Source organism: Gymnodraco acuticeps, unplaced genomic scaffold (genome assembly GCF_902827175.1).
Source record: "Gymnodraco acuticeps unplaced genomic scaffold, fGymAcu1.1, whole genome shotgun sequence".
In the NCBI taxonomy this organism is placed as follows: domain Eukaryota; kingdom Metazoa; phylum Chordata; class Actinopteri; order Perciformes; family Bathydraconidae; genus Gymnodraco; species Gymnodraco acuticeps.
Window position 1 is genome coordinate 590,186 of NW_022990334.1, and position 103,288 is coordinate 693,473.

At 43.5% G+C, this 103,288-nt stretch overlaps 2 protein-coding genes across 7 annotated transcripts; both read left to right on the plus strand.

Moving 5' to 3' along the window:
* The first annotated feature begins 12,230 nt into the window (after nucleotides 1-12,230).
* Nucleotides 12,231-36,526, plus strand: slc7a2 (solute carrier family 7 member 2). 3 transcript variants are annotated; one of them, XM_034223188.1, is made up of 12 exons: nucleotides 12,231-12,540; nucleotides 15,707-16,087; nucleotides 16,158-16,313; nucleotides 17,148-17,313; nucleotides 17,415-17,551; nucleotides 17,632-17,854; nucleotides 19,420-19,556; nucleotides 30,550-30,652; nucleotides 32,906-33,117; nucleotides 33,198-33,364; nucleotides 33,442-33,550; nucleotides 34,360-36,526. In XM_034223188.1, exons 2-12 carry the CDS (start codon nucleotides 15,718-15,720, stop codon nucleotides 34,533-34,535), a joined length of 1,956 nt encoding a protein of 651 aa, XP_034079079.1. In that variant the 5' UTR covers nucleotides 12,231-12,540; nucleotides 15,707-15,717; the 3' UTR covers nucleotides 34,536-36,526. The 3 variants fall into 3 exon arrangements, with proteins under 3 accessions (XP_034079079.1, XP_034079077.1, XP_034079078.1); XM_034223186.1 differs by lacking the exon at nucleotides 19,420-19,556 and adding an exon at nucleotides 19,022-19,161 and having other exon boundaries at nucleotides 12,232-12,540; XM_034223187.1 differs by lacking the exon at nucleotides 19,420-19,556 and adding an exon at nucleotides 19,022-19,161 and having other exon boundaries at nucleotides 12,232-12,540; nucleotides 15,710-16,087.
* A 12,618-nt stretch (nucleotides 36,527-49,144) lies between these two features.
* pdgfrl (platelet-derived growth factor receptor-like) lies at nucleotides 49,145-101,654 on the plus strand. Of its 4 annotated transcripts, none has more exons than XM_034223200.1 (7): nucleotides 49,145-49,161; nucleotides 59,182-59,352; nucleotides 60,336-60,603; nucleotides 60,683-60,834; nucleotides 61,673-61,966; nucleotides 76,891-77,027; nucleotides 101,325-101,654. In XM_034223200.1, the coding sequence occupies exons 2-7, from the start codon at nucleotides 59,298-59,300 to the stop codon at nucleotides 101,511-101,513; spliced, it is 1,095 nt and encodes a 364-aa protein (XP_034079091.1). In that variant the 5' UTR covers nucleotides 49,145-49,161; nucleotides 59,182-59,297; the 3' UTR covers nucleotides 101,514-101,654. The 4 variants fall into 4 exon arrangements, 3 of the variants coding, with proteins under 3 accessions (XP_034079091.1, XP_034079089.1, XP_034079090.1); XM_034223198.1 differs by lacking the exon at nucleotides 49,145-49,161 and adding an exon at nucleotides 55,791-55,856; XM_034223199.1 differs by lacking the exon at nucleotides 49,145-49,161 and adding an exon at nucleotides 55,837-55,856 and having other exon boundaries at nucleotides 59,132-59,352.
* The last annotated feature ends 1,634 nt before the right edge of the window (nucleotides 101,655-103,288 follow it).

Sequence of the window (103,288 nt, forward strand, 5' to 3'; positions counted from 1 at the left end):
GCCCACCCGCAAGGTGGGCCCCACCCTCGGGTCTCCTTCCGGTATAAATAGGAAGGAGGCCCGGCAATCTGCTCCCATACAAAATAACTTTTCTTCAGCTATTCGTAGAGCCAGTGGGGCCCAGCACTTAGAGGGCTGCGCCATTTACTCATAGAAGCTGGGGTTACAGTAACCTCAGTTCTATTTCGTATATGGCTTCGCCCTCTAAGGCTATCGCTATTGGGTTAAGGGCGAAGCATGATGTAGTCTGCGCTCCACTGGGTCCGCCCGGCACTAGAAGCACAGACACACCTGCTCAATAACACCCCCTGCCTGTTATGCCATGCGTAATGGCGCATCACCGTCCCTGGAACATAGCAAAACATGCCTATCTTCCCGACGGGGTGAAGGCTGGGAACAATACATACCGGCCGCTGTGAGAAAGTAGAGACGAACGTTCCACCTTTTGTCCTGCGATCATAGAGGGGGAACATCAGCTCTCTGCGTGTCAGACAGGTAGAAGAGCGCCCAGCTGGATCCCTGACGTCACTCACTCTGACCAGGCACTCCGTACAAAGTGTGTCAGAGGAAAAAGGAACATCCCTCCTATAATGGAACATTTCCACTGCAGCGGGGTAGCCCCGTTTAAGCGTCCCTAAGCGTCCTCGCTCAGGCCTCGGGCTGCCTCGCTGGCCGTCCGAGGCCGTGGCGCATTTCCATTACAGTTTAGGACCTGGGGTAGCAACGCAGTGTAGGCGGGGCGATCGGCTTCACATTTCGAGTTGTTCCGTCGAGCTCCTGCTGGATTTTATCATCCCCAATGAGATGTAGGAACGTCGTCACCTCCTCGGTCGACCACGGTGTGCTTTTCTTTGACGTTGCCATTTGTGTATAAAAATGCTGCAAGCTTGCTTCTAGATATATATGCGACGCTAGGGATGATCTCGCGCGCGATCTTGTGACGATTCTCTCTGACCAATCAGCAGTCGAGAGTGTTGACGTCACTAGTTCAGCCCTGGCCCTGGCCTGATAGAACCACGATTTTATGGGGCCGGAAAAGAGGGAAAAAGTACCCGCTAGCCGGTGCTACGCTATATGGAAAGGCCACCAAAAACTGGCCTGGCCGCTTGAGGACGGTTAAAGACGCTTAAACGGGGCTACCCGCTGCAGTGGAAATGCGCCATAAGAGGGAAAAAGGGCCGCTCTCCGCGTGCCGAGAGGCAGGAAAGAGGCGCACAGCTGGCTGCCTGACGTCACTCACTCCGACAGGACACCCAGTACAGGGTGTGTCAGAGAGGAATGGGAGACATCCCTCAAATAAAAATGAATAAATGAACAGGGGGAAGACCAAGATGCAGCAGTGCAAATATCTTCCACTGACATTCCTCCGTGCAAAGCCGTGGAGGACGAAATTCCTCTGGTGGAGTGCGTATTGATGTTCTCCGGGGGTTCCACCCCAGAGGAGACATATGCCTGTGACACAGCCTCACACAGCCAGTGTGACAGCCGTTGTGCAGACAGAGGTTGCCCGATCGAGCGCTCTCTATAGTGCACAAACAGGCGCTGAGAACGGCGCAAGACAGCGCGCGCACAGGACAGAGGAGATGAGACGTGGCTTCTTCCTCCGACCTGTAAGGAGGGGGGAAGAAGCCAGCCAGGGTGATCACTCTTGACCTAAAAGAGTTGTGATGACCTTAGGCATGAAGCCGGATTAGGGCGTAAAACAGCTGAACTGCCATCTCCTTGGATCCGGAGACATGACGGAGCCACAGAGAGAGCAGACAAATCACTCACCCTTTTCTCTGATAGAGCCAAAAGCAGTACTACTTTGTCTGAAAACAGTTTAAGGGGAACCTGATCAGGTTCAAATGGGGCTTTGCTTTAGTGCATGCAACACCAAAGCCAAATCCCACTGAGGCACCAGTGTGCGTGACACAGGTCTGAGTCTCCATACTCCTCGCATACAACGGCTGCTGCGCTCTGCGAGCCCCTCTGTTAATTTCGCCGGGAATATACATTGCTCTGATGGAGAGCAACGTGTGTGCGCGGCGCGCCCAGAACAGCAGCCGCCTGGCTGCGTTCAGAAGCTGCGCGGATCGTACTCCTCCCTGGCGATTGAGGTAGGCTGCTTCCATAGCCGCGCAAGACACTGTTCCTGGGATGACAGGAGTGTTTCTTGTATCCCATGGAACTGCTGGGGGGAGAGGCTTCTCTGTGATGTGCCGTAATGGTCATCATGGTGACGAGCCACGCCATCGCCGCCGCTGCCCGTGAGGCAAAAGGGCTGCGAGCAGTGGCGGCGCCAGGGTATGGCTGGGGTAGGCTACAGCCATACCAAGAAATGGCTTAGCCCTACCTTAGCCCGACCATGACAAATTATGTTAAAGTAAGTAAGCATGTTGAGAACACGGATTGCGAAAATCTACCGGTCGTGTCCACAACACACAAACTGATCCTGCTGTAACAACAAGTGCACGTTACTGACACTATATGGTTGAGACCATTCGGGCTTATGCTAGACGGGTGCAAGGAATAGTCTAAGTAGTGGGGGAGTTTTATACACTAAAGGTGTGGACATTCTCTCGCGTTATAATATCAGCGCGGCCGCGGTCAGATCAAAATGCCTCCGAATGCAATTTGAATAGACCTACAGCCAATCAGAGCAACGAAACGTTGGGTCTGCTGCGTCATGCATTACTGCTGCATCACGTTCACAGTGAAAAGTCCCCAAACTCGCGCCGAGTAAATTGCAGACAGCAGAACTTCTAGGATTAATTGTATATTTCGGATGGATAGATTTGTTCTTAAACGCCCTCGCATTGAGGTACAAGTCGAACAGGTGCCAGAGTCACACGACCCACCTGAAGAGTGAATAGTGAGTTTTGAATATATTTTTGTAATAATGGGTCATTTGAAAAAGTGTTTTGTATGACAATAGAGATACAGGCTACCGGTTGTGTGCTGTGTATGTCTCTCTCTGTTTACATGTGTCTCTGTCTCTCTCCCTCTCTCTCCCTCTCTCCTTGTCAATTCTATATGCCAACTTTTCTTGTTTCTGCCGCTTCGTAGCATGTTGTAACAACGTGGAATTAGCAGAATAGGCTATTGTATTGTTTAACTCACACCTGTTGCTCTCGATGTAATTTAGCTGATAAAAGGAGACTAATAAAAAGCTAATAAAAACCTCACGCGTGCGTTTCACTGTCAAGGGGTGCGATATAGCGTGTATGTAATTACATTACAAATACTGACTTGAGCCCCACCACTGTATGGGTTAGCCCTACCATAGATTACTCAACAAAAATACTCTGGCGCCGCCACTGGCTGCGAGGGAGTTTCCACACGCTGCATTTCACTCCGTCTCTCATCATGAGGCACGTACACGCCCAGGGGATGAGAGGTGTGTGTATGCTGTCCACACGAGGCGTTATTATAACGGTGCTCGTGGATTTATTATGACCGTGTGTAGGAGGCATATCTGGGACAGAGGAATGCCGTGAGCTCTGCAGTTTATAAACCAATAGGTTAAAAACAGCAGGCTTCTGCAGCGAATGAACCACCTCTGGAGTGTCCCCCTGTTGGAAGAGACCCAAGGGGATCATCACGTGACCAGCTGACGCCAACACCGAGCAGCTGCGTCACGGAGAGGGCTGTGTGGGTTGTGACATGCCGGAGGAGAGCTGTCAGTTTCTCCACTCGCTGCCGCGAGAGCCGCGCTCTGCTGGTTGAGTTTAATTCCACTCCAGATAAACGTTTGTCTGAGAGGGAAGAGGACAGCTCTTCTTCCAATTTATTATGAAACCCAGGCTTTGACAGATGCGATACGAGATGTATCGTCTGTAAAGCGACTTCCTCCCTGGAACGAGCCAGCAATAACAGGTCGTCCAGAGGAAACCACACTCTCATCCCTCCTCTGTAGTGGCTCCAGCCTTCTCTACACAAAAATGGGAGGAGCCAGGAAATATCCGAACGGCAGACGATTGTCTGGTCTGATATTCCCTGAAATGGAAAACGCAGGAATTTCCTGTGTTTTGGGATGATGGGTACGTGGAAGTATGCATCCTTCAGGTGTAAGTGAACCAGTCGTCCTGGTGAACACATTCCAGCACCTGTTTGATCGTCAGCATGTGGAATACTGACAGATCGAGGATGTCTCATTGCCCCAGTCTTTTTCGGGATTAGAAAAATAACGGGAGTGAAAACCCCTGATTTTCCTCCCTTTGAGGAACCCTGGAAATATCCTCTTTCAACAGGAGTTCCAGCAGCGCTGAATGGAGCGCAAGACACTGTTCCTGGGATGACAGGAGTGTTTATTGTATCCCATGGAACTGCGGGTGGAGAGGCTTCTCTGAGATATGCTGTAATGGTCGTCATGGTGACGAGCCACGCCCTCACAGCTTTTCTTCCAATTCATTATGAAACCCAGGCTTTGACTGATGCGATACGAATGTAAAGTCTGTAAAGCGACTTCCTCCCTGGAGCGAACCAGCAAATAGCAGGTCGTCCAGAGGAAAACACACTCTCATCCCTTCTCTGTAGTGGCTCCAGCCTTCTATACACAAAAAATGCGAGGAGCCAGGAAATATCCAAACGTTATTTTCTGTGTTTCGGGATGATGGGTACGTGGAAGTATGTATTCCTGCGCTGCCCGTGAGGCAACCCAAGGTGTGCTTGGACCGAAAGGGCTGCGCGGGGTCCTCCACACGCTGCGTCTCACTCCGGCTCTCATCATGAGGCGTGTACACGCTCAGGGGATGGATGGAGGTGTGTGCAGTGCTGTCCACACGAGGCATTATAACGGCGCTCATGGGTTTATTATGACCGTGTGTAGGAGGCGTATCTCGGACAGAGGAATGCCGTACATATAAATAATGTGCTGTACATATAATAAAATTAGCCTACAGTAGAGACACTTTACAGCAAATACAACAGCACAGATTGTTCAGAATATCAGTATGAGAAAAAATGACACCCTCTATCCTTAGACCCTCACATCGTACAAGGAAAAACTTCCGGAGAAAACCCACAGTTTAAGGGGAAAAAATGGGAGAAACCTCAGGGAGAGCAACAGAGGAGGGATCCCTCTCCCAGGACGGACAGACGTGCAATAGATGTCGTGTGTAAATCGAAGAGATAATACATTTTACAGCATATAGACCGAATGTTAGGAAATGCATGTGTCTGTAATAAGAAGATGAATCCACGAGGATGTCAGCTACAATCCTGTGGAAGCCATCAGGGAAGCAGCATGACGAGACCCAAGGCAGGACCTCAGAGACAGGTTCAGCCACGACCCGAATGTCCACGACTTAATCCAGAACTCAGGATAGAGGATCCAAGACACAGGACTACAGCAAGAGGATCAGCCTCGACTCCGGATCCCGGCGTAGATATAGATACAAAATAATAAAAAAGATTTGGCTGGGTTAATCGGAACAAGAGAATACACAGACACAGACAGAGAGGGAAAAGGTCATTGGATAAAAGTTATTCTTGATAACCCTCTAGAAAGATCTCATGAACTTCCCCACTCAATCTATCAAGACCCGAGCAGTTCTATTAGAAGTCCAAGGTAAAGGCACAGGCCGGCGCATACCGCCCATGGAATCCCTCACCATATGAACTCTGACCCCTCAAGTGTACAAGTGAAGAGACACCATGTGTCAGCTCCTTTTTAGAATAGTATTTCTTCTCTTCACAGAGAAACAAGGGTATGAAAAGAACAGCTTAACAGCTACTTAATCAACAGATTAGTGGCAGCCGGCTTAATTAGCGAGCTCTGCAGTTAATTAACCGATAGGTTAAAACCAGCAGGCTTCTGCAGCGAGCGCTGACGCCGTGGCGCTGCGGGCGCTGCCGCTGGGGGCACTCAGCCTGTAATGGTCGTCATGGTGACGAGCCACACCATTGCCCTCGCCGCCGCTTCCCGTGACGCGAAAGGGCTGCGAGGAAGCCTCCACATGCTGCGTTTCACTCCGGCTGTCATCATGAGGCGTGTACACGCTCAGGGGATGAGTGGAGATGTGCGCAGTGCTGTCCACATGAGGCGTTATAACGGCGTTCATGAGTTATTATGACCGTGTGTAGGAGGCGTATCTCGGACAGAGGAATTCCGTGAGCTCTGCAGGTTATTAACCGATAGGTTAAAACCAGCAGGCTTCTGCAGGGAGCCCTGGGCTGCAGTCCAATAGTCCATTTAGCTTAGGAACCTTCCTAACGGAGTGAAATTACCCGAAAGTCCTTCAGTGGCAGCCATGATAAGTGCCGTTCCAATTCTCCAAATGAAAGGGTTTCAAACTTCCTTTATAACCTCCTTTAGCTTAGGAACCACTGGACCTCCCTAACCGAAAGGAGAGGAGAAAATTCTGCCCCACAATGCATTGCAGCCGCAGCATTTGCCGTCACTCAACAGATTAGTGGCAGCTGGCTTAATTACCGGCTCTGCTTCCTCGGAGGCTCTCGTGGAGCAGACCGGGGGTCCTTCTCACTTCGGTTAAATGGATTACTTGCGTCCCTCACTTGCGTCGTTTCCCTGTGACTAGTCCCTCCCACCAGGGAAGCATGGAGAGACGCAAGGAAACCACGAGAAGCAGGGAAATTAGTTTTAAGAGCAATGAGACGTCCTTTCCTCCGGAGCGTCACGTGAAGCGACATCCGTTTGATGACGCCGCACAGCTGATCGTCTGACAGCAGGGTTGCGTTCCGATAATCCAAAAATCAGCTCCTAAATTCTAACCCTATCTCCTATTCCTTGACCTCTGAGTGAAACGTCACGGGGTTAAGGGATAGTGGATAGGAGAATTCAAAAGGACTTAGGAGAAGAGACTGCGGTACTTTAAAGAATCCGAATGCACTTTCACTATCCGACATGTTTATGATGCGCCAGCGGACGTCATGAATGTGCGTCTGCTGCTGTGGGGAAACTATGGAAACTACAGTTTTCTATATAGCGGACTACAACATGGATGTTTAATAAGAACGAGGGACTACTATAAACTCATCTAGAGACTCTGCACCGTGCTCTGATGCTGTTGCTTTATGCTTTATGAACGTGGACAACAGAGAAACATATTCTTCATGACCAAAGCTGGAATTGAAATAAAAAAGGAAAGTGAAACTTCTGCTCGTCACCCTCTCCCTCCGGTCCACATTAATACAAATGATCCCAACACGTATGATTGTATGAAAATATCTTAAAATCATAAATGTATTCTATTTATTATAAACGTTAGTCCTTACCATCTATCACTGTGTATATCACCATTCAAACATCTTTTAAAAGTTGAACAACCCCCACACAGCTCAGTAAAGACTGTGAGATGTTGACTTTATTTGATCATTTCAGTAAAAACTAACGTTCATATTTCTCTTTTTGATTATAATACTGATGAACGTTCAGAAAAAAGCACTTTGGCAACTTACCACATACGTTTTAAAATGCTTAATAAGCACCGTAACTTTCATGATATCATTTCTCGGTCATAATCGGTTGTTTCCGTGAACGGCCGACTGTTGAGTGACGGCAAATGCTGCGGCTGCAATGCATTGTGGGGTAGCATTTTCTCCTCTCCTTTCGGTTAGGGAGGTCCAGTGGTTCCTAAACTAAAGGAGGTTATAAAGGAAGTTTGAAACCTCCTTTCCTTTCATTTGGAGAATTGGAACGGCACATATCATGGCTGCCAGTGACGTACTTCCGGGTCATTTCACTCCGTTAGGAAGGTTCCTAAGCTAAATGGACTATTGTAATGCAACCCAGCTCTGTCCCCGTTATTTCCACACACCCCCCCGCCTCTGTTAGTACACATTTACTGACACAAACATATGTATCATCTGTTGTAGACCCCAATAAATAAAATCAAATAAGAACTCATTCTCAAAAAAGATAAACGCCATTCTTAAAATGTATAAACGAACATTAGTTGGATTAATATTGATTAGAGTGCACAATAGAAATAAAATAATTGAGAGAAGAAAAAGAGATATGTTATCTATCAAAACCCAGTTAGATTAACATTCATTGGATTGCACACTTTGTTTGTTTGTGTGGATATGTAGCACATTAATATTTTAAATAGCACTTAATGACTGACTGAATGGAAATGACAATAAATGAAAATGTAAAGCGAAAAAAGCGATCATGAAAATGTTTCCAAAAAATGAATAAAATGATTTTTGACCACTTTGTTATTCAGATATATCACATATGTGTAACTAAATGAAACATTAATTGAAACAAACTAATAAAAGGGGGAGTAATCGGGCAGTTCGATGTTTGTAGAGGTGTGTGTGGTTAACACGTAGCAGCATGCAGTCACTCTTAAGCTGTTCTGATGAAGGTAAACACAGCGAAGGTGGTGCGTAAAAAGGCACATCTTTACCCGCTGGTGCTTTACTTCTCAGAGGCGGAGTTACACGTCCCGCTGCCTCCTGATGCTGCAGCCATTTCATGAAGTGAAGGAGGTTTTCCTTCTAAACAGCTGCGGGCAGCAGATACCGCGAGAGTCCCGGACATTAATTCATAGATCAAGGCAGACTGGTTTACTCTCCTGTTTTGCCAATCCGGTGCTTAAACAAATAGCTCTACACCCCTGGCCGACATGTCCTTAAAATGAAGTCCGAGTTTGAAATATATCTCAAATAATGTATACACTGCCATTTCCCCACATCAACATAACAGTCTGCAATGAAACAGTTGTCTCCTGTGCGCTCCTCTTCCTACTTGGCGCACCGGTAACTTTCTCGTGCGCACGAGAGGCTGAGACCCTATAGGCTCTATAGAGGATCCGCCGAATCCCTCGGAACATCATAAAAGCCATTTTTAACAGTTTTCTAGTGAAAGTTTAACCAGGCTACTGGATGAAATAATATGACTGGTATAGGTGCAACAATTATTATGATACAATATTTTTATATATAATTCTGCAAATATTACGATAAACTCACAGCTATTTCGCGGCCCGGCAGTAACACCTCCGCGGCCCGGTACCGGTCTGCGGACCGGGGATTGGGAACCCCTGATTTAAACTACATTTATACACAATTTATCCCCACACCCACACTGAACTTTTTCAATTTATTGCAATCTTTTGACATCTTTTGTTGTTTTGGCAAGCGACCAAATTTCAAACATATTTCTATATTCATCAGTATTTCGCACTCCAGTGAGCAGAACAGCCATCTGTTGAGGGACAGTAGACAAAAAGAAAACAATAAAGGTAGTTAGTTAAACTAAGCAGAAGTGATCGACAGCCTTTCTGCATGCCCACTCTCACGGCGCTGCACTCATGAATGAGAACCAAAAAAACTTGATTGTCTCATGATTATTAAAACCAATTCAGATCTGATAATATCACACAGATCAGATGACAATCAAATAATGTGCCAATGAAGACGATCCAGCCTTGATGACTGAACTGATATCTGTTTAATCACTGGTTAGTATTTATTAAATGTTATTGCCTCATTGAAAAGGCCCAAATATTCATTCATGAGAGTGCACAGGGGCAGTTTGAAACCGAATACTTATTTAGGGTCGCAAACCTGTGAAATCCCCTTCGCTTATCAGCAAGTTTGATGAGATAATTTAGCCTTCTCTTTGTGGAATTCATTTTTGGAAGTGAGTGTATCCCAATGGGACTTGGACTAAAGTCAACTCGAGGCCACAATTAACCCGCAGGCCAAAAGACTCTTGGACATCACAGATCATATTTAAAAGGAATCTGTTACTGTGTTCAAATGAGTTAAGGCAAACAAATTGATGGCATTCACTAAACTGTAAACTATTACTGACTGAATGTCTCAAATCCAAACCTGTGACCTGTAGTTTCTTAAACTATGAAAGCTAATGATATTATATTTACATGTCTGCTAATGTAGTAGTTTTATTTAGACCGACTACACAATAACCTGCACTTTCTTTATGTACAAAGCCTGTACACTGACCTAGATAGAGACAGGAAATCACTTTTAGAAGCACAGGGAGATGGAGGCCTCAAATAAGACAAATGCATCCTTAGATCATTCTCTATCCTCCTACCTAATAAAAAGGGTATTAACTCCAACTAAGTACAAGTAATGTCCTCAGGCCTCACTCCCCAGACTGTTCTTAAAATGTAATATGAAGAGACTCTGTGCCATTACATTAGATTCATCATGTGAACCACGGCTAAAACTCCAACACATTTAAACCAATTTGTATCCTTTGCTTTTCCTTTTTTCCCATTGATCTACACTGATACCTGTGGTCCTGTCTTTCTTTGACTTTCCTACACCAACATATTTTTATCTTCTTGACACAATCATGTGTAAGTATCTTCCTGACTGACTGTTTTTAGTCTTTAGGTAACTTTGCTGTCTTGGTTCTTCTCAGATCTGTTATCAGTAATTGTTCACTCTAACATTTCCTGGTGACAACAGTGTTAACTGGAGCGAACAGTCCCGGTGTCCGAAAGGCAAACACCACTCAATCTGTTGACCATATCCACGTTTTTGAAGCTGGGTCACTCAGCCATCGGAGGGCAAATGCATTCAATTGGCTTCACAGAATTAGCGCATGTCAACAGTGAGCCAGTGACTCCTTTCCAACCTTTCCATGGTTACAGTGCCTACCTGCATGGGATAAAACTCCCATGTTTATTCCAAAAGCCTCTATATCTCTGGTCCACAACCGCAAACCCTTTGTGTAATACTGTTTTTTTCCAAATGTTTGCTACATAAATCTGTGATATATAAAAATTTGCTTCAAGATACAGTTCAATATATGGTCCAGAAATTAATATTGTTCCAGAAATGAAAACTGGTATAAGGACATATGTCCATACAGTATACCAGTGATATCACAATGATATCATATCATTGTGATATCACTGGTATATGGACATATGTCATGTCATCGTGTCAATATACAGAAAAATGTCACAACTAACTATTTTAATTATTATTTAAGTAATTTATTGTGCAAAAATAGTGCACAAGTTGGAGTTTTCAAGCTTTTTTCAGTTTAATATATTAAAGTAAATGTTTTGGGGTTTTGCTAGAACAAACAAGACATTTATAGACAACCTTGGACTTTTGAGAAATTGGGATGGACATTTTTCACTATTTTCAGTCTATTTTATGGACCAAAACAATTAAACAATCTAAAATAATTATAAAATTAATTGATAATGAAGGTATTAGGATGAACAAGTTTCACTGATAACTGCATTGTGACCCTCAGTGCACTTCCAATTCTTTAAACCGTGAATGGCAAAATAAGATTAGGTTATTAAGACAGGTTATTTAAATGTTTAGCTCTCTCTCATTGGAGACCTTGATATTTGTGTTGCATCTGATGAATGTAATCATGTTCATAACGATCTATGTGTGTGTTTAAGACAACCACTACTAACAGTAGTGTGCCCAGCCTGCCTACCAGTACGGAAAACATTCGCTTTCCCATCAGCATGCAGGTCAGATAATCGGCCCTGCAGCCAAGGTTTGGTGGGCCATGATATTAGACTGCTTGGCTGGATGGACAAACTAAGAGAGAGCTGGCTGTTGTCATGCCGTCGAGGCTCCGTCCTGTGGATTGGACGGTGTTTCCAGCAGCCAGCTGCCACCTTCCCACTGAGATCTTAAGCTGGTTTGAGCTGGTCTTGGCAGAAATTATCTCCACTGCAAACTCAACGTGAATAGTAGTTCACAGGCAGTGTTTGGTGGAACATTTGACTTTTTCTTCCTCCAAGTGTTCAAACATGTAACTGTAGTTGCCGTGGAAATGCCAAGCTTTTTGGTGGTGTACCACTGTGAACTGTATTATTGATTTTGTAATATCCATGGGTCCAATAGCTCAGGGAACATTGAGCAATACCCATCTTCCATTAGAGGGACTTAACCCCCCGGTACTGAAGCTCGTCCACCCTTCATTGACCAATCAGCACCCATGCTTTTAGCAGCACTCCTCTGGGCTGCTCTGGGTAAACACAAGTGCCTGCCTCAATGTTTGTCAATGCCCGTTGCCTAACCATTTATCAGCAGTCAGTTAGCATCTGGGCAACTGGGATCTATGTGCATTAGAACAAAAATGAATTCTACCATCAAAATCCTTCCCTTCTCTTCTCTGTCATGCTGTGTGTGAGAGCTTATGGTGCAATATTGTCTGCACAAAGTTTTACTCCCACAAAACTCAAGCATGGAGGTGAAATCCCCCCCCCCCATTCTAACTCCCTGGGGCCCCCTCCTCCCCTTTCGCCTCCCTGCTCAGGGGACGTCACTTCTCTGGCAGCGGAGGGACTGAAGGCTGGATTCTAGAGGGGCAAGGCGAGGGCAGATCCTACGAAGAAACAGTGAGGGGAGGCGTAAGAAAGTTCTGCTCTGCTCAGTGTACATGCCAGCATATGAAATAGAGTTACAGCAGAGTTTCCAGGCAGCACTTCATGGGAGCAGTGGATCTTATTCGACTTTACCTGCGCTTCACATGCAGCTGATCTGCTCTGCAAACTGGAAAAACGCACTGACACTTCTGACAGGCTTTTTTGTCCCTCTTCAGTGTCTAAACCTCAACTTGTCAAATCCACACAGGTATGCACATGTCTTTAGTGAAACTTGTGTTTTTATTTAGATTACCTAATTCTATAATTTAACAAACTTCTGCAGTAGCTGTTTTTCCTGATCATGCAGGTCTTTTTAAAGTAATAGATGTTGATGTCACTGTTAAATATAAAACATGCATTATATGTATGTAAGAAATTCCTTTGGTATCTGGAACCTTTTTGGACATATGCATGTAGGCTAAAGAGAGAGAGAAATACTGATGCATCTCATGCAATGTGTATTGTCAGTTTCAAAAACTAAAGTGTCATACTTTTTCATTCACTGTATTCTATAAAGAGACGCTGTACAGCCCTCATTGTAATGATAATGAGCTGTCACAGCCATAACTCATCTCCACCCCACACTTTTAAATGGAGGTCAATGCATATTTTGGATGGCTGTCAGTGTTAATTAACAGTACAGACAATCTTAATTTTGGTTCCAAGAAGAAGCTTCAACATCAAAAGCGAGCTATTCACTGGGCATATTTCATTCTTCATTTATCTTATTGTATTCATGTAAAATATGTGAGGCAGGATCCCCAGCAATATTAATAATGAAAAGAGAAACAATGAACACAAAGAGGACTGCAGTTCGTCTTATTATGTTTTATTATTATGTAATTAGCAAAGCGAGATACTGGAATGTCTGTATTGTGTTACAATGGTGCATTCATGGTCCCTTTTTGAATGCAGTTATTTGACAACTTAGATCTGCACCGTAACCCCAAACAATAGATTTAAATGGAACACCATTACTGTATAAACTTTACCACGATGTAGCACTTGGCAGCATTCCTAAAATGCACGTCATAGTTTGTAGACTTAACATCATAGGAGGCGCGTGAGCAGTGGCGGCGCCAGAGTATTTTTGTTGGGTAATCTATGGTAGGGCTAACCCATACAGTGGTGGGGCTCAAGTCAGTATTTGTAATGTAATTACATACACGCTATATCGCACCCCTTGACAGTGAAACGCACGCGTGAGGCTTTTATTAGTCTCCTTTTATCAGCTAAATTACATCGAGAGCAACAGGTGTGAGTTAAACAATACAATAGCCTATTCTGCTAATTCCACGTTGTTACAACATGCTACGAAGCGGCAGAAACAAGAAAAGTTGGCATATAGAATTGACAAGGAGAGAGGGAGAGTGAGGGAGAGAGACAGAGACACATGTAAACAGAGAGAGACAGACACAGCACACAACAGGTGGCCTGTGTCTCTATTGTCATACAAAACACTTTTTCAAATGACCCATTATTACAAAAATATATTCAAAACTCACTATTCACTCTTCAGGTGGGTCGTGTGACTCTGGCACCTGTTCGACTAGTACCTCAATGCGAGGGCGTTTAAGAACAAATCTATCCATCCGAAATATACAATTAATCCTAGAAATTCTGCTGTCTGCAATTTACTCGGCGCGAGTTTGGGGACTTTTCACTGTGAACGTGACGCAGCAGTAATGCATGACGCAGCAGACCCAACGTTTCGTTGCTCTGATTGGCTGTAGGTCTATTCAAATTGCATTCGGAGGCATTTTGATCTGACCGCGGCCGCGCTGATATTATAACGCGAGAGAATGTCCACACCTTTAGTGTATAAAACTCCCCCACTACTTAGACTATTCCTTGCACCCCTCTAGCATAAGCCCGAATGGTCTCAACCATATTGTGTCAGTAACGTGCACTTGTTGTTACAGCAGGATCAGTTTGTGTGTTGTGGACACGACCGGTAGATTTTCGCAATCCGTGTTCTCAACATGCTTACATACTTTAACATAATTTGTCATGGTCGGGCTAAAGTAGGGCTAAGCCATTTCTTGGTATGGCTGTAGCCTACTCCAGCCATACCCTGGCGCCGCCACTGCGCGTGAGGCTCAGGTTTGGGAAGGCTAAATAACTTGTTTTACCTGATGCTGCCTGCCTCCGGCCGCGGCGTCTATAGAAAAGAGATCAACTCAGTGAAAGCACGGGCACCGCCTGATCAGAGCTCAGTGTGCGGAGTTTACATCTATTAAGTATAAAGGAAATACAGTTTAAACTGCCGTATGAAGAGAAGACGCCGACGTGTCACACTTATCATTCATATCACATCATCAATCAGATCATCGATCATATAATATCATAATCTATCATATATGTCCTTATCTGAGTCAGCTTCTCGAGCCGTATCTGGCCGTGCAACACTTACAGTGTCACATACTGTATGCAGAAGTATTATTTTAAGCAATAGGCCTACATTAAGTTTGACGAAACACTCAAATGTAATTAAAGTCAGATCGTGTTTTAGACGGGGCAGTGATATCATACAACTGTTAATGTGCGCATTCAGACACTTTTTCTTTTACCAGCTGTATTCACCTTACAGGTGCAGCTATGGCTTGTATCCTGGATTATATGTTTAAATCATGGATGTTTAAAGTTCATATTTGTCTAATATCAGTTTACTTTTCATTAATGAAGTATGACGCTGCTAAATGTTGCTAACCACGCCCCTTTCACGCGACCGCGCTCTCAGCTCGAGAGAGAAACCCTGGCTTGATTTACCGAGTTGATAACCAGCGTCGTATGACCGTTTAGCGAGAGCGCGTTTGTTAGGGTTAGTTAAGATATCATAACTCAAACGTATCCAGGGTCTGTTGAACTGGCTTCGTAGTACAGGGCACAGTTGGCTGCATAGCAGCGCTAATGTCAAAGACACAAACATTATACATTATATTTTTCTTGCATGCAGTGACACAAATATTTGGGAAGGCTTAGCCTGCAGTACCCGCCGCCCCTGCTTAACATCTGTCTCAATAGTTCTAAAGCAATCCCAACTTTTACTCAACATGTTATACAACGAACCTTTCAGCCTTTGTTTGCAAAAGAACACTTTCTATGAGCTGCAAATGCAAAGCAGGTGGAGCTCAAGTCCTCACACCTGACCTTTGGTTTTACGGATTGTGTTCCTTCTATTGAATGTGCAAGAATTGATGCTAGGATAAAGAATATTAGTGATGATTGGGTGAGATCAAACTATTTCTTCTCAAATTCTGCACAGTTTGAATTATATTAATCTTGAAATGTTTGGCTAGAAGTATAGCGTCGTTATGCCAGACCTCTGCTTCACAGGTATTTTCAATCTTTTCTTCTCTCTTTCCATCTGTCAGCAGGTGTCAACATGCTGGAGCAGGTTCTGTCGTTCAGCCGCTCCCTGGTGCGCAGGAAAGTGGTTGACATGAACAACCTGGAGGACTCCAAGTTGTGCCGCTGCCTAGGAACCGTCGACCTCATCGCCCTGGGAGTTGGCAGCACTCTAGGCGCCGGTGTCTACATCCTGGCCGGAGAGGTGGCCAAAGGTGACTCTGGCCCCAGTATAGTGATCTCCTTCCTAATCGCTGCCTTAGCATCCGTTATGGCCGGTCTGTGTTACGCTGAGTTCGGTGCGCGCGTCCCCAAAACCGGCTCTGCTTACCTTTATAGCTACGTGACTGTTGGAGAGATCTGGGCCTTCATCACTGGGTGGAACCTCATCCTCTCCTATGTGATTGGTAAGTTCGTAGCAGTCTTTGGGTCCAATGAACTTCAAGATGGTGCTGATACTTTTTTGTCTTTTTACAGGTACCTCCTCAGTTGCCAGGGCTTGGAGTGGCACATTTGATGACATGATAGGAGGCCACATCGAGGTTTTCTGTAAGACGTACTTCAGCATGAACTCTCCTGGTCTGGCTCAGTACCCGGACTTCTTTGCCGTCTGCCTGATACTGCTGCTTTCTGGTGAGGCAGCAAATAAAGCCTTGAAATCCAAAAATTCTGATATGTTGCTACAGAGGCTACTGAGAAAAGACATAAATTAAGATTTCTACATTTTGTTCAACACAGACAACTCTCATGAACTCTCATAATCCAATTAAGGGATGGCAGGACACTTTTTGCTTAACAGGTTAAGGCAATGTGAGTCCACTAGGACACAACATTCAACCCCTTTCTGTTTTTAAAAACTCCCTGATCACCCTGCTAGGTATCAGCAACACCTCGTTTCTCTTTCCCATAGTCACACAATCACATCTGAAAAGAGCCCGGTCCAACTACAGCTTCTTTGCAACGTCAGGGTTCAGTATCGTCAGTAGTTGAGGAGAGAACTTCGTATTAATTTCCTGTAGTCAGATTCATCGCAGTCCAGGTATTTAAACATGGTTTGGATAAACCCCCCTTTCTGACCCTCAGGCTAAAAAAAATGGTCGGTGTGACCTAACAATGCGCTAGTGTTTGGTTGTTTGTCAAAGTCCACAGTTGAAGGGTTTATGCAATATTTGTTTATCTTAACCAGATTTAAAAATGGTCCTGTTTTTGTGAAAACGTAAAGAAAATAGAGGTTTGTACATCTCTCCATTTAGCTCTGGTCTGAAACACCCCACAATCATCTATTTACATCTCGTTGCACAATTCTCCTTTAAAATAGTGGCGTGACATTGGTGGGTGTTAGTGTTATCCATACCGTTATATTGTGAAACTCCAAATTATTTATAAGAATAATAATGATGACCCACTTTGTAACTACTGGACATTAAAAGATCAAATTGAGCTATTTTGCCTTTTTGTTTGTCCCAGGACTCCTGTCGTTTGGGGTGAAGGAGTCAGCCTGGGTCAACAAAGTCTTCACTTCAGTCAACGTGCTTGTACTGTTGTTCGTCATCATTTCTGGTTTTGTCAAAGGAGATTCGGCGAACTGGAAGATATCTGAAGAATCCCTCATAAATGTCACCATAGTTAAACGGTAATTTATTAACCCTTAACCATTTGTGGTATAGGTTTATATGTGAAGTATCAGATGTACTTTTAGGCTGGTTTTGTGTTGAGTTCAGTTTGATGTTTCAGGAACGTGTCGGTGACGACCAATGTGACCAGTGATTATGGAGTAGGAGGATTTATGCCTTTCGGGTTCAGTGGGACCTTAGCTGGAGCTGCCACCTGCTTTTACGCTTTTGTCGGATTTGACTGCATTGCAACCACAGGTGAGCCACTGAAAGGTTGGGTTATAGTCTGATTTCATCTAAGCTCAATGTAAAGATGTTTGTGCCTCTGCGTGAAACAGGCGAGGAGGTGAGGAACCCTCAGAAAGCCATTCCCATCGGCATCGTGGTGTCGCTGACCGTGTGTTTCCTGGCGTACTTCGGTGTGTCGGCTGCGCTCACACTGATGATGCCTTACTACCTGCTGGACGAGAAGAGCCCTCTGCCCATGGCTTTTGAGTATGTGGGCTGGGGCCCTGCCAAATATGTGGTCGCTGCAGGTTCACTGTGTGCCCTCTCCACCAGGTAAGCTCTAGATCTGCTGTTCTAAAATAGGACTACATATTTATGTTATTTAGATGCTAGATTTACTGTATCTGAGCAATCAGAATTTATAATATGACTTTAATTTCTGATTGATGTGCTTGCCATACATTGGTGACAATGGTAAAGGAGATGTGGTCAAAAGTTCTGACCACTTATCTCTGTCTATCTGTCTTATTATTGGATTGATTCATTTTGCCTAATGAGACATAATAGGCACAGTGTTTAAATGGAGAATGCACAACATTTTCTGGTGATGTCCAATCACTTTTGTTGGTAATTGTAGCCGGATGAAGCAAAGCATTTCTCAGTGTGTGCTGTATTCTACGATTAGCTGATTTCTAGCTTCCCATAAGCGATGACTAAATATCCAAGCTAAAGTAGGCTGTAGTTTTTTAATTCCTCCAACTACGTCACGTTAAATGACAGCACTGGATTCAGGAAAAACAACAGATTTAACAGCAACGAAATCCCGTTCATGGTCCGACATTCACTGAGGAAGTTATTGCTTCAATCAATTATGGACATACACATAAAATGGCAGGAATTGTCCATTTAATTCTCTCTGTTTTCAGTACCTGCATGTGTTTGTAATTTACTATGTATAATTTAAGTGTCATATATACATAAGGTTGTCTATACAAATATATTGGTGTTACTTAATTATGTCTTTCTTCCCTGAGGTTTGCTATATCAGTTTCCTTTCAGTTTTCCATCTCCAAACCTTTTCACAAACATGAATATCAGTCACTTACTTATCCCATGATCTGCATTCTTTAAATCTGATCAGAACCAATGAAGGTTTCAGATAAGTTAGTTTGAAATTGATGTTAAGGGTGTAGTCAACGGCATTTACCCTTATAAATGTAACTCCAAACCAGCTCTCACTTAATTCGATTAAAAACTTGAAAATGTGACATTAGTGATATGTATTTTAACCTTAGAAGCAGAGTTTGATCTATTCTAATGCATATATCAAAGTTTTGATAACTAATTAGTGATGACTAAATGCCAAAAGGGAAGAAAGACACTTTATTGACTTTATGCATGCTCTGAAGCTTTGATGATGTGATTGTTGGTGTACATGTGCGTGTTTTGGGGCTTTTTGACTAACGTGTTGGTCTTGCATGTCTCTGCTGTCTCATGCAGTCTGCTGGGCTCCATTTTCCCCATGCCTCGTGTAATCTATGCTATGGCACAGGATGGTGTGCTTTTCAAAGTCTTAGCCCGAATCAATCCTAAGACGAAGACCCCACTTATTGCCACTATGACATCCGGTGTAGTAGCAGGTGAGAGATGGGGAGCAACCAAAGAGATTCCTCCTGCTAATCTTTCTCCACCAATCAACTGTGAAAGACACAAGCAAAGATGCAAATAATAATTTGGTTACAGAAATTGACCCACCCTTTATCACTCCTTTTTCAAATGATCCAGTTATTCTGAGGTTTTCCCTCCATATCTACATGTTGTTCTTTCACGGTTGTGCAGGTGTCATGTTTTTTTCCCCAGAATGCCCTCAACTTAACCATGAACCCTCTTCTCCCTAGCCTGTTGGGCTCCATGTTCCCTCTGCCACGCATTCTCTTTGCCATGGCACGAGATGGTATTCTGTTCAAATTTATGTCCAAAGTGAGTAAGCGCCAGTCTCCTGTGGCTGCCACCATGGCGGCAGGTACCACTGCGGGTAAGCTCTCGAGGCAAGGACTTTGTTTTGGACGTGATTGGGATTTTGTCTTTGCATGGTGGTGGTGGTGACTGCATGTAAAACTTGGTGATGGTGTTTCTAATGTGAGAAAACAATACACACAATATTAAGGCAGCCAAGTTCATGGATATGTGTTCACCACCACAGTCCATCTTGTTTTTAATCACTAAATGTTTTGACAAGAATCTGATATCTTCCACTTCAATACCACTATTGTGTTAATGCTACATTTAAACCTTCAGTGTGGAAGTCACTGCTGCTGGCCAATAATGAATCCAGCACCTAACTTCAAACATTGCAGACAGTTAGCTTAGCTTAGAAAAAAAATACTGGGAACAAGAGTAAAGAGCTAGCTAGGCTGAGAATAGTATCAATCTTATCATCTAACTCTTGGCAAGAAAGCGAATACACTGCAAAATATTCCCCCCCCCCCACCAAGTGATAGTTAACCTGCTAGCCCTGTTAGCAGCAGTTAGCGGTTAGCATAACTTGAGCACCAAGAGAAGCTTTTTGTCCATCAGGAGACACTTTCCTCTCTAAAATATATATATTCCAGTTTTACTTAAGGCACCTATCTCGGGATTAGATATTCTGTAAACAAAAGAAAATACATCACTTTACCCCTAGGATATGGTGTGGCAACCCAGTCTCACAGCATTTCGTGTTATAGTCACGACATTTAATCTATTGATTCATGTTCACCATCACGATTTTCCCCTTTTTTTCGTGTCACACAGAACGATTTTAAAAGCAATGTATTTCTATTGGTAGTATGTGTCGTGCCTGCAACACGTCTTTTTGTCCGGTCGGGTTTTGGAAGACCGGAAGCTGTGTGGTTCATAAAAACATGTTCTTACTCAATATCAAGCCACGATTATTGTTTTTATTTTAAATCGTATAATGTCGGACTTTTTTTGCCGTCTGTGAGGAAAAGAAATGGGGCTCAGCCTCAAAATACTGAAATCTGCATTTTTTAAATCTTTTTTTTCTTCTAATTTGTTATTCTTTTCTAAATAACACACTGTTATTTACTCAACAATAACACACAATTATCCTTGTCTTTATTTATTAGTTTAATTCTATAATCTCTGGCTTTTTAGCCGTTCCTCAGGAACTGAATTTCAAAATAAAGTCACCGAAAACAGACGTAGGCCTATAAGGGACATTTCGAGCATCATTGTGATACACACCACTAACCCATTGAACTGATTACCCAAGATCCTCAGCTAGAAGCTCGGTGATTGGATTGTTTAGCCGCAATGCACGTTGGGATATGGTGTTTATGCGATATGAAATCCGAAAAACATTTTTTTTAAAAAGGAAAATAATACTTTATTCCGAGTGTGCTTGCTTTTCTCTTTGAAAGTCACCACATAACGGCATTGTAATACACGGTTCGGCTGCATTAAATATTACACATCTGCCATAGTTCTCTATTTATAGAGCCCTGATTAGAAGACTTCTGGACAAACTGGAAGAACTGCCACGGAAACTGAATATGTGACGTGGATCATAAATATATCAGCAATTAAACAACATCTTCAATTTCTCTTCAATCAATCAATGTTTATTTATATAGCCCAATATCACAAATGTTACATTTGTCTCAGTGGTCTTCACAGTGTGTACAGAATATCAGTATGACAATACGACACCCTCTGTCCTTAGACCCTCACATCGTACAAGGAAAAAACCTAGGGAGAAAACCCACAGTTTAAAGGGAAAAATGAGAGAAACCTCAGGGAGAGCAACAGAGGAGGGATCTCTCTCCCAGAACGGACAGACGTGCAATAGATGCCGTGTGTAAATTGAAAAGATAATACATTTGCAACATAGGTAGTCCAAATGTTTGGAAATGCATGTGTGTATAATAGGAAGATGAATCCACTAGGATATCCATCCAGGACCTATGATCCAGGACCACAGCCACGACTCAAGATCCAGGGCTCGCGATCCAGGACACAGGACCGCAGGATCATCCATGTCTCCGGATCCCGGCGTATATAGACACCAAAAAGAAAGACATTTAGGGAAGCTGGGTTAATCGGAACATGAGTACACAGGTATAGACAGAGAGAAGGAAGAAGTAAGATGTCCCCCGACAAACTAAGCCTATATCAGCAAAACTAGGGGCTGAATCTAATCAGCCCTAACTATAAGCTCTATCAAAAAGGAAGGTCTTAAGCGCACTCTTAAAAACGGATAGGGTGTCTGCCGCCCGAACACAAACTGGAAGCTGATTCCACAAATGTGGAGCTTGATAAGAAAAGGCTCTGGCACCCATTGTACTTTTAGAGACTAGGAACAACCCTGCATTATTGGAACGCAATGCCCTAGTAGGACAGTAGGGTATAATGAGTTATTTAAGGTAAGATGGCGCCTGCCCATTAAGGGCTTTGTAGGCGAGAAGAAGAATTTTAAATTCTATCCTGTGTTCTATAGGGAGCCAGAACAGGGTAATGTGGTCCCTTTTCTTAACTCTGGTTAGTACACGAGCTGCAGCATTTTGAATCAGCTGAAGCGACTTGACTGACTTCTTGGTACACCCTGATAATAAGGAGTTACAATAATCCAGCCTTGAAGTAACAAATGCATGGACTAGTTTCTCTGCATCGTTTTGAGGCAAGATATGCCTGATTTTTGCAATGTTACGTAGATGGAAGTAGGCGGTCCTTGAAATTGATTTTATGTGGGCGTTAAAGGATAAATCCTGATCAAATATAACACCAAGATTCCTTACAGTCTCACTGGAGGCCAAATTAATGCCATCCATAGTTAGTATATCTTTAGATAATTTGTTTCGTAGATTCTTCGGGCCAAGTACAATAACTTCAGTTTTGGTCGTGTTTAACATCAAAAAATGTAAGGTCATCCAAGTTTTTAAGTCCTTGAGGCAGTCTTGAATTTTATTTAGATGATTAATTTCATCAGGCTTGATTGATAAATATAGTTGAGTATCATCTGCATAACAATGAAAGTTTACAGAATGATTCCTTATAATATTGCCTAATGTTGACACGTACAAACTGAGAGCGTTCAGATAGATAGGACCTACTGTACTGTAAACCAGCCTAAAGCAGTTCCCTGTATGCCAACTAAGTGCTCTAGTCTTTGCAATAAGATATCATGGTCGATAGTATCAAATGCAGCACTGAGATCGAGCAAAACAAGAATAGAGACAAGTCCCTTGTCTGAGGCTATTAGAATGTCATTTGTGACTTTAACCAGAGCTGTCTCTGTGCTATGATGTGTTCTAAAGCCAGACTGAAAATCTTCAAATAAATCATTGTTTTTTAAGTAATCACACAGCTGTTTTGCGAGCGCTTTCTCAATAATTTTTGAGAGGAACGGAAGATTAGAAATAGGTCTATAGTTGGCTAAAACCTCTGGATCGAGGTTGTGCTTTTTAAGAAGCGGTTTTATCACTGCTACTTTGAATGATTGTGGAACATAGCCTGATAATAAAGACATATTCATAATATTTAATAAAGAAGTGCTAATTAATGGAAAAACTTCCTTCAACAGCTTAGTTGGAATTGGGTCTAACATGCACGTTGATGGTTTAGAAGAGAGAATCATTGAATTTAATTGTTCAAGGTTAATGGCTGAAAAGCATTCTAGTTTACTATCTAGTGATAACACTATACTGTGTGTGCTATGGGAATAGAAGGCTCAATCGAGCTATGGCTTTCTGTCAGCCTGACTACAGTGCTGAAAATAAATCTTGCATTATTCTTATTCTCATCTATTAATGAAGAGTAGTAAGCTGCTCTTGCTTTACGCAGTGCTTTCTTATATTCATTGAGAGTAATATGCCAAATTAAACGAGATTCTTCAAGTTTAGTGGAACGCCATATCCTTTCAAGTTGTCTCGACTTTTGCTTTATTTTGCGGGTTTCGGCATTAGGCCATGGAGCTAATCTATGTTGTTTTATTTTCTTCTTTTTCAAAGGAGCAACAGAGTCTAATTTTATTCGCAGCGCATCTGTAGCACTATCAACAACATGATCAATTTGGGGTGGTGTACATTTTGTATAAGTTTCCTCCCTTACATGCAGACATGCTATCGAGTTAAGTATTGGTGGAATCTCTTCCTTCAATTTGGCTATAGCACTAACAGATAGGTTTCTGCTGCAGGAGCTTTTGACTAATGCTTTGTAGTCTAGTAACAGTACTTCCAAAGTTACTAAGAAATGGTCGGATAAAGCAGGATTATGCGGTTTGACTAATAGTTGCTCAATTTCAATACCATAAGTCAGAACAAGGTCGAGAGTGTGATTATAGCAGTGGGTTGGTTTATTTACACTGACAGAAACCAACAGAATCTAATATAGAGTTAAATGCAACAGTAAAGCTATTTATATCATCGTCAACATGAATATTAAAGTCACCTACGATAATTACTTTATCTGTTTTAAGTACCAACATTGATAAAAACTCAAGAGAATTCTGATAAGAATTCTGAATAAGGACCTGGTGCACGGTACACTGTAACAAATAAGATTGGCTGCAAAGTTTTCCAGGTCGGATGCGTAAGACTAAAAACAAGACTTTCAAAGGAGGTATAATTTAATTTTGGTTTAGTATTGATAAGTAAACTTGAGTCAAAGATTGCTGCAACTCCACCTCCTCGGCCTGTGCCTCGGGCAATATGAGTATTGATATGGCTGGGTGGAGTGGCCTCATTTATGCTGACATATTCTTCATGTCTCAACCAAGTTTCAGTGAGACAGCATATATCAATATTATAATCTGATATTAAATCATTTACCAATATTGCTTTAGATGTTAGAGATCTTATGTTTAAGAGACCACATTTAATCTTCCTGTTTTGTTGCACTGTAGTAGTTGTTACATTTACTTTTATTAGGTTATTATGTATGACACCTCTATTAGGGTTTACCTTAAATTGTCCTTGGGCAGACACACACACCGCAAATATTGGGTATTTTATTGGGTTCGGGATTCCTATGGATGACTGCCTAGGAGAGAGCGCAGAGAAGCGTGTAAGACTGCGCCTCCGCCTCCTGGTCTCAACTCCAGTTTGTCATGGATTAAATCCACAAAGCCCTGAAATGTTTGCTGAAATGAGATCTGCACCATCCAAAGTAGGATGAATGCCGTCTCTCTTAATCAGACCAGGTTTTCCCCAGAAGGCTGTCCAATTATTTACGAAGCCCACATAGTTTGCTGGGCACCACCAAGACAACCAGTGCTGAAATGATGACATGCGGCTATACATGTCATCATTGATCAGATTGGGGAGGGGACCAGAGAAGATTACGGTGTCCGACATTGTTTTAGCATAACTACACACCGACTCCACATTAAGTTTGGTGCATTCTGATTGGCGTAAACGAACATCATTACCACCGACGTGAATAACAATCCTACTGTATTTACGTTTATTTTTAGCCAGCAGTTTAAGATGCGCCTCAACGTCGCCCGCTCTGGCCCCCGGAATGCATGTGACTGTGGAGGCTTCGGTCTCTAAATTCACGTGTCTCATAATAGAGAACCGCAGTGACGGGTCCTAAAACCCGAACGTAAACTCCTTCCGGTTCCTTCGTCAAAAACGCAATGCAATTTCTCCATAGGATTTTGGAAAATAGCTCGAAATAAGGTACAAGTTGAAGTGTTTGTTTGAACAGTTTGCAGGAGGCAGGTACTTGCTTTCAAGCAGAACAGGGCAAACAAACTTAGCTGGGAGTGTTTTACGTGTTCGGTATAATGACGTAAAACGGCATGGACAACTTCTGTAGTCCTATTCAGCCACTTGTCAACAACCATCGTTTTTCAGACACGTAAACTCTTCAAAAATCACCAGTGGGGTCACTGCTGATGTATTTAATGTCGTAGAACAAATCGTGATCTGTCTCTTCAATTTGTGTCAAACACAGACCTTATTTGGAGCTATTTTCCAAAATCCTATGGAGAAATTGCATTGCTTTTTATCTAAGGAACCGGACGTGGTAAAAATGCTAACTTACTTCCGGGTTTTAGGACGCGTCACTGCGGTTCTCTATAGAGCTACCAATAACCAGAGCTGGCTTCTCAGCGGGTGTCTTGCTGAGTGGGGAATATCTGTTAGATACGTGAACGGGTTAGTGGGGACCTGCGGGTTTCGCGTTATGCCCCTTCTGAACAGTCACCCAGTCTCCCTGCTGCTCGGGAGTTGCCGGGGGACGGCTAAGAGGAGCTACCTTTTGCCGGTCCGCACCGGCTAACATGGGTTTTACTGTAGCTGAGTTACTTTCTAAGATGCGGAGCCGGGCTTTTATGGCTATGATTCCCGCCTCCAACCTAACAACTATACTACATTTAACACATGTATCGGTACCAGTAAAGGAGGTAGGGAAGTAACCAAACATGAGACAGTTAGAGCAGGAAATAGCACCCGAGGGTGGGGAAAGAGCCATGGCTAGCTATCAAGCTAAAGTAGCTACCGTTAGCAAACCCGAAAAGAGTGTAGGCAACTGTGGAGTTACAGTCGCTAAGAGAAGGAGAGTTGTGAGTGCTTAAGCTGTAGAAACGTGTGATTACAATGTCAGGCAGTTGCCGTGATCAAGAGTTTTAAAACGATCGATTAAGTTAAGATAATAAGCTATCAGCAACAGAACAGGCACACGGGATACCCGGAGATGAAAACAACAACCGGAAGTTACAACATGCTTACCGCAATAGTGGTCCGTGTAGAAACACTCCTAATTCCTGCCAAATGCCTCAAGAGCGAGGAAGTATACATACATGTATATCTTCACACAATACGTCTCCTTGCAGTATCAATAATAATTCGGCTGACTTTTATATTTGATCCAATTGGTAGATAGGCTGTATTTACACCATAACGGTGCACAGCTGCTAGAAAAGGACTTGTAGTTTTTAAAGATATTACTGATTTTCTTTGAATATAAGAATGTAAATACAATAATGAGTTGAAAGAATAGTCAGGGGTTTTGGGTGATGGGACACACACCTATGGATTCAGAATTTCAATAGCTTACCATTAAATGACGGATATACCTTTCTGTCTGTGATTTTTTACAAATCAGATATTAGAAGTAAAACATGTGAAATAATATAGCAATATCCTGTACAATTATGTGAAAACATGAATAAAACTACACATCAGATGTTGTACATACACAAGTGTCCTACACTGATAATACAAAGTTATTATGGCTGTGTGTACCTTGTGTGCGCCGCCTAGTGGTTAAAGCACGTTATTGAATTATTTGTGTATATGTCAATAAACCTTAGAAAATCTTGAAATCTTGAAAGGGATGTGCAAAATAACCATTATATACAGTCTTTAATGAACTATTAGTAGAGAATAACGAGTAATGAATATACCTTATAGAGATCTGCAGATAAATGTTTAGTCTTCTCAAGCACCAACTATTAAATATCTCGCCTGATTGTTGGCACTTGACAATCACCTTCCCTGAATTTTACTCAGGGGTAACTAAAGCCTGATTTAAGGGTTGTTTATATTTCACATCATTAATCAGAATCTGCAAAGTAACTAAAATAAATGTAGTGGAGTAAAAATACCAGGTTAACCTCTGAATTGTAGTGGAGTAGAATTACAAAGTAACAATGAGCTGTCATGTGGGTATATATTAATGCTGCGCATTATACACAAGCGATTTTCACCCATGTATTAATTATATGTTTTAAATGTGTACACACCAATTTGTTTCCTATTGCCTAAACCTCCAGGGCTGTACACAGTTTAATACTGGCAACTTCTAATGTTGGGAAACGTCTTTTAAAACTACAATTCCCAGTAGAGACGTGCCATAGAACATGTTGCGAAACACAATAGCCAGCATGTGTAGTTCTGGGGGGGCGTTCGAGTCCAGTTTTGGATAGTCTGCCGTGGTTTCGTTCGATTTCAAAGAGCTGTTTGACGTTCGCTGTAACCTTGGCGCACTGCCACTCCAACATCCAATCCCAGAGCTTGAAGATTAATCACGGGGGCCGTAGTCCCAAACGATAGCTGGGGATTATGGGTAGTGTAGTGTCTTCGGCCATCCTAAATTCCGAAATGTTTTTCAGATTTCATATCGCATTAACACCATCCCAACATGCATTGCGGCTAAAACATTCAATCACCGAGCTTAAACCATAGCTAAGGATCTTGGGTAATCAGTTCAGTGGCTGTGTATCGCATTGATGCCATGCTCGAAATGTCCCATATAGGCCCACGTCTGTTTCCGCTAATTTTTATTTTGAAATTCAGTTCCTGACGGACGCCAAAAAAGCCAGAGATTATGGAATCAAACAAATAAATAAAAACAAGGATGATTGTGTGTTATTGTTAAGTAAATAACAGTGTGTCATTTAGAAAAGAATAACAAATTAGAAGGAAAAAAAGATTTTAAAAAATACAGATTTCAGTATTTTGAGGCTCTGAGCCCCATTTATTTTCCTCACAGACGACAAAAAAAGTCAGACATTATACGATATAAAATAAAAACTATAATCGTGGCTTGATATTGAGTAAGAAGATGTTTTATGAACCCCAGAACCAGCTTTATGAACCAGCTTCCGGTCTTCCAAGACCCGACCGGACAAAAAGACGTGTTGCAGGCACGAAACATACTACCAATAGAATACATTGCTTTTAAAATCGTTCTGTGTGACACGAAAAAAGGGGGAAAATTGTGATGGTGAACACGATTCAATAGATTAAATGTTGTGACTATAACACGAAATGCCGTGAGACTGGGTTGGGTGTGGTGCACATCAACTTCTAAAACTCACAATATAGTGTGGTATGTGGTTGTATCATGCTCACTGTGCTCAGGTGTTGGGGCAATTGTGTTCTTTCTTTTCTTTCTTTTCAGTCTTTATTTCGAACAGATTAAAAAATAACAAATAAAAAATAACAAATGTGAAAAACAGAATACCGTATTGTTATAATACAGTATTTATCCACATTCATGGTAATATTTGTATATTCAACTAAAAAAACTAAAAAAATGTGTCCGAAAGGGAGTAGGAGGAAGCAAATGCTTATTAATTCCCACCCCTTACTTGATCAATCATTATTATTATTATTATTATTATCATTATACAAGTTATTCCTACATACATTTACATTTATACATATATACAATCATTTCTCATCTTCAATCACCTTTCTTCATTCTCATATTTTTCCAAAAAAGTGTTTCTGTACATCCTTTTAAACTGAATTATGCTTGTGCTTTGTTTTAACTCCTGCTCCAAACCATTCCATAAAATCACCCCACAGATTGTTATACTCATACTTCTCAGAGTTGTTCTGACCTTGAGTTGTTTAAAATGTAGATTTCCTCTCAAATTATACCCACCCTCTCTGTCTACGAACAATGTTTTTAATTTCCTAGGAAGTAGATTATGTCTGGCTCTGTACATGATTTGTGCCGTTTTAAATTTAACCAGATTAATTAACTTCAATATGTGTGACTTCAAAAATAATACATTAGTGTGTTCAATATATCCAACATTATTGATAACTCTTATAGCCCTTTTTTGTAATGTGCATAACGGCTGTAGGTTGGTTTTGTACGTGTTTCCCCAAATCTCCACACAGTAAATCAGATATGGCAATATTAGTGTGTTATATAGAGTATACAATGAGTTATAGTCCAGAATGTATCTGGCTTTTCCCAATATTCGATAGTTTTAGCCAGTTTTGCTTTTACATGAGTGATATGAGGTTTCCAGCTGATTTTGTGGTCTAAAACCACACCAAGGAACTTAATTTCATATACTCTTTCTATGTGTATGTTATCTAGTATTAATTGTATCTGTGGATTTGTTTTATGTTTTCCAAATAACATAATCTTTGTTTTGCTTATATTTAATGATAATTTGTTTGTGTCAAACCAATGTTTTTACTTTAATAATTTCTGCTGTTATCACTTCCATTAGCTCTTTCAAATTGTCACCGGAACAAAAAATATTAGTGTCATCTGCAAATAAAATACATTTCAATATATTTGATACTCTGCAAATGTCGTTGATGTGTATATTATGAACAATTACAATTATGTTCAATTTTGTTTTAATATAATGTTGTGAGCAGCAGCGTACATACCCCTGCTCTTTGTTTGGACTTTGAGATCCGGTTCATACTGCAGTCTGGTGCTGAGATACAAGCGAGGGAACACCACTGTGTATCTCACATCAAACGACACTCGCTATGGGGATGATTACAGCTGTCCGCCTAGGGAAACATGATGCTCTTTTATGTTTATTTTTATTGTAAATAGGCCAACATGTCTGCATGAAGTTTAATTTACATCTGTTCATGTTCATTTGCTGGATGGTGCGCCTGAAAGCAGTTTTGCCATTTGTAATTGCTCGACTATTATAGGGTGGTGCAGTGATGAGGTATATTTGTTGGCCGACCCGGAAGATAAAAGCAATGGGATTTTTCTATTGGATTTTGGAATATTGCAGAAAATAAGAACTGTGGAAACAACTGTTATGAAAAAGGACTCCAATGGAGGAGTAAATGCACTCACCAGAAGAAAAAAGTGAATGTTCGGCTATAAACAAACTACATCACAATGTCACATGGCTTCGCATCGCTACCGCTAAGCTATAAGCGGCTAATGTTCAGCATGATAGTCTTATTTAGTCACTTTTTAGAAACTGCTGTTTTCAAGACATATAAACTTCAGACACTTAAGTGGAGTATTAACTGATGTATGATGCTTGTGTTAAGCACATACCAGATTTCAGGCATCTAACCAAAAACACATTCTAAATTTGAGACGAGGGAACCTGGGAGTACTCAAATGCTAACTTATTTCAGCTTTTAGGACTCATTCCTGCACCCTCTATTGTTGTGGGTGTAAATGTTTTATGTGCTAAGATTGACTGTTCCAGTAATCAGTACTTATCCTATTTCTTATAAATGCTCTTTCAATGGATAATGCTGTTGTGCTAATGACTTTATTTTTGCTTGCTGTAGCCATCATGGCGTTCCTGTTTGACCTGAAGGCGCTGGTTGACATGATGTCCATTGGAACTCTGCTGGCCTACTCGCTGGTCGCTGTGTGTGTACTGATCCTCAGGTGGGTACATCTATAAATAAATAAGAAATCTTATTTGGTGCAATATTGGGAAATAGTTTCCCTTTTCTAAAAACCCAGAGGTATGATTAGTGTTATTGCATCACACTGCTGATGTAAAACCTGTGAATACTCCCATTGTATGAGTGTGGAGTGGCAGCTTGAGTGAATGGAGGTGTTTACTTCCTGTAATTTCTAAACTCTGGAGCTGCTGTACACCTCTGCACCGAGGGGATTCATCACCACAGCAGCAGCAAACACAGAAACCCTGTTTGTTCCCTTGTTTAAACTGTTTGTTATGTGAAGTAAAACTAAACCACCCCACTATTACATAACGAAAGTGAGATTGGGAGTCATGTCTTCCTCAATATGTAAGCATTTTGATGTGAGTTATACAAGTAATAGTATTATTTTTCTGTTGGTCTTTTATTATTGTTATTATTATTATAAAAATATATATATATTATTTCCTTTTTTTATTGAATATTTTGTGTTTTTTAACTTAATTTTTTATTTCATTTAATAATAATAATAATAATAATAATAATAATAATAATACATGAGACTTGTATAGCGCTTTTCAGGAAACTCAAAGACGCTTTGACAGAGAATAAAAAAAAAAAATAGAGAGATAAACAAAACAGAAAATAGGGGGGGGGGTGGTCAGTGGTTGAATGTAGTGTTGAACAGGTGGGTTTTGAGTGATGTTTTGAATGCTGTGAGGGAGGAAGAATCTCTGATGGATTGGGGTAGTGAGTTCCAGAGGGTGGGTGCAGCAACGGAGAAGGCTCTGCCGCCCCAGGACTTGAGGTTGGTCCGGGTGGGGAGGGACAGGAGGTTGGCAGTAGCAGAGCGGAGGGAGCGAGTGGGAGTGTGTCTGTGGAGGAGGTCAGTCAGGTAGGATGGGGCCAGGTTATGGAGGGCTTTGTATGTCATCAGGAGGACCTTGTACTGAATTCTCTGGGGGATGGGGAGCCAGTGGAGCTTGATGAGGACGGGTGTAATGTGTTCACGGATTCGGGTGTGGGTGAGTAGACGGGCGGCAGAGTTCTAGATGTATTGAAGATTGTTGAGGATTTTTGCAGGTGAACCGTAGAGGAGGCTGCTGCAATAGTCCAGACGGGAGGTGATGAAGGCGTGGATGAGGGTTTCTGCAGCAGTGGGGGAGAGGGATGGACGTAGACGGGCGATGTTTTTGAGGTGGAAGAAGGCTGTCTTGGTGATCTGTTTGATGTATTTGTTGTAGGAGAGGGTTTGGTCAAATATGATGCCTAGGTTCCGGATGTGAGGGGAGGTTTGAACTGGGAAGCAGTCTATGTTGAGGGTGAAGTTATGGATAGGTGTGGTGAGCTTTTTTGGTCCAATGATTATTATCTCAGATTTATCGCAGTTGAGTTTCAGGAAATTGAGTTGGAGCCAGGATTTGATTTCAGTGATGCAGTTTGTCAGGATGGTGTGGGTAGCAGTGAAGATGGACTTGGTGGAGATGAGAAGCTGGATGTCGTCGGCAAAGCAGTGGAATTGAAGTCCATGACGGCGGATTAAGTGACCAAGGGGAAGCAGGTAGAGGATGAAGAGGAGGGGGCCGAGAACTGAACCTTGGGGGACACCTTGGGGGAGGGGAGCGGTGGGGGATTTGCAGTTATTGATGTAGATGAACTGGTTTTTTGTCCGAGAGGTATGATGTGAACCAAAAGAGGGCAGTGCCGGTGATGTTGAAGGTGGTTTCAAGACGGGTGAGGAGGATGGAGTGATTGATGGTGTTGAAAGCAGCGCTGAGGTCAAGGAGGATGAGGATGTTGAGGTTACCGGCGTCGGAGGAGAGGAGAAGGTCATTTGTGATTTTGAGGAGTGGGGTTTCGGTACTGTGGTTTGTCATTTAAGAGTGATCTTGTGTCATTGCTATTATGTTTGTTTGTATAGAAAAAAAGCATGACAAGTTGTTGGTATTATTATTACTAATATAATGTTTTTAAATCAAAGTTGTATGCTTATTATGATTATTGTTTTCATTTATTAATTTGAAGATGTCTTTTTTTTGTATCTTGGACATTATACTAATTTATATGGGGAAAAAAGCATGCTATGTTTTGTTGTACACAATAGCAAATATTTTAAACAATAGCTTTTTGGAGCAGAATAAAGGATACTGTATATATCCAGGTAGTGTTTCTTCCAGACACTGAAAACACTGAACATTATCCTGTATTATTTTGCCCACTTATGACATTCATTTTTAACTCCTGTGTTGTCCAGGTACCAGCCCGATGGAGCCATGGAGCGACGGGCAGGCCCTGGTGAGAGGGACTATCTCTCCTCTGAGGAGGGGGAGTCTGACCTCACAGAGTCTGAGTCTCACCTTAACATGCTGAAGGGGGGCAGCTCCACCCTGCAGGCCGTCCTGCACCCGCCTGCCTCTCCCTCTGAGCATTCCTCCAGCGTGGTCAACATGTCTGTCTGTGTGCTCGGTAAGCAAGCTAAGGTAAAACAAATTATTTTACCTATGTGATAAAAACATTTCAGAATTAAATGTGTTTTCAAACCGCAGTGCTGGTAGTGTGCGTGATGAGCTATCTCACCACGTACCACATCTACAACATCCTTGATTTGGAGGGGTGGATCCTGGCCTCGCTATTTGTATGCCTGCTTATCTTCAGCGGCTGTGTGTTCATGGTCTGCAGGCAGCCTCAGACCACCAAGAAGGTCTCCTTCATGGTAGGTGGCAACTCAATTGGTGCATTATGGGATCAGAGATCCATTACAAATACATTGATGTTTTTTTTGCTACACAGGTTCCCCTTCTGCCTTTTCTGCCAATTGTGAGCGTATTTGTCAATATTTACCTCATGGTGCAGCTGAGTGGAGATACCTGGATACGTTTCTCTGTGTGGATGGCTGTGGGTGAGTCCTGTGTAAAGCCCTATTATGCTTGTGGGTAGTCCTATAGTGTGTTATATAGGTTTTCGTGCATGTAAATGGTCTGCAAAGGCTACAATCCTAAAGTTCCCTCAAGAGGGAGTTTCTCTCCTACACGCAAATCCCCCCTGCCTGAAACGCCTCCATTGGAGTCCTTTTATCGTAACATAGTGACAATGGGCAAGCACTAACAAATTGTACATGATAGGCTAAGGAGTGGACATAGCAAACTGCTATCCTGGCCTTGTCTGAAGGTACTCTGTCTATTCAGGGAGCAGTGACCTCCTGTCATATTGTTTGACGTTAGCATATCATATATTAGCTAGCTTTATTGCCCTGATAACAATAACCTGTAAAACTAAAACACAGCATATTTAAAAGTAAATGCTTTAAAAGGCAGCATATCAAAGTCAACAATATCTACCAACAGTCATAATCCTTAAACCCTTAGTAATTCTGTTGTCGCAGGTTAGATTGTCCAAATAAAAGAAAATTGCTTTGGTCCCTGAGAAGCTACGTTAGCCTTAGCATCTACTGCGTCCAATAATATGGTCAGTAAACTATTTACCTTCAGATTAAGTCCTACTACCTAATTTGGGTGTTGTTGTCAAGCTAATTAACTGCCTACTGCCTCTTGCTTCATGTTTAGTGAAAATACATGAGTTGTATTGATCTTCAGATCTTAATCTAAGCAAGAAGGCAAGCATTTCCAAAAATGTCCAACTCAATCACAAAAAAATGTGTTTCCGTAGCCAGTTTTTTTTTAGCATCTCACATTTCTTCCATTATCCTAGGCTTCTTGATCTACTTTGGCTACGGCATGTGGCACAGTGTTGAGCGCCAGCGCAAACTCCAGAGCCCTTCAAACAGCAACAACCAGGAACACAAGAAGGCCGGCGGGGAGAAGCAGGCGGCAGGAGGAAAAGACCAGGAGGGTTTCATCTGCCCAGAAAAAACCAGCCAGTGTTAAAAGTAAAAGACTCTGTGAGGCGACAGATGCATAAAAGCAAACCGCAGCTCTGCCTTGATGCACCTGTTCATACAGCTTCACCACGTGTTCCTCAGTCTCAGCACATTCAGCCTGCAAGGGCAGTGTCAGTTCTCTGTATCAGGGGCAGCATGATGCTGAGCTGCTGCATCACTGAGATGGACACTCATCCTGTAGATCACAATGCGCTTTATGGACAGCATGGAGGCAGAAATAAAAGGACAGGTAACACACTGGAGAGTGATGTTGATTTACTTTAACAGTGAATCAGTCGATTGAAGACTGCAGTGACACTTTCTCTTTCTGTATGGACTTTTTAGTGCATGAAACACTTTTAGTCTTTTCTATCAATCTTTGTATTTGTTATCTTCAGAAGCCCAGGGAAGCAAGTGAGAAAAGAAAATTCTGGTGATTCATTTTCTAAGTCGATCTAAATGGTTTTCTCTGGTAAAGGGTGGAACAAAAGTTGTCATGTTATAAGTTCCTCTAAAAAATCAATGATAGCTGGGGGGAAAAGTATTGGGAGGTTTTGGGTGTTTTATGTTTGTTTGTTTGTTGTTGTAATATCTCCATCTGTAATATGGATTGATTATCCTAGCCAAACCTTTTCCTTAAGTCATAAACATAAATGAAAACCAATTTAGATCGGACTTGGAAAATTAACCACCAAATGTTTTATTTCTTTTGCCGTCACACTTGCATATTAGGGTTTCCGTATCGTCAGGCATGTATGTGGGTTTTTGAATGTGAAACCTTGGAAATCTGTGTTATCCTTTCATTGCTCCAGAGTATTATTATTAGATTTTGATACACCAATTATGTACTACTATTAAAAGTAACATTAGTTTTTGGTAGAAGGACTCGTTGTTCTTTGACATAAGTGTAGGATGCTGAAAAAGTAGCAGCGTTAGCTTTAATGCCCATCATCATAAGGTTAAAATATATTATAGAACTGTTTTGTGCATAATTGTTTTATATGCACACATTTGAAATGTTTATATATGTATAAAAAGATCAGCATTTAGACCAATGTACAATATGTTCAATAGTTTTTTAGGTACTTAACATGTTTTGACTCAGCTGATGGAAGTACGCCAAGTGCTTCTGTAGGTGTTATGTAACAGATCGTATCAATCTTTGCTGTAGGGTTATTGAGGTAACTGTAGCTTTTTTCAACACAGGGTTCATTTTTATATATTTGCTTTGATGTGTTTTTATCTATGGACTGTTACAGCTGAATATGAAAATTGTTGTTTGATACAGAACTCGACCCGAAAAGTATTTTTAATCGTAGTATTTTTCACTCTATCAGACTATGACACTGTATGTATGATATGTTGTGCTGTTTTGATACAGACATGCTGATATTTTAGCCTTCATAGACTTAATTAGACTTTGAAACAACATATTAAAAGTTGAAAGTATTACTGTATAATCAGGTCTGGATTGAGACACAATTTAGCAATCATTTTCCCAGGTTGTCCTTCTTCAAAGCCTGTTCTGCTTTTTAACCGGTTTGAACATTGAGACATTTTGTGCTGAACTAAATCAAGTTTCAAATCTTTCATTTCTTCCTCTGAGGCCACCTTTTTTTTTTCTTCTATTAACTGTAAGTCTTATTGAGCACCAGTGTTTCACACTAAGCCTATATACTCTTTCATGAGGTCACACACTGAGGCTGTAGGATGTTGGTGATTGGTTGAAATGTGCAGTGGTTTAAATGAATGTGGAACAAATTCAGAAGCTAGTCTCAACAGGAGTAATGTAACTGTACTGAAGCTATAGATTAACAGTGATGTTAAAGTAAATAGAAGTTATAGTGCCATGATGTAGTATCACTGCACAGACAAAATACTATAATGTATTTTCCAGTAGAATCGTGTTTAGTATTTTCTTTTTTTAAATTACAATGTGGTTGAATTTCAGTCCGAATTTTTATTGTAAATAAATGTATTAAAAAAATACCTTTCAAACTCAATGTCCCGTAGCCTCTCTGAACACCATGAAACTCTGCGTTGTGTTTGTTATTGGTGATGGGATGTTATGCAGAGGGGTGGAAAACAGGACACAGTAGATCGGATTGCGGTGGAGACGCTGAGTAGCGATGTATTCTTCACAATTCTTCTGACACACCTTTTGCGGAGTGAATACAAACATTAGCCCATTAGCTACATGCTAACCAATACAATAACCAAATGAACAGACAAAACATAAACATCTCACTCCCAAACATACACAAACGGGTAAATAAACATTTAAACTAACCCATTAATTAAATAAATTGAATGTTTGGATGTTTTTAACATAATAATGTGTACAATTGTTTTCCGCCATTAACACCGCTCACCTTTTGCGGAGTGAATACAAACATTAGCACCAAGATGGCGGCCGCACCCAGAACAACAAGAGAAATACGGTGTCCCACAATGGACAAAAAACAACAATTTGCTGCGCAACAGCAACACCTAGTGGCCTGTCAAGGCTGTTACCTTACATCTACCCCTTCTTTAATTGATGGCGTCCCAGCCATCAGGCCAAACAAAATACAACAAAGGCCATGGAGCACAAACAATTTAAACAGTTAAAGAGAAACAAATAACCTTTCTGTATGTATGATTGTCTTATAAAATGTGTGCGTGTTATACATTTTAACAGTCAGAATGTTGTGGCTTGATTGTGTCACCCCTGTCCTGCTTCTCTACTGCTTTGGCCCTTTGCCACAACTTCCATCCCCTTTCTCTCCTCCTCTGGTCCTCTTCCGAACTCAGGACTTGTGACTCACATGACTGTCTCTTCGGGGCACAACGATTTCTTGGTGGATTTCTCCTAGGAGCCTTGTCAAGTGATTTGGTGTCACTCACAGTCTTACTTTCCTCATCTCCTTCATCCATTTGTCCTTCATCCACATCCACTTCCTCCATTTGTTTGGGCTCATCGTGTACCACTGGTGTCCAAGGTCCCACATTCTCCTCAACTTCCTCTGTATGATCGATCTCACAGTCCTCTGCTGCATCCGATTCAACCTCTTCTCCTATCACTTCACTGACTCGTTCCACTGGAAGGAACATACACTGTGTGAGGAGGTTGCGGTGCACCACCCTCTCTCTCTCGCTGTCCTCCAATCGTATCACATACAGGTGTGTTGAATTGTTTCTTCACCACAATGTATGGACGTGCCTCCCATCTGTCTCCCAGTTTCTGCCGTCCCTCCACATGACATACTTTGACAAGGACTCTATCCCCCGGTATGAAGACTTGACCCTTTGCTTTTCTGTCATAGTGCTTTTTCTGTTGAGCCTTAGCATGCCGAGAGGTTTCATTAGCCTGTGCATATGCCTGTGACAGACTGTCGTACAGCATTTGGACATAATCACTTTATCCACGTGGCTCACTTGCGGTGGAAAGCCCCAAAATCAGGTCCACTGGGAGCCTAGAATGTCTCCCAAACATCAGGTAGTATGGTGTGTAACCCGTTGAATCATGCTGTGTGCAGTTATAGGCATGTGTCATTGCGTCAAGATGCTCATGCCAGCGGGGGTTTCAAGTGTTGGCTCCAAGGTCCCCAGCATGTTCATGAGGGTCCGGTTGAACCTTTCGGTGGTCCCGTTGCCTTGTGGGTGGTAAGGGGTGGTATGAGTCTTTGTGATGCCAGTGCACTTACACAGCTCCTTCACAACTGTACTTTCAAAGTTGCGCCCTTGGTCCGCATGCAGCTTCGCAGGGAACCCAAACCGGCAGAAGAAGTTTTTCCACAGTGTTTTAGCCACTGTAGAGGCCTTTTGGTCTTTTGTCGGGTAGGCCTGGGCGTAGCGGGAAAAGTGGTCTGTAACCACAAGCACATTTTCTATGCCACCTTTGGACTTCTCCAGAGTCAGAAAGTCCACACACACCAGCTCCATTGGGGCACTGCTGTGGATACTGACCAGGGGAGCCCTGGAGCCTGCAGTAGGGGTCTTCCGGATACAGCACCTTTCACACTGCTCACACCAAGCCTTGATTTCTTGAAACATTCTTGGCCAGTAGATTCTCTCCCTTATCATTTGCAACGTCCTCTCGAATCCTAAATGCCCTGAATCATCATGGAGAGCAGTCTTTACTGCTGTATGCAGTTTCTCTGGCAATACTAGTTGCTCCACTACTCCCCTTTGGCCATCCTGGATGTGGCGGTACATGATACCATCCCTAACCATTAACCTCCTCCACTCTTTTAAAAGAAGGCACACCTGCCCACCACCACTGACCCTCTCGCTGCGGCTTGGTTTCCGGTTCAAACTTTTGTAGTGCAAGACGGGGCCAATGACAGAGTCCTCCTTCTGCCCCACACGGATCTCCTGTTTTGTCATGGCAAGCAGGGATTCCGTCCCCACCTCCCTGTAGGGCTCACTTGACATGCCCGGCCCAAGGTCTTGTGAGTCAGGGTTCTCTGTGGCAGTGTTCTCATCAGGGGGCCCTCCTGGTTCTAGTGTGGGCTGTGTCTCCCCATGCACTCTCACATTGATCCCCACCCGCTGAGGACAGGTTTGTAGGACCTGTGTGACCTCCTGGTTTGACATACTGGAGAGGGCATCTGCATTTGCGTTACATTGTCCCCTCCGATACTGGATGTCAAAGTGAAATGTAGACAGCCGAGACACCCATCGCTGACCGGTAGCATCCAGCTTTGCAGAGGACATCACATATTTGAGGGGGTTGTTATCCGTCTGGACAGAGAATGGACGCCCATAGAGATGGTCGTAAAACTTGTCTGTCACTGCCCACTTCAGAGCAAGGAACTCCAGTTTGTGTGCAGGATACCTCGACTCGGCCGGGCTCAAGCCTCTGCTCGCATAGGCTATGACTCTCTCAGCTCCATCCTGGACTTGAACCAAGACAGCACCAAGCCCCTGTCCCGACGCATCGGTCTGAAGCACAAAAGGTAGGCTGTAATCCGGGTAACCCAGTACTGGAGCAGTCGTCAACTTTTGCTTCAGGGACTGAAAGGCTTCTTCACACTCTGTAGTCCACAAAAAGGGCAGCTCAGGACCCAAACTTGTCTTCCTTCCTCTTATTTTCTTCCTGGGGTCACCAGTTGTCAGGCGGTATAAAGGAGCAGCGATGCTCGAGTAGCCACCAACGTACCGCCTGTAATATCCAGCAAACCCTAAGAACTGCAACACTTCCTTCCTGTTTGTGGGCCTCACCCAGTCCCTGACTTTGCTGATCTTCTCTGGGTCTGTCCTGATCCCCTCCGCCGATACCAAGTGACCCAAGTACTGCACTTCCTTTCTCACAAGCTGGCACTTGGAAGGCTTTAACTTCAAGCCATGTTCATGAAGCCGATCAAACACCAGCTGCAACCTCTCCAGATGGTCATCAAAGGTTTTGGAGAAGATGATGAGGTCGTCAAGGTAGATCAAGAGGTGGGTGAAGTTCAGATCCCCAAAACAGCAGGTCATGAGCCTCTGGAAGGTGGACGGAGCATTCTGCAGTCCGAAGGGCATCCTGTTGGCCTCAAACATCCCCATGGGTGTGCTGAATGCTGTCTTGTGCTTGTCTTGTTCCGCTACCTCCACCTGCCAGTAACCAGATGTGAGGTCAAGTGTGGAAAAGTACTTTGCTTGCCCCAGAGCCTCCAGGGCCTCTTCTATTCTGGGCAGGGGAAATGCGTCTCTCGTGCTGTAGGAGTTTAGCTTTCTGTAGTCAATGCACAACCTTAATGACCCGTCTTTCTTAGTCACAATCACCACTGGGGACGCATATGGACTCTTACTAGGCCTGATGACTCCTGTCGCCTCCATCTCTATCAACAACTTCCGCACATCTTGCCACTGTGAAGGCGGAATCTTGCGATACGGGAGCCGGAAGGGCTTGGAATCAACCAGGGGAATGTCATGCTGCATTGTTTTTGTGTGGCCGTAGTCCATGGGATGCTTGGAGAAAACACCTATGTTCCTCTCGACAAGATCTCTAAGGAGGGAGCGCTGGTGTTCATTCTCAACTGCTGCTTCACTTAGGTCCACCCCACAACTCACCACTACCTGGTCCAGACTCTGGCAGACTTCCTGACTCCCATTATTGCGACATCCACTCAGCTTTTCGTCTGGAAATTCCACAACATTGTCCACCAGGAATACATTGGCCAGGTGAGTGTGTGGCTTAATAGTAATAGCATGTTGGGACAGGTTCATCACTCTGACCGGGGCGCAGCCTTTCTTTACATCAGCCAGGACTTTGGCAACCAAGAGGTCCTGGGGAAGCTGCAAGGAGGAGTTGCTTTCAATGAGGGCAGTATAAGTCTTTCTCCGTGGGCCCGTTTTGATCTCACACCTCAAGTCCTTCTCTTTTCCTGCGGGAATTCGAATCTTGCGCCCGGTATACACAGCAGGGCCCACCTTGTCATCTGTTGCCTCACGGTCGGTGCTGCCAATCTCCAGTAGAGCGGTGTACCACTCCGGGTGGTCTTCCTTGACTCGGTGAAGAAACTGCTGGCCGTAGGTTGCTTGGAGGTGACTCCTCGAGGCCCGAATGACATTCGTTCCCACAAGCAATGGAACAGAGGAGTGATAATCAGAATCAGGGACAACAAAAGCAGGCACAGTTTTGAACTCTTTTCCCAGCACTTTCAAGTCAATTTGCAGGACACCATAGTAGGACACACTTTGACCTGCTGCACCCTCTATGGGTACTTTAGAAGGCTGCAGCTTTTGGTTCTGCAAGGCAGGGTGGTTGCACCAATATCTGTGAGTAATACTGGTTACCTGAGAGCCAGAGTCGATGAGAGCTTTGCACTTCATTCCATTGACTTCAACCTCACCCTCGTTCCGTGGGCCTACTAAGGGGGTGCCCTCTTTTCCACCAATTGATTTTTTTACTTGCTTTGGAGGATCTTGCTGCCCGCCCATGGTTGCCCCGGTTACCATGGGCTCTAAGCATTTAAATGCTGAGCTGAGTTAGGCCTGTTCTCCTCCGCAGGGGTCATAGGCTGTCGTTGGTGTGCCCAGGCCGGATTGGGATCTGGGAGCACTGCTCTGCAGACACGGGCTGTATGTCCTTCCTTCCCACACCGGTAGCATACAAAACTTGAACTCTGGATTGCAGTTCTAGGGGGTGGCTGAACCCTTGGAGAAGGGATGCATACCGGTATCCGGTATTACCGAAATACCGGTTACTGGTGGCTATACCGTACCGAAATCAGATCCGGTTTCGATACTTCAAAAAAATAAATAATATTTTTTTTAATTTAATTTTAAAAGTGAGCCAGCCAATCAGATGGCGCGCCTTGCACCGGCTTTTGTGATAGGCTTGATTGCCTAGCAACGCTCGTCACCATCCTCCCGAACGTCTGAGCCGTTCGGTTAGCTGTCATTCTTACTAACTACTAGCTTGATGTCGGCACGGAAATCGAAAGTGTGGTTGCACATGACTGCCAGTTTGAATGGTGGGGTGTGTAACCACTGCAATACATTTATTTCAGGGAAAGGCGGCAACACATCAAACCTGTCAAAACATTTGCTGCTGTCGCATAAAATCAGAATAGGAGAATGTTCAGTCTTCAAGCCCCAAGGACAACCACTGTCTGCAGCCTCCCAGACTCCGACGCCTTCAACATCCCTACCCATGTTACCTACGGCTACGCTACAACCAGGTGAGTTTCCTTATGAGTGATCGACAATGCTAGCCAACCAAGCTAACTGACGGGGCAGAAACGCAAACAGAAGAGACAATTGAGTGGACAGCATAGGTGGAGAGATTAGCTACGGACGGAGACCTAGGTAGACAGGGAGAGAATAATAACTACACATGGACAGACTCGCACAACAACCAGAGTTTCCGTTATAATTTTTGTTTGCCGGTCAACATGTCCGTTAAAGTTTAAATCTTCCCTCATGTAAAACATAATAATGCCGCGGCAGCCGCGCTATACTTTGCCGCCACAACCCGTTGCCAAGTAACGCTTATTGTTTGTTTTGGTGTACTTTGATAAGCAGGCAGTCATATCATTAGCTAGAACTAGCTAGATCTGATGGATATAGACAAAAACACCTTCTCCATCGCTGCCCCCACCCTCTGGAACTCCCTTCCACAACACATCAGAGCCTGCACCCACCTTCACCTTCCACCTTCAAAACACTGACCAAAACACACCTCTTCAGACTGGCTTTTAATTTGTGAATTGTGTTGTGTTGCTGTTTTAATTCTATTATGATATATGTGTTGCTGTTTCAATAATTTTTTATTCTATTTTATCTCGTTTTATCACCACTGTAAAGCATCTTTGAGCACCTGAAAAAGTGCTTTGAAATTAAATGTATTTATTATTATTAAAATTAATGTTGGCTATTATCTTTCCATTTTGTTTGCAGCACCAGTAGTAACACCTATGTTGCCTGTGACGTCACCCTGGAGCATTGCCAGAAGGACCAAACTTCGACCAGAGAAGTTACACAGCATGAGGAGAAAGGTTACCAAGTATATAGTTAAAGACATGGCGCCCCTATGTACAATATCAAGCCCACACTTCAGAGAGATGCTTGACGAGTTTGACAACAGGTGGAAGGCACCCAACCGGGATACTTTGGCTAATACCTTGATTCCTTCATGGTATGATGAAGAAAAGTCAAAACTCATACGTGACATTGCCAGAAGCCAGTTTGTTGCCATAACCAGTGATGGTTGGACCAGTGTGGCCACAGATCATTTTCTGACGTTCACCGCACATTTCATTGTTGACTGGAAATTGTTGAGTCGAGTGCTTCGCACAAAAGCTGTATTTGTACCACAGACTGGAGAGAATGTGGCTGTAGAAATTGAGGACTGTTTGGCTGACTTTGGATTGAAGGATAAAGTGTCCATGATCACTGTCGACAATGCTGCCAACATGGAAGTTGCTGCTGAGAAGGCTGGTATAATGAAACTTGGGTGCTTTGCTCACACTCTAAACTTGGCGGCCTAGAAAGCAGTGGACAACCCAGAGGTGGCCAGGTGGAAAGGAAGAATACGCACTATCATTTCTTGGTTCAGGTCAATAAACATGGGGAAAGTAGTGCTCCGAGAAAAGCAAAAACTTCTAGGCCTACCAGATCACCTGCTAATCCTCGATGTTAAAACGAGATGGAACTCTACCCATGACATGATGGTGCGATTTCTTGAACAGTATCCAGCACTGCTCTCGGCATGTCAGGATGAGAAAAAGCCCAGAGAGTGAACGTTTGGCCAAGATTAGTGATGAGGACATTGGTAAGGCAGAAGAATTCTGTGCGGTCATGAAAATTCTTCTTTCCTGCACTGTTGCCATGAGTAAGGAGAAACAACCCACTGCCGGCCGGATCATTCCTATACTCAAGAAGTTGGAGAAGTGGATGACTATCAAGCCTAATGACTCAAGATTCACCAAGGAGATCAAATCATCTGTATCAAGCAGCTTGGCCAAGCGCTATCAGGTATTTTCAATTTAACAATATTGTCATCTTTTTAGTGAGATGTTCTGCTGGCTTAGTTGGTAAGGGCCCGGGGATTAGTAACATACTGCAGGCCAGCAGCTGGCGATTGGGTGTCTTTTCCCTGATGGGTTCAAATCTTAAAAAGAAAAAAAAAAAAGAATATGGATTTTCAAGCACATTGATGCAACTAGAAATATTTGTATCCGACTTCCAAAATAAAACACATTATTATTGATTATAGAATTCCCTTTGGCATGTCAAATCGTTCTAACAAATTCTGATATCAGTAGGGCATGAAAAACAATAACAAATAATCATTTATAAAAAATATCTAGATAAGTAACTTTGAATATTTAATTTGTTATCCCCTTATGTGTTTTCAGTCTGAGTCTGTCCGCCACTTTTTGGAGGAGGCTGCTGCTCTGGATCCTCGATTCAAGGGTACTGTGACTCATGATGATGCCGTCTGGGAGCGGCTGGCTGCCTTGGTCAAGAGAATTGGAACATGTGCCACTGCCATCCAGCAAGAACCGGCTGGTTGTGAAAGTGATTGTGCAGCAGGCAACAGTGAAGAACTAGAGGTACAGTATATGAAAGGGTTGACAGAAGCATTGGGGGGTCTGAGTATTCTCCATTTATATCCAAGTTCAGTGAAATTGCAATATTTGTAGAATTTGTCAGAGAAAATTATCATAATTATAAACATGATGAATTTATTAATGAAATATACAGGATTGGTAATTATTTACTTTTAAAGATAACAAATGTATTTTGTAAGGCTTTTACTATAGGCTACAAGCCAAGTCTTAGTTAAGATGTTCCTTCTTTTTATTTGTTGCAGAAACCAAGCAAAATAAGAAAATCTGGACTGGCAGAACTTTTCGAGGAAGAAGACGAGGTCTTGATTACCCACGTTGAAGCTCCATAATCGGACCATATGCGTGCCTTCAAGGAAGTGGAGAATTACCGTGCCACAAGGGGAATCACCAGTGATATGGACCCACTGATTTTTTGGCAAACCAATCAGTCTCGTTTCCCAATGCTGTGTCAACAAGAGAAATACGGTGTCCCACAATGGACAAAAAACAACAATTTGCTGCGCAACAGCAACGCCTAGTGGCCTGTCAAGGCTGTTACCTTACACAGACATGCTGATATTTTAGCCTTCAGAGAATTAATTAGACTTTGAAACAACATATTAAAAGTTGAAAGTATTACTGTATAATCAGGTCTGGATTGAGACACAATTTAGCAATCATTTCCCCAGGTTGTCCTTCTTCAAAGCCTGTTCTGTTTTTTAACCGGTTTGAACATTGAGACATTTTGTGCTGAACTAAATCAAGTTTCAAATCTTTCATTTCTTCCTCTGAGGCCACCTTTTTTTTCTTCTATTAACTGTAAGTCTTATTGAGCACCAGTGTTTCACACTAAGCCTATATACTCTTTCATGAGGTCACACACTGAGGCTGTAGGATGTTGGTGATTGGTTGAAATGTGCAGTGGTTTAAATGAATGTGGAACAAATTCAGAAGCTAGTCTCAACAGGAGTAATGTAACTGTACTGAAGCTATAGATTAACAGTGATGTGAAAGTAAATAGAAGTTATAGTGCCATGATGTAGTATCACTGCACAGACAAAATACTATAATGTATTTTCCAGTAGAATCGTGTTTAGTATTTTCTTTTTTTAAATTACAATGTGGTTGAATTTCAGTCCCAATTTTTATTGTAAATAAATGTATTAAAACAAATACCTTTCAAACTCATTTAAATTAAATCTGGTGGAAAGTATTTTGAATATAGCTGTTCTGCAAAGCTTTTCAATGTAAATTACGATGGCCGGCAGGTGCAAACACTGCACAACGGCCCAAAGCCCAAAACGCATACATAAGCAGGAAACAGCTGCAAATAATGAAATGAAAAACAAACAAACCCTAAAAACAAATACAACAGAAAAACGCTGCATTTACAGAAATTATGCAAACTAAATACAACACACAAACACCAAAAAACAAACGCAACAAAAAAACACTGCAAATACCAAAACGATATAGAGAGGCGAAGTCCCTCCCCTTCCGGGAGCCTCCATGGGACCTTATTTCGGAAAAATTATACATTGAAGTCAATGGAGAGAGAAAACTGATCTTTTGATCCTGTTTGAATTGTGCCACGAATTACACATATGATGTTTGTTGGAGCTATATATATCTCTTTATATTATTTAATAGTGTAACATTTATTTTCTTGCTGTTTATAGTGTTAATTATTATCATTTATTTATATGTATTCTGAGTTAGTGTCATAAGTTAGATAAGTAGTTTCTATGCTTTTATTTTGAAGGCATATTTTTGGCACTGTCTGGGTGATTAGAGCACCTGGTGTGGTTGTATATATTGGAGAAAGGTGGGTGGTGGGAGCCAGAGCACTAGTAGGCAAACGGTTTTTTACCAGGGTGTTTCAAGCCACACAAGGGAAAGCCATAGGAAAGGCTTAAGGAAAGAGATATAGGAAATCTGTTCATTGTATTTTGTTATAGGAATAAAATGCACAACGGAGAATCTTGTCTGGACCTGGATCATTGCCCTGCATAAGATCCGCTAACTAGTGCCTCAGCGGCTGTATTATTTTAAGTTAATTATCTGTTTTAGTTCTATATGATTTTGGCCGCTACAATGTTTGTCAATCTTAAACAATCATTTCCATGTCGTGCATTGCAGCAGTACTTCAATGACTCGCCAGCAACAGGCGGCCACTTTCACCAGTCTGCTGATGTCATGTGCGCGTTCATGTCATAGACTGTATATATAAATGGACGTAGTGTCCGTGACGTCACCCATAGGATTCTGCAGAGTTGCCGAGAAGCCCTTAGTAGGCGGAGTCGGCCACTAACGGCTCGACTGTGACGTCAGAGTCTAATCCCGCCTGCTCCAAATGGGCTAGTTGCACAAGATGGCGTCTATCAATTTCCGGCGGCTGGGTGTGCGGTTGTAAACTTTCGGTCTACAGTAGAGCGGTAGAGGGAAGAGCGATAGATAGCATATAGATAGCGAGAGAGATAGCGTATAGATATTATATAGACACTATTTTACACTCGATGTCTCCAAGACCTACCGAAGGTTAACATCAGTGATGTACATCGGCTGGTACAAGCGGCAGGCTCAGCCCCGAGGAGCAAAAGAGAAAAGGGGTTCAAGATGTAGCTACATATCCAGCTACGTCGACAATTATGAAGGTAAATGACAAACAACGCTGTAGTTACTGGCTAACTTTTGTCAATGAAAACTCATCTCTTTCGACTCCACTTCGAGCGTTAGAACTATTAACGAAGCACTTTTATACTAATAAAGGACTGGCTTACCTAAAGCCAGTTGAGTAGCACTTGAAATGTTTGGCTCTATGAAACCTGATGTACTTATATGATTCTGTTTTCTTCAAGGTTGTGTCTTCCTGGTCGAATGTACTTATTGTAAGTCGCTTTGGATAAAAGCGTCAGCTAAATGCAATGTAATGTAATGTAATGATACAGTGTAAATCGTTTTAATGATGTACTATTACGTTTTTTTGGATAACATGAATGATATCCAATTCCCCACAGTTTCAAACAAAGATCTACCTTCAGGGAGAGTGAGCATCAGGGCTAGCTGTTACAGGTCCATGAGAAAGCATGAAAAGCCTCACGATCTCAGAGTAGGGAGGAAAATAAAAAGTGTTAATCGGTTAAAAGCCTCAATCAGGTTCATGTTCTGGGGTTTTGATGTGGCAGGAGTAGGTAACCTGTGATTTAGGATTCAAATTCAGCTAGCTGACGTGTTGCAACAGATTACATAGTGACACGGGGTTAACATGTATAATATTATAATTTTAGACTTCTTGGAAGTTCTGTTAGTAGCCTACATTCAAGCGCACAGCACAACATTTTAATTGTCTGGTATTTGTAACAATATTCCCTAAAAGGCACAATCACCACGAACACGGCTAAAGGGTCAAGTACAGTAACTACAACTAACTAACGTTGTAGCCTCTATGGTTGTAGCCTAGCAGAGTGGACAAGTTGCTGTTAGCTGACAGTGAGGCATGTACATGTCCATCAAAGTGACCACGCCCTAATTTATGCAAAAGCTTTAAGGCTTAATATTAATTAAACAGATGAGTTGAGAAAAAATTCACCCCCCACACAGTAGTCATGAAGGGGGAATCTAACTATACAGAGAATATGGTTTTTTTAACCACGATGTAAACATGTTTATTTCTGCTGTAAAGTTGGGCATTTTAACATGGGGGTCTATGGAAATTGCTCCCTTCTGCAGCCTGCTCCTACTGGCCACTAGATGAACTGCAGTGTGTGGCACTTCCGTATTGGCGTCCCGGCTCTTCCCCAGAGTTTGCCGCTTGGTTCATGTGTATTGGAGGAGGTGCTCTGTAAGGAAGTCTGAAGGAAGGGGCGGATTCTTTTCGGCTGTGTACTTTCAAATTTTAGTGCACTCGAGCCGGTTTCTGAAACGTACCTACCCCACCTTTAAAGCGAAGAAGATGTCATAACTGATTTATTCCCTCCAATAAATATAAGAGATTGCTAAAAAATAAATTAACTTTTACAAGATGCCTGTGTGCTTTGTAGGTTGTAATCACAACAGTAATCATACCTCTTGCTCGTTCTATCGCTTCCCGTCTGATGAAAGTACCAGGAGTCGCTGGATCAAACATATCAGGTAATATACATGTTGTGCATGGAACAAATTCAAGTTAGCTACCTAGCTAGTAGCGAGCACGTTAGTTAGCATTACATTACTTAGCCTTGTCATTTTTATTAGCCTTAACATGAAGTAAACCAAAATGTTAAACAGTAAGAGTAGTCATGATGGTAAGTATTTCGTATTTCGTGAAACATTTGAAGAGTAGCCTACTGCCCCCCTCCACCGGGTGCTAAGGGGGCAGTAGGTGCTAGGCTAACGCTACGTGGACGTGTTTCATTGTGATGATAGTGAGGGTGAGTCAATCTGTTTGTTGGCAAGACAGTAGTTGAGTGATTACTGAGAGAAAATTATTCAAAGAGATAATTATTCAAAGTTTTTTAAAGTGTTGTTACTGACCTTTTTCTCTTTTATTTTCTTTACCTCACCTGTAACTCTGCTGAGACCTTGAGGAACATGCACACTGGACTGACCTGCTCTGGTAACCTGATTTCCACTGTACGTATTTGGTTATGGTATATTATTTATATACATCAAAGGCACAATGCACCCCCCAGAGCTGCACCCCACATAGACACACATGTATTGAGTGTGATATTTTTGCATAGGTCACGTGCAGTGGCAGCTGGTGGAAAATATTTTTGGTGGGGCTGTTGATAAAGTGAGTAAACACATTTTTCTTGGGAGAAATTACCCCTTAAATGAGGACTTCTGGTGATGTAATGGCGCGTTTCCAGTGCAGCGCGGAGCTCGCTTTAATGCTGCGTTCAGACCGGACGCGATGCGAATATTCGCTTCGCTCTAAACGCTCCTATCGCATCGCTCTAGTCCAGGGGTGCCCAACCTTTTTTGAACCGAGAGCTACTTTTAAAGTTGCTAGTCTGCCGAGATCTACCAGTCCAAATAGAGAGGCGTAGCCATTACTGACAGCCTACTACCAGGTAAATACACACTTCTACTTGTATAAAACTGACCTTTGTACGATGAATACTTCATAAAACACTGCAGATCCTTTATCTTACCTCTTTCTAATCTACACACATACAAGTATTGAACTGAAGTTACACAACAGTGTTGTTATAAGTGGGTAATGTATTCAAGAAACATTGAACAGTGCTGCCACATATGACACAGGAAAAAAAGAAAAGACTCTGAACCCTTTCTTTGCCATTATATAAAAATAGTGTTGCTACAAAAGTATAAATGAGGCTTACCAATAAGACAACTCAGATCTGAAGCTACACAGGAATCTGCTGCAACAGTGCAATACAAAAGACAACATTAATAGAATCAAACCCTTTTTTGTTGCATTTTAGTAGATTATAAAAATAAATGCCTTTAAAATAGGATGCAAGCAACACTAGTTTCTTAACCTGAATTGATAATAGACTATAATCAATTTAAGTTTGCATTCTTATACCATTTTGTACAATAATTATAATGAATAAGTTCAAACAAACTCAAACTTACAGCTGATTAATAACGGTATCTAACTTGAGTTTTTATCATATCAAAAACCTGTTGAAATGCTTCTGTTATTTTTATTACGCATCGGCAGCCTCCAGGAATGCTTCTTTCACAACTTCGCCGTCTTTGAAAGACTTCATGTGTTTCGCAAGAACGTGACTGACACGATAAGATGCTATGGTAGCAGCCTTGCTCTTGTTGTCGGGCCTGGTGAAAATGGACTGCTGTGCATTTAGCTCTCCTTTCAGGCCACTCCCCTTTTGGGAGCGTAGGGTAGAATTAGGAGGGAATTCCGTCTCGTAGCGTTTGTGCACTGTTTTGAAATGCCGCTCCTAAATTACCCTTCTTCGATAAAGCCACGCTCGTATTGCAGATGAGACAGATGCACTTTGAATTGGAATAGATACAAAAATAATTATCCTCCCACTCGGAGTGAAAATTATATATGTTTTGCTTCTGCCATAATTGCGGTCTTGTGTGTGTGCGGACTGTCACTCCTGTTGACACGGACAACGTTAGCGAACTAGTGCACTGCCCACTGCTCACCAGCCACGCCCCGACACATGGGGTCACGCCGGCCAATCACAAAGCTTTGATGCGTTCAAGTGCATTATTCTGGCACAGGAAGATTATGTTGCAGGACATTAACGATAAAACAAGCTCAACCTTGACAAGACTGAGCTGCTCTTCCTCCCGGGAAAAGATTGTCCCACTCTTGACCTAACAATCAACATCGGCACCTCAGTTGTTTCCCCGACTCAGACTGCAAGGAATCTGGGTGTGACCCTAGATAACAACCTGTCCTTCACTGCAAACATCGCTGCTACAACCCGTTGCTGCAGATACACGCTTTACAACATCAGGAAGATACGTCCCCAGCTGACTCAGAAAGCGACTCAGGTTCTGGTCCAGGCTCTCGTCATCTCACGCCTAGACTACTGCAACTCCCTCCTGGCTGGTCTACCTGCATGTGCCATCCGACCTCTGCAGCTCATCCAGAATGCAGCGGCTCGTCTGGTCTTCAACCTTCCTAAATTCTCCCACACCACTCCGCTCCTCCGCTCCCTTCACTGGCTTCCGGTAACTGCTAGAATCCACTTCAAGACACTGGTACTTGCTTACCGTGCTGCGAATGGATCTGGCCCTTCCTACATCCAGGACATGGTTAAACCGTACACCCCAGCGCGTGCACTACGCTCTGCATCAGCCAAACGACTCGTTGCGCCCTCGCTGCGAGGGGGACCCAAGTTCCCATCAGCAAAAACACGTGGGTTTGCTATCCTGGCTCCAAGATGGTGGAATGAGCTCCCCATTGACATCAGGACAGCAGATAGCTTGCACATCTTCCGGCGCAGACTGAAAACTCATCTCTTTCGACTCCACTTCGAGCGATAGAACTATTAACAAAGCACTTATATACTAATAAAGGACTGGCTTATCTAAAGCCAGTTGAGTAGCACTTGAAATGTTTGGCTCTATGAAACCTGATGTACTTATATGATTCTGTTTTCTTCAAGGTTGTGTCTTCCTGGTCGAATGTACTTATTGTAAGTCGCTTTGGATAAAAGCGTCAGCTAAATGCAATGTAATGTAATGTAATGTAATGTAATGTAATGTAATAAACTGTGTGCACAGCGCAGCAGCATGTCTGTGAGGTCCCGCCCCCACACGCAGATGAGAGAGAGATCTCTTTTTAAATATATTGAAAGTTAGAAACGGAGATGGTTCGATAAAACGTGCAAGATAACGTTTATGTAGCATTTCTTTATTGTCGAAATGATGACATTTCATAACGGGATAAAATCAAAGTGAATGGCCTGCTGCTGCTGAAGGCATGGAGCAAATATAACTGTCCTTTGGCTAATTTATAAAGTAAACCTAGCATCTCACTAGCAGTGGCAACTGCAATCAGTTACAGCTGCCCTAAGTCTGTAGCCAAGTCTAATAACACCAGTGTACACGTTGCTGTGTCAATACAGATATTTATTTGTTAATTATTTGTCTTTACTAGTCATACACCTGGTTTATCGTAGCAAGCAGTGGAAACTCCCCTCAAGAAGCGACAATTGCCAAGGGCGTTGCAACCCTCACTCGCCAATATTTCATCATAAATATAGCACGTTTGTTTATTTTAGCAAACCATGCTCCAAGTAAAATTGAATAGAAATGATAATGTATAATCTTTTTGAAAAATAGAGATCGCACATCAGTCCTGTGTACAGATCAGTTCGATAAAGTCATGCCTAAACAGCGACATTTTACACGATAAATACGGGTTTAAATAGCAGCATTTGCCACAGAAGGCGAGTGGCAGCTACCGTAAACCTTCTTCTACGTTACTCTGGCATCTTGTGGCAACTCCCATTGAGCAGCGGCAGATGCCTCGGCAAGTTGTGGCATCAGTGGCATATGCCGGAAGTACTTGCCACAGATACCACAGAGTAGTGGCATCTGTGGCATATGCCGGAAGTACTTGCCACAGATGCCACGGAGTAGTGGCCTCTGTGGCAGATGCCGGAAGTACTTGCCTACTGATTTTTTTTGCCATGTTTGGATTCTGGGGTGGCTTGTGTGGTGACCACCTTTAATACACTGGGTTACATAATCCACACATGGAACTAGAGTTGGGAGTATTGTTTCCACACGGACATGTATATGTGGTTGTCTATATGTATTGTGTGCCCTCCTGTCTAGTCTCTCTTGTCGTCCCGGGCTGCGACCCGACAACACCTGCATTTCTGCTCAGACCCGGCGTCATGGGCGGGCCCCATGGGGCCGGGCCCGCCCATCCAGGATTTGGGCCCGCTGTTTTAATCAGGGCTGAATACAACATTTTAATTGTTTTATTATTATGCTCAGTGGCAGCGCCAGGGTATACTGGGGTAGGCTACAGCCATACCAAGAAATGGCTTAGCCCCACCATGAAAAATTATTTTAAAGTAAGCAAAATAAAGTCCGCCAACTCGCGCGGAGTAAATTGCACAGACAGCAGTAAATACCGAAGACTAGAAACGTTTTGAAAACTTTTGTCACGTAGTGATCATCTTCTCAATAGAACATCTTTGATAATGTCTTCTGGCCAATCAGAATCACGATAACGACGTGGTGTTGTTGCAGGAAGTCCCGACGGAGCATACTTTTGCTGTAGGAAATCTCTATATACATCGATACAACATTACGTGTTGATAGAAATCAACACATAATTAAATGAGACCCCACGGTTGATGATTGATAGGTGTGTGGGCTGTCTTTCATTTGACACACAGAACAATGGGGGCTATCCACCCTTATCCACAATGTAAAGTAATTCACAGCCTCTTCCCTCTTCTCTCTGAGGAGCAGCAGGTTCAGCTTTCAGAACAAAGTAACACAAAACTAAAATGGCATTCATTTTTTTTTAAATATGTCGTGTAGTAATAGATGTATTTATTTTTCTTCTCAAGAGAGTACCAGAATGTGTATTTTACGTTAGTATTTCAAAAAATCTCCTGGGGGAGAATCTCCCCAGACCCCCCTGCAGGGGTTGGATTTAGGATTGTAGGAGATCCGGGGCTTAGCCCAGGAGTCGTTGGGTTGGGGGGGGGGGGGTGCAGGGGGACAGTGCTATTTTTTATAAATGGGGGGTGGACCGAACATCCTTTAGGGGGGTCGTCGCCTCCTCTCGGGGGGTCCGGGGCATGCTCCCCCGGGAAGATTTTTTTTTAAATATTGAAGTTGAAAGCATCAATCTGGTGCACTTTGAGAGCAACATTAACCCTACCTTAATAACACCTTAAAGCGGACAAAAGGCACTGGAGAACACTCATTAACACCCTTTAATGAAGCAAACTAATGCCTTAACTCACTCAAATAGCCGTTTACTTATTAAGGTGAAACGAATATGCGTAGAGTTTTAAGGATGCGGATAGTCTCACCTTGATTCTGGCGCATTGCTTATCGTTTTATAGATCTATTCTCATCCACCATCTTTGTTTGTGACGTAAAGAGTGTAACCCCCAAAACACACCAGGAGAGTCTGCGTCGTGTTACGGCCGCGCCGCGGCGGTCGTAAGGATCGTGGCCACTCTAGTCAATGGGTGCTATTACACCACACGCGCCGCGTTACGGCTCAGACGCGTCCCAGAAGCGGCTCGGCGCAGCGCTTCTCTAAAATTAGGATGAATCCTATTTTTGCCGCGGCGCAGCCGTAAGGTAAAGTCGGGCAGGCAGCCCCCCCCTCGCAGGAAGTGGAAAGGTGAGCATCCGGGCCAGGCCCATCCCCCACATATACTAATTTAGCAGACCCCACAACACCTCCACTACGAAACGCACCATGGACGACGAGGTGTTCATAATGGAAGTGGAGAAACACACAATTTTATATGATGTAACCAATGCTTTTTACAAGGACAACATCAGAAAGGACAAGGCCTGGTTTTGGAGTGGAAGGTAACAACTACATATTAATGTTTTAAAGTTAATTAATACTTGTAGGTACAGTACAGAGCCATTCAGTAGTTTAACATCCTGTGAAAGTCGTTAAAAAACTGTTCAGTAAACTTGCATTTCACAATAAAGTAAGATATTCCAAAATCAACAACAACTGCGAGGCTGCACACACGACGCTCCGCTTCCGCAACGTTTTGAAACGCGTCTGGTGTGTGTTGTCGCAGGAGGAGGTCGCAGCGTGGCGCAGCCGCAACGTAACGCGGCGCAGACGCTCCTGGTGTGTTTTGGGGGTAAGAGTCACGTTTCTGAATCGGACACTCTGAGTGGATGCAGTCAATCGGAGTCTGATTCAGAGGGTTGCCTGTCAGTTCTGTTGTTATGTGTACTGAAACGAGAGCCGGTATAATTCCACGCGTGAAAACAAAATAAAAATTGGAATACGTTATTTTAGTGTCTTAAAAGTAGACTGAGTTATGAAGGGTTAACGTTACATCTTAGGATAATTTTTAGTCATGTTCTGTATACATACTAACCAGCGACGTGCAGTCAGGGGAGGCAGGGGAGGCAGAGCCTCACCTGTCATACTCCAATATAACGGAAAAACAACTAAAGAAAAACTAAATAGTAATAATAATAAAATGTCTCCACTGATCTGTGTTGTAAATGTGATTTCTGTATGATTCCAATCGCTTTTTATAGTCAAAATCAGCAAATTTGCCAAGCTCCGCTACAACTACGGGTAGCGATGAGAAGGGAGACAGGGACGAGCTCTGCCTCATGTAAGCCCACAGTAACTTGCTGGAGCGCGGGCACTAATTTATCGCGGGCACTTATTTTGTGAGCGCGCTCAAGCCAGTTACTGTGTGGTGAGGTGAGGCACAGATGAGCTCTGCCTCACCTCAGAATGCGTCACCCCACAGAAACTGGCTGGAAAGCGGGCCCTAAGTGCCTGTTACCATCTCACTGTATGTCACCAATGTAATGTTTGTAGATCCCTTTATTACATTTATCCTCGCCATCCATAGTCTCTAAATAACTTATTTCACGTATATGATATTTAGGCTCGCCGTACAACGGCAATGAAAAAAGCACCAGGAGAGGCAGCCATAACCTCTGCCGCACTGAAGGGGGCGCACGTGAGCCCACAGGTTCTTGTTGCTACTGTTATTCTACGCAGAGACGGAACGCAAACAACAAACTAGACTTTTGAAACTATAGGAAGATAAGGAGGACTTTTACAAAGAAGTAATAGAGATTGTTGTCCAGAAGGATAGCATGGACTTCATCTTCAAGTCAAGGTAAGACCACATTGGTAATGAAAATTGGATCTTACTAAGAAAGAACAATCCAATATTTAGATGTTGGGTATCCTTTTGTTGAACGGTCTGTTTAAAATGAATTGAAGCATCAGACTAAAAAAGCTTTTGAAAATAACAGAATATTTCGATTAAGGTCAAAATATAATATTTGTAAATCTGACTCTGAAAGAGTCAGTGCCTCACCAGCCATGAACCTCACCGCACGTCACTGATACTAACATATAAGGGTATACTTAGTGTGGTTACTCCATGTTTACTAGCTATAACATTAACGTTACATCACTCTTTTTCACTTCTTACTCAGTCAGCCAGAGTGCAGATATCACCATTAGATTAACAAACCTGAAACATCATCCATTTCTTGACTGCTGGTGATGACATTGTTGTCAGCTGCTGATACTGCTGCTGCTGCAGCTTGTGGCGCTGGCTGCTTCAATGACAATAACTTTCTAATATCCATAACTGTATAGGCTATTAGCTTAAAACTCGTCAGGCACTAGGAAGGATCACTTCTTCTTCAGGGCAGGCTACGCAGTACGCAGGCTAATGTCCGACAGTGGCTGCCTCTCTGGTGGACTCCGGTACTGCACATTACTCCCGAGACGTTTTCAAAAAATTAAAATGAAAATGAAATTTTTTTTTTAAGTGAAACATCCGGGGCTTTTCAGAAAACATCCGGGGCTTGAGCCCAAGTAGCCACCCCCTAGCGCCGCCACTGATGTCAACTATTTCACCTGTGGAGAAATTGCAGGATTGGCTCCAGGTCGCCCTTTTTATTTACTACAAGACAAATGTGCCTTTTTATTTCATACAGTTCAATTTGGATTGAGACAGGGAAATAATCTAAACCTCACGCGTGGCGTTAAACTGTTAAGGGGGCGATATAGCGTCAATGTAATTACATTGCAAATACTGACTTGAGCCCCACCACTGTATGGGTTAGCCCTACCATAGATTACCCAACAAAAATACTCTGGAGCCGCCACTGATTATGTTTATTGTTATTTGTAGGGCTTTGTCCTAATATTTATTTTTGTTTTAAACTATGTTGAAAGATTAGTTTAATAGCATTTTTTTTTATTTTGCTATGAAATTCTGAATGAAAGGCTGCGCGCGAGACTGGTTTTTCGCTGGGTTGAGTCGTGTGGGTTTTTGAGTGAGATGCGGCACAGCAGCCTGTCAGTTTACTCTTGCTAGGTTAGTTTGGCTATTATCATTTATATTTATCTGCAACAATGGATATCAGGAAGTGGTTCACACTTATACACTTGAAAGGAATATGGCAACTCAGCGCCAGATGCAGGCACATTAGAAGACATCAGTTATGTTACCAACGAGCTAGCAAGCCAGCCAGGGACAAGGGAGGCTGGCAATCAATTATATTTTGAAGAGAAATTGACTCTCAAGCCGGCTCTCTCACAAACTCCTGCTCTGTGCGCAAGCAGACCGCTGCACATGCTCTCTGCCTCGCTCAATCTCTCTCTCTCTCCATCGCTCAACCTTACTCCACCCTGTGTGCGCTGTGCTGCCCAAGTTGGCACAGCGTTACAAATGTGCCACAAAACCAACCAATGGATGTAGCCTATAATAAGACCGTCAACAGCCTTATGGCAACCTAAACCCACCCCCCCCCCCCCCCCCCCCCTTGACAAATCTCGAGATTTCCCAGGAAATGTAAGTTTCGTGGTGGGCCCGCCCTAGTAAATCAAATGCCCGCCCAGAGACGTATGTCTGCCGCAGGGTCTGCGGCACTGTTTCTGTTTCTGCTGCTCATTAAAGCAAGCTTTGTACCTCCATTGCACCGCCTCCGACTCCCTATCTCTCGGCACTACAATTCCATGGAATATAACAAAAAGTGTATCTCGAGCTCGGTTTCTCAAACTTACCTACCCCACCTTTAAATATAAAATATTTCTAGTGTGAACCAAAATATAATACTAAATATTATACAAGTAATTTTTCTTAACCAAAATGACAAACATTGCATAAAAACATAATATTATTCTAATAGGGTCCTTTTTGACCCACTTATGGAAGAGTGCATTCGTGCATCTAAAGGTCCTTACACACCAAACTGATACCAAAGAACACCATAGAACACCAAAGAACAAGTCCCGACGGAACCTTGGTTGGTGATTGGCTAATGTTTATGTATAAAAGACATGAACAAGTGGATTTTGCATAATAGGTGACCTTTAAAGTCAGAATTCAGACTTTAAGCTCAGAACAAAAATTAATAAATAACTGATCTCCAAAAACAACACATGTGGCACTAATCGTCTTCCGTATATAAAGTACAATATTAAAGTAAATAACTTTTTCTAAATGTCTCCTGATATTTCATCATGAATGATATTAGTGTACGGTTGTGTATCAACATGTAGCATTTTACTGTTATACCCTTTTACACTGTTAGGAAGCTATGTTCAGTGGGTCCATGTTAATGATTGGCCCCCCTTCAAAAGAGACATTTTGAGAGTCTTGGAAATAAGAAAAAAGAAGTTCTTCTACACAAATTGAAATTCATATTTTGGTATTAAGATTAGAGAGAGAATCTCTTTTGATTGGTGCCCCGACTCCACACTACACTAGTTGTCTGTAAGAGGTCAAAACAGTGGAGAGCTGGTGGTTCACTGTCACAGCAGGTCTAAACCGAGAGTAGGAAAGGTCAAAGCACTTGCAGTTACAGCACTAATCAGGATGTAGCACGCTGTGCATCATGGGAAAATATGAACCTCTGCACAGCAGCACAGAGGGGTCTCTGTTCAGGGATTAGCCTTAAATGACTTTCTCAATTTACAAATTACAGAATAATTCACTTGAGAAAAAATCATATAAAACAATGACACAAAAATGTGGCCAGTTCTCCAAATTAAAGATATTATTATTATTATTATCTCATTGACATGTTTGTTTTCTTGAAATAGAGCTCTCGAGTACATTTTATTAGAATTTTGAGGTTATAACTTTTTTATTTCTGAAAAAATAGAACATGTATTCTAAGAAATATGTTCTCAGAATTTTGAGATGATAATCTTGTTAATTGATTTTTTATTAAAGATGACTTTTCTCAGAATGATGAATATTAATTCACTAAAAAAAGTCCCATATTATTTTATGAATAAATACATCACACTGTTGTATATGTGCTTCTATGTAGTGTTTCAAGATTGTAAACAGTGATGCTCTCCTTCACAACGCTCTATGATCAATACTCCAGCAGAGGGCTCCAGAGTCTGTGTTTCTGCCCTCAGGTTTGATGAGAGGGAGTCAACAAAAATATCAGAAGTTATTTTCCCATTAGCTCTCAGTGTGTGAGGATGGAGCAGAAAATCTGATCCGGTCAGCTGGAGCCAGCAGAGTTCCTCCTGAGCCCCTCAACAAACCCCTCTGACCTCTCCGGACCGACCCGTCTGCACCATGAAGCTCTGGGTGGTGCTCGGCATGGCTCTGCTCTGGGTGGAGCTCCAAAATGGTGAGTGAAGTCTCCACATCTGTCTCGTAGATTCATGAAGCAAAATGGCTGTTATTTTTAATCATGAAAACTTGGATTTTAACCTGGAAGAAGTGGGAGGATAAGATAATGTGAGGTTGTGTATTTGTGATGGGCGTAGAATGGGAGGATGTTAGACAAAGAAGTAAATCACATTAACATGATGCAAAGAAAAATATTTGACTTACATTTGTTGTTATATTTGAATTGTATATATGCATATAAATTGTAAAAATTGCATGAGAGTTGTGTGATTTTTGCAAAGTGTTTCAGCAGACCAACTCAAAGCAGATGCATCTGAGGCATGCAGCAGACGTTTCTCATTACTGATCTTTACTGCTGACCTTTCCTTCTCATTAATGCTGCACGGAAGAATAAAACAAACACACCCTGAAAGACCACACCACAGACCGAGAATTTGTGTTTGTCTTATGTGCCCACTCAGAAATACAGAGCCCAAAAAAGAGGCTGGGTTCTGCACATTCTGTGCCAGTAATAAGGATTTCTCACTTCCTGCTTTAATGTTGTCACAGCTGGAGAAAACACAGAGCTCTTTTGGAAAGACATACTGATCACAAGTCTGGACGCTCGTACAGTACAAAAAGAGAGGACTTTGTAACATTTGCTTTATTACTTTTAAAGGGGCACAATTATGCTCATTGTCAGGTTTCATAATTGTATTTTGTGCCTCTACTAGATGTCCCACCCCTTAGCCTACAATGTGTTGGAGAGCTAGCCAATAGAAGCGCAAGTGTTACATTGTGATGTCACTACAGTATGTTACTGAAGTTAACAAAGGACAATTATCAAGTCGTATCAAGCAGGGGGAGGGAACTTTTGGATTTTAGCCTTTGCAGACCATTTACATGCACACAAACCTCTTTATAACACTACAGGGAAGGGAAAACACAACAAACCATAATAGGGCACCTTTAACCCCTCTCTCCCCCTCCTCCCTTATCCAGGTTCCTGCCAGCAGATCAAGCGTAGAAAAGATGTAGGAGTGAACCGCATCCACCCTGGGGGGAAGAGGGTGAAGGTACGAAAACTAAAAGAGGTAGCAGGGAAAGGCCAGTCCCTGCTGACCCAGGTTCTAGATAGGGGACGCTTCCTGCGCCTGGGCCAGAGCACCAGCCTGACCCCAGGGAAGAACATGGAGCTGCGCTGCAAAGGCAACTCCATCGGGTGGTCCTACCCCCCCTACCTGGACACCTACAACGACTCCCGCCTCAGGTGCTGAATCAGCCGTTTGGCATCATGATGGATGTGAATGTGTGAAGGTCTGATTATTTGTTTTCTATCCCGCCTCCAGCATCATGCAGAGCGACAAGTACAGTCAGCTGATCCTGACAGCGACCTCTGCTGCCGACACGGGGCCCTACAGCTGCTGGGTAATCGTCTGTGATGGCACCGAGTGTGAGAGGGACCACGACCGATCATACGTCTCATACATCTATTTCACAGGTGAATCATGGGATACATAGCAGATTGCACTCTGCAGTTTCTATAAGGGATATTTATAAAAAACGACATGTCACTTTGATTGAGGGTTCAGGATTCAGTTTAATATTTAATAGAATCAGAATACAGTTTCTTGCTAAAAGGCTTTCATGTAAAAGGAATTTGCTTTAGTTGTATGGTGTACGAGGGAAAATTACAATATCAAAAAAACATAAATGTAGAGAGAAAGAAAGTTACAATTAAAATATGAAAAAATACTTTAAAATCTACAATATATCTGAATTTAAGTTATATTTATAAGTAGGCTATATCATATTTAATAATGCTTTAGTATCAATAACATGATCAGTAATAGGGAATAAGTATCTATTAGCTCTTTTTTTTGTCGGGGCAGCAACTTTATTATAACTAATTAATTAACTTTGGTAAATCTTTTAAACTAATCAAAGTCACACAATAACACTAATTACAAAAAACAGTAGAGGCAGCATAAGACCATCAACTTCCTTATGCTGTGATGTTAAAGAACTATCTTTGTCAATTAAGTCTGGTAGCTTAGTTAATGTCTTTGATCCCCCCCGAAAAAGTGCAGTCTGATAGCAAGGTTAAGCAGAGAAAATAATTTAAATATAGCATACAACAAAAATTATATGTTTTGCTGCTACTTTAGGTAACACACTGACCCACGATAATACCTTATACAACCAGATAATCTGAACTATCTGTTTAAAAATCTACATCAAACACATCAATCACCTTCATGAATGGATGACCTAGCTTGCAGATACAAGTATTTTCCTTATTACCTTATTTGACCTGATACACCTGTCCCTCCGAACAGACAAAGATAACCTCTTCGTCCCCTCGGCCTTCCACTTTGAGATCGCGTACCTGCGCCCGGACCGGCCCGCCGTGGTGCCGTGCCGCGTGACCGACCCGCAGGCCAAGGTGTCCCTGCACAGAGAGGTCCCTCCAGAGGAGATCACGGCCAACGGGACGCAGATGACCTACGACCCAAGCAAGGGCTTCGTCCTGCAGAACCCCAGCCCCGAGCAACAGGGGGTCTTCTACTGCAAGGCCGTGACCAAGGGCACCCCCCAGATCTCCACCAAGTACCAGCTGCTCTACGTGGAGGGTAAGGTCATTAATGCAGAGACACATGGTGATGCTGCAGGATCAGACACCATTACTCGTGTGCCTTAACTGTGAAAAATAATGATGTTACCTATCACTTTGATTAAAGTACCGAGAAGCACGGTGAGAGGCTTTTCACAAAGTCATGAATCACGTGACTTCGCTTCATCAGCCTCCAGGAAGAGGTCGTATTTCACAGTGGTCAAGCCCCTCCCCTCCACATCACTGATCTTGGTTTATGTGGATGCTTGCCAACTTAAAGGGGACCTATCATGCAAAATGCACTCTTGTACGTCACATGAATATGTGTTCCCGGTGTGTCAGGGAACTCACCAAGTGTCAGAAAATACAACCCTCTCTCTTTTCCTCTACCTATACCCAAATCTCTAAAAACGGGGCTGCAACGGATCTGATTCAGACTGATCCAGATTTGAATTATTTTCTACGTCACAAAAGTGGTGCTCCGCTTAGTGGTCAATTCTCCACCTATCAGGGGAATGAGGTTGGGCCACGGCCGGCCATTGCCGCTCGAAAGCGCTGGAGACGCTGTAGTACATATGCCAGGCCTGTAGTCTGCCACAAAAGCAGCGAAGAAGACTTCCCTTGCATGGTTGCCATGGTTGCCCTTCTGTTTATTCTCCGCTGTGGCTCTTTTTCTCCCTCCCCGAGGCAAGCGTTTGGGCCTCCTCAATCATCAAATAATGTTTATTTATATATCCCAATATCACAAATGTTACATTTGTCTCAGTGGTCTTCACAGTGTGTACAGAATATCAGTATGACAATACGACACCCTCTGTCCTTAGACCCTCACATCGTACAAGGAAAAACTTATGGAGAAAACCCACAGTTTAAAGGGAAAAATGGGAGAAACCTCAGGGAGAGCAACAGAGGAGGGATCCCTCTCCCAGGACGGACAGACGTGCAATAGATGCCGTGTGTAAATTGAAAAGATAATACATTTGCAACATAGGTAGTCCAAATGTTTGGAAATGCATGCGTGTATAATAGGAAGATGAATCCACGAGGATATCCATCCAGGACTTATGATCCAGGACCACAGCCACGACTCAAGATCCAGGGCTCGTGATCCAGGACACAGGACCGCAGCAACAGGATCATCCATGACTCCGGATCCCGGCGTATATAGACACCAAAAAGAAAGACATTTGGGGAAGCTGGGTTATTCGGAACATGAGAGTACACAGGTATAGACAGAGAGAAGGAAGAAGTAAGATGTCCCCCGACAAACTAAGCCTATATCAGCAAAACTAGGGGCTGAATCTAATCAGCCCTAACTATAAGCTTTATCAAAAAGGAAGGTCTTAAGCGCACTCTTAAAAACGGATAGGGTGTCTGCCGCCCGAACACAAACTGGAAGCTGATTCCACAAATGTGGAGCTTGATAAGAAAAGGCTCTGGCTCCCATTGTACTTTTAGAGACTCTAGGAACAACTAAGTTCTATAGGGAGCCAGTGTAAGGCAGCCAGAACAGGAGTAATGTGGTCCCTTTTCCTAACTCTGGTTAGTACACGATGTTGGAGTCAGAGTGTCTAAAACCCACCTCGGCTCCGCGTGTCGTTTGGTGAGCTAGGTAAAATCATAAAAGGAAGGAATTAAAATACACCAGGATACAAGTTAAACAATATTCTGTTTTAATGACAAAAAGGTAATAATACAATACACAGAAGTACTCCTGCTCTTTTCTCCTCTCGGAGACCTTAGTATCTGGACCGCCTGAAGAAAAAAGAGGGTGGACTAAGGACCCAACAGGCTTACATGCAAAAAACAACAGGAGGAGTTGTGTGGATGCTCCTCCCATACAGGTTATCTATTAGGCGATATAAAAACGATGGGCTCTCGTAGCGAATCAGCGCGAGCCAGCCAGGAGAAAGAGTCTCTTCAGTTTGAGGGCAAAACAAACACATCTGGTGTTCGCTGTCTCACATTCTTGCAGTTTGGACACACACCGCCCTTCTTGCATAGAGTTCCCTCTCTGCTCCCCCTCCCCAATCAGTTTAACCCACACATCTCCACACACCCTTGGCATTTTAAAGATATGTCTAAGATATAGTTGTTTATAGTTCACTAATACAAGTAATACATGTAAGTTACTTTAATATCAATAATAACGAGGAAAACATTACCTCTGCTCTCAAGCAGTGAAATAGTAGCACACACTCATTTCCCTTAGCATGTGTCACGCACACTCATTTCATCATGCAGCCCCTCACAAATGTCACATGTTTTTCCCCTCTGAAAGCTATGTGAATTATTTAATTAACAAAGGTTAACTGTTCCCATACCCTAAGGCCTTCCTCTGAACTTTATTCCACCCCAAAGTCAGCTTACTTGGAATGAATACATTTATTGATAATCCAGGCCGACTATTGTCTCCAGGCCTCTTTATGAGCCTTGCAGGAAATGAATCATTAACTAACAAGACTTTAACTGGATTATATCTGAGGAAGATCTCTCTTGGAGTTCCCCTGTTAATTTCAAAAACCATTGATGATTAACAAAGAGACTCAGGGGCCTCTCTTGATATCTGGAAACTGCAACAAGACTTTCTGAAAAATACTTATCGGGTAATCTTTAGATTACCTACTCACAAATAGCCAAAAAAACACCCTTTTGCTTATACATAAAAGTGGAAGAAAAGACTATTGCGCTAATCTACTTTTACTTAAAAAGGGGACATTGATTCAGGAATATATAAAAAACCTCTCTATAATTAAGAGGGAAAAATGTACTTTGTCCATTCAAATTTAACACCCTTCTTATATATCAGGTGACATAATAAAATGAATATACCAGAAATGCGCTGTATTAAAATTTCTGCTGTAACACTTTACTTCAATTCCCCCTTTTTATCTCTTTCTCAAGAGATCAACTTAAACAAGGCATTTGAAACATAACTCTTTTCCACTGTGTCTGTCCCCCAACATTATACAAATCCATCAGAAGCTGGGATTTAGAGCACTTTAAACATTTGGGAACAGCCCATCATAACAACTTCTTATGACAGTGGAGAAAGACCAAAACATGTCAAAAAACTGCGTCCTTGTCTGCCGAGCCCTCATACTCGTCCTCTCCCTCCGAGGCATAAGCCAACAGGGGCATTTGGTACGGAGGGGGAGAAGCAGCTTTTCCCTCAATGGTGGAACTGATTAGTCTGACACACAATGAGTGGATGCACGGCACACAACAACAACCACATGTTATTAAAATGACCATAAAAGTAGCTACAGAAATAAAAAGAGACATTATTAAACCTTTCCATTGACCAAACAGATTAGCAAACCAATCTTCAAAGGGATTGTGTATCCCTGATTGTTCATGCATAGTTTTAGATAGGGTACGAAGGCCTTCTAAAGCCTTTGTGACGGAACCGTCCGGAGCCGTGTTGTTGGGAATAAACGTGCAGCACATATCCCCAAACATTGCACAAACACCCCCTTTCTCCGCCAGAAGCATATCCAACGCCATCCTGTTTTGCACAGCCATAAGGGACGTTGGACCCAATTGTTCAGCGAGGCCTTCTACCGCGTCTCTAGTGAGATTGGCCAATCGGAGTATGTTGTAATGTACATAGTTGATCCTGTCTACATTTTTGATAGGGGTCACAGGGAAGATGGCAGAGAGAATTGGCATACTTTCAAACCCTGTAGCTATTTGGTCAGCTAGTTTGTATTCGTTAGGGACCCCTCGTGGGATTCCTATGGAATCGATGTAGGTGGGAGAGTCGAGGGATAAATCAAACGAGTTTCTAGTGTCCCTTTTAGCCAGTACATGCCTTCTACAGCGGGTAATTAGGTTGGTGTTGAGGGAGGCTTTAGGGTCCGTGGGCACCAGTTTTTCACCTAGTAACATTAGGGGTGCATGGAGGCGCACCATAGCACACAATCCTACAGATAGTTCGGGGATACGGGTGAACAGGCGGTGGCCCCCACAATAATAGTATAGACCAGCCCTGGCCTATATGTCCTATACTAGTGCTAGACACGGTATGGTTACACCAATCCCTAGAGACATTTCCTAGGTCAAAATGTGGAGATTCTTGGACCATGGCGAAACATGTGTACCCACCGACGCCTCTGCTAGGCGTGAATAGGCCTGTCCTAGTATCATTATCAATTGGAGGGAAAACATTGGCTAGGGTGGCACAGTTAGGAGGACTAGCCATCTTGGTAAGTTGTAACATACAGTCGTAACCCCAGGTATCCGTGGGAAACAGGGGCGCAGGGTCAGTGACTAATTGCGGGCGGGCCGTAGCTCAGGCTAGGTAATCCCCTGCCATTTGTTCTTGGGCTGTTCGGGCAACCCATTTTAACCATAGATTGTCATCTGTGTATCCTGTGGCCATTTGGATGGCGTCTAGGGGTTGAAGTTGGCTATAATCCCCCGTACATTTATCCGTACATGTGATTTTAGACAGGTATTTAACATTAGATGCTGCATGAGGAAGGTTTTGCTCTATCTTTGGTGTAACTTTAATTTCGAAGAGGCCTTGTGGCGAACCCTTTCCTGCATGTACCGCGAGGACATAAAGTCCAGCGTCGGAGAGCACGACATTCTTTATCGTTATGAGTACCGGATTACAAAACCTGGCGGAGCACGGAACGCCTGGGTTTCTCCTAACCACGTTCACTCTATATTTGAGGGATCTAACAATTTCCGCCGATCGGTAAGATGGCATGTATCCCCAGTCATCAGGACCCGAATTTGCTAGGACACTGGACCAGGACTCGCAGGAGCAATCGTAGGTGTATGTGACGGACACATAAGGGTCGCCTTTGGAATAGTATGTACTGCCTCTGTAAGTGTAAGGACCGCCTTTGACCATATCTTTGATGCTTCTGTTACATACCGCAGGGGCTAAGCAGACGTATTTGGCTAGGTAGGAATAGGTCCTGTCGAGGTTTCTGCAGGGGGGAATTCTGCACAGGTCAATTTGTACTATTCCATCACTACCTGCTTGGAAAGTGAAGGTTCGTTTAGGAGACATTGGGGTAACTACTACCTCATATGTGGCCCGTTTGACCCTAGTTACGGATTCATCTGGCGGGGGAGTGGAGTCTGGGTGGTCAATGGAATCACATAAGATAAAAATAATGGCAACAGTCACAGTAGAAAACAGGACTAAGCCTGTGAAACATTTCCAGTTCTCATACATACACTGAACAAAAATATAAACGCAACACTTTTGTTTTTGCTTCCATTTTTCATGAGATGAACTCAAAGATCTAAAACATTTTCTATATATACAAAATAACCATTTCTCTCAAATATTGTTCACAAATCTGAAAAAATCTGTGATAGTGAGCACTTCTCCTTTGCCGAGATAATCCATCCCACCTCACAGGTGTGGCATATCAAGATGGGATTAGGTTAGGTTAGGGTAATGTTGTGAATCGAGTGGCCCATGGTGGTGGTGGGGTTATGGTATGGGCAGGCGTATGTTATGGATGACGAACACAGGCCACTCGATTCACAACATTACCCTAACCCTAACCCTACCCCTACCCCTCACACCAGATACTGACTGGTTTTCGGACCCCCCCAGACCCCCCCAATAAAGCAAAACTGCACGTTTCAGAGTGGCCTTTTATTATGGCCATTCTAAGGCACACCTGTGCAATAATCATGCTGTCTAATCAGCATCTTGATATGATAACTAAATACATAACTAAAATATAACTAAATATAAAGATAAATGCATTAAGAATGATAAAGATGGGTTTATTATTATATATATTATATACAAATAATTATATTAGATCTAGTTTTTTGCCTTAATCTATGGTCTGTGTCCTTTCGTTCATCCATTTACACCTATAGGGCCCATTCTATTTGTCAGTTTGAAGACCTTGCTGCACTAGCAACCTGTTAGGGGCTGGTTATCTCGATAACTAAAGCCTTTTTTGGGGGTTTGTTCCTCTACTAAGGAGAGCTGTCAGTTTCTCCACTCACTGCCGCGAGAGCCGCGCTCTGCTGCTGGCTGAGTTTAATTCCACTATCAGATAAACGATTGTCTGAGAGGGAAGAGGACAGCTTTTCTTCCAATTCATTATGAAACCCAGGCTTTGACAGATGCGATACGAATGTAAAGTCTGTAAAGCGACTTCCTCCCTGGAGCGAGCCAGCAAATAGCAGGTCGTCCAGAGGAAAACACACTCATCCCTCCTCTGTGTAGTGGCTCCAGCCTTCTATACACAAAAAATGCGAGGAGCCAGGAAATATCCAAACGCTATTTCCTGTGTTTCGGGATGATGGGTACGTGGAAGTATGCATTCCTGCGCTGCCCTTGAGGCAACCCAAGTGTGCTTGGACCGAAAGGGCTGCGCGGGGGCCTCCACACGCTGCGTATCACTCCGGCTCTCATCATGAGGCACGTACACGCTCAGGGGATGGATGGAGGTGTGTGCAGTGCTGTCCACACGAGGCGTTATAACGGCGCTCATGGGTTTTTTATGACCGTGTGTAGGAGGCGTATCTCGGACAGAGGAATGCCGCGAGCTCTGCAGGTTATTAACTGAGGTTAAAACCGGTAGGCTTCTGCCGCGAGCCCTGCTGTCTACTTAATGAACAGATTAGTGACAGCCGGCTTAATTAGCGAGCTCTGCAGTTAATTAACCGATAGGTTAAACCCAGCAGGCTTCTGCAGCGAGCGCTGACGCCGTGCCTGTAATGGTCGTCATGGTGACGAGCCACGCCATTGCCCTCGCCGCCGCTACCCGTGAGGCGAAAGGGCTGCGAGGAAGCCTCCACATGCTGCGTTTTACTCCGGCTGTCATCATGAGGCGTGTACACGCTCAGGGGATGAGTGGAGGTGTGCGCAGTGCTGTCCACATGAGGCGTTATAACGGCGCTCATGGGTTATTATGACCGTGTGTACGAGGCGTATCTCGGACAGAGGAATGCTGCGAGCTCTGCAGGTTATTAACCGATAGGTTGAAACCAGCAGGCTTCTGCAGGGAGCCCTGCTGTCTACTTAATCAACAGATTAGTGGCAGCTGGCTTAATTACCGGCTCTGCTTCCTCGGAGGCTCTCCAGGAGCGGGGGAGCCTCACTCCCCTTTGACTCGTCGCCGGGAGACCCTGTCTCTGGGGTGGTGGGGGAGCGGAGACGTGGGACGGAGCCCCTGCAGCCGCCGAAGGGCGAGTCTGATGCCGAGGCGGTTGCTGTGGGCGTCTCTCCGCGGACGCCGCAGCTGCTGCGAGCGTTGGTGCCTGTGGGCGCTCAGCAGGCTGGAGCCAGCTGTAAATGCTGGCGAATGCCGTCCGCCTGTTCCGCGGCCGTCTTCATGGACTCCACCATGGCGTGGAACTGGGGTCCGAACAGCCCGTCCGGGCTGATTGGAGCGTCCAGTCGCACTTTTCTGGCCGTCTCTGTAACAGACGCCTGCTTCCGCCTTTTATCTCTGCTGGTCATAATTCATTATGAACCCAGAACCACATGAGGGACAATCACGGACGCAGTTGTTGCTCATGATGATTCTCAATTGCTGTGCTTCAGAACTGTGCTGGTTTGCTGAAGAAAAGAGGGAGCAGATTGCCGGGCCTCCTTCCTATTTATACCGGAAGGAGGCCCGAGGGTGGGGCCCCCCTTGCAGGTGGGCGTGGACTACAAGTTTTCAGTGCTACGCAGGGGCGCAGGGGGATTACCCAATAGCGATAGCCTTAGAGGGCGAAGCCATATACGAAATAGAACCGGATTCCGGAGCTAAGAGGCTGCTCCGCTGCGGTGTGAACAGGAAAACCCGGTGCTTTTCAAGCTCCAGCTCCGAACCGGCCCTGAAACACCGTTGGTGTGAATGAGGTATAATTTGCATCACTGAGAATTGTGACATTAACCAGAGCTGTCTCTGTGCTATGATGTGTTCTAAAGCCAGACTGAAAATCTTCAAATAAGTCATTGTTTTTTAAGTAATCACACAACTGTTTTGCGACTGCTTTCTCAAGAATTTTTGAGAGGAACGGAAGATTAGAAATAGGTCTATAGTTGGCTAAAACCTCTGGATCGAGGTTGTGCTTTTTAAGAAGCGGTTTTATCACTGCTACTTTGAATGATTGTGGAACATAGCCTGATAATAAAGACATATTCATAATATTTAATAAAGAAGTGCTAATTAATGGAAAAACTTCCTTCAACAGCTTAGTTGGAATTGGGTCTAACATGCACGTTGATGGTTTAGAAGAGAGAATCATTGAATTTAATTGTTCAAGGTTTATGGCTGAAAAGCATTCTAGTTTACTATCTAGTGTAATATTAGAACTTACGTTTCCGGGAACTGTTGATAACACTATACTGGTCAAAGGCAAGAGGTCATTAATTTTGTTTCTAAGAGTAACAATTTTATCGTTAAGAAATCTTGCATTATTCTTATTCTCATCTATTAATGAAGAGTAGTAAGCTGCTCTCGCTTTACGCAGTGCTTTCTTATATTCATTGAGAGTAATATGCCAAATTAAACGAGATTCTTCAAGTTTAGTGGAACGCCATATCCTTTCAAGTTGTCTCGACTTTTGCTTTATTTTGCGGGTTTCGGCATTATGCCATGGAGCTAGTCCATGTTGTTTTATATTCTTCTTTTTCAAAGGAGCAACAGAGTCTAATTTTATTCGCAGTGCATCTGTAGCACTATCAACAACCTGTTCAATTTGGGGTGGTGTACATTTTGTATAAGTTTCCTCCCTTACATGCAGACATGCTATCGAGTTAAGTATTGCGACCAGTCGCAGCGGCTTTAGGACTCAAGTCTAGTGCCTTTTTAATGTTATTTCATGTTTATCTGTATATCTTTTTTTCACTTTTGTTAACATCATGCTGGGCAAATAACATCTTCAGCAGACACGATTTGCTAGAAATCGGATTACTCAGTGGAAGCGCCGTTACAGACGCGTTTATCCGCGAAAACAACATCCTATCGGAAATCGCCAGGAATCCCGGAGACCCATGATTCACTATTCCCGGAACTAAGCGTCGCAGACGGAGAAAGGAACGTAAACAAAAGCGGGGATGCAGAGCCGGCCTGCTGGAGAGGCTAAGGAACCGCCCGGACAAACCACCGTTACCAAGTATCTTTTTAACAAATGCAAGATCTCTCGCTAACAAGATGGACGAACTGAGACTACAGGTTGCAACAAACAGGACTGTGAAGGACAGCTGCGTGCTAATAGCCACAGAAACCTGGCTCCATCCATCCATCCATCCCGGACTTAGCTATCGAGCTAGCTGGCCGCACCTCCCATAGACAGGACCCGAGAATTGTCGGGGAAAACGCGAGGTGGTGGCCTCATTATATACACTAAGGATTCTTGGGGCACAAACAAAATCAGTGTGAGTAACCACTGTTCCCCGATCCTAGAAATTATGACAGTTAAATGCCGACCTAGATACCTTCCGAGGGAGTTCAATGTTGTATTGATAACGGCAGTATATATTCCACCAGAAGCCAATGCTAGCGCTAGATTTTTTTGCTGCAGTAGCTTAGCAGTTGCTATATGACAGCACGGTGTTGCTAGTTAATTTTCAAAAATAAATAAACAAACAATACCAGTGGGCCAAGCACGAGCCTGTTCATATTGTAGCGTTCACCGCTATTGCCACGCCTTACAGAACCAATCAATAGTATAACACTCATTATGACTTTTCCCCACACTCGAAGACAACTCCTACCGTCTCGTACTCCCTCCACACACATCGGAAAACACACACACACACACCTGGAAGGGGCGGTCTCTCCCTAACTCCCACCAACAACATTGCCTAAATAACTTTACGAATGTACTAAACTGTGCACATCTGATAACTGACATAACTATTAACTTGGACACGCTACAATATTATCATTAATATTTACATTAAAACACACACACGCGCACACGCACACGCACACACACACACGTTTGTCCTGCTCCGTTGGAGATCGCGGTCGTTTACGCTGACTTGTGAGAAATCTTTCCATTTTCGATCTGTGTTCGCATACTGAGAATTATAACAACATTAGCCAACTAACAGTTTGCGCTTTAACTTACAACGACCCCTGATAGATCTCGCGGAATGTGTATAAATATATATAGACGCATTTTCATAACAAAACAATGGGGTTGCTAAGCCGTTGCTAGGTCAATTGTTGGAGTTGCTATAGCAACTCCAAGCTACCCCCTGGCGCCGCCCCTGGCTACATGATACTATTAGCAGTCAACAAAGCATGTATCTTGAGGCTGTCCACATCATTGCGGGGGACTTTAACCATGCCAACTTAAAGGTAGTGCTTCCCAGACTCTACCAGCATGTTAAATGTGCCACGAGGGGGGATAAAACACTGGACAAGGTCTACACTAATATTAAGGGGGGCTACAAAGCTAAAGCGCTAGCGCACCTAGGCCAGTCAGATCATGTGTCCCTTCTCCTAATTCCGGCATACTCCCCCATCAGGAAAAGTGTTTCCACCACTATAAAGACAATTAAAACCTGGCCTTTAGACGCCACTCCACAGCTGCAAGACTGTTTTGAGAACACCGACTGGGGTTTTTTCAAACATGAGGACCTGGAACAGTACACATCAGCGGTCCTGGGATACATCAAGCACTGTTCAGACTCCGTCACTGTGGATAAGCGCATCCGGGTTCATCCCAACAAGAAGCCGTGGATGACTGGAGAGGTGCAGCGCCTGGTCAGGGAGAGGGACATTGCCTTCAGGACTGGTGAGAGGGAGCTGAACAGCACTGCCAGAGCCGACCTGAAGCGGGGGATCAAGCGGGCCAAGATGGACTACAAGGGGAAGATTGAGGACTGCTTCCGGGGCAACGACTCCAGGCGGGTGTAGCAGATGACCAACTACAAAAAACCCAGCCACCCCTCGGCCGACGGGGGTGACTCTCAGCTGGCGGAGGAGCTGAACTCCTTCTACGCCCGCTATGAGAAGGGGCTATCGGAAGCAGCCACACCATTACATCCACCTGCCCTCAGCAGCCTCACCCTCACGGAGCACAAGGTGAGACGCACACTGAAGGCAGTGAACCCGAGGAAAGCAGCGGGGCCGGACGGAGTCTTGGGACGGGTGCTGAGAGACTGCGCTGACCAGCTGGCGGGGATCTTCACCAAGATCTTCAACCAGTCCCTGTCCCAGGCCATCGTCCCATCCTGCCTGAAAACATCCACAATCATCCCGGTGCCGAAAAAGAACAACATCAGCTGCCTAAATGACTACCGTCCAGTGGCACTCACCTCCACCCCCGCTAAAGTTTTTGAGAAGGTGGTCCGTCCCCACATCGTCTCATCCCTCCTTCCCGGTCTGGATCCCCACCAGTTCGCCTACAGGGCCAACAGGTCCACGGAGGACGCCATCGCCACAGCTCTCCACTCTACCCTGTCTCACCTGGAGAGTAGGGGGAGCTACGCACGGATGCTCTTCGTGGACTTCAGCTCTGCATTCAATACCATCCTCCCTGACAGACTGGTGACCAAGCTTAGTGCTAATGCAGACAAAGCCTTCACACAAACCAGCTTCTGTAATTGGAAATGTGCAACTGATATCACCAAAGGTTTTTCAAGACATGCATCCAGCAAGGAAAATTTGAAATGCAACGCTCTCTGGATCGAATATGGTGCTCCTAGTGCTACAGGATCTGAGGTCTCCATGCTTGTTAATGAGGGGCAACTGGCAAGAAATCGCCAATATTTAAGTACGATCGTGGACATCATTGAGTTCCTTGTGTCACACCAGCAACCGCTCAGGGGGACGTTGGATGCTGTGGAGTCAAGAGAAGACGTGGAAAGTGGACTGTTTTTGTCTATGATGGAATATACACTGAGGAAAGACCCGGCCTTAGCAAAGGCATTCAGCACTATTCCGAAAAATGCCACATACACATCACATGACATTCAAAACGAAATAATAGGGCTCAAGAGTGAAATAGTGACCAGTGAAATAGTTGAAGAAATAGGAGACCGCTGGTACACTTTAAAGGTGGACGGGACCAAGGATCCAACAGGTTGTGAAAATGTGTCAATCGTGGGCCGTTATCTAAATAAGAACAATGATATTTTTGAGAGACTGCTGGTAATGGCCACTACGAAGCATTGTGGTGCCCTAAGTCTGACAGACCTTGTCATTTCTGAGCTAAGTAAGGCAGGCTTACAGTAACAACAGACAAAACCCACAGCCAGTGCTATGATGGTGCAAGTGTGATGTCAGGGAAAAGAGGAGGCGTACAGAAAATACTGCAGGAGAAAGTTGAGAGAGAAGTCCCATATGTGCATTGCTTCAACCACCAATTACATCTGGTGGTTATTCATGCCATGTCATCAGAGAACACTCTGCAAGTATTTTTTGATGTGTGTGACATGCTTTATCGGTTTCTGAAAAAACCAACTGTGTCCGCAGTGTACACAGGACAACGCCTGAAAAGGTTATTGGACCAAAGGTGGACCGGTCACCTAGGTACCGTGTCAGTCATAGTCAACAGTTATGATTCTGTCGAGCAGTTCCTTGTGGAGATTGACAGCAGTGGCCTTCCCACCCAACTAAGAGTAGAGGCAGCAGGCCTCCTAAAAGCAGTTCAAGAGCCCCACTTCAAGTTTACTGCGGTTATGGTCCACAAAATCCTCGCCCTTCTGGACCCTCCTAACAAAGTCTAGCAGGATAAAAAAACAGACCTCTACACTGGAGTTAAGGTTGTTAAAAGTGCGTTGGATTGCGTGGAGCATCTCCGGAGTGACTCGGAGTTCCAAGCCATTTGGGCATAGTGTTCCACTTGCAGCCCAGCTGATGCATCAGAACCAGCGGCTCCTCCACCAATGAAGAGAGCTCGCCAAGTCCCTACACCTGAAGCAGTACGTGGTTGAGAGTACTATAGGTCAGCGGGACATAGGAAGTGAGACAGAGTGCAAGCGGCTCTTCTTCAGCACATTGGACAGTGTCATTGGGGAAATTAACAGGAGATTTTCTGAACGAAACAGCCCTTTGTGCCCTTGACCCAGAAAATCCTCACTTTTTGGATGTGCAGAAGGTGACACCGCTGCTTGAGCTCATGAAAACCATGGTGGAATCTGAGTTTGCTGTAGCTCGAAACTTTTTGCAGTCTGAAATGGCCCGCTCTACTGGGGATGTGCACCCGAGAAAAGCCTGCATGAGACAATTGGCATGTGAGGCGGATCTCACAAAACAATTTCGGGAAAAAGACTGGAAGGAGCGCTTATTCAGAAAGTTCAATAAGCAAACAAGGAGGCTGCAACTTTACTGAAATAAGGTAATATACAATTCTGCAGATTTATCTTGTTAAAAAAAAGCTTGGTGTGTCAATGAATTACATTGCCAGTATTTTTGGTTGTTGTGTGACGACCCCTACTTTACCTGTTGTGTGTGTGTATGTCCTTTTAACGTTCAGCACTGATTGAGGGCACCTGGCTGTCAGTACGGTCATGAGGAGTGAAAGGCCTGAGCCAAGTACTTGCTTGCTCTCTCTGTTGGAGGATCTGTTTTGGAGAGCAGCTGCCTGACTTATGATTTTGTTTCCCTTCACCTTAGTTTGGCATTCAACACTTTGCACAACCACACCATGTTCACACACCCACACATACACTACTGATCTTACTGATTAACACATCCCATTGTGGTAGCTCTGTTTAGTTTAATGGTAATAATACATATCTTTCCTTATATCGCGTCCATTCCACGTTTTTGTTATGGCCAAGAGCCAGGCCGTGACAGTTGTGAAAAAAAAGGTCGCCCCCTCTGATTTTTTAACAGCCCCCTCAGTCATTTCATCCTGGAGCCGGGCCTGCCTGAAATGTTTGCTGAAATGAGATTTGCACCTTCCAAAGTAGGATGAATGCCGTCTCTCTTAATCAGACCAGGTTTTCCCCAGAAGGCTGTCCAATTAGCGGCATGACCTACTTTAAAACAAATGAATAATGACTATATAATCATATGTAAGAGATAATGTGCAGCGACGCGGTCATGCCGCTAATGTTATGCCGATCTAGATCCCTCCGCTTCGCGTCGGGCTCCTGATCAGCCTGTCGGTGTTCTTTTCCCCATAATGACCAAGTCGCTGCACATTATCCCGCTTATTACATGGCCACATTCTCAACAAAGTAACGATTTGACTCCCAATATTAATTTAAATGATTTTATGGATTTAGAAAATGATTTCATTGATTTAAAAAATAGTTGTATGTATTGATTTAAATTGACATGCATCCGCTAAGAAAAATAGTCCGTTGTTACTGTTTGAACTAACGTAGCAACGGAGGAACTGCTTCGATAGCGTTTTTGAGGAGCTTTTTGATTACAGATTTGAAAACATCGTTGCGTGCTTTAAAAGTAGCACAATTCATTATGTCAAACCTTGGAAAGTATCTAGATATCCCTGCCCTAATGCCAAAGTAACTGCCAACTGAATATGAGGGTTTCTGCCCCGTTACTTCTCTTCTTACTTCTATAAGAATAAAACAAGGAGGACGGAGATCTCTTTTTCTCCCCCTCTTCTGACAGCCCAGCAGCTGATCTCAAAGCACGCTCCCCTCTCCTGCAGGGGGGCGTGGCTCCTGCAAAAACAGGGCTGGAAAGAGCAAATAGAGCAAAATGAGGCATGGCTAAAATGCAGGATCGGTTTGGTATTTTGAAAAAAAACTATATTTATATAGGTATGGCCCTACAATATATGTTTCAAATATAGCATGATATGTCCCCTTTAAATGGAAACACAGTCAGATGTATGGGAGGAGAATTACAAGGTTAATTTATGAAATGGAAATGTAGTGAGGAGTTTTTGTCTGACAAGGCCGTCACAGCGACCAGCCCCTCCCCACAAATAACTGGCCCTAGATGGAGGTTAAAGTGTTCAAATGCTAAGCTTTCCTTTACAAATGTTTATGCATTTCTACATAATTGTTTGGTTTTCTTGTTATAGTTCCTAGCGGGGCACCATTGGTCAGCCTCGAAGTCTCTCCGGAATCTGTGACAGGCGGAGACAACGTCAACGTGACCTGCACAGTGCTGGGGGAGCCGGAGGGGGACGTGAGCTTCACCTGGTCTTATCCTGGACAGGTAAAAAGGGTTTGAAACATTAAGTTGACCTGATTCAGAAACAGGAACAGTTCAACAATCATCTGTATAAATCTGTGTTTATGTCAACTCACTTCAATTAAAATGTCCCATCAGACTTCCGGTTTGGCTGGATATGGAATAATCACGTTTTTGAGAGGCTCCGCTTCCTCCTCAAACAAATATATAATTTAACAATACATTTCTTCGTGAGAGGCATGCAAAAGTCGGCAGTATAAGCTGTTGAAGCGTAACAGAGACATGGGGAAACCGCAAAAGAACAAAAGTGCAGAGAAACAAACTACGACTGATGAAACTAGCGACGAGGCTAGCGCTAGCACCAGGCTGGATGCTAGCAGCGATCAGGACGAGGCTCCGACGAGGACGGACATCATGGCAGCTATCAATCAACTAAATCAAAATGTAAACTCGAAGTTCGAGTTGCTCAATGCCTCCATAGCTGGTCTGAAACAGTCACTGGGCGAGGTAGAACAGAGAGTAATTTCTACCGAAGGTGGACTGAACGAACACGAGACCCGAATCAAAGCTTTGGAAGACCAGTGCTCAAGATGGGCTGAGGAAGCCAGGTCGCTCAACGGGCGGGTGGACGACCTCGTCTCGCGCTCTCGACGACAAAACATTCGGATAATAGGTGTTAAGGAAGGCATGGAAAAGGGCAACCCAACACTTTGTTTCAAAAATACTATGCATAACCTAAATTTAGTTGATATCTGGAGGCTACTTAACCCTACTACCAGAGATTATTCTTTTTTCTCTCCTGTGCATAAATCCTATTCAAGGATTGACTTCATGTTGTTGGATTCTAAGCTGATCTCTAGTGTAGCGACTACACAATACCACAACATCTTGATCAGTGATTATGCTCCCATGTCACTCAATATCAGATTTAACAACCATAAAAGCGAACACAGCTGGAGATTCGATAACACAATTTTAAAAGAGAAAAGTTTTCTAAAATATATGTCGGATAGGCTGCCTGATATTATAGCTACAAACGATACAGGTGATGTGGATGATTCAGTATTATGGGAATCCATTAAAGCAGTGCTTAGGGGCAGCATCATATCCTATGTAGGTGGTAGGAGAAAACAAAGAGAAAGGAGGTTAGTGGAGCTGGATGAAGGTGTGTCTCAGCTAGAACGTTCATACAGAGCCTCCGGAGACCCCGACACATTAAACTCTATAGTTTCCCAAAGAGATGAATATAACACAATTTTATCCGCTCAGATTAGTAAACAGATGAACAGAATTAAACAGACGCAATTTGAATTAGGAGACAAACCTCAGAAATTGCTGGCACGACAGTTGAGACAGGCACAAGCCTCCCGGGCAATTCTGAGAATAAAATCAGACATGGGCACTGTCCTCACTGACCCTAAAGAAATAAATGCACGTTTCATGGAATTCTATTCAAATCTGTATAAGTCCAATGGTAATCGGGATACAGATGCAATTAAGTAATTTCTCTCTGAGCTGAACTTGCCTCATCTCAACGGTGAAGCAATAGCGGATCTAGACAAAGACATCTCTATGGAAGAGATAATAAAAGCAATTAGTGAATCTCCAAATAATAAGGCACCTGGCCCTGACGGATTCACTATAGAATTTTACAAGTGCTTCTATAAGGAACTATCCCCACTGCTGCTGCGTATGTTTAAACATGCAGCGTCAAATGGTCGACTGCCTCAAACGCTCTATAATGCAAATATTTCATTGATCTTGAAAAAGGGCCGGAATGAGCTGGAAGCCTCATCTTACAGACCTGTGTCACTGATCCCTAATGAAACAAAGTTGATTAGCAAAATTCTAGCTAATGTAGGAGCAAACACAATAGTGGTGGCTTAAAGCCCACCTCTGCTCCGCGCCGTCCTTTAGATGAGCCTGGTCAGATTTAATAAAAGGAGTTCAAAACACCGGCATAAAAGTTATAACAATAATCTGATTTTAATACAGTAAAAAACACAATACGAAATACAGAGTGCCCTGAAACAGAACACTCCGGGCTCCCCGCTCTACTGCCGTGCGATACAGATATCGGGACCAGCCAGTCAGAAACAGGGGGCATTTTGCATGAAGAAACAACAGTATATATGGACATATTTGGGGCGGAGATGTGTGTCGGCTCTTCCGTCCCATTTTACTCCTAAGCGAATCAGAGAGTCCGTGGGGAGGAGTTTGGGTCGGTTGCTCACTCCCCTAGGTGTTCTTACTGGTTGGATTCACTTTGGGTCGGGCCCAATACAGCGAATCAGAGTTCTGGGAAAAAGTATTTTTCTTCTGAACAGAGCGTGAGAGCCTCGGAATTACAAGGTCAGAATCACTTTTTATCTTATACCGGACCCAACTCCTTTAATTTCCCAGGGAAGGTTTCACACAAACTATTCTTTTAAAACAATCAAACATTGTACACAGATATATTGGTGCTTGGGATTATTCTCCCCAGCAAGAACCTTGGAAAAAGAACATGTGTGTGTGTTTAGTGAGGGGAAGTGTATGTGTGTGTGTGTGCTGATAAGCGGAGGCGTATGTGTTGATATCTGGGTTAAGGAGTTTATGCATGGAGACAGGAGGTGTATGTGTGTGTCTCAGGGTCTCTGGGTCATGGAGTGTAAGTAAGAAGGTTTATATATATAGGATTACTTTAAACAGTCCCAAATAATACATGTTCACTTCAATACAGTTCAAGATAATATCTGTTTATTTTAAAGGGATAGTGGAAATGGAACCTCAAATAGTTTCGTTTTAACTTATATACAAGCATAATTGCGTACCAAAACAATCACACCTGATTAAAAAAATATAATAATTGCCTTACGCATGTTAGAAGCACTTTATTGCAGCTTCCCCGAAGTTTTTTAGAAACGAAATGTTCGACTCAGCCAAACCGGAAGTGACGAAAACTTAGGAAGACGATACGATAACAAACCATGGCGTCTATGCAGAATGAACGTGGAAGGGCAAATATACCAGACAAAGAAGAAGGATTGTACGAGGTATCCAGTGATGATAGCGAGTCAGAAACATCCTCTCGGCTTTCCTACGAAAATGTCGTTTTAGGAACTGAATCTGAATCCGGTTCAGTAAGCGACGATGGTGACAATATTGAGCCAGACGATGGACCATTACGTCCTTATTTGTTCGAGCCCGAGCCCGAGGTGATGGTTCACGGCATGGGCAATGGCGAGGATGACCAGGACCAGGCGCCAGATGATGCACCCCTACGCACAAATAATCTTGACTGGTAGGTCCCTAAGCATAGCTCACGCATCTTAAGATCACCTGTAGCCTTTACAAATATTAATCATTGTTAACCAGTTAAGCCCGAAGGTCCCCCCAGTGGACCCCTCCCACAGTTTTTTTTCTCTCACATGTCTCAGGGCTTCTTAACATTTATGAAACTATTAATGTTTCATACCCTTTTAAAAGGTAAGAAACTCCACTAACTGACAATAAGAACAATTGTTAGCTAGAAAAAACACAAAAGTAATACCAAGCCTTTGAATTAGCATTGAGCGAAACAATGCTAACTAATGCTAACGCTTTTTTACACACAACACACGGTAGAAATGCCCTTATTACTATCTTAACTGCACAAACAAGATATACGATTTAAAGCTGAGACTCCACAGATTCCACACATGTAATGTCATCACTAATCCTAGGCTAGCCAGGCTGCCTGTCAAGTGTAGGCTGTACTCACAGTACTGTTAGTCTATCATGTCTATATGATGACTGTAGTGTACACATTCGACACTGTGTACCGGATAAATGGCGTTGTACAAAATGGTACAGGCTAATGATGCATTAAATCAACAAGAAAACATAATAAAATACACACTTCTTATGTATTCCACTTTCAATTTGAGCTAGAGACCGAGGAATCTCGAAACAATCGTCAGTAAAATGACGGGAGCACACGACTGCCGAATTACTCGTCAGCTTCGGCTCCGTGAAGTTTGCCCGTGTTATCTGAACAAATTTCACCCACTGACGACGAATGGCTGGGTTTCTTGGAAACGCATGCGTCGATACGCCATTCTCTGCATTTGCTGTCGCACTACAGCCATACAAAACACATCTATTCACCATAATAAAGGTCGGCTATTCACATGCAAATGCTATTGAATGTCCGCCATTGTTTGTGCCCGTCTTCCTATGCTCTCGTCATCACCCGAAGATTCCCGACGATTCCCGAAGTATTTCGTTTCATTGAGAGGGCGCAGTAAAATTGAAAATAAAATGAAACTAGGCGCATGAAATTAAAAAAAATTGTTTATTATGCTTATTTTTAATAAAAATACATAAGTTAAACCCAAAATTCGCGGATTTCCACTATCCCTTTAATACAGTTTAGAACAATATCTGGGTGCTTTACTAACCAATGCTAGCAGTACTGCTCGGAGGGCAGGAGCCCGCCGACAGCATAAAACGCTGCCGGCGGACGGCCGGTTCGCAAACCGGCCCGGCTCCGCCCCCCCGCGACCTTCGTAAAATGGCCGGACCCCCGGGCGGTCCCGGGACGGTCCCCGGGCCTCCGGCCGTCGCCGCGGCCCGCCCCGGCGACGACCCCCCCCCGGCGACCGGCGGGGTTTAACCCGTTAGGGGTCTCCCGGACGCCGTCCCGTCTCCGGCCACCAGGCGGAGGTGGCGGGGGCGTCCGCGGAGCCCGTACGGGAGCCCTCTTTCCGCGTATTACGCAGCGACGCTAGTATTCGCTCGCCGCGTACTTGTACTTGGGGGGGGGGGGGTGTCCGTCAACCCAATATGGCGCCCACTTACCATATATTACACAGTAACACATGTATTCGCTTGCTGTGTACTTGTACTTGGGGGGGGGGGGTGTCCGTCAACCCAATATGGCGCCCACTTACCATATATTACACAGTAACACATGTATTCGCTTGCTGTGTACTTGTACTTGGGGGGGGGGGGTGTCCGTCAACCCAATATGGCGCCCACTTACCATATATTACACAGTAACACATGTATTCGCTTGCTGTGTACTTGTACTTGGGGGGGGGGTGTCCGTCAACCCAATATGGCGCCCACTTACCATATATTACACAGTAACACATGTATTCGCTTGCTGTGTACTTGTACTTGGGGGGGGGTGTCCGTCAACCCAATATGGCGCCCACTTACCATATATTACACAGTAACACATGTATTCGCTTGCTGTGTACTTGTACTTGGGGGGGGGGTGTCCGTCAAGCCAATATGGCGCCCACTTACCATATATTACACAGTAACACATGTATTCGCTTGCTGTGTACTTGTACTTGGGGGGGGGTGTCCGTCAAGCCAATATGGCGCCCACTTACCATATATTACACAGTAACACATGTATTCACTTGCTGTGTACTTGTACTTGGGGGGGGGTGTCCGTCAAGCCAATATGGCGCCCACTTACCATATATTACACAGTAACACATGTATTCACTTGCTGTGTACTTGTACTTGGGGGGGGGGGTGTCCGTCAACCCAATATGGCGCCCACTTACCATATATTACACAGTAACACATGTATTCACTTGCTGTGTACTTGTACTTGGGGGGGGGTGTCCGTCAAGCCAATATGGCGCCCACTTACCATATATTACACAGTAACACATGTATTCACTTGCTGTGTACTTGTACTTGGGGGGGGGGTGTCCGTCAAGCCAATATGGCGCCCACTTACCATATATTACACAGTAACACATGTATTCACTTGCTGTGTACTTGTACTTGGGGGGGGGTGTCCGTCAAGCCAATATGGCGCCCACTTACCATATATTACACAGTAACACATGTATTCACTTGCTGTGTACTTGTACTTGGGGGGGGGTGTCCGTCAACCCAATATGGCGCCCACTTACCATATATTACACAGTAACACATGTATTCACTTGCTGTGTACTTGTACTTGGGGGGGGGGTGTCCGTCAACCCAATATGGCGCCCACTTACCATATATTACACAGTAACACATGTATTCACTTGCTGTGTACTTGTACTTGGGGGGGGGTGTCCGTCAACCCAATATGGCGCCCACTTACCATATATTACACAGTAACACATGTATTCACTTGCTGTGTACTTGTACTTGGGGGGGGTGTCCGTCAACCCAATATGGCGCCCACTTACCAAATATTACACAGTAACACATGTATTCACTTGCTGTGTACTTGTAACCAATATGGGTCCCACTTTCCGCATATTACACAGTAACACAAGTATTCACTTGCTGTGTACTTGTAACCAATACGGGTGCCCACTTTACGCATATTACACAGTAACACATGTATTCACTTGCTGTGTACTTGTAACCAATATGGGTCCCACTTTCCGCATATTACACAGTAACACAAGTATTCACTTGCTGTGTACTTGTACTTATGGGGGGGGGGGGTGTGTAGATGTAGGTGCCCACTTGTAGATCCCACATCTCAGGGGAGGCGCTCTCCGTCGTGCTGAACCCCTGCCCCATCCTAATATGGAAGCCCACTTGTAGATCCCACATCTCAGTGGAGGCGCTCTCCGTGGTGCTGAACCCCAATATAACCCTAACCCAATATTTCCGCCATCAAAATGTACAAACGACACATCAAATCACATCTACAGACCAAGACGAAGCGAATGGATATACTTTCAGACACCTATCGTGTGTAAATGTTTGCGAAAGTGTGAAGTATCCGAAACGGAGCATATTTCCACTTGGGTTATTGATTAGTAGTTAACAAATAATGACTATGCTATTACACTTTTGGTTTGACTTTAACAGCATGTGGTTAGCCACCATTTTAAAGGAGGAGTCACAGATGATATAAATATAAGACCCCAAAAGACGGACGCAGCAGCCCCAGCATCTCTCCATGTCATGAGCAAACAGGTTATATCACACTGCAAGGAGACAGAGCGCGAAAAGCACCTCTTTTGGGCCGCTCCAAGACCCCCAAAACACGGACGCAGCAGCTCCAGCATCTCACCCTGTCATGAGCAAACAGACTATATCACACTGCAAGGAGACAGAGCGCTAAAAGCACCTCTTTTGGGCCGCTCCAAGACCCCCAAAACACGGACGCAGCAGCTCCAGCATCTCACCCTGTCATGAGCAAACAGACTATATCACACTGCAAGGAGACAGAGCGCGAAAAGCACCTCTTTTGGGCCGCTCCAAGACCCCCAAAACACGGACGCAGCAGCCCCAGCATCTCTCCCTGTCATGAGCAAACAGACTATATCACACTGCAAGGAGACAGAGCGCGAAAAGCACCTATTTTGGGCCGCTCCAAGACCCCCAAAACACGGACGCAGCAGCCCCAGCATCTCTCCATGTCATGAGCAAACAGGTTATATCACACTGCAAGGAGACAGAGCGCGAAAAGCACCTCTTTTGGGCCGCTCCAAGACCCCCAAAACACGGACGCAGCAGCTCCAGCATCTCACCCTGTCATGAGCAAACAGACTATATCACACTGCAAGGAGACAGAGCGCGAAAAGCACCTCTTTTGGGCCGCTCCAAGACCCCCAAAACACGGACGCAGCAGCTCCAGCATCTCACCCTGACATGCAACAGTCATATTGTAATAATAATAAAAAAATAATAGTTTCTATAACTATTAAATATGCACCCATATTGATTTGGGTCACATATTATGAGATTATCAAGATAACCCTAACCCAGCATATCTCCCTGCCATGTAGGGGTGTGCACAGATCAATATGGAAGCCCACTCTCAATATTATTAATAATTACAAAATAATAATATATTTTATAACTATTAAATATGCACCCGTATTGACCTGTGTAACATATACAAACGAATTGAGGGAGGTCAGGATCTGATGCCAAGGGCGGGAGTCGAACCCGGATCTCCCGCAGCAGGGGCCGACTCTCATTCCATTGCACCACAAGTGGCGCTAAAGCTTATTGAACAAAAGCATTATATATAGACTCCACTATAAAGTAAAAAGACATTTCTCTATTGTTTTGGCGATCAAAATTGACAAACAAACACATCAAATCACATCTACAGATGAAGACGAAGTCAATGGACCTACTCCGAGACTCCTAGCGTGTGAAAAACGTGTGCAAAGTATCCCCAAACGGAGCAGTAGCTGTGATGTTAGCTTTGCTGCTAGCGGTTAGCATTTACAGGCAACACATGTACCGGGGCCAGAGTGCACATGAAGCGGGGAGATATTCCTCAATGAAGTGAGGCAGCCGTTTTTTTTCCAAAAATATTTCCGGTTTCCGATTTCGCGCAGACAGTAGTCTTTTACACCATCAAAATGGACAAACGATGCACCGATAGACATCTACAGATCAAGACGAAGTGAACGGAAGTACTCCCGGACTTCTAGCGTGTGAAAAACGTGTGCAAAGTATCCCCAAACGGAGCAGTAGCTGTGATGTTAGCTTTGCTGCTAGCGGTTAGCATTTACAGGCAACACATGTACCGGGGCCAGAGTGCACATGAAGCGGGGAGATATTCCTCAATGAAGTGAGGCAGCCGTTTTTTTTCCAAAAATATTTCCGGTTTCCGATTTCGCGCAGACAGTAGTCTTTTACACCATCAAAATGGACAAACGATGCACCGATAGACATCTACAGATCAAGACGAAGTGAACGGAAGTACTCCCGGACTTCTAGCGTGTGAAAAACGTGTGCAAAGTATCCCCAAACGGAGCAGTAGCTGTGATGTTAGCTTTGCTGCTAGCGGTTAGCATTTACAGGCAACACATGTACCGGGGCCAGAGTGCACATGAAGCGGGGAGATATTCCTCAATGAAGTGAGGCAGCCGTTTTTTTTTCCAAAAATATTTCCGGTTTCCGATTTCCCGCAGACAGTAGTCTTTTACACCATCAAAATGGACAAACGATGCACCGATAGACATCTACAGATCAAGACGAAGCTAACGGAAGTACTCCCAGACTTCTAGCGTGTGAAAAACGTGTGCAAAGTATCCCCAAACGGAGCAGTAGCTGTGATGTTAGCTTTGCTGCTAGCGGTTAGCATTTACAGGCAACACATGTACCGGGGCCAGAGTGCACATGAAGCGGGGAGATATTCCTCAATGAAGTGAGGCAGCCGTTTTTTTTTCCAAAAATATTTCCGGTTTCCGATTTCGCGCAGACAGTAGTCTTTTACACCATCAAAATGGACAAACGATGCACCGATAGACATCTACAGATCAAGACGAAGCTAACGGAAGTACTCCCAGACTTCTAGCGTGTGAAAAACGTGTGCAAAGTATCCCCAAACGGAGCAGTAGCTGTGATGTTAGCTTTGCTGCTAGCGGTTAGCATTTACAGGCAACACATGTACCGGGGCCAGAGTGCACATGAAGCGGGGAGATATTCCTCAATGAAGTGAGGCAGCCGTTTTTTTTCCAAAAATATTTCCGGTTTCCGATTTCGCGCAGACAGTAGTCTTTTACACCATCAAAATGGACAAACGATGCACCGATAGACATCTACAGATCAAGACGAAGCTAACGGAAGTACTCCCAGACTTCTAGCGTGTGAAAAACGTGTGCAAAGTATCCCCAAACGGAGCAGTAGCTGTGATGTTAGCTTTGCTGCTAGCGGTTAGCATTTACAGGCAACACATGTACCGGGGCCAGAGTGCACATGGGGCGGGGAGATATTCCTCAATGAAGTGAGGCAGAACGGAGCAGTAGCTGTGATGCTAGCTTTGCTGCTAGTGGTTAGCATAATACTAGGATTTCACACATTCACTGTTCACCCTGACATATAATGTAACCCATTTTCCCTCTCTTAATTCAACACAATTGTTTTATATTTAATAATTCCAAAATAAATAAACCTATAAGTAAAGATCCTTTCTCCCTAACTAATTTTAAATAATTTTCGCATTTTCATTAAAACTGCTTAGGCGGGTATCGTACCCGGGTCTCCCGCAGCAAAGTCCAACGCTTATCTCAGTGCGACACAGGGCCGCTAAGAGACTACTGAGAAAAACGTCTAATATATAGAGATATATTTCTCAGTATGTATATCAACGGAACATTATCTTTTCCGCGATCAAAATGTACAAACGACACATCAAATCACATCTACAGACCAAGACGTAGCGAATGGAAGTACTCACAGCGTATGAAAAACAACTATAACTATACAATAATCAACTTCAAATATGTCTGAGAAGACAACTTTCCACATATAATTCTCTCTTGACTAAATGTAAAAAATGTTGCATGCATGCCACAGCATGGATTCGAACTCGCGATCAATGAGCAACCCTTATATCACTGCAACTGCACTGCTTAGAATCTGACAGGCTCGTGGTGGGGGAGGGGAATAAAATGAAATGGCTCTTAGTACTGTACACGGTCACATTTTGCAAGCGGATTCCACACAAGTGCAACAACATACTCTCAAAGGCTCAGAGTGCCAAGCACATTTTTTGAATTTTTTTCATTTTCTTCCCCTCTGCCACCACAAGCCTGTCAGATTCTTAGCTCCAGACAGCATTATGTGAGAAAGTTTGACATTTTATTGAAAAAAAGTTCTGGGTGGGTGAAGGTTCCCATATTTCAGATTATTGATATATGCCCTATTTAGAGGCCCCCTGTGAAAAAATTATCTCTTTAGCCCTTTTCAAAGTACTTCAAACACTCAGCTTCTCAAAAGACCTTAACGGAAGGTTTTGTTACATTTTAAGCCATAACCTTTCACATTTTGTTGCACCTGAGGCATGAATCTGCATCTGCTCTCCGAGACGGTTAAAATGACATCAAGCTCAAAGCAGTCGGACCTTCTTTTGTGCCGTAAAGGGCACCGTGAAGCATGAAAATGTGACCTCTGACCACAGTTTTGACCTTGTTGAAGGTCGCAGGGTCCCCATATTTTGCAAGGGGGTTCCACAGACGTTAAGCAACACACTCTGAAAGTTTCAGAACGCCAACTACATTTTTTCAATTTTTTTCATTTTCTGCCCCTCCCCCACCACAAGCCTCTCAGATGCTAAACTGCATTGTGTGAGAAAGTTTGTCATTTTATCAAAAAAAAGTTCTGTGGGTCAGGTTTCCCATATTTCAGATTCCTGATCTAGGCCCTATTTAGAGTCCCCCTGTCAAAAAATTATCTCTTTAGCCCTTTTCAAAGTACTTTAAACACTCATGCAGCACTACAGCATCTCAAAAGGCCTTAACGGAAGGTTTTGTTACATTTTAAGCCGTAACGTTTGACATTAGGAGCAGCAGAGGCATCAATCTGCATGTACTTTTCAAGCCGGTTCTAATGAGAGCAAGCTCAAAGCGGTCGGACCTTCCTTTGTGCCGTAAAGGGCACCGTGAAGCATGAAAATGTGACCTCTGACCACAGTTTTGACCTTGTTGAAGGTCGCAGGGTCCCCATATTTTGCAAGCGGGTTCCACAGACGTTAAGCAACACACTCTGAAAGTTTCAGAACGCCAACTACATTTTTTCAATTTTTTTCATTTTCTGCCCCTCCCCCACCACAAGCCTCTCAGATGCTAAACTGCATTGTGTGAGAAAGTTTGTCATTTTATCAAAAAAAAGTTCTGTGGGTCAGGTTTCCCATATTTCAGATTCCTGATCTAGGCCCTATTTAGAGTCCCCCTGTCAAAAAAGTATCTCTTTAGCCCTTTTCAAAGTACTTTAAACACTCATGCAGCACTACAGCATCTCAAAAGGCCTTAACGGAAGGTTTTGTTACATTTTAAGCCTTAACCTTTCACATTTTGTTGCACCTGAGGCATGAATCTGCATCTGCTCTCCGAGACGGTTAAAATGACATCAAGCTCAAAGCAGTCGGACCTTCCTAAGTGGCAAAAACAGTAGGCTATAGCATGCACAGGTGACCTTTGACCTTTGGATCTTTGTTACATTTCAAGCCGTAACCTTTGACCTTAGGAGCAGCAGAGGCATCAATCTGCATGTACTTTTCGAGCCGGTTCTAATGAGAGCAAGCTCAAAGCGGTCGGACCTTCCTTTGTGCCATCAAGGGTACTGTCGGCATTGCGAATGTGACCTCTGACCTCCGTTTTGACCTTGTCGAAGGTTGCAGGGTCCCCATATTTTGCAAGGGGGTTCCACAGACGTTAAGCAACACACTCTCAAAGTTTCAGAACGCCAACTACATTTTTTCAATTTTTTTCATTTTCTGCCCCTCCCCCACCACAAGGGTGTCAGATTCTTAGCTCCAAACAGCATTATGTGTGAAAGTTTGACATTTTATTGAAAAAAAGTTCTGGGTGGGTGAAGGTGCCCATATTTCAGGTTATTGATCTATGCCCTATTTAGAGGCCCCCTGTGAAAAAATTATCTCTTTAGCCCTTTTCAAAGTACTTCAAACACTCAGCTTCTCAAAAGGCCTTAACGGAAGGTTTTGTTACATTTTAAGCCATAACCTTTCACATTTTGTTGCACCAGAGGCATGAATCTGCATCTGCTCTCCGAGACGGTTAAAATGACATCAAGCTCAAAGCAGTCGGACCTTCCTAAGTGGCAAAAACAGTAGGGTATAGCATGCACAGGTGACCTTTGACCTTTGGAGCTTTGTTACATTTTAAGCCGTAACTTTTGACATTAGGAGCAGCAGAGGCATCAATCTGCATGTACTTTTCGAGCCGGTTCTAATGAGAGCAAGCTCAAAGCGGTCGAACCTTCCTTTGTGCCGTAAAGGGCACCGTGAAGCATGAAAATGTGACCTCTGACCACAGTTTTGACCTTGTTGAAGGTCGCAGGGTCCCCATATTTTGCAAGCGGGTTCCACAGACGTTAAGCAACACACTCTGAAAGTTTCAGAACGCCAACTACATTTTTTCAATTTTTTTCATTTTCCTCCCCACCTCCACCACAAGGGTGTCAGATGCGAAACTGCATTGTGTGAGAAAGTTTGTCATTTTATCAAAAAAAAAGTTCTGTGTGGGTTAGGTTTCCCATATTTCAGATTCCTGATCTAGGCCCTATTTAGAGTCCCCCTGTCAAAAAAGTATCTCTTTAGCCCTTTTCAAAGTACTTTAAACACTCATGCAGCACTACAGCATCTCAAAAGGCCTTAACGGAAGGTTTTGTTACATTTTAAGCCATAACCTTTCACATTTTGTTGCACCAGAGGCATGAATCTGCATCTGCTCTCCGAGACGGTTAAAATGACATCAAGCTCAAAGCAGTCGGACCTTCCTAAGTGGCAAAAACAGTAGGTTATAGCATGCACAGGTGACCTTTGACCTTTGGAGCTTTGTTACATTTTAAGCCGTAACTTTTGACATTAGGAGCAGCAGAGGCATCAATCTGCATGTACTTTTCGAGCCGGTTCTAATGAGAGCAAGCTCAAAGCGGTCGGACCTTCCTTTGTGCCGTAAAGGGCACCGTGAAGCATGAAAATGTGACCTCTGACCACAGTTTTGACCTTGTTGAAGGTCGCAGGGTCCCCATATTTTGCAAGCGGGTTCCACAGACGTTAAGCAACACACTCTGAAAGTTTCAGAACGCCAACTACATTTTTTCAATTGTTTTCATTTTCCTCCCCTCCTCCACCACAAGGGTGTCAGATGCTAAACTGCATTGTGTGAGAAAGTTTGTCATTTTATCAAAAAAAAAGTTCTGTGTGGGTTAGGTTTCCCATATTTCAGATTCCAGATCTGAGCCCTATTTAGAGGCCCCCTGTGAAGAAATTATCTCTTTAGCCCTTTTCAAAGTACTTTAAACACTCATGCAGCACTACAGCATCTCAAAAGGCCTTAACGGAAGGTTTTGTTACATTTTAAGCCATAACCTTTCACATTTTGTTGCACCAGAGGCATGAATCTGCATCTGCTCTCCGAGACGGTTAAAATGACATCAAGCTCAAAGCAGTCGGACCTTCCTAAGTGGCAAAAACAGTAGGGTATAGCATGCACAGGTGACCTTTGACCTTTGGAGCTTTGTTACATTTTAAGCCGTAACTTTTGACATTAGGAGCAGCAGAGGCATCAATCTGCATGTACTTTTCGAGCCGGTTCTAATGAGAGCAAGCTCAAAGCGGTCGGACCTTCCTTTGTGCCGTCAAGGGTACTGTCGGCATTGCGAATGTGACCTCTGACCTCCGTTTTGACCTTGTCGAAGGTCGCAGGGTCCCCATATTTTGCAAGCGGGTTCCACAGACGTTAAGCAACACACTCTCAAAGTTTCAGAACGCCAACTACATTTTTTCAATTTTTTTCATTTTCTGCCCCTCCCCACCACAAGCCTGTCAGACCCATATTGGTTACAAGTACACAGTAAGTGAATACATGTGTTACTGTATAATATATGGTAAGTGGGCGCCATATTGGGTTGACGGACACCCCCCCCCAAGTACAAGTACACAGCAAGTGAATACATGTGTTACTGTGTAATATATGGTAAGTGGGCGCCATATTGGGTTGACGGACACCCCCCCCCCCAAGTACAAGTACACAGCAAGTGAATACATGTGTTACTGTGTAATATATGGTAAGTGGGCGCCATATTGGGTTGACGGACACCCCCCCCCCCCCAAGTACAAGTACACACCAAGTGAATACATGTGTTACTGTGTAATATATGGTAAGTGGGCGCCATATTGGGTTGACGGACACCCCCCCCCCCCCAAGTACAAGTACACAGCAAGTGAATACATGTGTTACTGTGTAATATATGGTAAGTGGGCGCCATATTGGGTTGACGGACACCCCCCCCCCCAAGTACAAGTACACAGCAAGTGAATACATGTGTTACTGTGTAATATATGGTAAGTGGGCGCCATATTGGGTTGACGGACACCCCCCCCCCCCAAGTACAAGTACACAGCAAGTGAATACATGTGTTACTGTGTAATATATGGTAAGTGGGCGCCATATTGGGTTGACGGACACCCCCCCCCCATACGTACAAGTACACAGCAAGTGAATACATGTGTTACTGTGTAATATGTGGAAAGTGGGCCATCATATTGCCTTTGGGCCACCCCCCATGCAGTATAAGTACACACTGGTGAGAAGAGCGCCATCTATTGTCCGATACATGACTACACACTCATATGCTGTGTAAGTACTCAAATAGCCTGCCGAGCGACGGTAAAAAGTTGAGTCGGTCCCTCCTCCTGGATATACTGCCCACGACAATGTTATCCCAATGGGAAGAATGTCCATGCCGGCAATAGACGACTTACCGATTGAAGCTTTATATCCAGACGATTGTACACCCCGATCAAACAGGCTTTATTCCCAATAGGCATATTTATTTCAACCTACGACGCCTATTTAACATACTATATGCTACAGAGCCCCCTAGGGGACATGGAGAAGAAAAAAAAAATTTTTTGAAAAAAAAAAAAAAAATAAAATGTTTTGCGAGATATCGCAAAACCCCTTTGCGAGATCTCGCAATACTTTTGCGAGATCTCGCAAAACCCCGTTGCAGTTTGTAGACGGTCCCTAAGCACTCCTCTCCCTCCTCCAGCTGCGGATTGTGACAAATTATTGATGTTTAGCTCGGATGACGGCGCGTATCGAACTGTTCTGATAAAAACGACTCTGTAGCTCGTTGTCTACCTTGCTATGATTGTAAAGTCATGTTGTTTGTATTTTTACAACGTTATGTTCATGAGTTATTGATCCGCGAAATTCGAATCTGTCAATAACTCAGCTCAGAGGAACGTGCACGTCCCCTCGCTCTGAGTGTTTTCTTGAGGTGTCTTCACTTATGTGAAACCCTTTATATATACAGTCTCAGTGCTTGAATTGGAATGAAAAAGGTGCCAGTACTCTAAAATCAGCAACTTTTTCAAGTCAATTTTATATATACAGCCCACAAACAAGAATTTGGCTACTATAATGCTGGTGGGTTTGTCTCTTTACTACTGTATATTTTAGAAAGGTTCACTGTACTTAACATTTTTTATGATAGGCAGCGGATATGGCTAAAGCTCAGTAAGGTCAATATTAACTGAAAATATAGCAATCAAAGTCTAGATCTTCTGCTGAAGACACATGAAGCAGAGACCTTTCAGGTGAGAGCCCCTCTGGTGGTGTTCAACATTAATGACAAGGAAACAAAGCTCTGGTCAGAAGCATTTTTTATAAAAAGCTTTAACAAAATTAAGTATTTCTGTACATTTTGAATGCAATCTAACTTTCCAACTCAGAAAACGAAAAACGAAAAAGTGCCAAAAGTCTTCTCACATGGCTGAGCTGCTTTGCAATATACTTCACCACTGAAGAATACAAATATGTATAAAGTAAACTATGATGCAATCTAACTTTCCAACTCAGAAAAATGATAAAGAGCATGAACAAAGAACATGTAAAAACAAATGCAAAATTTGCACAATCTAAAATGAGAAACTGTAACTGCAAGTAACAAAGTCTGAGCCATGGTAAAGAGTTACATTGAACACCAAGCTGATCAGATAACTCCCTGGTTGGTTTGAAGTCCTTCTATCTCCAGGATCTGTACAAATCGGCACATTATGCCAAAAGTCTTCTCACTGGGTGAGCTGCTTTGCAATATACTTCACATTGTTAGAAAAGGCTCCAGAAGGCCTTGGGGACATCAGTATCAGGGGCTGGAGCTGGACAGGCTCTTTCATCAGCACTTCTCCTTCCCTTTGCCAGCCAGGCCCTCACATACTGTTCCGGATTGAACTGTCCTAGTGATGGTCCATTACATTGAATGAAAACCAGGCTGGACAGTCGGCTGACAGAGAGAGCATTCCTTTTTGCAGTAAGGATATCGTTCATGCAGCTGAATGCCCGCTCACACTCACTAGTGGAGACAGCGATGGTTCGGACCGCTTTCAGTAGAGGCTCCATGGCAGCAGGTGTACGGGATGCCCTGGTTTCCTTGTATTCGCGAAAGCCCTGAACAGTCTCTCTTCTGTCCACTTTCAGCACTTCGCACAAACGTAGCACCTCTACGTCCCCATACTGTACGTCTAACTCCTCTTCAGGCCAACTTCCAGGATGGATAACTTTCATGTCCTGGATTAGCTGATTGTCCCGGGCCTCCCGGCCATGTAATGGGATTTCTCTTGTGCTGACATGAGAGGAGGTTGTGGAAGTCATTCTGTGTCTCAGATTCTCTACCATACTGCGGAAAAACTGACCTGCATGAATCTGTACAAGCCTGCCATTCTCACGCAGGGCAACACCCTTGAAGGACTTCTCAGCTAGAGCTGTATGAACTGTAGTCATGTGTGGGCCAGGCATGGTGACCATGGATTCGAAAACTCGTATTTCTCGAGTTAAGAGCCTATCTGCTGTAGGCAGTGTCATCTCTCTTTTTTTGGAGTTGCCGAGAGAGGTCGCTGAGCTCTGTGAGCGCATCGTACATCAGTCCCAGATTGCTGACAAACGTTGCAGATGTGAGCACATCATCCAGGCCCTTGTACTTTGCTCTGTCTCTGGAATCCCTGCTCGTGTCGTTTGCAGCATTTGTGAAGTGATCATGAAGCACTCGGTTTTCCCAGACTGCTCTGACGCTCCTTTCACTTGAAGCCACCCAGCGGATGGACAAAACACGCCCTATCACCAGGAGACGCTGTCCGACTGCTTGCGCACACTGCGCTAACTGCCTCTGATTTTTGGGGGAGGCATGGAACATGGAATAGAGTTTGTCAAAAAAGATCTGGAAATGATTGAGCCCTGAGATCTCCTTGACCACATCCCCAACTGCCAGCTCTAGACGATGATTGGAGCAGTGCCACACAAACAGGCTTGGGAATTTACTACACAACTGGGTAGCAACGCCTGTTCTCTTCCCTAGCATGACTGAAGCCCCATCACATGCAAAAGAAACGAAACACTGACCTAAAAAGTCCTCGTTAAAATATCTTCCAAGACACTCCATTAACGCCTTTGTGATGTCATCAGCCGTTGTTCCATCCAACTCGATCAGCTCCCAAAAAAACGTTTCGGGCTCAGCATCAGCTAATGCTGAGCGTAGACACACAACAAGCACCGTTTTACCACTAATAGTGGTAGATTCATCGACCAAAACACAGAGTTTTCTTTGGTTTTCTGTAATGTCTTTTGCCATTTTTTTTTCTTCAGCTCATGAGCTATGTGGTCGATGATTTCGGCACAGGTTTTATTGGAGTGCAAAACCCTGCCCACGTTCAGCCCATTCAGTTTCTGTACATTCAAATCAATTGGCATGTCTGTGAATGGCCGGCTATGTTTGCCAATTTTATATGCCGTTCGAAAAACTCTGATAGTGGTGTCTAATTCAGATTTATGCATAGACTGCACTTGATGTTGAATAGTTTCACGTGAAGCAGATGTAAGGATGTCAGCAGCTTTTACATGGGCTTGTGATTCTTTATGTTCTTTGATTTTTTTTCTCAGGCTAGCTTGTTGTTTGCCCTTGTCAACACCGAAATGAGACACTGCACACTCACCCCATTCAGTTGACAGTTTCAGTCCTTGTCCAGTGTGTATTCCCAAAGATTTGACATCTCTGCATATCCGACATCCTAGCTTCTTATCTTTAAGAAGGAGCCATGCATTGGTCTTGCAAACATATTGCACCTGGTCCGTTGTCCAGCAGTCAGGTGCATCGCTTTGCCCGGTGTTGGTGGTGGCAGTTGCGCCAGCAGCAGCTAACGTTAGAGGCTCTGGAGGAGGCGGCGGAGCTAGTGCTAATGCTAATGCACTAGAACTTGGAGCAGGAGGATCAACCAAAGAAAGCTCCCCATCAGACACCATTTCCAACACAGGCACAGCATTCTCTGTATTTGAAGTTTCTTCCGGCGACAACCGCTGTCTTTTTGCACTTTTATTAATCCACGCTAACATTTTAGAAATGCTAATTTGTGACGTGACTTGCTTTCCTTCTCTCGGGGGCGTGCCTGCTCTGTTCTATCACTCTACATAGCCACCCACTGGGTGGGAGTTGCACTGCATAAACACAACACACGTGCATCTAGGTATGTAAATTGTAAAGCATTAACACATGGTTTTACTAACAGTTTTCAGTATGTTGTTACTTCGGCATTATTATTATTTTGAAACGTGTATTACTATTAAATCACGGTCAAATAGGTTAATTTTGACATAGTCGTTTCCACCACAGTATTTACATGGAGAAGATAAGCCCCCGCCCCCCTCTCCAGCACGTTCTGTTTGAATGACAGGAGTAAACAGCTGACAGCCGCTGTGAAACTCCAGCGGTTAGAGCGATGAGAATGTCCGTTCGGCACCTCATGACGCATCTACTGAGTACCAGGCGGCTGTATATATATATATGGATGTATAATAAGAACGGCGGGAGAGTGTTGAGTACTGGCACGGTGCATGAGTACCGGAGTACCGCCAGCATGCCGGTACTGAGCAAGAAGTGTACTCCATGGGTTAGAACCAGAAGTGCCGGTACTGCGTACCGGTGAGTACCGGCCCAATTCCAGCACTGTACAGTCTATGTGTGAAACCCGTGCTTATTGCCAAGCACTGATGTTATATCTTTATATTTAAGGCCAAGCTCAAAGTAAAATCGATTAACCACTCCATTGTTGTGGTTTCTGTGTTGCTGTAGCAGCCGAACTGACCAGGAAGTACTAAATGAAAAGTATTGCGAGATCTCGCAAAGTGGTTTTGCGAGATCTCGCAAAACATTTTTTTTTTTTTTCTGTTCAAATTATTTATTTTTTTCTTCTCCATGTCCTCTAGGGGGCTCCGTAATATGCTGAGCACAATACAGAGACAGTTGTGATTTCAGTGGATGCTCAGAAGGCCTTTGACCAGGTCGAGTGGCCATATATGTATGTGATCCTAGAGACATTTGGCTTTGGGAAGATGTTCATTGACTGGATACGGATTTTGTATGCTCATCCCACAGCTAGTGTGATCACTAATCAGAATATCTCCCCCCAGTTCCCACTATACCGTGGCACTAGACAGGGAGATCCCCTCTCACCTTTTTTATTTGCTTTAGCCATAGAGACACTAGCCACAAGTATACGGCGGCATCCCGGAATATCACCTGTCTCCATTAAAGGAAAGAATCATCAACTGTCATTATATGTGGATGACATTTTGCTATATGTCTCAAAACCACAGGAATCTATGCCCTCAATTATGGAGCTGTTTAACCATTTTGGCTCCTTCTCGGGGTTTCAAATAAACTGGGATAAGAGTGAATTAATGCCAGTGTACTTGAACCAGAACAGCTCCACACTGAAATCTGTGCCCTTTAAGATAGCCGAGGACAGGTTCACTTACCTGGGGGTGACAGTCACCAGAAAACCCGAACGGTTACTTGAGGAGAACTGGAAACTGAAAATAACCCAGCTTAAAGAGCCTGTGACAGCATCCCAACAACTGTTGTGCAATGAAATATTGGGCTACTAGTAATCTCGAGCCGTCAGTTTAAAAAAGAAAAAGCGATACCGTTCCGTTAAATATCAATAATTTCGAACATCGCGGGGAAATTCCTTCGACTCATTTTGAAGTTTTGGGGGAAGCCGGAAGTGACGTCAATGCGGGAACGCTTCACTGTGCGGTGAGAGAGCCAAACACGGACAAAGTGTGTTGTCATGCGTAGAAATGGTGAATTACTGAGTTTAGGCACGTTAATAACGTTTTAATGAAGTTGACTACAGTATATTCATATTTGTCAGTGCTTTCATGTCAATTCGGCGAACATAAACATACATGATCGTGGTGAAGATGATGATTACATTAGGATTAAAAATCGGTAGTGAGAGCTGCTGAATTTCCTCCCGTAGGATGTGATATAAAAACAAATCGATTATTTTTGTAGTTGTAAACTCAAGTGGATGAAACTACATTTATTAGTGCTTTCATGTCAATTCGGCGAACATATGATACATTAAATGATCGTGAGAATGATGATTAAAAATCGTTTGTTTGTGCCGATCTGCATTTCCTGATGAGAAAACCACCCGATGCTTTTTGTAGTTGTAGTACACCAACATGGATTAAACGTGTGTTTTTTTCACCACAATGTTGGGGAAATGAATGGATAAAATGCACGGATTATTATTATTATTATTATTATTCCCACTCTGATCGGGACACCAGGTCCACCGTTTCCCCGCAGCGAGGCTCCCCCCGTTGACAGTTTACGTGGGCTGGGTGCAGTGGCGGACTGGCCATCGGGACGAATCCCGATGGGCCGGTACCGAAGTGGGCCGGTCGGATAAGTCACTAGCACATCCCCCATAGGCGGCGCGTGAGGCTCAGGTTTGGGAAGGCTAAATAACTTTTTTTACCTGACGCTGCCCGCCTCCGTCGTCTATAGAAAAGAGATCAACTCAGTGTGCGGAGTTTAAATCTCTCAAGTCATATTACAGGATAAAGGAAATACAGTTTAAACTGCCGTATGCAGAGAAGACGCCGACGTGTCGCACTTATCATTCATATTACATCATCAATCAGATCATCGATCATATAATGTATCATATATTTCCTTATCTGAGTCAGCTTCTCCAGCCGTATCTGGCCGTGCAACACTTACAGTGTCACATACTGTATGCAGAAGAGAAGTATTATTTTAAGCAACACATTATGTTGACGAAACACTCGAGTCAAATGTAATTAAAGTCAGATCCACTCGTGTTTTAGACGTGAACGCGCTCTCAGCTGGAGAGAGAAACCCTGGCTTGATTTACCGAGTTGATAACCAGCGTCGTAGGACCGCTTAGCGAGATCTCGTTTGTTAGTTTGTTGTTGTTAGTTAGTTTGTTACTCAAACATATCCAGGGTCTGTTGAACTGGCTTCGTAGTACAGGGCACAGGTGGCTAGCAGCGCTAATGTCAAAGACACAGACATTGCATTATATTTGTATTTTACCAGGATGCAGTGACACAAATATTTACATATTTACATTTACTATCTACAGCACCCGCCACCCCTGACATCCCCCACTCCCCCTGTTGACAATTTACTAGCGGTACCGAAGTGGGCCGGTCGAGAGTCCCGGGATGATTTTTAGTCCCACTGGCTACATGACCGTATGATCGCCCATATTGACGCACCTAATTCCTAAACTTCTAACAGATACAACATAAACCGATCCTTCAGCCTCATATGAGCTCTCAGACACGTTCAAAATTAAACTGTCATCGCTGTCTGAGCTTGCTGCTGTGTGCACCATCGTGCGTTTACATGCAGATGCTGGGATCCTGAACGGTGCAGCTGGAGCGCTGTGCCCGCAATGACGTCACACATAATTTGGCGGGACTTGAAGAATCCCCGAGAAGATCCAGAAAATGGTCAACATTGAAGGGCAGATTAATGGTTATCAAAGTACAAATATCCAAAATCAGTTCAGTAACGGTTTTCAAGGGGACAATATTTACTCAAATTGATGGGTTTGGATGATGGGGGAAACTCGTGTCACAGGCTCTTTAAGCAGAACATAGACTTCTGGAAAACTCTCCCTCTGTCACTGGTTGGGAGAGTAAACGCAGTTAAGATGGTGGTTCTCCCACGTTTTACATATCTCTTCCAGTCAATCCCATCATGTGTACCGCAAAGCTATTTTAAGAAATTAGACTATTCTAACCGCCTTCATCTGGCAATATAAAGCGGTGCGTATCGGCAAGAAACACCTTTGTAAAGCTAAATATGAGGGAGGGTTTGATCTACCAAATGTTAGATGTTATATTACTGGGCAGCACATTTAAACATTCTGGCTTTCTGGAGAAGTGGTACCCTCACTTTCTATGGAGCGGGCGGCCTGTCTCGGAACTTCTCTCCCAGCCCTTCTGAATAGTCCAGTTAAGTCTAATAAATTACTATATGCAGGGAACTTTCTGGTACACAATTCTCTTAAAATATGGAAACAAATTAAAACATACTTGAAAGCCCCAACTATGTACATAGACAGCCCAATCTGTGGCAACCAAGCCTTTAAACCGGCCAGCGTGGATTCCGCATTTGCTCGCTGGAAGGAGAAGGGAGTGGAGTGCTTGAAGGACTTGTACCAGGGGGGCCACTTGATGTCCTTCGAACAATTGAGGAACAAATACGATCTCCCAGCCTCACACTTTTTTCGATATCTACAGATCCGGAGCTTTATGAGGTCTCATATAGCTACATTTGCAGATATACCACAGCATCGGGCACTTGAAGAGATAATTAATGTTAGACCAGGATGTAGAGGAAGAGGAGCAGTGTCAACCCTATACCAGACACTTCTTAGTCAGGAAGTAGTCAGCACAGAAAAGTATAGAACTGAGTGGGAGACATAATTGGGTATGCCGATCACTGAGGAATGTTGGGAAACATGTTTTAGGAATATTCACCGGTGCTCAGTAAATGTCAAGCAATTGAAGCCTGATCCCCTTGTGGCCATTCTGGGGTCCACGAGTGACACTGATATGAACTATGGCAGTGACAAATGGCCGGTGTTTTTGGGTACTGTTTTGGCTAAAAAACTTATTTTGAGGTTATGGAAGTCTGATGCTGTGACTTCGTTCGAGATGTGGCTGAGGGAGTTGGGTGAGATCCTCTACCTGGAGAAACTTAGATTCAAGAATGCAGGAAGGGGGAGAGTGTTTGATAAGGCCTGGGCTCCAGTGATGACACTTAAGAGGTCTGGGTGAGGATGAAGGTATGGGATGAATGATCAATAATGTTAATCCTGTAACTTTTATCTTGTTTTTTTTCTTCAATTTGCTATGGACATTTTTTCTTTGTCCTGGACTGCCCTCTTGTTTTTAGCATGAATATTGCATTTCTTGTTATCTCGCCCATGGATGTGTTTTAAAACCGCCAAATTGTACTAGTATGTTCTGAATCCGCTGGTTTGTTGTTACTGAAAATGGAAAATATGATTGCTTTGTTATACCAATGCGGTTGGTACAATACATTTCTGCAATAAAAAAAATCTTTAACATTTTTTTTCCCATCAGAGAAATTGACCCTGAGAATATGGTGAAAACCAAAGTAAGTGTTTCGTACGGTGGCCAACAGCTGCAAGAACACTTCCATTCGGAGAAACTTGCTACAGCTTCAGAAACAATGCAAATATAAAAACACAAATGTGCGCATCTTCACCAACTTGACAACACATGCGAAGGATTTGACTTTCACCAACAAATGTGCAACTGTCGGCACGGTTAGCCTGTCTCATAAATGTCAGTGCTGTCAGTATACCTAGCTAGCTAGCGTCCAGCAGATCTGAAATAATATCAGAAGATATCATGTGATCACATTGTTAGAATAAGCCAATAAATCTTACATTTTCGGTAACTTTCCTTTCCTTACCATTGTGGATCAAACAATTTTCTGTCACCAATAAACAACACAATGGTAGTAAATCTTGGTTTCATTGTGTAGGACCACCGTCCAGTTCACATCCACACGTCCTTGAGGCTGGTCCACAGAGGGATGAGCCACACCACCAGGGTCTCCCAGAGCGTCCTGACTGTCGAGGACCTGGAGACCATCGACTTTGGGAACTACATCTGTAAAGCCAAGAACCAGCACGGAGAGACTAGTGTGATGACCAACATCCTCTCCAAGTAGCCCTGGAGGCTGCGCAGAGTCATGTTCGATGTGAGTGTGTTGTGAGGTATAACTGGAACACACCCACCAGATGTCATGTATATACATAAGGAAGTCTACATTGCAGATCGTTATTACATAATAAAGATTTGCTACATCTTATGTGGAATGAGTTATTTTTTGTTGCATTGTTTTTCCCAACCAAAAAGAAGATTTTTTTTGTGTAGAGGTATAACACTTCATCAGGTTTAACACCCAGAGGAGAGGATCATTTATTCAGCAGGACAGAGCCCACACACATGAACCTAAAACAAAGAAGCGCTGACCTTTTATCCTCCACAGACCACTAGACCTAAAAACTGAACATCCCTTGAAACATTTAGAAAGACTAAAACTGTTTTACAACATGTTTCTGGAGTACAAGTTTAATATAGGTTCTCTAGAAAATATTCTGACTCTGAATTTTGTATCAAAAAGGGACAAAATAAATAGTGCAATTTATCAATTCAGATTGTTTTTAGGTGAAAAGTGTTGGAGATATCGATGTCTTCCTTCCTTCCAATATAATAGAACAAGATGGTGGACTGCTTGTGGCTCGCTAAACGGTAAAAATCTGAAACCTACGAGAGAAATGTTTCTTTTTACAAAATATGGCCCCTTGTTACTGAAGATAATTTACAGTCCTTTTCAAGAGCCGTTTCTTACATGAACTATCTTCTTTCTACTGAACTACATCCAGTAACCAAATCACAAAATAAATCTATTCATTTACGAGAGGCTTAATGCTCACATCTTAACAGGTGTAGTTTGGAAGAGAGACAATTGTTCTACAGGCTTTTATGAAAAATATGAATTTTGATTATGGGGTGAACTGTCCCTTTAAATAATAAAATAAACCGTTAAAGTTGAGTCAGAGTCTTTCAGCTTCTCTCACATGGACTACACCCTGCTGCTGGCACTTTTGAATTGGACACCTAATCAAACATCACTGAGGAATCATACTTCGCATAATTTATTCTACATTCAAATGAAATACTGGCGCTGGCAGACCGAGCCGCAGCCATTAAAGTCACTCTGGCTCTGCAGCATGTTGTGAAGAAGGAGAATCTGGTTTAGAGCTGAGCTGTGTGCCAGGCTGACACCCTAATGCTCTCCGTATGTGGAATGTGTTTCGCATGCCCAGAACTCATTTTGTTTCCAATGCAACACTTGCTGCAGTTTCCACTCTGCTGAATAGTTATGATTTTGGATTATACTTAAGGTAATGATATGAACATTTGCGTAAGGATATTTGGCTCAAACACGACAGGCTGAACCTGCTGAGTTTTAGTTGAAGTTCCAGGAAAAATGAATTCCTTTAATAAATATCTTAAAAGTTACCATTAAAAAAGGAGTTTTATCTGCCATGAGTAGGTCAAAATACACCCACAGGCATCTTTATTAGGTATACCTGTGCAACTGCTGTCTAAGGCAATTAACTAATCAGCCAATCACATGGCAGCAACTCAATGTGTTTAGGCATGTAGACATGGTAAAGACGACCTGGTGAAGTTCAAACAGAGCTCGTAACCACTCGTTATAACCAAGATATGCAGAAGACCATCTCTGAACACACAACACGTGGAACCCTGAAGCCGATGGGCTACAGCAGCAGAAGACCAGGCGCCACTCCTGTCTGCTCAGAACAGGAAACTGAGGCTACAATTCACACAGGCTCACCAAATTGGACAATAGAAGATTATACATATGTTGCCTGGTCTGATGAGTCTCAATTTCTGCTGCGACATTCGGACGGT

Bases quoted from the DNA above. Each gene is read 5' to 3' on its own strand.
- slc7a2 (XM_034223186.1), top strand. From the start codon at position 15,718: ATGCTGGAGCAGGTTCTGTCGTTCAGCCGCTCCCTGGTGCGCAGGAAA. The intron at 30,653-32,905 runs GTGGGTACATCT...TGTGTTGTCCAG, and splicing joins GTGTGTGTACTGATCCTCAG to GTACCAGCCCGATGGAGCCA. The intron at 33,118-33,197 runs GTAAGCAAGCTA...TTCAAACCGCAG, and splicing joins CATGTCTGTCTGTGTGCTCG to TGCTGGTAGTGTGCGTGATG.
- pdgfrl (XM_034223200.1), top strand. From the start codon at position 59,298: ATGAAGCTCTGGGTGGTGCTCGGCATGGCTCTGCTCTGGGTGGAGCTC. The intron at 59,353-60,335 runs GTGAGTGAAGTC...TCCCTTATCCAG, and splicing joins CTGGGTGGAGCTCCAAAATG to GTTCCTGCCAGCAGATCAAG. The intron at 60,835-61,672 runs GTGAATCATGGG...CCCTCCGAACAG, and splicing joins CTCATACATCTATTTCACAG to ACAAAGATAACCTCTTCGTC.